The 106,371-nt window shown below is 40.3% G+C and overlaps 1 protein-coding gene across 1 annotated transcript; it reads left to right on the top strand.

The window, feature by feature from the left end:
• The first annotated feature begins 12,590 nt into the window (after nucleotides 1–12,590).
• LOC310962371 (voltage-dependent calcium channel subunit alpha-2/delta-1-like) lies at nucleotides 12,591–104,874 on the top strand. Its single transcript, XM_083934815.1, has 38 exons — nucleotides 12,591–12,860; nucleotides 31,014–31,095; nucleotides 33,611–33,727; nucleotides 48,604–48,663; nucleotides 53,050–53,085; nucleotides 53,766–53,901; nucleotides 62,325–62,456; nucleotides 63,465–63,534; nucleotides 64,419–64,469; nucleotides 66,129–66,228; nucleotides 70,676–70,834; nucleotides 71,350–71,454; nucleotides 71,551–71,629; nucleotides 72,074–72,123; nucleotides 72,300–72,389; nucleotides 72,995–73,057; nucleotides 73,804–73,887; nucleotides 73,975–74,049; nucleotides 74,951–75,022; nucleotides 75,164–75,235; nucleotides 75,333–75,394; nucleotides 76,390–76,466; nucleotides 82,434–82,494; nucleotides 82,633–82,736; nucleotides 84,548–84,632; nucleotides 84,835–84,897; nucleotides 86,233–86,348; nucleotides 86,473–86,544; nucleotides 86,984–87,051; nucleotides 87,150–87,188; nucleotides 87,284–87,355; nucleotides 89,709–89,861; nucleotides 91,044–91,096; nucleotides 91,400–91,455; nucleotides 93,499–93,625; nucleotides 95,074–95,183; nucleotides 95,834–95,916; nucleotides 99,776–104,874. The coding sequence occupies exons 1-38, from the start codon at nucleotides 12,781–12,783 to the stop codon at nucleotides 99,896–99,898; spliced, it is 3,237 nt and encodes a 1,078-aa protein (XP_083790941.1). The 5' UTR covers nucleotides 12,591–12,780; the 3' UTR covers nucleotides 99,899–104,874.
• The last annotated feature ends 1,497 nt before the right edge of the window (nucleotides 104,875–106,371 follow it).

Genomic DNA, 106,371 nt, shown 5'->3' with positions numbered 1-106,371 from the left:
ATTTCTTGTTTTTCTTTGTGAGATCCAGGCACATCACGATTCTTAAATCAGTCCCGCTCTGGTTTGTAGAAGCAGTCAACTCATGCACGCTTTTGTGGTATTTTGCACTTTTTTTCTGCCTAGAATGTAAAACTGACCGTCACCCTGCCAGAGATTTTTTTTTCTTTCCAAGGGGAGGAAGTAGAGAGGTAACGTAAAGCGATGACAATATCATGAGATATTGTATTGAACATTTGTGCTGGAAACCACCGTCCATGAAAAAGCACTATTACCATTCTAACAATGCTATTATAGTAGCATGTTGATGTTTTGTCCCAGCTTTTATGACATGTATGTGTTGTCTTGATATTGCCACTTACACTTCAAAATGTCAATGTTGTGTCTTTAAAAGTCTACTCTGTCCATCATGTCTTGAAAAATGTCCTTATGTGTTAGTGTGTGCTTGTATGGGGGTCAAGCGGCAGGGCAGCTGGTTCATTCAGCATTGTCAGTCCAACTGTACGGAAGCTGAGAACGGCCATGCTTGCAATTATTTTTTATCAATGCTGTTATCTCGAGAAAAATGATTTGTTTTCTTGAGATAATGAGGTTAACTTGTTATCACTAGAAAATAAATGATAGTGTCCTCTTATTCTATATCTTGAGATAATGGCATTAAAAACATTTCTGCAATGATGGCAGTTTATGTCTTCCATACATACATCTAATGTATAGAGGAGGTAACTGCTACTTGACTTGCTTGTGAAGGGAGTGGAAACGTTTATACAGATTTTTCTTTTGCACTGCAGTGTTGTCACCAAGGATCATTGCTTTAATATGATTTTTATTTATCTATTTATTTTTGTATTGCCATGTGAATCTTTATTAATAGCCTGTGAAAATATTTCATATGTTGTATTATATTTGTTTACAGTACATATCAGGTGTACATAAAAAAAGAGGAGACATTTTGTTTTTTATACACAGTGCAACGCTTGTTTACAAGGTTTAGAGGGCCTGGAAATCCGAGAACCAACTTTCTTGTCCTTGTGCACAAATACACACTCACATACGAAATGAACATGCACAAATACCAAATTTCACTATTTTCATTATGAATCAAGATACGAAAAATAACATTTCTTTTTATGCACTCCCCCTTTGAATTGTTTCATTTTCCAGTATGTGTATGAGAAATTACCAAAAGAGATAACCTTGTAATCAATGGATGTTATACCTGAAAGGATAGTAGTTTTACGGTCAGTGTGTGTTTTTTAGTTTTTCTTATTTTCATACCCATGTGCTTGTGTGTAGCATCTTCATACCAAGTCCATGCATGCCACTGGCTCTAATGCACATCTCTTCTTTTAAGTGTTGTCTGTCTAAAAATATCGACTCTAAAATCTCTCGTAACACACAAAGAATTATACACTCACACACACAGACACAGACACAGACACACACACACACACACATTGTATCGCTCTATTTCCAACCTTGTAAATACATAGCTTTTTTATACGGGGGTTTGGGGAGCAATAGGTCTTTTAGCAGACAAAAAAAGGTGTGTGATCATAGAAGTAAAGCAAGTTGTTTTTCTCTTGAACAATGTACAGTGGGTAGACGAAGAAACAACCTTACGTCCGCCCAAAGGGACCCAGTTTACCCGACCCTTTACACCAAACACTAAAGGTTTACCAGAGTCTAACTACACAGAAGTCTATCTTAAGCAGTTGCAGGAGAATTTAAATGTGCTCACACTGGATGTTGCATGTTTCGTTGGTGGTTCATACTATTTTTGTGTCCAGATATTATTAAAGAAAAAAAAACAGATGAGGTAGAGAAAGATGTAGAACAAAAATATAATAGAGGGGGAAATTATGAATAAAACTATTGAATTATTGATGATGTATGCTGACTGTACAAAGATAATGCTTGTAAAACCTGTCTGGTTTTTCACTTGTAAGTAAACAGAAAAAAATCAACTGTCATGGTTTTGTGATTGTATACAGGAGGTATTGATAAATTATGCAAATTGTGCTGTAAAAATGGCTGTTGCCCCATGTCTAAATATTAAATATCAGTAAAAATATAATGTTGTGTATTGTATTATTGATCCAAATGTTTTTATTTTGAAAAACGGGGAGTTATTATCAGTTACCTTTACTTTATTAAATTGCCGAAGACATTTTATAGCTGGTTGGACATGATACCAATTATGTGAATTAACAAAAAATAGCCACAAGATGGCACCATGATCTGTTATTTTGAACAAACACAGCTGTGGTGCATCAACCTAAGTGTTTTCACTTACTCTTTACATGGGGCGACTGCTCTAACCACTCAGCCACCGGCTGCCCCCAACAATTTCTACTTATTTCTACTATTTCATTTCCTGCTTTAGCTATGTAAAAAAGACAAAAAACACAGGTTTCCAAAGATATAAGATCATATGCTTTTCACTCATGTGCAACAAGCAAAAGACGTCCCTTTTGTTGCTCTGGCACGTCACAGAAACAATCAGATAGAGTATATCTCCCTTCCTGTGTGTACTTCTTAAGTGGTCGCATAAATCATGAGTGACATTGGTCCTCTACCTTGGCAGTCCTAACATGGCAGTATTGAGCCGTGTTCTCTGGGTTGGTAGGAACAGACATTTCGAAGTTTGTAGTAATGAGCAGCTGAGTACTGTCATGTCCCCTGTTGAAACTTTGATAAACAGCTTCCATTGGATGGAGAAGACTTTGAACAATTGTCACAGGGGTTGTGGAGTGCTGGTTTGCAGTGGGATCAGGGATTTATCAGAAATCCAGCCATGGCAAGTTTACAATTGTGTGAAGACAGAAAAACTTACAAGAATGTGCCTGTAGCCAGAGTGCACCAGCAGCTGATGAACGCTGATGAAATACAGTGACGCTGATGAAAAGGAATTAATTGTTACTTAGAGTTGAAGCCAATAGCTTAAAGGACTGGACATGTGTTGTTTACTTCCAGAGTTTGTCCTGTGCTTTAGTTACTAACTATTTTTGGGTTGTTTTTGTGCCTGATGATGATCTGCTGGCTTACTCTTCTATAATTTGTACAAATGTTACCAGCAACATTTTTAGATTGGCACACTGGAAAAAATGTTCTAGTGCACTGAGAGTATTTGTATATTATCCTCTGTTAATGTTATGTAATTGAAAGGATAGGTTTATCCAGGATAATGGTACATAAAAGGTTTATTATGGATTAATTTGCTCATTCTTCTTTAATTCCTTCTGTGCTTTTTTGTTATAATATTTCACATCACATTGTCAACGTTTAAAAACATTGTGCATTTTACATACGTACATACAGTATATTCTGTATTGATTTGATTGTATTGTAAAATATTTCACGTATTGTGCAGGTGCACCAATTATACATACAGTTTTTGTACACAGTTTAAAGTTGTAATATGAGTGTCAGCTGTTTACAAGTCTTCCTGCAGGGGGAGTGATAGACCCATTTTGTCTCCCAATGGACTCTTTCTGAGACAAGGTCTGTGTGTGTGTGTGTGTGTGTGTTTGTGTGTGTGTGTGTGTGTGTGTGTGTGTGTGTGTGTGTGTGTGTGTGTGTGTGTGTGTGTGTGTGTGTGTGTACGTGTGTACGTGTGTGGGTGTGTGTGTGTGTGTGTGTGTGTGTGTGTGTGTGTGTGTGTGTGTGTGTGTGTGTGTGTGTGTGTGTACGCACCTGCAGGGAGGTGACACTGCAGCTGCAACCACAAACCACCTGCTTCTGACTGCTGAGTCTGTTACCAAATAAAAATGAGTTGGAAAGATTTGATACAACACACCATCTCACACCTCAGGAAACCTTTTCATCCAAACATTGAAAAGATTTTTACTCTAAAGGCAAAATATGCAGTTTTGGGTCGACTCCCCGATCGTAAGGAAAAGTTTTATAAGAACAAATTTGTAGTAATCTGTACAGATCCACTTTCACCATTTCAAAATTAAGTCATGCTTTGTGTAACTCACTTTGCCTGCTTTTAAAGGGTGGTCAGACCCTTATCTGTTGGGTGGGGCCTTATCATGACTAAAATTGGGACTCTTCATCATGGTTGATGATGTGGTGTAATTATAATCTTCACATGGACCCCTGTTGCAGGCATCATAAACGGCTGTGATAGCGTGCAACATTTTCAGATAAAAAATATGGACTCCGTGTGTGAAGACCTTAACTCGCAATCATTTCTTTTCATAAGTGTTTGTGAGAGAAAGATGTAAAGTGTTGAAGGACATGGCTTGGTACTTCTCATGTGTGTCTTGCCGAAAAATGTTCCGAATTTGATCAAAGGATGCCAGGCTCTCCCTGCCAGATCCTGCTCTGTTGTCTGCTTTATATCCTTTCTCCCACTCTCGTTTTATGTTCCCTGTGTTGTCTTTCATATTCACCCTCTCCATCCCTCTTCTCAATAACTCCCCCTCCTGTTCTCTCCCTCCCGCTTTCAGATGGATCCCTCAGATCCTTCGCTTCTAAAGATGTGTTTGTTCCCCTCTTTTGCCTTCAAAGATATGGACTGCATCAGACAGGGTCCTGGAAACATCCTGCGTCTGTGATTCACTGAGCAGTGAGGCTGATCAAAACGACAGAAATCTGGCGAGGCCACATCAGTCAGTGTCGCCGGATGCCTCAGCTTATGCAAGGTCAGACAGGGTTCAAACACCCATCTTATATGGCTTGATCTCCAAAGAAGAGTCGTCAATGATGGCAATGTTGGTTGCGTTTAGTGCTAATCAGCAAATGTTAGCATGCTAACACGCTAAAATGAGATGATGAACATGTTAAACATTATACCTGACATCAATGTTTGCATTGTCAAAGCAGATGTCTTTGTCATTGGGCTAAATTTGTTCTGTTACTCCAAAATGGACGATGATACACAAACGGGGACGTGCTGTCACAAGTGACTAATGTTAGTGTCTTGATATTAGATGAAGCCATAGTCTGGGAACATAAATGTGAATGCAGGACGGCCTGACAAATGTCAAAAGATAAGGCTGTAAATCATGAAGTTTGGGTAGAGTGAATACATTTTAAGGCTGAAAGTACATCTGGTAACATTAATAGTAGGATAAAACATTCATCAGATCCACCCGGAAAAGCAAAGGCCATATTTTGTGTCTTGGCGTCGTTCACTCCATTGAGAATTACTGTATCTAATGACAGCACTGATTAGTACAAAGGCATGAAGTTAATTTTTGAGGAAAGAAACAAGATTGTATAAGTTAAAAAAAGAATTGAACAGGACAGCTAAGACCCTTCATGTCCAATCACCTTGGATCCCCCCCTGAAGCCTACTTCCTGTCACTGGATTCCTGTTTCATCCTGAGGCCACCATTCACTGGGCCATAACTTCTCCTGCTGACAGAATAGCTTTCGCTAATAGTAATGTGATCAGTCAGTGCACAGAGGGGACTGAGGCTGCCCCTGTCCCGAGTGAGACATCGTATCACACACATTCGCCATCACATCTCTTTCACCAAGTCAACAAGGCACAACCATGCCGACTGTCACCAAGGAGGAGACTGCGGTGCTAGGAAACAGATGTTTGTTTTGTGCGGTGACCTACAAAAACTTCATGTTATAACTGACAGTCAAAGACAACCAACTGTGACGAAGAATTTGCAATAACACTGACATAAAGAATGTAAAAATATGTAGCCTCACTTGTCTTAGAAATAGATTGATGTTAAGGAAATAATTTAGTTTTATTTCTTGCTAAGAATTAGATGAGAAGATACTAGTCTCATGTCTGTAGGTACATATAAGCAATTGCTAGTAGCCGGTTAGATTAGTTCAGCATGGCTGGAAACAAGGGGAAACAGTGAGCCAGCGTGTTTTACAGGTGTTCTGTGCCGGACTATTTAAAAGGTATTTATACTAATTTGTTTTTGTGCTAAGTTACACTAACCAACTGATGGGGTTGCTTCATCTTCATCGTACACACATGAATATTGAATAAGTGAATAACTTGTACCTGGTTATAAAAACTAATTCCCTCTACCAGCATCACTAAAACTCAATAATTTCATTATCATGCTGTTTTTTATACTAAGCTGTACTAAGCTAACTGGCTGCTGACTTTAGCTTTATACTTTGCAGACTGATACCTACAGTATATTGGGTTGTAGTCAGCTAGCTTAGCTTTAAGACTGGAAACGGGGGAACACCATAGACTGTATAGAAAAGGGAAACACCTAGCCTGGTTCCACCCAAATTAAAGTGTTGTTGTTTTTACACTTTTGCACCAATTAAAAAAAAAAGATATAAGGTGTTCATTTTTTAGATTTTGAGGTGTTTGTAGGTGGATTTTGTTACTGTCTGACAGAGTTGGCTTCTTCAGTTTTATGCTAAGCTAACAGTTTTAGAGAAGGATATTGATCTTCTCATCGAACTCTTAACGTTGTGGCTACCTATGAAATAAAACACAAAGGACACTAAACTTCAGCTAAATTGTTTCCACCTAAATCATATCCAAATCTCCTTTTAGTGTTAGTTTTTTTTCATCTTCCATCATGTTCTGTCCTTCCTCATGACAGCTGGATCTGACAATAAAGAATACACTGGGCTCAGCTTATGTGAAGGTAAAACTTGTCCGATCATTTTTGCCAGTCAGATGCTTGGTTTGGAAGATGACGATTACATTTTAAACTTTGATAAGCCTGTGAATGTTCTCATTTGTCCAGGTCATCGTTATTGGATGTAAACTTGTATATAATTTGTTGCCAGGGTTACACAGAATTCAGAAATGAATTGTTCTTGGCAGCCTGAGGCTGCAGAGGAGGGGCGGCAGTAGTAGTAATGCAAGGTTTTTGCCTAACTTTAGTTTCTTGAATTTTCCTATTTAGTGAAGGCTCAGCTGTATCAATTTGTTTGTCTTGCAAGATAGTGAAAAAATATGAGAGGATGTGACAGCGACATTTAAACTCTTCAGACAGGAGTCAGATTTGACAGATGCTTCATCATATTGTATCATGTTGTGGTTTGTGCTGCTCTCTGAATGCTTACAACCTGCATTTTTCCACAGATGTCAGCATTAAGAAAAATAACTTTAAAGCATAAGATTTTCACAAATGTAGGAACTGGCCAAAAGACAACACTCTTCTTCACAGTCTTCTCTATAGGTGCATTTTAGATATCATTTTTTTAATTAACCCTTATGACTAAGCAACACTTCCTCATCTCTGCTCTTGTTTTAAAAATGAGACTCAAGCAGAGCTGGTTGAAACTGATTATTAAAAGCTTAACAGGCAAAGTTAAAACCAAAAGAGATGGTTTATTGTTTCTTAAAGGGCAACCAACACTTAAGACGGTCATGTGGTGTAAATGAAAAGGTGTGTGTGTGTGTGTGTGTGTCTGTGTGTGTGTGTGTGTCTCTGTGTGTGTGTGTATAAATGAAAATGCTCACTTGTAAGCTCATCTTAATTTTCCCAGCAGCTTTCTGAGAATAGCTCCCTTCTTCTTCATTATACTGAGAGTATCTGTCTCTCCTGTTTTGCCCTCTCTGTGCTGCTCCCATTGTGAACACTTACACAACGATGTGCGCTCTCTGGTTGGGGAAAACAACAGCCTTGTGGCTCGGTCGTGAGGAGTCAGCGTGGAGACAGCGAAGGGGTTGCCAGGCAACGACAGCCGGGCAATTCCCTGGACAGGTGGGTGGGGTTGGGAGCTGGTGATAGAGGCCACACCTGCTGCCTGCCGGGCATACACTGGCACACACACATTCCTAATTCACTCAGAAGCACAGCCTTTACATCGACCCCTCTGTCACTTTCTATTACAGGCACACTTGCACTCTTGATTCGACCTCTTTTGCTGCTCTTTTGTGGAAACATAACCTGAAGCAAACAGCACCTTTGTGGTCCACAGGTTCAAATAAAAGAGCACTGCGACCTGCATGACTGAACACCCCACAACCTTTACAGAAAGTCCAATCTAAAAAATGGACAGCAAAATAAAAAATGTTTTTGTGTCTGTGTCCAATTTGGGCCATTTTTTTTAAACTCTTAACTCTTTTTCTTTTAATTTTCTGACAAAATGAGAACAACCTCAGTTCTCACAAGCACTTTTGCATCATTTCAGAATCAATGCCCGTCCATACTTACACGCCTGGGGACATATATCACAGACCATTTATAACCATTGTGCACGTGCATTTAAACACTGTGTAGACTGATAACACAAAAATAAAAAAAAGCCTCTAGCATCGAAGTCAAAGGTCAGAATTGGTTGTAATTCATTATCCATGTTGAAATAATATGTAGGTGAGGTAATTTCAATGTCCTGGTATTGTACTTGTCAGGCTTTACATTAATTTCACATGTGCTTTTCCTGTGAAAACAGACCACCACCTGGGGAATGTGGGTCCATTACTTACTCTCCTTTTAGCTCGGTTTTGTTCTCCACCAACTCGTGAAGAAAATATTTGTTTTTCTGTGGCTAATTTAAGCTTCTCTATCATCAGATGCCTGCTAGCTTTGTCTGTCTACTGTTTGGTGGTGGAGGTTACTTGTGGAGGGTTTATCAGTATTTTTGTGACCCCCCCCAAAAAAAAATGACCCAATAGGTCAACCCATATTTCATAGCGGTGGCGACCTCTAGCTCACATTCTACGTCATGTATTTTCCATAGACTGTATAAAAATATGGACCTAGTCTCCTGTTCCGCTCCCGTCAGGGTCCGTTCTCTCAAACTGATCCAATCATACTCGCCTACGGGAGTCACAATCTTGTCAGATTTTGACTCTGTCTCATTTCGTCTTACCAAAAAGGGGCATTGATCTGACATTCGGGGGAGGGAGATACGTCCATCTGGCTGATGTATACCTCCGAGGCAAATGAAGGCTAACATCTAGCTGTCACTCAAGAGGCAGCACCCCTAATTATTCTTAAACTTTAACCTCCACTAAATTAAAAATAGTCCGGTACAAAAAAATTCACCCCCCTCATTGTTGTCATAGAGATATGACCTAAACATACAGACTAGAATGTTTTTTTTTGTAACAGGTCTTAAGTAAATAGGTTTAATTATGCTGTGAAAAATGTCCTGTTTAACATGGGGGTCAATGAGAAACTGCTCTAGCATGAAATCAGCTCCTGGTGGCCGCTCGGCAAACTGCACTCTTTGGCACTTCCGTATTGGATCAACCAGGAAATTGCAGGGGTGGGGGCTTGGTTGGTCACTACTAGTGACACCTGTAACATTACACATGGTGGTTGGATCTATTCTTGACATACAAATATTGATTATAGCAGCTTTAAGGGTAAACAATAGAGAGAACCACACTGGGTGTCAGTTATGTGATCATGGGAATGGGATGTATTTAGTCAAACTGAATTTACTGCTTTTGTAGAACAAACTAATCCCTGTGAAAATCCTATTTAATCCCATTTCAGAGAGTGTTGCATTTGCTTGCCTGGTTCAGAAACAGAAGCAGCATGATGGATTCATGTTGGATTTTGTAGCAGCAACACATGGTGCCTTTTGCATTTCTTCCATATTAATGTCTTTAGAAGTCATAATTCAAAACAGGCCTGTGGCATCTCGTTATTTATTCACTGATAAATTCCTCACTAAAAGCTGTGTGTTCTCATAAATCTATATAAAATACATTTCCAAACCATTTCTCCTCTTTCTGTCAGGCTGACACTTTCTCTTAACCTGCCCTGCCTCTTCACTGTTTCTTTGTAAACACTCCTCTCTACCTCTGAGACCTGCGTGGCAAAAGATCCCGGAGGAGCAGAGTTTATGACTTCTAGGGAAACCTGAGTGGGAGGACATGGGCAGCTATTTGCACTGTAGATCTATTTGTGTGACTCATATAATAGCAGGTAAGCAACACTTTGCCTTGTTTGTCTGCTTGGCCCTTGTTGGTGTAAACTCATATGGGTGCACATCCAAAATAACAAAAAATAAATTTAGGAATATTAACTTTGGGGTTTTATAATAAGTTAGCACCTCTGAGGAAATTAGTTGGTGATTAGTTTTGTATCTAACAAGAGGCTTTGGAGAGAAAACTCATTAGACACAGTAGAGTACAGTATATTCTTCTGGTATTTTGTTTGGTGATTGTCCCAGCAAAATGTCACTTCATATTAAATTTGCCGCAGCCCTTGGAGCAAGTCGCATGTATTACCACATCTCTGCATAAGTGGATGTACCCCACTGTTCCAAATGAAATGAAGGCTTATAATGATATACATAATAAAACAGAGAACCTTTATTAGATGGGAACTTTGAGTTTTTCTTGTGATGTTTGGCTGAATCGGATAATGGATATAGCAGTCAAGTTGAGGGCCTGAAAACACTTTGTGTGTTGCTGGTCGCAAGCAAAGTTGTCCATATTTGGACAAAAATCCCGGCTGGTTCATGGTGTGTCCTTGTTGCAGAGGATGCAGACGAGACCAAACAAAGCCCTTCAAATGCTAGCTTTAGCTGGTTTAATTTGGAGAATGGAGGCACATTTATGCTTCCTTGTACAAAAAAGTGATTAAAAAAAATTGGGGTTGTATGTGGTATTTATCCATAGCCATTGTGTTACCTATTGTAGATGGTAGTTGGTGTGACAGTTGTGCCCCTAGTTTGAAGAAGCCGGCCAAGAGTCCAGCACAAAAGCTCAGCAGTGAATTGCTTTGAAATGGGGGCAGCAGCTAAACATATTTAAATAACCTAAAAAAGCACACCTATAAAAATATCAGCTTAAGTCTACATTATATTTAGAAATTTTTAACAGCTTTACTTTGCCATCAGACAGCCCCTTTTAAGTTTACACAGGGGGAACTGAAGCTGTCCAATGCTTTCATCTGAGCCACAATATTCCTTTGACAAAAAAAGTGAGTTAGGGACTAACAAAACTAACAAACAACCAGACTAACCAATCTAGGCAGGGGTAGTTTAACCCAGTGTTCTGCAAGGTAAAATTGCTGTTTCTTGTGGCTTTGACGAGAGCATAGCAGCTTCAGTTCCCCTTCTTTTGGGTGGGACTTTGAATATGTGGCTAAAATATGTTTAGCCATTGATGTTTAAAGAGAAATGGATACAATGTTTCAGGCGTGGCCCCGTTCATTCCTGCATGAAGTCAAAATGTTCAACTGCCCAGATGATCGGCACTGCTTCCACACTGTGTGGCCCAAAGAGCAGGCGCACTAGAGATTAGCAACAGTTTAGTGCTCTGGCTAACTTGGATGGAGAATTGAAATGTTATGGGACTAAATGGATCCAATTCAGATAATAAAACTAGTCTTTTCACGGGAGTTGTGACAAACCTGTGCATGTCATGGGGCAACAGAGCATTTCTTAACTTCCATGCCTGCTGTAGTCAAAAAAAAATTGAACAATCCCTTATGACGTGCACCGCACCGTTGTGACGAAAAGATAGCTGAGCCGGAAGGCAAAGCTCTCGATCTACCGGTCAATCTTGGTTCCTACCCTCACCTATGGTCATGAAAGCTGGGTCATGACCGAGATAGGGTGAGAAGTTCAGCCATCCGTAAGGAACTCGGAGTAGAGCCGCTGCTCCTTTGCGTTGAAAGGAACCAGTTGAGGTGGCTCGGGCATCTCGTAAGGATGCCCCCTGGGCGCCTCCCTGGGGAGGTGTTCCAGGCACATCCAGCTGGGAGGAGGCCCCGGGGAAGACCCAGGACTAGGTGGAGAGATTATATCTCCACACTGGCCTTGGAACGCCTCGGGATCCCCCTGTTAGAGCTGGTTAATGTGGCCCGGGAAAGGGAAGTTTGGGGTCCCCTGCTAAAGCTGCTGCCACCGTGACCCGACCCCGGATAAGCGGATGAAGATGAGATGAGGAACAATCCCTTTAAGGAAACAAAACCTTACACATGCATGTGTTCTTCAATTAGTTGCCCTGTTGTGCTCGTAGACTGGAGGTCATATAAAGTTGATAAAAGTAGACCCGCCCATTAATCTCAAGTGTGGCAGTGGACAGGAAGGTGGCTGCGAGGTGTTGAGCGGTGTTTGTGCTTGATAAGACGAGAGAGCCCGGTGAACAGTCAGAAACAAACACAAAACACACACACACACACACACACACACACACACACTGTAAGAAATGTCATTAAGCATAAACCACACTTCACTTAAGGTGTCCGTATTAGGCCATCTAGTGTCGTGTATATGTTCCTTTTAAAAAGTGACAACCATATAATTAAATCATTTATATTTTTTTCTCCACCTCTGTCAGATTTTCACAGAATGATTGCTTTAAATCTTTGCCGAAACAAAGCAGAATACACAACGACAGACCTCCCCGGCGCCGTTCACAAAAGGACACACGAAAGGATTATTGAAATGCACGGGAGACTAAAATGATTTCCCCCACTTTAACACACTTCCCCACGTGTGAACCTAACTGCTAAAAAAAAAACGGGGGCTGGTGTGTTTTTTTTGCAGTGCGCGGAGAGAGGCACCGCTCTGCCGGCCAAGCTGAAGATGCCCTCCCCCTTTTCTCCATTTCTTGTTTGACACACGCCGTAGCTCCGCTCTAATAGCCTATCACAGTTTAAGACACTCACTTAACAGTCACATACACACACGGACAAAAAAAAAGAAAAAGAAAACACACTCCTCAGCTCCACCGGTGGGGGGGACACAGATACTGAACCAGATGAGATTTGTTCCCAAACGCGCACCGATGGCGGTGTGAGGCGTTTGGCTGAGAAGTACGAACGGCGCTGTGGATTTGGGAAACCTTTTTGTATTATTAGTATTATTATTATTGTGCATCTGCTGGATCCTGGTGGCGGGGAAGTAAACAAAGCTATGGATTACTCCGTCTGTTTACTTTTACTCCTGTCAACCATATCGTCTGTGTCGACCGGACAATTCCCAACAGAGCAGATGTGAGTACAGCAGCCTGTTGGAAAAAGTCTTGGATAATGCGCTGTGTGGCAGAAATTACAGTGTTTTACAGTGTGCAGTTTCCTTTTTCACATATAATACTTATTTTTAGACGTTTCTGCTGTAAAAGTGATATTAAAAATACCTCGCAGTTGGTGTAACACTATCCTTGAAGCTCCTCAGCAGAAAAGCGCGTACCGTCTTGCCAAGTGATGATGATTGCACATTGCTCCGGACACAACTTTGCCCTGTGAAACGTGATATTTACTGCTGCTGGTCGTTCGTTTGCCGGCGTGTAGGCAGCAGCGTGACATGTGTCATGCTGTCAACAGAATCACCTCAGGAAGGTATATACCTGAGGCCTGAATGTGGCTCAGGGATTCCCAAACTTTTCCTGTAGCATCTCCATACACGGATACATACTGTATAAGACCTTAGTTTGTCTGAGGGGTGTGAGAAGGCTTGTGTGGATAGTTGTGATGCATTTTACAGAACAGGACAATTGATGGTCTGTGTCATTGTTTCTTTTATGCAAAAATGAAAAACAAAAATAATAAAAAATAAATAAAAAAATGCTAGAACATTGACTGGTTAAAGCTAATGAAATTTGAAATGTAAATATCTGGTATTTTTATTTGTCTTCAATGATATGATGATGTTTTTGACTGTCAGTCAGACAAAACTAGCAATATGACAAGGTCTCCTTAGACTCTGGGGACATTTTCATTATTTTCTGATATTTTATAGACCAATTGATTCATTGACTAATGAGATAATTGGGAGGATTAACAATCTTGAAAATAATCTGTCCTTAAATTAAAAAAAAATACTGGGCTTAAACTGGTATTATTTATTATTTATTTATTTTGTGGACCATGCAGGTAACTCATGACACTTGTGGCTAGACGTCACTTGAGAAATGAGTGTTTTTAAAAGATTCCCATGCAGAACAAACCTTCTGTTTTCTTGGTAATTGTGCACCTATTTACATTAATCTGTGTGCACTGACTATACAACTTGGACACGAATAATTTTTATTCCACCTCCCTATGGACGTACAGTATATACTGTCCAACATGCAGGCTAGTTGCTCAGCTTTGCTGAATTATTTATTTCCCCTTTATTTTTGCCTCTGTTATGAGCTGAAAACACTAATCTCTCTAGTTCAAGTATCACTCTCTCCGACTAAATCTGATTCCTAACCTCTCTCTCTATATTTATAAAGTGCAACAGGAATATATCTAACAGATGATATGTCCACAGTTCCTAAATTAAACAAACATGTAGGTGTATGTGAGCCGGTTTCAGATACCACGCTGCACCTCACACTTAATCAACAGGTTTAAGATATTCAAGATTGCTCTTCTTATGGAGGCTGGACTACAGTGTTTGGTTTGGAATGCAGCCCCAGTACAGTCCCTTTAGAGAGGTTATTATGAGCCATGATGGCACTCAGCCTAATGGGCGAGAACAATGATGTCAGACTAGCAGAGCGGCCTGCCCACTCCCTATATTTCATGGGCACTAAGTGGATTGATCTGTGGGATGCGTACATGATATTCACACAGGCTTGGTGAGCTGCAGACCCACTTTCACTGACACAGTCGACTTCTCTAAATGGAACTGGCAATCCGTGCAGGAAAAACAATATTAAAATTCAAAACAAGATTGGCAGGAGCTTTTTTCGTTTGAATTAGGAAAACTTCATTAGGAAGAAAAGATGATGCCAGGATCAGACTTGAAAACCCTGTCATCTTGCAGAGTGTGTATTTTGACATCTGCTTCTTGGCCCATCAGTTATTATGAATATTTATTGCTGTGGAGGAAAGGTTCAACCCAAAAAAAAAATTCTGAAAAAAAAAAATCCTCCCGTTCTCACTGTGTCCCTATGGTTCACTTGGTGTACTCTTGTGGTGATGGTGATTTTGAGTGACAAGCTTCACGTTGACTCCTCAAGGTGAAAGTCCCAGAGAGAAGCAGAGCCACTAGAAAGGGCAAGGATGGAGAGACCGACCCATTTTGTTCTCCTCCAGGAAATTCAGAAATGTGGATAAGCAAGGTCTTAAGTAGCTCAGTGTATTGCGACTAAAACCTGACAGTATGTGTATAATGGCGTTCCTGTGTTCTTTCTCTCTTTCCCACCTCCCTGTCTGGAAATGTGACTGTATCTCTGGGCTCCAACTCTAACCTCACGTGCCAGCATCTGTCTGCTTCAGACCCCCCCCCCCCTCTATTTTTCAGCCCTCCCTCCATCCCTTCTCACTATCTTCCTCATCGCCCTCCCTCTCTGTCCTCTTCATCCCCTGTCCATCTTCTTTTACATCCGGCTCGCTATGTATCTCTCTTTCTCCCTCTTCTTTGCCCGAAGGCAGATTATAAACATCATCGAATCTGAAATGCAAAGTCTGATGTCATAGACTTGCGCCACAGAGATCTCGGTGCCAGCTCGAACAGAGTGAGATCAGGAGAGATAAAAAGAAAAGATAATAGGCGGAGAGGAAAGGAGACGATAAGGAAATCCAGACGACTTGGCCTTTTTGACCCTATATGTCTGTTGTATATGGACATTTTGCTGTATCAATTCTGCATGCGCACTGTTTACTTTTACCACCCTCAAAGCCAAAAGAAGAAGACATTTCCAAATCTTTGTGTCAGCCCATGTGCCAACGCATTGTCCTAAATTCAACCATCTAATCCAAGACTTCATCATATGCTTCTTTCTGGCGTTGGCCTTGGTCACTGATGGATATACTTTGTCTTCATCCTCCCTTTTTTCACAGTTTTTGTCGCCCTCTGCTCCATTTCTCCCACACTGACTTTTTTTTTTCTCAAAGGCTAACTAGATTTCATGCTCAACCAGCTAAAGAACCATGCTTCTCGTGTTCTCCTCGTCTCTGGCGATCAGTGGGCATAATGTGAGGAGGCACTCTATCTGAACAGAGAGCAGCATGGGCAGTTTTGAGCAGGGAGAGTGTAAAGATATTTGTTTCTTGAGGTATGAAATTTAAACAAAGTCCAAAGGTCAATTACTTTTTTGTTTTATTTCTTAAAGGTCCTATATCATGCTTATTTTCAGGTTCATACTTGTATTTTGGGTTTCTGCTAGAGCATGTTTACATGCTTTCATGTTAAAAAAACACATTATTTTCATACTGTCTGTCTAAATATACTTGTATTCACCCTCTGTCTTTAAGCTCCTGAAAAAATCTCCATACAGAGATTTGTACAGCGTGTTCTCAAAGCTTTCTTTGAGAATTTTATGAATCGGGTATTATTTCCTTGATGGTAGTTTAATTTTCTGCCTTACTTTTGTCTGAAATGATGTCTTCGTCTCAGTCTTGACACTTGTTACATCCCAGTAGCCCTCACGCTGACGGTGGCCTGTAATAAATATGTCTCAGTTCCCACTTGAGGCCGCCCATATGTATCTTATTTCATGGCTTAACTTCCTCTGGAACCCAGATGCTTAGATGCACTGCTACTGAACAGCCCAGTCATTAAATGTGATATGTTGCAACAGTAAAACCTTTATAGAAATAATGGGGGTGAAAAAGATAATCATGACTTTAATCTGCAATGCTGTGAAGAGACAAATACTCTTAATTTAAAACTTGGCTCGCAGCAAAGGAAACTCGCTAATGCATTGTGGTGCTCGAAGAAATGAATGTGCCTATAACCCTGGAAAATCATACTGGCTACAGCCACAGTGTCCAGCATGTTGGTCTTTTATTCTCTTTTTTTTTTTTTTTTTTACAAATTGAGCTTCAGGCCTTGTGTCTTGATTGAATCACAGAGACTTGATCTTGTTTCCTGCTTTGGGAGAGGTGAAGAGATTTGAAATGTCTCACTTGATAAATTCAATTTTCCTTTACCTTTGACTCCAGTGTCAAATCGAAACTTGGATTTCTGACTCTGATATTAGGAGGAGGTTTGAAGTTGATGAATCAAATGTAACGATCAGATTGAACTGCTCATGCTCGTATAGGGTTTTCTTGGCTGTGATTTGCACCTCAGCCACGAGAGAGTTGGTGCCTGCAGGTATATTTTAGGAGGCATGCTACTGCCTTGAGTCAAGCAGCTGGTGGGCTATATCTGTCACACACACACACACACACACACACACACACACACACACACACACACACACACTTGCAAGCTTGCAAGATTTGTGCCCGTGCTCTCTACTCTCACTTTTTCACCTTTTCACACAGGTTTTCTTTTGCCTTTGTCTCAATTTTTTTCAGCTTTCTCTCACTCATTTTCCCTCTTTCTCTTCCTCATCCATTTCCCTTTACCCCTTCTCAACCCAGGCTATATTTAGGTAGGCCTCTTTCTTTGGGGAAGAGATGTTGAATGTCCCCACTCAGACGTTGGTAAAGAAACCAGAGAGAGGAGTTTAGAGTGGCACAGAGTTTCCCAAAAATCTCCCCCTACTACTACATTGATATGTTGTGGACCCCTTGTTTATGTGTGTCCTTTGAGTGTTGCTTTAGTACTTTAGTTTAAGTTTCCCATGTTTTAAAAAAAAAAATCATGTCCCCCCCTGCCATGTCTGTGTAAATAAAATTTGGTAGTATCAAAGCAACCCTGGTTTCCTTGTGACTTCCCTACAATACTTTTGCCACATGGAATTCCCAAGAATTTTCCATTGCAGCGTTGCCCAGGCAACCTTTTGAAATGGCTAACAGCTGTTTGGTTTGGTGCCCTATCCCGTAGGAAGCACATCTGTATAATGTACTATAAAGCATGGGGAGTGTAGTTTTAAGGCTGTGATGTAAAGTGACTATTTTGCAGTGCTGCAAGCCTTAGCAGAACGTTCTGTTCATAATGAGAGGCAGATTACCATATGCAATGGAGTTCAGTTCAATACTTTCCTCCTTTTTTAACAAACCCTGGGTTCACTAACTACGTTGTTGTCGCTTTGTTTTATGTGTAGGGACTGGTATGCTACTGCAAAGGCTTGGTGCTATTTTGAGCAATATTAGCGCCTAAAAAAAGCAGTTTTGAATGGTTTCACACTCCGACCGGAGATACTCAATGTTAGCCATGTGTGGCTGCTAGCAGATTTCTTTGTTAATAGGTGATCAACGAAAAAACTGTCTCGATGGCTTATTTGATGTCTATTCATGCCGAAAAATACCATGGAACGCAAATACGTCGGAATTACACTTCAAAGTAAAAACAACTTATACACTACAAGAAAAATAAAAGCATTTAAAATATAGCATTGTGAAAAATATGCAATTTTACTTGACCACACAAGCTTCTTCTACTAACTATTCATCTTAAGAAAGATATTATCCCCAAGGTGTAATAAAATAATTGTTTGATATATGCTTATTCACTTCTTCGTTAGATGAGAAGATTGATACTGTAGCACTGATACCAGAGGTTAGCTTTTTCCTGCTGTTTCCAGTCTTTGTGCTAAGCTAAGCAAACCTTCTCCTGGCTGCAACTGCATCTTGAGAAATAAGGGAGGTATTGATCCTTTTGTTTGATGTATTGATCTTTGCTCAGCAAGAAACAGAACTAAAACTATTCAACATAAACATCCCACATTGTATAATATCCGATTTGTATTGTTTTCTGTGAATCATAGAAAAGGTCTAAGTGCTTTATGAAAACCGAAAATTACACACAGCCCATATGTAGAAACTAGGCCTTTACATAAGCAGACTTTGTTACAGTTGTGATGTCACAACTACACCAAAAACTGACCAATAAGAGCAGACTGGGCTTTTTCAGGAGAGGTCTTATTGAGGAGAGTAACCCTACTTTACGTAAAAGGCCACGCCCCTTCGCTGGTGAAAACAAAGGAGAAGACCTTGTTCTATAGGCGCTAATACAAAAAACAGGAGAGAGTACTCAGTTTAGAAAATTAAATCTGATAACATTTGAAGAAATACAAGTAATATTTCCATATTTATTGATGGAATGATGGCAGAAAGATGACAGAATGATGTCAAAAGATTGCAAATGAGTGTGTGTGTGTGTGTGTGTGTGTGTGTGTGTGTAAGAGAGAGAAAGACTACATTTCCATCCTCATTTAACCTTAGGTGGACAAAGGGATGGCTGTTTGTTTTGTCTCCCATAGCCTACTAAAACGACAGTATATTAATGACAGAGAAGGGAATCGTTGTCATAGGCCTGCCTTACCTGGTGATTCAGTGAGGTAGGAATAAATGTCTGGGTATGTCACCTCTGGCCACTGAGTGGGCTCCTTTACCCACTTCTCCTCCGGTAAGCTGTATGGACAAACATTCCCGATCTCTTTCATTTTTTATATATAACAATCATCGCTCGGCAACGACGTAATATAGCTGTCTGCCTGACTAACGTTAGCCATTGCAGGAGGTTTCCAGGCCAGTTCACGTAAAATAGGTGAAATCAGGACAGATTACGGTGGCATTTGTATTTACCGCCAGCCTCATGTGTTACTCTCGTTCATAGAGACAGACGCTAAATCAGAGCATAACAGACAGAGAGTGAATACAGGTATATTCATACAGAGAAAAATAATGTGTTTTTTAACATTAAATGTGCTCTAGTAGAAACGCAAAATACAAGTATGATCCTGAAAATTAGCATAAGAGGGCCACTTTAAAAATAAGCAAACTCATCCTAATCACACTAGAGGCGTTAAGTGCTTACCATATCTCTGGTGAGACATCACAATCCCATCTGATGTGTAATACTTTGAACGAGACGCAGAGAAAAGTGGACCCATGATGGCTTCTCTTGAGACCCATAATGGAGTTGTATTGGTACATAAGAGCTGTTAATGCCAGACTACACACTACTACGCTACGCTGGACAGGCTGTATAGTCATCAGGGAGACTCAGTACATCACTGATATTAGTCTGCTTGTGTAGGCGTCTAGATTGACGTTAATTGGACATTTTGGCCAGGATGGGCTCTCTGATCTCTCTATTTCTACACATACTCCGAGAATCGCGCCTGTAGTGAGGCAAAGGGGTAGGGTAAATGTATGGATGGATGGATAGAGAGTTTGCTCAGAAAGTGTGAAGGTGACAGTGATGCGGAGGTTTAGTCATTTGGACAGCGTTCAAAATGACATGTAGCAGAGAGAAAGACAGCTGGAGGGGCGAGGATGAGCAAGAGGAGGAAAAAATAGTTAAAGGAGCTGTACTCAACATTCAGAGCATTAATATAGCAGCAAACAAATATTTGTTATGGGAAGATATAGTGGATGAATGGCGTCCTGAACAGAAAATGAGGTCACCCTCCCTCTGTGTCCATGTTAGCGCATGTGGTCGTGAAAAAAACGGTATTTCATGTGTTGGTCTGTGGGAGCCGTTTTGAGGCAATCCCAGCCCATGTTTTTTAAAGTATATATCGCTATAGTAGAAGAGCTCCCTATAGTAGAACAAGCTTTTATGATTTTCTATAAGTTGGAAGACTTAGGGATTGAGAAGACCGTATGTATTTAAATCATATTAGTGTGAGGATATTGTGCAAATAAAATCCCTAATTCTGTGTTGACTGCCGTACTGACTTGAACCATATACATACACACAGGTGGTATAATATTAATTAGTCACTGTTTTCATTCTTTAGTACTGTGCTGGAATCTTACCAGCAGGTGCGATTGCTCTGCAGCGGGTAGAAACACTTGCAGGTGTCACAACAAGTCTTTTCCCTCTGATTTTAATGTGTCCAGACACCTGCTGGGAGAGGTGATACAGTGGGAGCTGTTAGTTCTGTCAGGACATTTATGCCTTTTGACATGGAGGGTGTGGACGAGGCAGAGTCGGCGCTAGGGGGACGGAGAGTCACTCCCAGCTAGCCGTGGTCCAGAGTGTGAGGTCAAACGTGGGCAAGGGTAGAAACAGAGTCTGACCCCCGGCCCTTTGTGGCAGTCTCATGTTGCCAGTGGACAGACTGTAGATAACCAAATGGCCTGGTCTGACTTTGTCTAAAGACATTTCTTGGAATGGAAATATTTGTGAATGAGTACATGAATTAATGGATGTCTTTTTTTTGTTGCTAAAACACAAAACATGTAATATACGGATATAAACCAAAAAGCATCCACATGAATACAACAAAAACATGGCTTAAATCGTACCTCTTAAAGTTTTTTTCTGTTTTTGTCAACTTCGCCTTTTAATGGAAGGCTGTTTAACAGTTTGGCACCAGTATGAAAAAGGCTGCATTATTTTAAGCTGAAGGGGGTAACTTTCTGTGAAAAAATGTTATTTTTTTCATATTTGCTGAAACTGTCACTGTATCCTGACAGCACAATGAGACAGACGATCTGTGAAGAAGGCATGTCGCTCTACTGCTCTCTGTCTGCTCCTAATGGCATCTGCTAGATTCACCTGCACCTGACAGACAAACAATCAGAGCAGAGGAGTCTCTGACACAATGTCAATGAGTGCTCATGAGCTCAGATCAAACTGTGAACAAACTAGGCAGTGCTGATCAATTATAAATCAAGGTTATGTTACTGTATTGCCTGTTTTATGTTTTCAGAAACACATTTTAGTGTACTGTTTATCTGTAGAATGAGAACATTGGTCAGGGTACACTAAAATCTCCACAACAGGTAGAAATGAATTGCTTTGTTTCATTGTGCTGTCAAGATATAGTGACGGTTTCAGAAAATATGCAAAAGACATATTTTTCATAGAAAGTTACCAACTTCAGTTTTAATGACTTACTTAATCATTTTCCCTTTCTTGTCTTTGCTCTCCTCTGCAGCGAGTTTTTCCAGGTTCTGGGTTACTAATTTGGTCTTCATTGTGCCAGCTGCCGTGATGGAAAAAAACAATCCTGTTATAAAACATTATGTTTTTAAAAAGTGTAATTTATGTCAATGATTACTGGTAATAATGTGAGTTTTTTTAAGCAAAACATTCATGCTAATCCCATGGCTTTATGAACATTTTAATAAATATACAGAGACTAGAGCATAGATGTATTGTATGACCTGGATATCGGACCCCAAGATGGGGTCTATTCAGTTCAGTGAGAATTGCTTGCATGGCGCATACACAAAAAAATGTTTCTAGTCTTCTGGGTTTACTTTCAGGATATGCTGCCCACTGAATATGTGCAGTAGTGTTTCTCCCGCTGGCCCAGTCTGCCAGTTACCGCTTATCCTTGGGCACATAATAATAATAATAGGTCATAATCAACCTTGTTTTCAGTTCATGGAGTTTTACAGACCTTTTGTTTTACAATGATGGTGTAGGGGGGAAATGCTCTTTGGGCCACAGTGGGATTTATTTGTTGCAATACAATTCCAGTGGCCAAAAAAATTGGCTGCGAGGCAGAGTGGCGGCTCCCTACACAGTTCTTATAATGCATTCATGGATGAGAGAGAAGAGGTCCTGTTGATTTTTCGGTATCAGGGTCTTCGCTGTCAAACGCAGACAGTGGTAGTGTTGAAGGATATACATATATATGCCGATTGTTATAGTGGTTAAAGAGTAGTGGTTACAAGTATCACATAAGGTGTTATACATTTATACTCTGTGTTCATTGTAATTTTCATGTATTATGCAGACAGTAGGTGCTTGTTTCTCACCCTTGAAACCACTGTGAGAGTGTGTGCAGAGGAGAGATAAAAAAAGGAGTTTGTGTAGCAGTCAATAGATAGGGCAACTACAAGCGGAAGAGCACTGAGGCCTTCAAGGAAACTGTCTGTGGGTGTGTGATATTTTCTTATACCTATAAAGGAGAAGTGTACTCTGTATCAGCAGATCTCACGGGGCTTGCAGCCTGAACAGATGTGATTCTCTGTGGTGACATCTCCAAAGATCTTTGCATTAATGAATATCTGAAGCTTGTTTGTATGTGTCCAAACTGATCACTTCTCCTTAACAGATCCATGGAGGCTGGTTCACTGCCCCAACAGTAGCTAAGTTGCTACAGTCATTAACATCTGTTCAGTCGACTGTGTGGCGATGAGATTCATGCAAATTAACGCAGGGGAAAAAATTGCTATGAGGCCTTTTTGAACATACACTTCACATGTCATCCTGCCATTCACAGCTCAATACCTAAAATGTTTGGGTTCCTGTTATAGTGGTTAATTGAGAAAGCAAAGCTGAACAAAACAAGTCAATAGGAAACTTGTCTTTGGCCATAAGTTCTCCTGGTAAATCATTCCCATTGGAATCCGCTTCCTGTAAACCTCACCTGCTCCATCAGTGCATGATTGCTCACCAGCACCCCCCTATCATTTTGTAATGATCTCATACAATGCCTAGTCGTCTCTTCCACAGCTGTAACACACCCTAACATAAGTGCTTGATAGAGCGCACCAAATACTGTTGTCAAGGCTTCACTTAAACACAGCTCTTCAGAGAGGCAGGGGGCCGCAGTAAAAGGCTCCGACTGACTTGCTAAGAGGAAAATGGTAGAAGAGGGGCAGAAATATCAATAACGTCTTGCCATAGAAGATAATGAAGCCGCGAGACATTTACAAAGCCTGCAATTACGGTGTTATTGACCTCAATAAAGGAGAAGATAGCATCACTTGTCTCCTTTGTGCTCCGTGGTGATGCATGTGAGAGGAGGGAGAGGAGAGCAGGACAAAGGAAAGACATTTCTAGCTTTATGAGTTTGTTTAGAGAGGAAATGGGATGTGTTAGATAGCAAATGAGGCTGTTACGGTAATTATGTGTATGTATGAGAAGAAGAGATGGAAAGAAGTAAGAGAAATAATTTACACAAGGAGGATAAAGGAGTGAGGATGGAGAGAAAAGCATAAAGAAAAAGAGGCATAAAGTGACTGTCTTCGTGCTGCTTATTAGATGCCTTACTTTAGTCAGAGCTCTTATTAGTTATCCCTGAGTGGCTCAATTACTGTACATCAGAGCTGCCTTCCTCAAACATCCTCATCTTTTTTTTCTTTTTTTTCTTTGCATCCCCTCTGCTTCCTGTAATGGTGTCAGCCTTGTCTCTCTCTAGGAACAGATTAGAAGGCCAAATTACTACTATCAGAGGAGGATTTACATTTTCAAGCTGTCTCCCAGTTCTTGAAGCCATGATTCCACAACATGATGAGACAAAGAGGAAAGAAAAATAAAGCAAATTTTCTGTTTCCTCTCTTTCCTGTCAGATGCTTCCTCCACGGCAGTTTCTATGGTATTAAGAGATCAAATATGGCTCTGAAGACTGGGTTCTGAGTATCAAGACGTGAGGATGTTTACAAGACGAGAGGGCGCTGGAGTGGAAACTCCGAGATTGGATATTGAGCCCTGGTTTCTCGCGGCTGCTCACACACAGGCGTGTGGGGCTTTGGAGCCGGCGCGAGGCTGACTTCTGTGTTTCAGCCAGGCTGGTGTAGCGCCCAAGTTTCTGGATCAATTTTCACTCAGCTCTGGTTGTTTACACGGTGTTGTGTTTATCCATAGGTAAAAGATGGAAAATAAACAGAGTTGTCATAAAGCTATACAAATAATATGGGCTCACTTGAAAGCCTGTGCTGCTGAATGACAATGTAAGGTCGTTGTGGAGGGGGAAAAAACTGATGTGCTTCTTTCTAGATGAACCTTTCTCTTCCCCTGTTGATCAAAGATATGGCATGCTCGCTGCCATATAGACTATTAATACCAGGAGTTTCAGTTGAGATGAGAGGACATGAAGCATCAACAACCTGCTAACCAGCGAGACATAGACGTGTTTTATGACAAACTGTTCCAATACTCTGACAGCACAAAGCATAAGAATACAGTCTACAGGGTATTTATTTCAAGTTCCTTTTGCTGCTTTATTTCTAGAAAGAACCGAAAGAACATAGAAATGAGTTTGGTTTGAAAGTTAAAGACAGGACTGTGTAGAAAAAAAGCTTGACTGTAAAATCTTCCCAATCTTCTCTCCGTGAACTCCATCTGGGAACTAACTTTTTCAAGTTGGATTACAAATGCCTGCCATCCCCTTGTTCCTGTGACCCTTTTATCTAAACCTTGAATGGAGGTAAAAGTAGAAATAAAGTATTAGTCAAGGACATTTTGAGGTGAGCTTACTGTCTGTCTAAAGAATTATTTCGGTTTATCACAACTTTTGTCTTGTTTTTGTCATTTCTATCAGTGATAACCTCCTCACCTAAGTAATTAACTGTACAAATATGAAATTTACAGTAAGTGGCCAGTTGGGCAAAAATATGAGCAACCTGAGGATCTGACAGTGAACAAGCCTACAGTTTAGCTGGTTTAGGAAGTCAGTCTGTTGACTGTGATAGATGTTCATGACAGACATGACAGGTAATCTGCAGAACCCGTCTCACAACAAGATGATCGAACAAGTAATATGATCTTCCTCAGATGGAGTATGCCCAGTTGTCATGGGAGGTGTCGTAGGTGATTAAAGTTCTGTGTACTTTAAGGACTTCTTGGGCATGTTGGCTAAAAAGGTTGAGTCTGAGCTCGATCTTGTTATCATTGTGTGTTTGCTTTGTTTTCTTTTCCAAAATAGTAATAAAAATGTGTGTTTTGTCGTTGATTTGTTGCAATACTGTCTCTTGCCCAGCTTTTTTATGGATGGAATAGTCACTCATGATGGCCAAAATAGGTGGAGCAGCATTTCCTGTATTTAACTTGAAATTATTGCCTAACCATTAATGATCTAAATGGTTTCCTGATAAATAGGACCCGGGAGACTTTGATATTTATAGTTTTTAGCATTTTCACTTCCTGAGCCGATCTTCCTAAATGTATTAACCCCAACAGCTGCACAACAGTCCAGAGGCTGTTGTTTGGAAGTGTAGAAACAGAGTGGGGAGAGGGGATCACCTCACCGTAGTGCTTTAATGCTGAGTCATGCTCTCTAGTCTGGAATTGCGTCCACTTCCTTGTGTTCACTCCTCGAATTGGACAGTCTGCTCCTAACTGGCAGAGCGAGGCTTTTTTCTTCTTCTAATGGTGAGTCATGGTAGTTTTTACAAGTTTAGATCTCAGTTGTTGTTCCTGGAATTTGCTGGAGCCACTGTCCCGGTATGTGTGTTGTGTGTGTGTGTGTAGGCACTGGTCCATCACTCTGAATGGTGGGTTGTATAACACACTTTCACAAATGGGTCACACCCACTTCATTACATTAAGAGCTGCACCTGTCCTGGTGATCTTTGACCCTGGGAACCCCCCCCCCCCCCCCCCACCTGCCCTCTGAAAGACCCATTGCTCCAGTTACATACTGACAGTGACACACAGGTACTACAAGGGCTACTTCTTTAAATTAAGACACATGCTCACAAGTCTAGTCGAGGAATTAGCTGATTTATGAGCAAAAAAGTCTCAAATACTTTTAGACATGCAGACTATACTTTTACCTTGTTTTTCTGAATGGTCTACTGATATGTGGTGTGGCACTATCTGCGGCAATAACGACACCGCTCACCGGCACCTCATCTAATTTCACACCATTTAACTCACTGGCACATATTGGCTTGTGACTGAGGACATGGAAAGAACTTGATGAAATTTTAATGTCATCTTTCCAGCATCTGTTTGTCTAAACTCCAACCAAGTGGGTCTTTCAAACTCTCTAAAGTCAGTGAACCCGCGATGATCTGTACTGCGTGCACCTGGAGTCCTATTTCACTATTGTGTGCGTGCGTGCGTGTGTGTGCGTGTGTGTGCGTGTGTGTAATTTTCTGTTTAATATCACATAGTGTAAGTTTCTACCAGGCTGAATGACTTGCATGTATTTTAAGCCCATACCTGTTTTTCTGGAGGATGTTTGTTTTACACACATTTGGCAGAATGACCTAGCTCACCTTAAATAACTTTTTATTAAATGGTGTATAATCCTGAGAGAGCCACTTGGCCAGAACTCTCACAGTGGAGTTTGCAGTACTAAATGTCTCTTCTTTTCTTTTGTAATCTTAAAATGCGCTCTAAATACTAACAATTCCGGGGTACGTAGATCTCCCCCTTTTCTAGTAGGAGGTTCCATTTTGACAGGAATTCCAGTGCACTTTGCCTAGTTGGAGGTCTGAAACTTCGGTCATCCCATGGCACTGGAACACAGCATTTCTCTTTCACTGCGTGTGAGAAGAAGGGAGCTTCAGAGCTCAGGCAGGGGAAAGAGGGTGAGGCTTTGGAGAGAAGCACTTGTGAGACATGCAAGAAATGTAAGAATTGCTTTAAGTTGCCAATTTCTCGGCAAGTCTAAAAAGTGACCAACGGAGTGGGAGACTAAAAGTTCAGAGGCCCATCATTTTGTGTTTTTGTGCCAGCAAATTATTAAGGAAGACATGTTATTGCTAAACATATTTTTCGACTTAAGCAGTACAATGTGTGTGTACTATAAAAGTGTGTGTACACTGGACCTATGTACCCTTTCATAGTTATACAGGGTATAAAGTTGTGACATCAGATGTTGTAGTAAGCTGCTCTACATTGCGTTTTTACAGACTGTCAGGTGAGCAAGTAAATGAATGAGAATAAAAGAAGGGGTCTGGCCTGTCAGAAAAAACAGTCTGCTCCATAAGTGGGTGATAGATCACACTTGGCTGAGTTTTATATGGCTCCTCTCATTTCCAGCCCTGCAGCATGCAACCTCTGTATAGCTGAGTGGCTCCACATGGCTCACCAGCAATTTTGGTGGCTTCCTTCCTTTCCTTTCATTGTCTCCCATCTCTCCAATTTCCCCAAGGAAAGGGAGAGAGAGCGTGTAAGGGGGGCACTGAAGGAGCTGAGCTCGGGCGGGAATAATGATGCTATCTCATTTTGCCATGTCCTTCACAAAGTTTCCCTCTTCTTATTAAATGATTTCCTACTTTTTTCACCACCTTTTTTTAAAAATATAAATAAAAGACCATTTTACTGAGCCTGCTTCTATCAATAAAGAAACATACAGTGAGTAAATTCTTTCTTCACTCAAGAGAAAGTCTCATATCCTGATGTTGCGGTCAATGTTTGTCCTTCTAGGAATAAGGTTATTTGGGAAAGTGGCTAATCAGAACAATGCTTTGCTTTTCAGTCTTTACCCAAGATCAGAGAGATTCTGACTTCTAGCAGTTTTATAATATTACACGCTGATGTAGAAACCTCCAAGCTGTTGTAGTCAAGTAAGGGAACTTTTTATCGCAGCAGCTGAAGTTAGGCACTTTCCCTAGATTGGGATTGTTCTCTCCTCATCAGGCTTCTGCAAAGAAACTCTGCAAACACAGTATTATTGTCAGCTACAGTCAGGACCGGCCCTGTATATCTCTGCGTTTGAGGGCCCTATCCTCACAGTGGATAGACATTTCAGTATTCAATGAACCAGCTACCATATGCAATTCTCACCCTCATGCATTTTATTTGTAGCTGACTGACTGCGCTTGGACATTTTTTTTTACATCTACTTGGTTTTGTTTAAATTCTTGGTGTGAAAATGTCTAAATTGCATTAACTGTGTTTGCCTACTCGGCAGCTCCAAACCTGCAGTATCTGCACATCAACTCTTAATGTAGCAGAAACATACAAGATTCTAGTTTGATTTCAGGTTTAATTTTTTACAGTATTGTCTGCACAAGGATGGGATCAACTGGGTGAAGTGGAGCAGATTTCCCAGTATTCATCAGTTGATACCGTTGGAGCTGTGGGGGGACAATCGGAACATTTTTAGCCACTTGTCTAAATAATATTTATTTTTCCAACAGAGATAAAGACGTGGCAAAAAAAAAGGAAACTTAAGTATCAGGGAAACCAACAATAGGAGACAAATATGTGCCAAGAGCCAACTTGGATCAGTAGATCTGATGAGAATATGCTGTAGCACGCACAAAAAAGGTCATAAATATGTCATTTAATTAATTAATTATTAATGTATTGAGGCATTGAACATCTTTTCATTGATGGAACATAACCATACACCCACACGCCTTCACCAATTTCACATCAGACACCTGTTGTAATGGCCCACCCTTTTTGCTTCAGGTCAACTGGGCTTATTTGAGAAAGTCACGTGCATAACAACCCTGATGCACACCTGCTCGCAATGGCCAATGGACCATAACTCAACCCTAAAGTCAGCTCCATGAACACATACAGTAATCAGCAGGCATAATGACTAAAACAAACATTTGTAGGATTATATCCTCTTTTTTTCCAACATATCTGCCATATGTGTGGATGCATGTACAAGTGACGGGTGGGTTAAAAGAGGCTAAGCAATGTGCTGACAGTATGCACATCCTATATCTGTCCTCAGCCACTTGCAGCTGTCTCTCAGAAGGCTAAATATACTATGTGGCAGCTATGCTACACGTTTCCAGCGTGAGCTAACCCTGCTCACATTACACTGTATTTTTTAAATAAGATAACATAGACAGGGTTCATATGTCAAAGGCCCCTCAGCAGTGTGGAAGGTTAAGAGGTTAATTCACACTGTGGGGGGAAAAAGGTAATTTTCTTTATGGGTTTCATGTATTTTTAATCGGCTGTCGTAAAGGAGGCGCGGGAGGGTGTGACGGTGTACTTACAGTGTACTGTAAGGATTAGATTGACTTTTCTTGAAATACGCTTCAATTTAAGTGACAGGTGCATGCCATCACAGGAGACTGTAGGTTTCACTTGGCCCACCTCCGCTCCATTCAAGCTCCATCTCTTTGCCCATTTTCGGATTACTTATGTTATTTAGTAGTTAGTTATGTAACGCACTGGCTTCGGTTTCCTTTTGGCTCTTCAAAAACTATAGGTGACATCATGCAGACCGCTTTCATATTGTTTACAGTCTATGGCTGTAATGTAAAAACATCACATTTTGTTGTATTACCCTCTATAATGTCAATGTTACACTTTTATTTTTTTATGGCCTGAACAAACCAAAGATAACAAGTTAACTTTCCTTATTTCCTTTCAATATGTTTGTTGTGTCACCGAACACCAAGGCAAATTATTTGTATGTTAAATACTTGGTAATAAAACTCCATTCTTAATCTGATTTTAATTTCAGAGCTTTAGCAGTGGGGATGGGATTGATGAGATTGTATTGATACCAATGCCAGTATCGATTCTGCTTATCGGTCTGATCTTTTATGGATTTCCGTATTTATTCCTTATGTATTTCCTTTTGTGAAAAAAAAGGCCTACACAGATTTCGAGCATCATCACAAATGTTTTCTTGAGTCAAAACACAGTGAAAATAAAATGAGAGAACAATTGTACAGCTTTATTTTTTTTATTTAGGTTTTCAGTTTATTCATAGAAAAAAAATGCCTGTCTGCATAGCACTAATGTTATCATAACGCCACACTTGGGGCTGTTTCTTCCTCTCAACCATGACTCCCTGTTGCAAGTGTCCAGCAGCATAGACGCAGAAGTTTGATGTCATTGTTTTGCAATGCACAAACTAAAAAAAAACATGCTGGCATTGATAATCTCGATTCCCATCCTTATTTAGCATATTGTTATATATATAATGAGTTATATATTTTTTAGCATTTGTCAGTTAGCTATAACATACATAGACACTACATACTGTACACTCATGCACACACACAAATAACACACAAATAAGCCGAACGGAACTGAGTGTCATGTATTCCATATAAGGGGCCGGTGTCCTTGAAATCTTCATGGCTGGTTACAAGCCATAAAGTTGATTTAAAACAGTTTAGACATGCTGTGTTTAGATGTGTTCATGGACACACAGACATTCACATAAGGGTCATAGTATACTAGGCTACTGGTTATACTGATGCTAAGCTTTTTGCAATGCAAATAAAGAAAGAACAAAGAGACGTCTGATACGTTCTGATGTTAAAGTGTGTCAAAGTCCTATGAAACAATGTCTAAACTCTAGTAAATTAACATTTGTGTCACTTGTGCTCTTTTCTGTCTCATCCTCTTTCCTGTTCTGCTCTCTGTCTCATCAGAAGAATACATTAACCACCATCTCACCCCCGAGGATGTGACACTCATGCTGACAACTATGAATAGCTCTCGCCTTAATGCACAGCTCATATGGAGTAGAGCAATATATTCACTTGGCTAAACATCATCCCTTCATTCTTTCTCTGCCTGAATGTAGCGTTTTAAGCATATTGTGATAGTAGGCTAAGCAATCAGGGTTGATCACATGGGCTGTATTCAAAATGAATGACGTTGGAGCAGCTCAACAAATCTGATTAGACTGTGCAATTTGAAGTTTTCCATTGGAGATTGGTTGGCTAACTGATTATGTTTTTGTGTTTTAGGATAAAGGAATGGGTGGACCAGATGCAAAAAGAGTTGATCACATTAACAGACACAGCCAGTGGTATGGACACTCTAGTAGAGGTAAGCAAGACCAATCCACCCCCCCCCCCCCCCCCCAAAGTATTGCATTTGAAGGTTCAACTGAAATTTGAATTCTCCTCTCCTCTCCTTTGTGATGTTTTTTTTTTTTTTTCTAAGCTGCGTCTAAGCTTCAGGCCTCTTGGTGGATATTTTCTATGGCAGCAGTTGACTGACGTTTGAGGGCTAGCTTTGCTAGCTTTGTCAACTTCTGTGGTATGCAAACACAACATAGCATAGAAGCAGTCTGGCCTTAATAATATTAAACATTTGTGGTGACCCATTATGCTTTAAAGATAATATATATCACCTTTAGAAAGTGGAAGCTAACAAGTTAAGCTAACAAGCTTTCAAAAGTGTAAGGGTACTAAAAATAGTTTGCTTTATCACACAGGCATATGTTAACAAGCGTAGGAGCTGATGTTAGCCATCGTTTAGCCCCGTTTGAAAGCACTTTCTATTGTACATTAGCCTACCCTGTGATTCTGAAATTACGCTAATCTACATCTAATTGCTCTGAGTGTTGACAGTTTGTTCATTTGCCTTCATGATAACTGGACACAAGGAAGAGAGATAGCGAACACTAGCTAAACCCCCATTCCTTGTGGGAATAGTGAGTGTGCAGGAACTTGAAAATAGCAGGTAAAGACCAGGTAATAACAGGTGTTTGAATAAAACAAATCAAAGTAACGTCTGACAGGGGAATCAATGCTAACATTAGCGAGTTAGATCAATTACCTTTCACCGATAGAATTAACATTATCAACATGATGAGACAGAACCATAAATGTACATATTTTATGGGCATGAACAAAAACATGTTCTTTTTTGGAGACAATGAGACCAAATACATACACAAGTCAAAACACAAACACTGTGGATATAAAAAAGGCCTACTGTTTTCCTATCTTGACTAATTGAATTTCAGTTCAACAGTTCAACTTCAAATGAAACCCATTGTGAGAGTTCTGTATTGATGAGAATCACCTTGTCTACTTTAAGTCGTTACTTTAAGTCATTACTTTACTCCCTCTCATTAACCCTCCGTGCACGACCTCAGCTGTCACAACACATCTCCAGTCTATATATAGTAGCTTCTCATTAGACATAACGCTGCATCATTTCAATCTGCCAGCTCAATGTACACGCTCAGATAAGATCAGCATCACTACGCAGTGAGGACCATAGTCCTTGCCTACACACCCACACACAAGACTACATCTGTCAAAGGAGAAGAAACTTTTCAGAAAAACATTGATTGACAAAGTGCACTTTTTCTCCCCACTTTGAGAATATAATCAGTCGGCTTTAAAGCATCCCCCATATCATTACAAAACATGTTTGTATTTGATGTTGTTGCACAACTTGTCAACAGACAGCACATCTGGCAATATTTTGCGTAACTGAAGCCTCAAACTGTTGCTGTAACAGCAGCTTTTGCTTTTGGGGTTGCCGGTATTTGCCGGTACACAAGATGTAGGGTACTGTACACAACATGCAAGATTTATTAGGGAGTCTTATAAAGCTCGCAAGTTTATAATAAAGGCAGACAGATTAACCAGATTGCCTGCACAGTTCATCATGTAAATTACAACTGGAACACCCTCTAATAATGTTAACGGTAGACAACGTTTGTTGACTTTAGGCACACAGTTCAACTAAACCCCCCAAATTCACAGTATAACATTGGTATTTTCATTTCCAACCTTTAGATTAAATATAGAAATTCCCAAAACATCTTCCTTGTTGCTTCAGTCAGGAGTAGGTTATTACTCTTTAACATTGCTCTTACACTAAAGCAAAATCCATCGGACGCCTGGAGGATGAAGACAAATACACGCATGCGGCTCAGTTCTGTGGTTTGAATGTCGGACAATGAAATCCCTCTAGGCTGCTAAATAATTGGTTGTTTGGCATTTGTGTTTCTTATTTCTTTTGCTGGAGCATATTCCATAGCACAGTAAATGGTCTTGTTACATAACCTGACATTGCAAGTTAATCAGTGGAACATGTAGCTTCCTTTTTTAAATCACTCACTGTGCTTTGGTCCGACGAAGAATAGAAGATGACCACTGATGCAGAGTAGCATTCTTACCGTCAGATATAGTAAATATGTGGATAGACTGAGAAAACATTAGGAAGACGTGTGTATGAGGAATACACATGATGCTACTCATAATGTTGTTTTCAGAACTCAGAATTGTCCGGCAAAAAAGTTGCCTCAACTTTTGACGCAACACAAAGCGACCACTTTGAGGGCTAATCAAAGACGTGTAATTGCATAGGGTTTTCTGGTGGCCTAGGGGTTAAGGCCCCAACCATGAACTGCTGCCCAGTGGTTTGCATCAGACAACCCCTTAAAACTCATGAATCTGTTACTCAAATTGGCATTCTTGAATGTACTACATTGTCTTGTTTTAGCCCGCTTAGTGATTAAGACTTGACATCAAGGACACTGTTTGATCATTTTAAGTTCTGTTCATCTCTGACCCCTGCACTTCTCATCTGACTGTCTCAGGTATACCATAGACACAGACCGCACTTCAGCGTGGAGTCCAACAATGCAAGGGAACTGGTGGCGACGGCTTCTGGGAATATAGAGAAACTGCTTGCTAATCGCTCCCAAGCCCTAAAGGTGAGTGTGATCTCCATGAAAACACCAAATGATCTTGTGCCAACCTTGATTCATTGGGGAGTGAAGGAGTTTTATCATTGCCTCTTCTTTGCTTTCAACTTGACCATTAAAAGCTGTTGATTTTTACTTTGAAATTAATATAAAATGGCAATTCTAGTCTGTTGGTGAGACCTGCTCCAGCATCTATCCTAGCAGAGCCCAAGGAATCACACAGAAACAATCTGCTCCTCCTCATTTCACGTCAGAACAGACACTGGAACACAGCCACTGCTTCAGGCCATGCACTGATCCGATAGAAGCAGACATCCTCCAGCTTAATTCAAAATTAGCAGTCTGGGTTGTTACATGCCAAAGAATTATAACATTTCACTGTGTGTGTATGTGATGTGATGTATTGTATTGCCTTTTGCTCTGTTGAAAAAAATAATAGCGTTACAGATGTCCCTGTTTAGTCTTAACTTTGAGAGAGCCTTTGTCTTCACCGTGACCACAGTTGGTCTTAAAATGAGATGTGGTCATGCACATTACTATCTTGAGGCAACAGAGAGCAATTGCACCACTGACCAACAAAAAACTATGATATTTGCAGCAGCGACATTACTGTGCACATAAAATACTCATATCAATACATCATTTAAAAAGCAATAGCCTATAGGTGGAGTGAAAATCATTAATTCATGGGTAACGGGTGGATGACTTCATGGATAAGCGGACTCGGACAACATCAGATCAGCTCCACATGTCAAGCACAGTGTTTTTTCTCCTCCTCTTCACCCTCCTCAGTTAAACAGGTTATTGGTGCATTTGCTCATATGCAGTCAAATGGAGTTTTTAAAGGGACGGATAACAATTTATGTTTTACCCCAAAGCAATTTCAGTCAAAAGCAACTAGACTTGGTTATTTGTCTAGGAAGACGTTTCACCCTCATCCAGGAGGCTTCATCAGTTCATGTACGCATCTGACCAGGCTGGGACTGGTCCAACTATCTTGTGTGGAGATCCAGGTATTTAACCTCTCACAAGGCCGATGATGTCACTGGAACCCTTTGTGCTCCAAGTGGAGTTGGACACGCCATAAACACGCTTTCTCCCTTCTTGTCTTGTTTTCATGTAGTTACAAAAGACGACGAGCTAAATTGATCTCTACAACCTTTAACTGCTCCTTACGTTGAACACAGCATCCCCAAAGCAATTTCAGTCAAAAGCAAGTGGACTTGGTTATTTGTCCGAGGATCAGTCCCAGCCTGGTCAGTTGCGTACATGAACGGATGAAGCCTCTTGGATGAGAGGTGAAACATCTTCCTAGACAAATAACCAGTCCAGTTACTTTTGACTGAAATTGCTTTGGGGATAACGATGACCTGGACAAATGAGAATATTCTCAGGCTCTTTGAACACAACAGTATTCGGTCCAACTAAATTAGGATCTCCGAGCGCTCCCGGACTTGATCAATCCATCCCCCGGGAGCCAGAAATATCCAATTAAAGCCTGACAGCCTGTTGCCATAGTTACATTCTCATTGATTACCTCATCAATCCAGCCAAGCATTTTGTTTTTCTTACACCCCATAACTGCCAGGGGATGACGGACAATTAGTTTTTAGTGTCGTTGTGTCGCACCTTGGGAGAGAAACATGACTGCTCAGTGAATTGATGGCAGCGGAATAGAGATGTTAAACAACAGGCTCTGTTCTTACATTTTAATAACACCATCTGCTGTGTATTTCACCTGTTGAGTTAACGGCAGTTTTTTACCTCTTTGTTGCAAGTGTGAAGACAGCAAGGGAGGCAGGGAAATTTTTTTTTTAAAGCTAAACACCATATGCTGATGTTCTTTGTTCCTCTCATACGTATGTCTACCTGCTCTCACTAGCTCTGAAAAGAAGGTGGCCTATGGTGGTGTGGAAGCTACTGTAGATGGTGTTCTGTATAATGAAGTAGAGTGGAGCCAGCTTTATGGCCATCAATTTATGTAAGGGACCATAAATAGTTGCTGTGTCCACTTAGCTGAATCATGCATTGAAATGGAAGGAGGGAAAGGACGACTGCAGCATACGCAATGTTCTTGGCCCGACCTACACTAATCTAATATATCTCTGCACAGGATTCAATCTATTCGGGAAGAATCCCTACCTTTGGCTTACCACTTTAAGTGTCCTTGTTCTCTCGTTTACCATTGTCCTCTCCTCCTTCTACTTTTCTTTATTCCTCTGTCTTTTCTCTGTCTAATAGCTGATTACAAAGAGCATGAAGTGATCATGTAAAAGACCAGCCCCAGCCTGGTCAGTTGCATACATGAACTGATGAAGATGAAGGGGATAACGATGACCTGGACAAATGAGAATATTCACAGGCTCATGTAAGAGAGCAATTGTGTAAAAGATTACAGCCTACTGTCTGAGAGAAATTGAATGGCCTGATGTGTGTGAGAGAGACATGATGATGAGCAAAGGGAGAGTGGTAGGAAGTCCATGAGTGCACTAAGCCACACCTCCCATGAGGCAGCATACAAAAGACTAGAAGCCTATTACAGACCCCTGCATCCATTAAGATCACAGCCTTTAAGTACACAATTCAACAGGCAGCACTCTCTCTCTCTCTCTCTCTTGTTCGGTGCTGTGGTACACGCAAAGAGTTGCCACCTCCATATACTATTACACAGAATTTTGGTTATTTTGTGATGAGATACTGCTAGTGGCAGACCCATTATCCCTGAACCGAGCCCCTCCACTGAAATATCACATTGATATTGTGATCTTTATCGTTGATACGAGCTGAACACTGCAGGAATAAACATTTGAATAATAGACCCATTAAGCAGGGAAGCAGAAGATATTATCTCTGCTATCTAAAAAAAAAAAGGTGCCTGTAGGCCCTTTTCAAAGCAGGCATTCTGATTTGCATTAGCCAGCGTTACATACATTTTGAAAATGGCTTACCTAAATGGATGCATTAATGTCATTAATACCACCTGTGGGTTTCCTGCTTTGCTATCTGTTTGTCTTGATTAACCATGCTGGTAAGTCCATACACCTTGGCAAATGGTTCCCAACCTCGGGGTCAAGACCCCAAATGTGATACAAGAACAGTCTGTGTGGGGTCACTAGATAAATATAACCTTGCAAAGCAGCCAAATTCTCACTTTTTTCCACACCCTGCAGCTGGACAATTCAGGATGTGTTGTGCTTGAAATTAGCAGGATAGACGCCACCTCACTGACTGGTGGCATTTCTCTTTACGCTAGGGCAACTCCGGCTACACTTGTTTGTTTGTGCGTGCACGTATCTTTGTTTTTCAGCAATTGTCAAGGAACACAATCCCATTAGAATGATGGCTGCTGTCATTAACTTAATCAAGGGCCCACTTGAATTTGCTGTCTGTCAATCTGACATCTGCCCATCCTGTCACCTCAATTCAGTTGCTGCGCTTGACATTGGTGCTCCCTTGACATGCAATCACTCAAATGCTGGCAGCTGTGGCTACTTAGAGGGAGACAGATCTTTCATCACAGCAAACAAAATGTGTCACAGATCATGTCTATTCTTACATCCATAGTGGGTCTAAAATTGTCTTGGGTTTTGTACAGGACAAGAATCAAACTTCTCAAGACTGTTTCAGCTGTTTAATGCAAGGTGTTTCAAATGGAAACAAGCCGTAGAAAAAGCACACACAAGCATGACTGCTGCAGCCCTACGACACACAGTAGCGTAAAGTTATGTACAGGAAAAGCATGATGGTAATCAGGGAGAGGAAAATGCTCATTTCCTGAGAATAGTCAGGAGCCAAAACAGGAAGTAAAGCCACAGCACTGTACAAGCAACATGTATAGTTGGACTTAATAGGAAGGTGAAAATGTATCCTTTTTACTTCAATGAAATGCAATATATCAAACAAAAGAATGACACAACAAGTGTGAACCAACGCCCTGCATTGTTTATAATCAAGCACAATGGTTCCCAACCTTTTTGGTTCAATATTCCCCCTGCAGGAGACGAAAGTCACAGTTTTTTTTTTTTTTTTATTCTGGCCATTACACAATATATTATCTATAGGAATTATGTTTCCTACACTTGGAATGGCAACATTTCACGTTTAACAGGATACATGTGATGTACCCCCTTCATACCCTTTTTTGTATAAGAATTCCCCCTCAGGATGAATAAAGTATAATTGATTGATTGATTGATTGATTATATTAATGAAGTGATGACATTTTATATCCAAAAGGTCAAAGGTTAACTTCACTGTGACATAATGTTTCTGTGGGTTGAGCCTAGGGTACACAGTATAGGGCTCTCTCTGTCTCTCTCTCTCACTCTCTCTCTCTCTTCCCCCCTGGAAAATCACTCCTCACCAGTCTGTCTCAGCCAATTGAAGTTAATGTTCCCAAAGCGTTGGTGATCTGACTGGGGAAATAGTTTAATTTTAAAGCCACTCATGGGCGATCAAAGCATTTGCCTCTTTCATGTTGCAACACATTATTCTGCATTCAGTGTCAGTTGTCTTTTAAAAAAGGATGTCAAGTGAAACTGGAATTCCCAACAGGAAAAACTATCGCAGTGCACCAACAACTGGGCAACTTCTGTCGTAGCTTAGTTTCAGGTTTACATGCAGTTTAAAAACCTGATTATATTTGGGTTAAGGGCATATCCCGGTTTCGTAAACACCATACCCCGGGTAAAATCGGGGTTCTCATACCCTGGTTAACAGACCTAGAGAACTCACTTCAGTTCCCTGATTATTTGCGCATGTAAACAGAATTCTCAGATATTATTTGGTTTCTGCGCATGTTCCCCACTCCGCAGCAGTGGCTTTTGACCTGGAAATAGAAAAAAAAGGGAAGCAACGGCGTCGAAAAAAAGTGAAACAATAACAACAATACGGGGTTGCCTTTTAAACCGTGGGAGGACTTTGCAACGGCAAGTAACATCACTACCAGCAAGACCCGTTTCTGTCGTAATTCTGTCCAAAAGTCGGCCGTTTGTGATTTTGACAAAGGTTAACCAGAAAAAAAGCCGTATTCAGTCCAGTTGTATGTTGGCGGAGAGCCACCTACTGTACAGGAGGTTGAGTTACTCAATTTACCATTCAACCCCTGCTCATGTATACGAGGGGAACTTTTATGACTTTTTTAACAATTATCCGATTATTCTCTTAACTGGGGTATGGCCATTTCTGGGTTACTGATGTGCATGTAAACGCACTGACTGATGAGGCAGCTCTGGAGATTAGTCGCTTTAAAGACACCCAAGCTCCACTTGCAGCCCAACTGGAGACCCCTATGCTCACATGTGAGGGCAGTCACCTTTCCTGCCTTTTTAGCCTTTTAAAGACTTTGTTTATCCCAAAATTCCCATCTCTTCTTTTCCATTCTTGTCACATATGGTATTTTACGTATCCCGTTCTGTGTCTTTCTTCTTTAATTCCTCCCTCCAACCCTTTCCTTCCGTCCTTATTACTCAAACAGTAACTCCCTCTTAACTTCCTTCCCCATAACTTCAACCTAATTCTCTGTCACTCCTTATTCACATTTTCCCATTTTTGCCTTGCCCTGTGTCCCTCTTTTCTCCCTTTCTGTCCTTTCTTATTTCTTTCCTTTTTGGATTTATGTGTCCGTGAGTGTGTGTGTGGTGGAGTTGGGGGGTGGGGATGGGTTGTGCGCACAGTTTGAATATTGATGATAAATTCTTCTGAAAGTAAGGAAATGAATTGCTTTAAAATTCGATCTCCTCCCTCTGTTCTATCGTCCTCTCTATCGCCAACTTCTCTTTCTTCTTTAGGCCATTCTATCCATTATATCTGTAATGCTTCAGTGTCTTAAAAATAAACCAGCATGCACGTTTATTTTGAACCATATCTTACCATTTACCATACAGTGCATGTTAGCAACCACACTCTACTCTATGGATACTGTATATCTACTGCTTCGTCTGTTTTTCCTGATTGCATTTGCACCTCCTACCTAAATGCAAAAACTGGGTTCATTAAACTTGTTCATTATCTTTCATTAAAGACAGCAGTTACACCTGTCATCAACATAAAGCGTAGATGCTCAGAGCAATTGCTTGACTGCAGTGATGTAGGATAATAATAATTATATTAATAATAATAATTATGAAGAACAACAGTGGTAGGGAATAAAAGACCAGAACTCCACATAAAGAGGAAGGTTGGGGTAAATGGGTTAAAGAAATACTGGATGTATACCTGGTAGACGGTGTTCGTGTCCTGTTGAAACCTAAAGTCATGCAGTATCTTTTAAAATTTCTAAGGCTACTAAAGTAGGCTACTTTCTTATGTAACATTTTTTAAGGCCGTTCTTAACTAATGCGACAAACGTTTTAAAGTTAAAGTTTTTTAATCAAAACGGCAATATTTTCCACAACCTAACCAAGTAACATTAGTTTTGTTTGCCTTTGCCTTCTGAAACTACTAGTCAATTTGGTAGGCTCCTTGTAACCCATATATATGAGGCTGAAAACCACTGGTAACACCCATCCACTGTAGTGATAACATTTAAAAACATGTGTTGTGTCTGAATATCCTGTCTGGAAAAGGGAAAAACATGATAATTTAAAGACTAAATGTATGCAGAATGCATTGTGATTGAAATGTCCATTGTTGACTGACTTAATCATAGAAGGATAAACATGCTCACCATGCGGCTGCCCTGCATTGTTTCCCTCCAGTAACTCGATTTCTGTCTCTTTGTGTGTCTCCTCCTCCACTGTAGTATGCTCCAATTGCCTCCATCATTAAATTCATCCTTGGCTTACATGTACCTGTGACCTGTTGATTAATAGTGAATGAGCACACACATAGCACATCCACTCAGACACCTTTAGTCTATTTGTACATTACATTGACCTGCTCTTCTTTTTTTAACCTGCCTTGACAGTAGATCTCTCTGATATCCAAGCCACATCCGACTCCTCTGACTCTGTTCTCATCAATTATTGAACCATTCCTCTTAACCAATCCTCTTTGATGGGGCCTGTGGAATAGGTCATTTCTCTTCCCACACTGGCACAGGTAGAGATCTCCAGATATGTTCATTTATCATAAAAAGGGGGAATGTGTATGAGAAAAAGCCCATACGTTGAGGTATTTTCACTTTGCACTTCTAGGAAAAGAATTGTTCAACAAACAGGTGTAGGGATCAGGCTTATTGCTCCCTTTGTACTCAAACAATTGTAATCTCTTCTAAATCTTAAAGGGATCAGCGCTAAATCCTGTGTCTCAATTCAAGATAGTTTTTACAGGTTATTGACTGAGCGACTGGTGAGAACACTGATAGAAATGTTGAATTTAATTTTTTGTCATAATTATAAAATATTGCCAGGAAATCAAACACCATTTTTGATACTATTTATGGTCATCATTTGTCTGCAATAGCAATTTAATGTATCAGTAATTATGTATGGAGTGCTTTTAGCGGACTCTCTCCTCATGCTGGATTCATTTCAACTGCTGAAACACAACATGTTTTTTTACCATTCATCGCGAGTGAATGTGTCGAATAGGCAACACAACAGTACCTTTCTGCGTTTTCTCATCTTTTTCTCTTTTTTCTCTTTTTTACATTTAGTAGTAGAGAAGGAAGGAGCAGCCACAGAATTATTATTTCCAAAAGTCTCACACCAATCACAGCCCGTCCTCACACAAGGCTGTATCCCTCCTCACCAATCTCTGCGACAACACCATCCCAGCCTCCACCTTTCTGGTTTGGAGTTTTAATATGTCTCAATGAGTGCACTGGGCACACTCTTGTATACTCGTGGGGGATTTTCTGCATTGATGCTTGGCAGTACATTAAGAGCGGAGCCATCAGTACCAAGCATAACTGTATGTTTATGTGTGGTTAAATCTATGACAAGAGTGTTCCTGACTGAAATGTGGTTCTACTGCTGACTAATGTTTAATTTACTTTACATGTGAAATGTAACTGCTTTTCTATCCCTATAAAATGACTGCAAAAGTAGTGACACATCTTTGCATGTCCTTGTAAAGATAAAATCCTTAAAGTGTTTACAGTGCAAAGGAGGATTACACTAGCCGATGACTGGTCTCAAGATAGCCTTAAACTGGAGAGAGATGACTGACTTGGTGAGACAAGGGGAAGGTTATTCTGCCAGTGCCTTCAAGCAAGTCCTTCTGATGCTTTGTACCCACCTTGAGGAATGCTTGTTGACAAATGCAAATGCTTAAGGGGAAATGGTGCCCTGCCAAGAGCTTCCCCAGACAGACTGCCTGCACAGAAAAGAGAGGTCTGACCTGCAGAGAGGATGTCATAATTAAAATCAAAGAGAGAAAGAGATTAAAAAGAATAAGAGATGACGAGGTTCTTTGTTTCAAGAGACATTTTTTGGGGAAAAGTAAGAGCCAAAGAAAGTGACCACCCAAGAGAGAAGGGGAGATCATAAGGGTAAGAGACAATACAGAACTACAGAACAGACAGCTGAGAACTGTGCTATTTGAATATTGATTAGTGAGGGTTATTTCAGGCTTGGGCTTGCATTAGCGCTTCGGCAGCAGATCCAAAAAGGCTTTTGGCCGCCCACCAGAGTCTAAGCTACAATTGGTGGCCATTTTGGAAACAAAAACAACAGTTGTTTTCCAACCTTGGCTTCTTGCTTTGGTTTAAATCACCCTCAGTGTGCGCCTCCATCGATAGGAAACCAACTCCTCTTAATTGTGAGTGGGCCGTTGGCATTGGCACAGAGAGGCAGATTTCAGTCGAGTCTTGACTGTCGAGGAGAAAGAGGGCCTGCGCTACAATGGGAAGATAATGAACAAATGTTTTGGGTCTCGCGTTGCCATCGCACAAGAGCTTTCTCTCTCTCTCTCTCCACAGTGCATGGACTACTGATGCGGCAGGTTACCATGACACCCTGGTCGCTAAGCAACGTGGGCATCATAAACAGATTCCTCACTCTTGAAATGAATCAACCCCCCCCCCACACACACACACACACACCCATCACCCTCTCTTACACTCAATACTGTGCAAACGACACAAGAAAACTTTCATTCGAGTACCCTCATTTCCCATAATCTACCGTATGCATGCATTAAATACAAAATTGCTTCTCTAGTACCATTCATGATCATTAAATTGTTTAAAAAGGACTAGAGCAAGTGCTTGAGCTCTTGAATAGAACACTTTTAAGTGTTGTGTTATGTAGTGGTGCGTAATTACAGAGGAATCACTGATCTCCGCTGTCGAGGAGTGCGTTATTAAAACGACATTGGATGACATGCTGTGAGTCATTAGACACTGCTGTTAAAGCCCTAATCACAGCGTAGGCACACAGTCACACACACTGACACACACGCTCATGAGGATCCTCACTCACACGTTATTTTATTCAGTTGTGCGTACAATGAAGTGAAAACTCTTGTCCAATCCCCCACTTGTATTCGAACATCATATGCTATAATGACTTATGTTCTATTCCCTGTGGCGTTCTGAACAGAGTCTATTACTCAATCGGTCTCTTTACACAATGATGTCGTTTCCAAAAATATCTGTCATTGAAGCGCTCATGAAATTTATTGTCTCAAAATTGCTGAATAAACAACATAAATTCTCAACTCATGTCACATGTTCATTATTGCCAGGTAATTTATGCTGATGGCTGCAGTGGGCCTCTCAGAGTAACTACTGTAGCTTACTGCAGACTGATCTTTATGATTAATATTGTGAGTAGCCACTGAAATATTACCTCCTTTAGTCACAGTCGAATTGCCTAGTGAAGGGGGAGACTGAAAGGCACTATGTTACTGTTGGAGCTCAAAAATCAATTATGAGATTGGGAAAAATTTATGGAACACACGGAATGAGAGAAACTATATTAATTCTTGATTATTTTATTTTATTTCAATTGAAAATCCACCATACATTTATTTTACATTGAAAAAAATAACTTGAATTCTTAAGTAATAAGAATGTATGTTTGGATTATTCTAATTTATGTTATGGTATTGTCATCACCATTTCCATTATATATGGTATATTTTATGTAATGTGTGTGTAAGTATTACGTATACACTACTGCATCTCTTTCATATCACACTATATAGCTGTAAATAGAACTTTTTGAATGAAATTATTATAAACATAAACTAATATTGTATATTGTTCAGTCATTATGACTGTCAGAGTGGAATTATAAGATTTATTTTGCACAAATATTCACTTTATATCTTCTGTGTGAACCTTAACCTTAATAATAAGGGTATTTATTTATATATATAAATAAATACACTTATTATTAAGGTTTGCTTCTTCAATGTCTTATTTCATTTTTTCGTGATTGCATTCAAATCATTCTTTTTCTGGCCAGATTGTTTGACTTCCCTCTCTGGGATTCATTCTTTCTTGTGTATATTATTATATTATACTGAGCCATTAAACGCTGTCATGCTAGGAGAGCTGCTGTCACATTTCAATTACTCTGTGGTCCTAACTGCTATGGCTGCCAAAATGGCTGACTCCTTAACGTGTCAATCGTAGACCCTTGATCATAACACCTTCATCTGCCGTTAAACTCACGTTGTCATGCTTTTAGTCAAAGTGCCAGCGTTCCTGCTCTACATTCTCATGCCGGAGGAGTATGAAACATATTTAAAAATGGCAGCCTTAGCCAACAAATCATACACAGTTAGCAGGTGGGTGATATGCTGAAAAGAGATGGTTTGGCAATTCCACAAAACTTCTGCAAAGCATATTGCACATTTGACCAGCTCATTAAAAACATAGGGATTTTAAAGAAACCTTTTGTTGCTTGTGATGCAATGCTGTGCTAACATATTTCTGTCCCTGTCTCGGAAAGCTGTGTGTGTGTGTGCGTGTCTGCGTGTGCGTGTGCGTGTGCGCACGCTTTTGTCAACCCAGCTGTCACACACTCTCTGTGGGTGGGTCTCTGCGGCTCTTGTTTTATGTTTTGGATCTCTGTTTCCCTACATGAAACTTATCAGATGTACAGCACATGCAAATACACAGGGAGTTTACAACGGAAGTGTCTCACTCATCCTTGCTCTCTCTCTCCCTCTGTCATATCCAGTCTCATTCAGGCATAGACAGCAGCAGCTGTGCTACAGAACACGTGTCTCAGTGCAATGTGCAAAACTATACGTCTTTTTTCTTTGTCTTTCTTTTTTTTTTTGTCTTTAGAATTTAGAATTGATTTTTCGTTCTTCTCTTGGTGGCTTGATATATCAACAACAGCTCAGTGTGATGAAACTGCAACTGATGTGGGAAATGATTGCTGACAAAAAATCCACTAAAAACAATGTTGCCAAAACACTGTCTGTGTGTGTGTGTCTGTGTGTGTGTGTCTGTGTGTGTGTGTGTGTGTGTGTGTGTGTGTGTGTGTGTGTGTGTGTGTGTGTGTGTGTGTGTGTGTGTGTGTGTGTGTGTGTGTGTGTGTGTGTGTGTGTGTGTGTGTGTGTGTGTGTGTGTGTGTGTGTGTGTGTGTGTGTGTGTGTGTGTGTGTGTGTGTGTGTGTGTGTGTGTGTGTGTGTGTGTGTGTACAGCAGACAGGTACAGCTGTAATTGGGAGTTGTTTGCAGCCAGCTGGCACACAGATAGCATGCTCGGCTGGAAGAGTTTGCTGCAGGAGAGATGAGCTGTCAAACCAGTGCACAGCAGTGGATAGCGAGACCAGTGCCAGTCTCTAACAAGTCACTCTCTGCAAAGTTGTTAAGGGCTATTTCCTGTCTAAAAGACCAGGGATGTAGTGAGTGGGGTAAACTTATAAACCCAAATGTTCTTACTGTACAGTACACTTCCTTTCTTTCTTGTGCTAGTCTACATGTGTGAGTGTGTGTAAGGGCAAATGTCTGTCTCTCTCTCTCTCTCTCTCTCTCTCTCTCTCTCTCTCTCTCTCTCTCTCTCTCTCTACCCCCTCTCTTTTCTCACCCTCTCATCCTGGCTCCCTACAGGATAAGCAGGATAGATCTGACTAAAGTGCTGCCAGTCACAACAGCAGATGCTCATGTTTCCTCAGCTCTCTCGTGCCTCCCTGCACATCAGTGAGATGGCAGGTGTGTGTGTGTGTGTGTGTGTGTGTGTGTGTGTGTGTGTGTGTGTGTGTGTGTGTGTGTGTGTGTGTGTGTGTGTGTGTGTGTGTGTGTGTGTGTGTGTGTGTGTGTGTGTGTGTGTGTGTGTGTGTGTGTGTGTGTGTGTGTGTGTGTGTGTGTGTGTGTGTGTGTGTGTGTGTGTGTGTGTGTGTGTGTTACAAAGGCAAGCCTGCACGTCGCTGTGTGTTGCTTGCAAAATGCATGAGGAGCAGTGTTTTAGATTATTATTTTTTTAGATCGCAGACACAAAGAATGCTTTAAGACAGCAGAGGGTGATTTGTGTATTATGCATGTACAGTATGTATGTGAGAAAGTGACTCGAGCTTATTTCTCACCCCTTTCTCACTCTCTCCATCCCTTCAAACGCTCCTCATACATTTAGACATGAAGACTCAACAATATTAGACAAATCTGTCCCCCATTACAACTTGATTGAGGGCTGTGATTGATCACCGGAAAGCCAGCGCGCCCACTAATGTCCTCTAACAAAGGTAGAGAGAACAAAACAGTAAGACACGTTATGTTATAAATCCCAAAAAGATGTGTTCAAGACCAGTTGCTAGTTCTGAGAACAGAGCAATAGAGATCAGGATCTCATCTTTACTAGGTTAATGGCTATGTTAATAGGCAAATACACGCATGTACACGTTGTTTGAGGATGTATACCACAAATGCCATGTGAATGTAGCCCTATTATTATTATTATTATTAAGTGATATATGCATTTGTGCTACTGCACACTGACACAAACAAAGATCTTTAGCATTTAAAATGCTGTCAAGCTTTACTTTCCTGCCTCCACCACACAGACGCATATCTGTTTTTCACCTCTGCTAGCCGCGAGGTCCCACTGTCTGACAGCTACTGCTAAACATTCTCCCCTAATGAGACCCAACTGAGAGGCTGTCGAGGTAACCGTGTTTCCGACCACAAGAGTGTCAGCCCCCGGCAAGCGTTATGGGACGGCATGGTGATCACAACGAGTGATCTGAAGCCAGATCTGCAGGAGGGGGTTTTGATTATCAAAATGTTGCCTTGTTGCCAATTGATTAGGCAGTGGGTGGGGGGTGGGGCGTGGGGGTACTGTTGCTGTAGAAATGTCTCTTTTATGCAAGACTATATGTTTGGAGTCATATATGATTGATGGTGTTTCCTTTCTTTTGTACTTTCTCAAACAACAGGCTGTTGCTTCTCTGATGAGTGAATTATGAATGAATTATCTATAACCTAAATTGTCTTATTGTGCGGGTGCGGTGAGATTGAGATATAGGTGGTATAAAAATGTTTTGCTTTTATATGAGTGATCCCAACTTTGCAAACAAACACAAATTTAGAGTTGATGTCATGTTTAAATGCCCCACATAACAAAGTGTTCTTTTATTATTAAAGAGTAGGTTGAGGTGCTGTATACTGTGAAAGTATCATTACTGTGTCTTTAAACAAGCCGTCGGGACTTCTGTACAGTTGTGACAACTACACTATATATAGGTAGAAAATGCTGCTACAGTGCCTATACAGTCATTCCCTGGCAATCGAGCAGAGACCCCAAGTGTTGATGCGTAAGACCTGTAAATGCTGACCAATGAGAGCAGACTAGGGAGAGCGTTTCAGGAGGAGGCTTAATACAGGATTATTCAGACAGATGTGTTTTTTGAACATAAGTGAACTTTTCTCCTTTTCAATCTAAGTGTGTGTCATGGAAATATGGGGGTGGGGAGTCAGAGGACCAGTGTTTTGCCTGTCTCTGAGGGACGGCGCACCAGCGTTTTGCCGAAATGAAGTGAATTACCTAAAATGTCGTTTCTCGTTATCACTCTGCCAAAGCTCCGTTCCTTGGTGAGTAAAACATGCCAGACACTCTTCATTTGAACAAAATACCCACAATGCCATGACACAAACGTGGGTAAAGTATCCCTTTGAAAGCATGTAAACCCCAAGAAACCCCAAAATAAACCTGAAAGCATGATAAAGGGCATTTTAGTTCGGCTTTTGCTCCCAAACACTACGGCTAATATCCCACTATGTAATTGAAAATCAGACTTTCTCTGCATCTCGGGTTCTCGCAACTGTCTGGTTTAATTTCACTGCAAAAAAAAAAAAAAAAATGAATGATTTCATCCTCCTCCTCCTCTCATTTCATAAATGAATTTACAGCTTTGCCCCCATCAAGTCCCTGCTCCCTCTGTGTTTCTAGAAACCCTAAGTGGCGTACACATTAGCAGGAAGGGCAGGATATGATATTTCCCAGGGGAAATTAATAGTACAGTGCATTTCTAGACCAGGTACAGATTAAAAGCTGGGCACATTATAAACCCATTAACCCAGTCATTAGGACCAGATCTGGGAAAAGATGGAATAGTGGGGTGTCTAATTTTAGCTCAACATTGTGTCACAGCTAGTATTAATTCATACATGCAGGTGCTGTAAGGAAATGGGGTATTTTCCCTTGCACACACAGTTCTTGTGTCAGCAGCACCCTCTTCGAGCTGCCATAGGGTTAGAGATCATGACTTCACATGTCTATTATTTCATTGTTTATTTCTACCGCATTTCTTTTTAAGATCACCGGGTGTAGAGATGTCTTTAGTTGCCTTGCTCATGGGCTTTTAAGATCTCTAATGCCTCCTTGGAAAAAGTGTAAGTTGGGGCCAAAGCTTTTGTCATTACGTTGACACCACTGTAGCCTTAGCGCCCAAAAACGCTGTTTATTTCCCGAGAACATTAAACGTGGTCTAACGTAGTGTTTTTTCTCTCTCCTTCTACTCCCTCCTCCTTCCTGTCCCTTCTCTCAGAGGCTGGCAACAGAAGCAGAAAAGTTTCAAATGGAGCACGTGTGGCAGAGCGACAGTGATGTGAGTAAACGGCTGGAGTCTGATCTGATACGTTCATTTACACTGTCTGCATTACAACCGAGATCAAGTGGTGTTGTGAACTCCATAAGAGGAGCAGGGTCGGAGGCATGCTATTCATGATCCAATATGATTGCAATAATTGGATGGCAAATCTCATTTACAATGACAGTAGTGCTATAATGACTTCATACAAGGTTTAATTTCTTCATTAACATAATAGGCAGAAACAACTAGGCATGCTTATGATGAGGATACACATGCATAGCTCACTCCCATATTGTCCATTAATCATAGTATTAAGAATACATTACAAAGGCATGTACAGCTAATAATATGAACACATTATTATTTTACTCATTCAATTACTTTACCCAATTGCTGCTCCAGTGAATGTCCCATTCCACAATGCTAGTCTAGAAATAAATAAAGTTGTCTTAGCTGTTGACTGCCTGTGATGTTGTGTTTTAGCTCCTGCCTTTTCATAATAAATGCAAATTGCAAATTTCCCGCCTCTGCTTTGCAAACGAAAAGCCTCACGCAACCATTTTACAAAATGACAAATGATATTGTGCGTACATACTTTGAGGAGAGAACTTCAAAGGAATTCAACTTCTTAATGTAGCCTATTCACTTAAGAAACTCTTCAATGTTGTTTGCCAATCCTTAATGATTCTTTTCCATTAAAAGTTCCCATTATTCAACATCTTGCCTGCTGTGTTGCACTGACAAATATCCTCTCTGGGAATAGATTCATTTATCTGCTATATTTCTCGCTGAGTTTGATATTCCTCTGGCCTCAGATGGTTGGCTAGCGAATGTAATTTATTTTTTGGTTAATGGGTTTTTGGGATTTCTGAAATACCCGATCAATTCTCCTCAGCATAATCATAGGAGAGTGATGTGTGTGGATATGGACAGAATACTCTGAGCATTGAAGTGTTGTCCTTCCCAGCTTTATTGGTTAACATCCATGCAATAGCCGTGTAGTTTTGCTATAGATAGGGGCGAAGTAGGTTGTATAGCTCAATGCTCTTCACAAATACAGTGAATTCATACTGATATGTCCTTTGTATGAACATGTTAGTGGTGGAACTGTACTGAGGCCTTTAGTGTCTTCAGATATTATCGATAAGATTCTTGCAGGGTATGTCGCCTGTACAGTAGAGAAATCTCATAACTGCACAGCTCTAGCATCGTTGTCATTGAACCTGTGTACCTTTCACACACTGTGTACACTTCAACACAGAGCATGAATGTCTTTTTGTGTATCCGTCTTAAGCACTAGCCATTATTTTCCAGCACATCCTTTTGACACTGGATATGGAATTTTCTATCTTTTGTAAAGTGAAGCCACGTATTCAATATTAAATGCAGCCTTTCAAACACTATTATAACCAATAATGAGGCAACCTTGACTTGGACAAGAATTTGAAAGCAAATAATACTTAAAAAAGTCTTCAGTTCAATTTCCTTAAAGTACTATTTATAAAACTAATTAGTGATAAGGCAATGGTGCTCTTGTTTTTTTCCTGGTTGTTTTCATTGAGTTACTGACTAGAGTATGTTAAATGTAGTTTACCAAAAGCTATATAGTTTATGTTAGGAGTTGTAGGTAAGTTGTGGCACTGCACTACATCATAGTTAAATCATATTTTTTTATTTATTATATATTGTTTATTTACATTTTTTTATTTAAATAGAGCCATGATTTCAACATGTGTAAAACTTTATAATTCTCCATAAAAAGTCCATAATTCAGTATCACATGAATTACATGTTGACAGCAATCATTTTCCAGCATGTATGATGTGTTTTGAAACAAGCCTCTTTACTTTACCCAGACTTTAAAATAACAAGTTGAGCATATATGTGTTTAGGCGCATGCCTCCATTCTCTGTCAACTCGCCAATACTGTAATAGTGGGCAACTCTTCCTGCTGACACTTGAAAGCTGTCATGGCTGTGTGTCTGTTCAGTGTTAGATAATGACTTTGTTCCTATTTACACTTGTCATTAAAATACTGTATTCAGATTCTCTGAACAGATCAGTTTGACTACATTGTTTGTGTTAGTTATTGTAATCTGCATTCTGTTTTTCACTTATTGTTATGTAAGAGTGGGTTTGAAGGTGGCACTGTCAAAAACAAATATTAAGTGATACTTTACGATATGTATTAACTCTAATTTGAGAAGAGAATCAAGTCATCTTTTACAACTCTACTGACAGAACAGTGTTTGCAGCTGCTGTAAATGAAAGAGCAGCACCATAACCGTTTTCAGTGAGTGGATGGCATATTGAATGACTCATTAGGTTTTTACAAATGTAGACATGAACTGCAGTTAAACCTGGCAGAGACGGGATTGCAGTATATTAACAAACATCGTCCAGAAAAGATGAAGATCGTGCATTTGGCAGTACACATCACACCCACCACAACATGCCACATATAGTAAGTAATAGGATACATCCTTTATTTATTCATCATCCCTTTCCCCTCCCTACATGCTTCTCCATCTCTCACACATTAAGTGTTTTTGCACCCAGCATGCCACCCCTGAGGGGTGTGGTGGTGTGACCATAGTGTTATTGTCACCTCTTAAGGTGCACATTGTCTACAGTAACATGATTTGACAAAAAACATAATGTGAAGTCTCCTGTTATCAGTCTGTATGATTTGCTTGCATGTACATTTTAGCGTATATGCCTTACACTTTGTCCTTTCACATATAGTTTAACTTGCATGTCTCTTGATATGACTCACTTACAGTCCGAGCAGCAAAACATGGAGCAGATGCTAGTCATTGGCACAGTTTACACAATGTAATTGCTTATTGTGTGTTAATTGCAAACAGTTTAGAATAAGGTAACGGTAGCAGAGACAGGAGGAGTCACAGATCCTTTTTGCAGCTCCAGAAGTGGTAGGCAGGTGGTGGGAGTCAATGAACCAGCTCTGTGGCTTCAGGGTACTCTAATGTCAGCAGCTAGGCTAGCTTGTTAGCGCCCTGCTACCCTGTGTACTGACAGGTAGCCCAGCAGTGTGAGAGCCAAACACCACTTACTTCACTGATACTCAGTGTCAAACAAACAGTGCTGTCCTGCAAGATAACATAACAAGATTTAGATTATATTCACAATTGCAGATGTAACTCAAACATAAAACAAGTATGATTAATTACTTTATTTTCATTCATCTTTTTAGATTAGATGCGATCTTTGCAGCAACTTTTATGTGGCTTCTAGTGGGACTTCCAGTCTCCTTTATTCTTAACAAGGAAGTATCAAGGGAAATCAAGTATGGAGTGCTGCAGGGATGATGTATTTTTGTAGCCCAACTCGGAAGTTAGCACCCCCCTTATTCCCTTGACAACAAGCCAATGAGATTTTATTTTTGTATTGGCTTTAGATTATTATGATTAGAAAATAAGCTCTGCGGTCAACAAGCGTTTATGATACATGTATTTGTGCAGCACGATTATCTTCACAAATGAACACGCAATCGCCTTGGGTAATAAGCTAATGAAATACAGTATGGTTGCATGACTACCTCACCACCACTAAGCTTCCAACTGATTCCGCATGTTCAGCGTGATGACATTTGACAAACTCTGTAGTCTCATTTAGCCACTTATTGGCAGTTGGCTTTATTAGGACACGTACAAGCTTAACAATTCCAGAGGGGGGTATTCAGTGATGCGATGTATTTATTGTCATTGGACAAAACATGAAAATCAATGAAGCTTACGTTAACCACAGACCTTATTTCAGGCATCTAGCCAAAAAGCCACGAGGGAACTGGAAGGACAAAAATGCTAATTTTGGGGTTTTAGGTTCTGCAGCACTTTATAGAGGACAATTTAACACAAACAGAACATTATGAGAAATGGTCATGACTGTATTCACTTGTTTTTTAAAGAAGCAATTCATGAGTGTTATGCCTATAACCACAAACCCATTACAAAAAAAAGCCATTGACTTTGAGAGAATGGGACAAAAAGTGCACATACTCATTTCTGGGTCACAGGACATATCATTCATGCAGCACTCAATAGGAGATAGAGAATACTTAGGTGGGATTTGATATTTGAACAGAAAGGACACATGTTGGTACTTTACAGCAGCTGAAATCTTGTTTTTAACTTCTCACCTTGCTGCAGTGATGTAAAAGTGTACTCCAGGGCAAAATTAATACACTGACATCACTGTTGGGTGTGGTAAGAGGTGCACCATAGCATCTGGCCACACTTGGCACTGATGCTGGTTGTGGTCAGAAGTAAAACATTCAAAATTTAAACCAGAGGGGTTGCCCTTTTTCATCCTGCAATTATACTTTTCAAAAATGTATACTGTGATTCATTGCTCCTGTTTCTCTTTCTATCTCTTTTGCAGTCAGACAAAATGGTTTACTACAATGCCAAAGATGACGTAAGTACACCATGATCCCTACTTTGATATTCTGTGATATAAAACACCACAAGTAACACATGTTCAGCCTTCCAAAGAGTATTACCATGTTAATACATCAGATGGCAGGTTTTATTTATAGTCTGTAAGAATCAGCGAAAAGTGTGTAAGGGAGTAGGGAGTATTGGTGTTAAAACCATACTTTGCAAAGATAATGCAAGTTTGTATAACTAGTTTTTTTTTTATGCATAAGCACCAGTTTTGGGCTCCATACTGAGAATCACATGAGTATGCGTGAGGCACTGAATGCTCCCCTGGCCTCAGATGTCATCTGTCTGCTCTCATAAGCAGGGATCAGCATCTAATTTCCCTCCTCTGTCCCAGTGGGAAAGAACCACGCACCCACAGCACACTAACGTCGCTCTGTATAAACTGACAACCCCTCTCCCCTCTTTCTCTATCCCTCTGGATTCATGGGTTTAGGTTTCGCTGCCTAAAACCTTTCACTTTCTAAATCTTTATCTGTTAGCAATGACATTTCAATGAATCCTCAACATTGACACCTTGTTATTCACAGCAACAAGAAACCACATATGCAGTATGTTTCCAAACCAAGTGCACACCCCAAAATGAAAGCCATAACATTCTTTGTAGGATGGTTTTAAAACTCCAGACTCTGCTGTTTTGTCCCTTTTGTGCAGCTTAATATGACAGAGGAAGGAAAGGGGAGGAAGAACCGTTATCTTCCAGATGATTTCGAGATAGACCCTGACTTCAAACGACTTGTCTCGTACAACACGACCGCTGTCCACATCCCTACGGATATTTATGAAGGCTGTAAGTTGAAACGCATATACACCTGCATTGTAGAAACATGCAAAATCTGTCCCATATCATCCACACAACCCTCTATTTTCAACAGTTATATACTCTAACCACCATATCTCGCCCTACTCTCTGTCTCTCTTTATCCCTTTCATCACTATGTCCAGTATCTACAGTACGTTCCCATGATACAGAGCTCAGCCCCCCAGCGCTGTCAACGCTAGGCCATTCTGGTCTATATATAGCTCAGATGCCAGTAACCCAATGGCCACCACACTCTAGCCCCCTCTTTGCCCTGGTCACCAGCTGCTCCTTTCCCTCCCGTTCACCACTAACCCCACTGACCTCTCGGGACAGTTCAACAGAACGCCAATGCCTCTGCCAGTGATAGGTCTCTTTATAGGTGCTTTACACTTGCATGAAGCCGTTCCCAATTTTTTGGTGTGTTTATTACACACTGACATACACACTGATAATTTACCCTATTGAGGATAACTGTACAGTGGGTGAATTTTTATGTAACTCGCCCATTTCAATTATATTAAGGATTAAAGATCGGCATAATTGTAGGATGTGTCTGCTTTAAGTGACAGGTGGGTGTCCGTGCACATTTCAGGACTAGCAGTCTGGAGGTGTAGTATCACTCTACATATTTACATACATCATCATTGGTAAACGTGGGGTTCAGGTGTCTTGTCCAGAGCACTTTTTTAATACTTGCTGATGGAGATCGGATGAGGGTGACCATGGTTCTTTGATTACTTCTGTTTTCTACTCACCTCACCATGCTGGCAATCTGATCACACAGGCTGAAAGTTTATCACATACAGGGCTATAACTTCATGGAATAATTGTCAATTCCTCCGTTCTGGAGCCTCTCCCAGCGCTTGACATAAAGCAGGACAATACACCGGACAGGCCACCAGTCAAACCAGATTTGACTTACAGTAATTAGATCTGGAATAATAATGAATGCTGGTAACAGCAATGGGGCCTGCCTAAACTCTTTTAAACAAATTTAAGTCATCAAGAGCTAAATAATTGGAGTTGTTTTCCATCCTTACAGTTACAAATGTGAAACAGACACTACTGTAAAATGAATGCTGGAACCAGGTAATAGCTTTTACATCAGTATCGTGGAGTGATTTTTATCTGTGACAATACTGATACCAATATAAAAATGACTGCATTTTTTGTCCTTTTGGAAACAGCAATATGTTAAACTGACATATTTGGACTAATGGTTGGATGACTATTCACGCCCACACACACACACACACACACACACACACACACACACACACACACACACACACACACACACACACACACACACACACACACACAAACATGTCCTCTAGGTTAGCCTCTTATTCTAGGACACTAATTAGAGTGCAAGGACAGTCTGACACACACATAGATAAGGATGCAGATATGTCTTGATGCATACAGAAACATACAGTATAGATTGTGCCTTCATTGCAGACACACCCAAAGAAATACACTTATCCTCTTTAAGTGAACACACTTATCCTCTAGACCTTCAGAAAATGGAGACACCATGAAGGGAATCTTGTGATGCAACAAAAGAGTGAATTATAAATTAGAAGTGGTGTGACCTGATAAGATAATCATGAAATCTAGATCAATCTAAGGAAACACTGTTTAAAGTAATCTAGTATAGCAACATTACATCATTGGCGCGTCATTGCTTATCATGATATCATTGATACATGCTACATTTAACAACACACAAACTCAGCAGGCATCAAAACAGTTAAACAATTTGCCTATACCCAGGCATGAGCTAAAAGCCTACTTGGTATTGATTGAGCATTCAATATCAATTTCAGTAATGATTGTCACACTGGGTTTGCTAAATGCAATGAGCCCGGTCACATGACTTTAATTTCCTTACACAGAGTCACTCCACATAAGTTGGACTATAAATGTGCAGAGTGACGGGCCTTTGAGGCCTCTGACTGTGCAGACATGTCATTTCAAAATGGCCAAATGCACTCAGTTATTTTTACAAGCAACAGATATAATGATGAAAGGGTAGGGGGGTGGGCTGGGATGCTGGAGAAGGGGGTTGTTCCTAGTCTGACTCATCAGTCTAATGCTCTCTCTCTGTAAACAGGCTGGCTTGCTTTCTTTCTTTCTTTCTTTCTTGCTCGCTTGCTTTTTCGTTTGAGATCATCTATAACAATTAGAATTGTGCAATTTTTCAATTCATTGCGAGCCATACATTAAAATGTAATTCATTTTAATTGAAATCCTTGGGCTGTTTATTTTTTTCCTCAAATTTTTAACATTTATTAGTCACTATTTTAAATGTCCTCTACTGCAGCACTCTGGCTTATTGGGTGTGTGTGATTTGTTCGACCGCTTCCATTTCTCAGGCAGGTGGTGGAGGGCGGAGTCTGGGTGGAGCTCCAGTTAGCAAAGCTAGGCTGGTGTTGGTGCTCCCTCTCTCCTCCTCTCTGTCTCCTAGAGCGAGCTGCCACATTGATGCCACTCTGACTGGCCTGCCCTGTGGGCGTTGCCATGACAGTGTGTGTGTGTGTGTGTGTGTGTGTGTGTGTGTGTGTGTGTGTGTGTGTGTGTGTGTGTGTGTGTGTGTGTGTGTGTGTGTGTGTGTGTGTGTGTGTGTGTGTGTGTGTGTGTGTGTGTGTGTGTGTGTGTGTGTGTGTGTGTGTGTGTGTGTGTGTGTGTGTGTGTGTGTGTGTGTGTGTGTGTGTGTGTGTGTGTATAGACACACCCTTGTTTTCTATCTTGTTGTGTGGAGGAAGGACTTGGTAACTTGATTAGGGGACTTCGTCTAGACAAGGCTGGCGTCCTTGTGGCTTTTACTGATGCTGAAGGAGAGATGTGTCATCCTCTTTGTCTCCTTCTTTAATTGCAGTAGACTTTCTTTGCAACCCCCACCCCTTTTCATTCTTTCATCTTCCTCTTCTGTTCTTCTGCATGGTTTGTTTTGTAGGTCCTTTCCCGTACCTTATTCCCTACTTATTTTGTCATGTTTATTCATTCTCACCACTTTCCACTTCTTCCTTTTCTTCCTTCTCTTCCTTCTCCTCAACTCCTCCCTCCATCGCTCATCCCTCGCTCCACTTTATTAAGCATATTAATAGTGGGTTGTGTGGAGACAAATGTGCTTCTGTCTTTCTCCCCCGCATTAGTGCTGCTGATTGGAATCTATTCTCCCTGCTGATCCAGTGTGGGTGGTCAGACTGGGATTCATTATCATGTTTATGTGTGTGCCTGCATGCACACATCAGATGAATCAGGGTTTGTCTCTGTGTGTCAATGTGTTTGAGAGAGTGAGAGGGAAAGAAGCTCTTGGGGTGTGAGAGTCGGCATGTGTGTGTGTCACATCGCATGCACCTACTGTATGGATCCCATGGCTGCGTGTGCGTGTCTTCTCGCTCATTAGGTGGATTGGTGTAGATGAGATGAGGGGAGAGCGTCAAGGCCTTGGCAGGAGATCTGAGACTCCTCTGATGCCCGTTTGCATCAACGCTGTGTGGCACCTGTCAGCCTGAGACACACAAGCACCTTGACGTGCTGAGATACTGTGACAGTGTGTATGTGAGCGTGTTTGTATCGAAGTCACAGCCCCAATGGCAAAGCCCACAGCGTGGAAATAGATTTTTCTTTTTGCACTCTTGTGCCACTTGATTCACGTCCTATTTCGTCTGCAGAGCTGGCTGCCAAACACTGATGTATCTTCATCCCCATCTCTCTCTACTCACCCCCTCTTCCTTCTTCTCACTCCTCTCAATTTCATTATGTCTGCGACCTGTGTCCTTGCAAAAAAGTTGGATGCCTACCTAGGATGTTCTTATCAGCTGATTGGGATTTCCTATCATGCTTGCGTGTCGCCAGAGAAGGTTTATTTCTTCTAATCCTATTGTGCCTATCCATAAAACTAATAAGACAGTAATGAAAGTAATGTCACATACTGCATTGCTGAATTAATTCTTGCTTTGGGTAATCGATATCAACAAGTGGAAACATATCAACCTCATGATCCAAGTGAGACATAAGAGGGCTTGACTGGCTGTAATTGCTCTTGGTTCTCACCTTTAGGACCTCGACACCTCTCTCATGCTACAGAAATAAACATGGGAGTCAAGTATGTGTGTGTGCTGGTATTATATCTCCTTTACCCCTGGCCATAGCTGTTATGAGTGTGTTGCGTGTCTCTACATCTTCATATCACCTTGGGTGGTTTTCACACATAGTCATGATAACTGCAATCCAGCCACAGACATTGCAACACGATGTGATTAAATGGCTATTTTTCTGGAGAGTTGATGTGTTGATATAGGAGAGAGACACATGCGTCATATGTCACTGTAATGCGTTATTCTAAATACTGGTTTCCCTGAGTGTGTCCTCCATATTCCCTTAATCGTTAAATATATACACTTTTCCGACTGTCTAGATAGAAAAATTGTGTTTTGATGCATAAATTATGTGTGTCTAGTATTTGTAGCTTTTTGCATTTCAGTGCTGAATGACTGTAAAAATGATGCACTGGAGCCAACGTCACAATCAGTAGTGAGTGGCGAAGTATTGAGTATAGGGTCCCTTCTGATACAATGATTGCAGGTTCTTACTGCAGCTCCCACCATCTAATTACTTTAAAATGCACAGGCAGTTTCAGCCACCAGCTATCTGATGACAGGGAACACCACAGGGCATTGATTGGCATGACACCGCGCAACCTTCTCCTCCTCACCTCCTCCCACCGCCTCCCACCGCCATCAACCTGATAAGTCACTGCCAGAATCCTGTCTGATTTGTTTTTGGGAGCATCTACAGGCCTCCCAGGGAATACTTAGTATCTTTATTCCAATATTCCATGTCTTCTCATCCCATGACTGATTCTGTAATGTTTTGTTAACTGTGTGATATTTGAATCATGAGAATTATGTAGACGGCATGTCTGGGCATCTTTGCTGGGTTTAATACCATCTGTAACAATTATATTTCAGTCCTCATTGTGAGGTGTTTAAATGAGGGACTCTCAGTTTAGTACCAATTATAAACTTCACTTGGGTCCAGCCAGAGTCTTGCAGGTTTTTGAAACCAGAGCCAACAAGCGCTGTAGTAAAACTGTTACCATTATCAATCCTGGACCTGACCCAACATGTTAATTAAAGCCCAACAACTCAACATATACCTATAAATTGTAGACTAAATGTCTGGTCATGCTAGAATTTACGATGGCTAATAAAAGTGGGGTAAAACGGATTCCACATAACTTTTTCACTGTGTATACAGTGCTGAACTTTGAAGGACCGGGTAACTGAAGAGTCAGATGTTGTAGCTTACTTAGCTGTGTTGGGGAGCGTACCTATGTTCCCCGGGTCCTATGTTCCCCGCTTTGTTTGTGACCTCGGAACAGCAGAACTTTTTTAAGAAAAGGGTCTGATGTTCCCCGCTTTTCACAGAATAGGTCCTATGTTCCCATGTCTGGCAAATAAGCCTATGTAGACCCTAACACTACCCCCTAGCCCTGACCCTTACTGTAACTTCTAACCCTAACAAAATGCCAAATTAAATCCATGAAGGCAGAGGCTTATGCGACAGGGGAACATAGGACCCGGGCAACATAGGGATGACCCCATGTGTTGTACCATCCACTTTTATTTAACTTACTCTCAAGATAAGATAAGATGAACCTTTATTCATCCCTGGAGGGAAATTCAGGAGTCAGAGCAGCAAGGAATAAGAAACACAGGCGAGGTACAAGATAAAAACAGAACAGAAGGGTACATGGTAAAAAATGTAAAGGATACAGGATACAGAGTGGATGACAGTGATAAACAGCCAGTGATTGAGATTCCAGCATGGTGTGGGTCAGCCTAAACTTTATGCACTTATGACTGTAGCAGTTGTTGCTGTAACAGTTGTTGTGGTTTGTTACATGTTTCTGACTCTAGATCTAGAACGTCTACTCTTTTATTTTGTTACACACATTATTTGTGTCAGTTAAAAATATCATTGAATGAAATAATGTACAATCCTTAGCATAGCAGCCTCCAGAGCTATTGTGACTACACTAGCATTTTTCCCCACTTACTCGCATGTTAAACGTTGGCTTGTCAGCTCCAGTACTCAAAAACTGGACTTGCTAATAGTCCCTTCATCACCAAGCCATGCACATCGTCTTATTATTTATAATTAAGTCTTTTTTCCACCCGAGGAAAAAAATGTGCTGAAATATCCACGTTTGTTGCTCTTAGTATACAAAAACACGCACCTTACCCCTGCTGTGTCCTACAAGCCATGACCTGACAAATAGAGCTGACTGGCGCTTGCATCGCTGCGGTGATACTTCCCACTTCTTCCTTTTATCATGGTGACCTCGAACAAGCAACAGACACAAAGTCACAGAGATGGATCTGTTTACACTGAAACTGATTTGTTCCAGTATTTGGCTGAGATTAGAGGACACTGCATTGCCACACCTTTTTGATATTGTTGCTGAGTGCTCATCAGTGGTGCCTGAGCTGCTCATTTGGTGCGTGTGCGTGTTGATGTGTTTGATGTATGTCTGCATCCAAATTCCTGCGAGAGACTTTAATGGGTTTACCAGTTTTACGCAGGGGAAACGCATAAAACAGACACAGTGAGTAGGGAAACAATCTGTCATTCTCTCCCTCACTCTCAGTCATTTGTTTAGTCTCTCTTCATCATCATACACAGACACTAATTACCTAATAGGTTTGGGCACTACATTGACTTCCTGCAGCTGCAGCTGGCGGGCAAATGAAATACTAAATGTGATCTTTCCTTGTTATTTCACTGTTCAATATGTGCAGTATGGGGGTAAACATGCTTCTTGTATGAGGTCTTGTTACACTGAGACTTAACTGATGTCACAGGGACCGGCAGGTCTAATCCATTAAAGGCCGTCCTCTGGGAGCAGACAGATGAGGCCTGAACAAATTGTTGCCACTTATCATCAGGACACGCTTTGCTCTACAATACCAAAGGGATCAATGTAAGGCCTGGGCTAAACTCTCCTTATCTGACAAAGCATGGAAATAGAGCTTTGATAAAGGAGGGAGTTGTGAGGAGGGGAAGGAGCAAAGAGCCAGGGGGAGTGTGAGAGCCACAGAACTGAGCAGTAAAAACAAGGGACAAAAAAAATATTTTCCTAGACTTTATGGCTGGGCATTGGTTCAACATGTTTTTCTTGGTGTCACTTTTTCTCCAAACACACAAGTGTAACTGTACACTGTGCCTACTCTTGCTTAGTTGGTGCTTCACACATTGTAATTCTCAGTCACGGATCGGTTTACAAAACATGTGTTTATTGAGCACCACACTGTCACACTACATCTGAACAATCATAGTACAAATGTGAATAAGTTATACAGTACAAAAAAATAATAATATACAAATGGCATGACTACAAACAGGACAATATGACAGAATACCTTGCTGGCTACTTGTCCCGAAAATACTTTTTTTGAGTCCTTAGAGTCCCTTTACAGTCTTCTGTTAATGTCCACTTTGGCTTCAGACATTAGCTACTAGGCTATAATCCAAGTGCAGAGTGCCGTAAGATCTGCTCACGTTGTATTAAACTTGCATACAGTGTATCAATTTAATTGTCCTAGAGAAACTACAAAGGAGGATGTTGGATTAATGTTAACATTTTTACCTGTTACATCACAAATGGGCTTTTGGTACAACATGACATTTTTGGAATATTGGGGCTTCACAGTTATGGCCTCCTGGTTTTCCCCTGTCTAGTCCCCATGTCTCTTTTTTCTTCTGCGATCTTAACTCTGTTCTTTGTTGTTTCTTTAATCCACTTGCTCTCACACGTACACATGTACACACACATACACACTTAGAGATGGGGTGATGAGTCATGCACAGCATCAGTTTGACATGCAGCCCACTCTCCCCGGCAGAGCACTGCCTTTTTTTTATCAAATAGATTGTTGGAGCATTAAGCCAGTAAGAGCTCCTGCAGACAAACTGGTAAACAAAACATTTACTGTATATCTGTCTCCCTAGTACCGGAAAGATGATTTTGTCTAATTCCAGAAATATCAAATTGAATCATTCTGTTTCTGCCTTCCTCTCTCCCCATTCTCCTCTGTTTTGAGAGCAAAAAAGTAATGAAAAGAAAGGAATGGAAATATCTCATCGTAGCAGATTGACATCAGTTTCGATATCTGTGAAAAAGGGTTCCTCTCAGCAGTCACTGTCGGTAGCCTAATATTAGCAAATCTCTGTGTGTTTGTGCTTATGTGCTTTTTATGCATTCAAGCTGGATTCCCCTTCTTCAGAATTGCTTTTTCAGAACAAATGGTTATTGGAAAGCCTTGACATTTCGTACTTGTGTGATTTTTATGGTTTTGTACTTTTTTTTTTTACTTCAAATGAGTCATTTAATCTTTCAGCCACCATCATTTTGAATGAGCTAAATTGGACAGAGGCCTTGGAGGATGTTTTCCGGAAAAACAAAGAGGAAGATCCCTCACTTCTCTGGCAGGTGTTTGGCTCTGCCACCGGATTGGCTCGTTACTTCCCAGGTGAGCAGCCCAACAGCCAATGGGGATACTTTATAAAGCCTGCTGACCTTACTTATGGTCAGTGTTGAGGTCAAAAATTGCCACAAAAGGGCCATTTCATCATGTTACAGATGCATGCAAAGACAAGGGCAACTCTTTTATATTAACTTTGGGCTGAGAGAGGCACAGCAGTCTTGAATAACTTTTAGAAAAAAACATGTATACGGTAATAACAATCTCTCATAATGTTCTGTTTCAAATATGCGCACCTCTTCATCAGCAAGTGCTGCAGGAATAAGAAAACACAGAAATGAGTTGATTGCACTCCCGGTTCCCTTGTCTCAAAGTCATTGGGTTTTGTGATTCGGGTTTGGGGTTAGATGCCTGAAATACGGTCTGTGGTTAACACAAGCTCAAGGTATTTTCATATTTTGTTCTACAACTTAAAATATGTCAGTAAATACCCCACTTGTAATTTCAGTTTGAATCTAGAGGTGGTGATGTAGTTAGCTTTGTACTTGTGCTGATTGCATTTACCCTTCAAAAATGACAAAAGTGGTGTTCATTCAGTGTCAAAACCTTTATTTCCCATATTGCTGAATGCAGAGGTACCTAGCTTGGCTCTGTCCAAAGTTTAGATTTTTATTTTGCAGATTAAATAAAGGAGATGCACGTCATTCAGTGAAGTGATTATTGGCAAATTATTGAACTTTGGAGGCAGGTTAGCTTTTTCTTCCTGCTGCTTCCAGCATGCTAAGCTAAGCTAATCTCCCCCTGGTTTGAGTTGCATAATAAACAAACAGAAATTAGAGTGGTGTTGATCTTCTCATCTAGAAAGCAAATACCCACAATTCTCTGAAAAATCCAACTATACTACTATACACTTTGAATGAATATTAAGCTATAAGAATTTAGATTAAACATAAGAGAATTTGTCCAGACACACATATTCAAGTTCCCTTAACCCAAGGTTAATGTGAAGTAAACATGCTGTACTTTCCCCATTTTCTTCCCTCTGCCAAATCCCAGCATCCCCTTGGATGGACACAAGCAATTCAGCCAATAAGATCGACCTCTACGATGTGCGCAGGCGGCCGTGGTGAGTGTAGACACTCATTATGGGATGTGCTGCTTTGTTTATGTGTCTCTAATCATCTCATTGTCAGGCATTTCTCTAGTGTTTGTCAAGGGCAAACATGTTGCTCATTCAATCTACTGTGTAATTTTTATATTAAACATTCATTTGCATTATTCGTGTTTGCATGTTGCATAAAGTGATTACACATAGGTGCATCTTTACACACAAACACACACACATGCAGAGTTTGAAACAATCAAATCCAGGTCTCTGACCAAAGTCTCTGACTCACTCAGACAAACACATCAGAGCACTAAGATGATTAAACCACTGCAGATCAAAGGGTACCAATACAAAAGCTTCATTAGTCTCCTAAAAATGAACAAGATTTGTCTGGAAGATCGGTCTTGTAACCACATTATTAAATTTCATTAGCCCCGTTGGCTACTGAGCATTTCAGCTCTGGACAAAGACACACAACTGTTTGTTTATTAAAGAAATTGGAGAAGGTAGGTAATTAGAGAATACAAAGGTCTTTCATATGCAAATAATAGAGAGTGATATTTACTTGCTTACTCAAAGAGAAATAAGACTGATGAGATTGCAAAATGTACAATCTCATCATTGTTTTTGTTCTGAAGTTTGTGTTGTGTAGATTCCTTAGAAATTGGCTTTCTGACTTTAAAGATATTTTCTGCTTTGTGTGTGTGTGTGTGTGTGTGTGTGTGTGTGTGTGTGTGTGTGTGTGTGTGTGTGTGTGTGTGTGTGTGTGTGTGTGTGTGTGCGTGTGTGTGTGTGTGTGGGCGTGTGGGCGTGTGCGTCTTTTCCAATTCTGTACACATGTCCATCTCTTTATGTGTTCAATATCCACGGCCTCTGTGTGTGCTTCTGTTATTACTCACCAGGTACATTCAGGGGGCAGCGTCACCCAAGGACATGCTGATCCTGGTGGATGCGTGAGTGATGACCTTATGATTCAGCTATTACAGTCAGATATTGTTTTCTTTTGCGCGCCAGAAGGCCCTGATGCTAACTCTCTGACTGCCTTGTACTCATGGCTACCCTCAGCACTAATGATGTGGCACTGGTGGGTGAATTCAACCTTAAAAGTTTAAGTTTAAAAGAGCTAAGATGTTCAGAGAGGATTCTGGAACATATATTTTAAAGAAACATACAAGTTGGACATTTTATAATTTCACAATGTCCTTTTCAAAACTGTGAAAGAGAATTACTTTCTCTATTTACTAAGGCCAAACAGTTGAAAACCTTTTCCATATATATAGAACTGCAAACCTACCTACCATTAACGTAAATATGTATGCACAAATTTATAGTTTAAATCTTATTAAGACTTTCATTCTGTCCAAAATCAATGAGATTGATGAACCACACTTTTGCACTAAGTGACAATTTTTCTTCATTACTACTAACATACTTGATCACACAGTCCAACTGTCCCGCTTAGAGCAATAGGTGTACAAGTCATACCGGACTTTCTGTAGTGGTATTACGAAGTTTAGGTTCACCTTTAGGCTGCATTATGGGGTTCCTCAGGGTTCAGTTTGTTCACCATCTACATGCTGCCAGTGAGACATCTCATAACGCAACATCAATTTTCCTATTTGGCTGTCCTTGCTGCAGCCCTGTCCTTTAATGCCTTTCTAATATTATTTTAAATGGGTGTATTTATTTCCTTATGACTGCCAATGATTCGCAGTTTCTTTACCCACTTCATTATTTACAACACCCCAGGGCACACAGTACAAGACAAACTCCTCACTGCACACAAGAACATGTGATTGTGAGTGTGATGATGTTGTCAGCATCAAAGTGATTTGTTTTAATCTTTCCACTCAGGTGTAATTTCATTGTAAATTACACTCATGGCTAAGTGACAACACAAATGTACAACGCTATGTAATCGGCACACAGAGGATTGATGAGGTGTATTAGACATTAAAAGCTATGTCCGTTATGCTTTGGTGAAGGGAAAATCCTCCACTCCACTCCTCATTTTTCCAGTTTCTATCCTCTTCTATTTTTTCACCTGCAAGCACCAATTAAGCGGGGTATATATAGGTCTAATGGTCCATCTATATTTAGCAACAGCTGTACAATATATGATGATTAAAGGAGACATTGCTGAACACTGATATTTTATTATTCATTAGCTTAGAAATGGTAATGGCACTAAACTCATGTCATTAATAAAGATTACTAATGATGCTTCTTTTTAATTGAAGAAACTTAGTCATGAGGTCTAATATATCTGCTTATAGCTCATAAATAGTTTTTTTGCCCTGGGGGCAGAAGCTTTTACAGATGGCAGTGTCAGTTGTTCAGCCTGATGAACTTCTTGGTACATAGTAAGATATCACTTCAACGGGCCACATTGCTATGTTTGGTATGGACACCCATGTTTAAGAGATCCCCTGACCCTGGCTTCAGTGCCCTGTTCAGGCAAAAGGTCCAGTTGTCTCATACAAAAGATATCAAAATGCAAATTGACAGATAGAAATAGTTTTTCTTAAAAGAAGGAAGGAGGAGACATGTTTTTTTTACTATGATATTGATTTATGTTGTAAACCACAGAACACCTTTGTTCCAAACTGCAGGAGCGGCAGCGTTTCAGGTCTCACCCTCAAACTCATCAGAACATCCGTCAGCAAGATGCTGGAGACGCTCTCTGACGATGACTACGTGAACGTGGTCTACGTGAGTATTCATGCGGCTAATACTTCAATTTCATCAACAATAGCTTATACAAATATTTACTTTACTCAGCTTTCCATCTCTTCAAGTTACTTCTTTTTTTTGTTTTGCAAAATCCTGTCCGTGAAGGCTTCATGATACTGTATGTGTATTGAATTTTCAGGAGCATACATTGCTGAATGTTAATGTAGACATATTTGTGCCTTGGCTGTTTGAGTCGCTTTACCCCTGCGGTTTGAGTCATTGGTTTAGACTTGGCAGTGACCTTTTGAGTGACTTAATGTACCGCACATGGATGGATCTTTATTGGCTTTATATGTGCATGGATGCATGCATGCTCATGTGCTCATTTGTCTGACTTAAAGTATCTCATATTTATACAGTATAAGTGTGTGAGTGTGCATGTGTGTTTATGTAGGGATATGTGTGAGTCTCGAGCATCAGAGCTCAATCCAAGTATGTGTGCCTAATAGAGCGAACACATGACACAGCTTGAGCCAACCCTGAAATGCCACAAGATAAGTTTGACAAATGAATGTGTACTGTATTTATGACCCATACTTTGAATCAGTGACATGTGATGGAAAAGGCACCAGCCTATTGGAAATTCTGTGGGAATCTTAGGCACCAAAGGATTAACTGACAAGGGGATTGAGGAAACAGTCATCCATCATCATTTAAGTATCCATTGCAGGCTGCATTCAGATTCATGCTTCCTATCAAAATTAGTTTTTACGAAGAAAAATAACACCATTTTAAGTGGTTATAGTGGTTATTTCCTTCCGTTGGAGACATTTGTGAGTAGTTGCAAAGTACTGCTAGAAACCACCTTTATCATGTTGCTAGGATACCTAAACCGCTGCTCTCTATTACTTTGTGAACATAGCTTGTGTTAGTTAGCTAATGTTGTTAGCCATCTAAAGAACAGACAATATGAATTTGTTTCTGTGAAACAGGAGTGAGGATAATTAACCAATGCTACCAAATTGTCCTTTTGTTTTTCTTATTTGCATTGAATGCAACAGAAGAAGGTCCTATTCTGCTTTATCTAATTAGACAAAGTTGGATATGTATCAAACACAATTATAGGAAAAGAAAGATTTGAAACAGTAGTTTAAAATTTTGGAAAACATGCTTACTGAATTCCTTGCCAAGAGCAAGATGACATGATCAATTCCACTCTCATATGTTTGTTTAATATAAGGTTACAGCTTGCAGCTGGTTAGCTTTGCTTAGCTCTGGCACATAACAAAGGTTACGATAATGTAACCCTAGTTCTCTATGGGTAATAATCTCCTCCAATAACGGCTCGCATTCACCCTCTGAAATTTGCATAAACATAGCTCGTAGCCAAACAGGACGTGCCTACCCGAATACATGTCCCACAGTATTTAAGACAGTACACCACTGTCTCCTATCCTACACCCTCTTCAGCAATTGTAGCTAGAGGGCTCCACCTGTGCTAATAGAACTAGGGTTACAATATCGTAACTTTCGTTCTATGTCACACAGGCAGAGCCTTCTACTGGACTCTATGCTACAGTGGGTGGAGCCTAATGAATGGACCTGTTGCAACATAACATCGGCCAAACCACACCGGCCCTTACCGGCTAAAGGCAGCGGCCCACCTCCCCATGCATATTCTAAGCCACAACAGCGGAGAAGTAGGGGGCCCCAGCCAACCCAGGTAGTATGCAACTAAGCAGGGTAGAGCCACGGTCCAGCAAAAGACAAGTAAAAGACACCCAGTGCACCACATTTACTGAGTGACTCTTTTCACCAGTCCTGTGGCATTGCAACAAGACATACACTGAAAAGGAGCCCGACACGTCCAAGAGATAGAACATATCGAACTAACTCGCCCCTCATTGAGATACCCAAAAAAATCTCACTCCAATTTCTTGCATCTTTGGCGTCAGATACATCATGTACTTGGATGTGCTTGCACTCTATCTGAAATCTCTTTCTTGAGCCTTATCTGCCTCCACTTTATCCTTCTCCCTAATGGCAGGGAACATTAATGATTTTTTTCTTTTGCCTTTCCAAATGAACCATTAATTCCATTTTCTTTCACTTCCCTTAATTAAGCTGTGGTTTATGTTTTTGTTTGGAATTTTTAAATCACCTAAGTGAATTGGTTTTGAAGTTGATGGAATAAGGCAGCGGTGTAATAAGTATGGCATCCAGCTCAGTTTGTACAGTAGACCTGCAAGAAGCATTTGAGGCTTTTGTAAAGAACACTCTGTTACAACCTTTCATATTAAAATCTAGTATTTAATGCTTACATGGTTTCACTAAGGCAATACATCTCTGTGTTTTTTTTAATGTAATATATAGGCTAATCACTATCTATGCTTTGCCCATGATGTAAATTCTGTGAGTCTGACTAAATGATTCTCAATGAGTCCTTTTTTAATGAGTACATTGTGCTGTGACTACCCCAAGGTCTCTCTCTCTCTCTCTCTCTCTCTCCCACACACGCGCGCGCACACACACACACACACACACACACAAATATACAGTAAACCATTGTGTGTTGGAACTTCATCTTACTTAAAATAGCTCGGACACAGTAATAAAAGCTCAGCCGAACAGCATACTGTATCTTCAGTCACTATCATAAGGCGTCTCATCTCATCAACCAGAGAAAGTGAATGCAATTCCTTAACCCAATAGTTAATTGCTTTCTAAACCTTAATTAAGTGAACGTGAATATGGTATGCGACTTTTTCTACATTTTCTAGTTCCATATATAATACTAAAATCATTCCTGGAAAGAACTATGTAGTCTGGTACTTATTACAGGAAAAAATGGAGTCAATATTCTTAGAGATTGTTTGCTTTCATAAGCAGTTGTTGATATTTGGAGTAATTCTTATATCTTAATAAATTGAAAACCAGTCAAAATCGCATTGTAATTTCCCTGTCACATATATGTTTGGTAAAACCTGATGGAGGTCCTTTTGTCCGTATCTTCTTCATATAAGGTGTTGTTTTTTGTTTTGAATGGTTTACACGGCTAGAAGGTTTTTTTTTTTTTGGTTTTTTTAAATGGCAGTTGCAAGTGCTGGATTGGCTGGATTAAATCTATCAAGTGACAATTATATCAAGGTATACCTACTCTGAAATAGGAGCTAAACTGACCACCGGCCAGGAAACGCCTTTTGATAGTGAACATAAAGTATTGTGTTCAGCTGCGCTTTTATTACTGTGTCTGAGCTATTTTGAGTCATGTTTTACTGTGTGTGCGTGTGCGTGCGTGCGTGCGTGTTAAAGACACATGTCTTGGCAGTATGTGCCCTGAAACTTCTGCCAACATCTTGCATAGTTAGACACAGTCATTGTGAGCTACAGCATCCTAAAAACCCCATGTGAATAACAGAAATATAGCAGAGATGACACATAGATTGTGTGAAAGTATCTCCTTGGCTTGTAGATCCTGGCTTTTGTGTTCTTTTTCTCTCTTGTATAATTTTGCTATTAACTACTTTGATATCTTTACTCCAGGTTTTTCATATGTTAAAATGTTCTCTGAAACACTTGTTTGTGTGTGTGTTTGTGTGTGTGTGTGTGTGTGTGTGTGTGTGTGTGTGTGTGTGTGTGTGTGTGTGTGTGTGTGTGTGTGTGTGTGTGTGTGTGTGTGTGTGTGTGTGTGTGTGTGTGTGTGTGTGTGTGTGTGTGTGTGTGTGTGTCTGTGTGTGTGTCTGTGTGTGTCTGTGTGTGTCTTTGTGTGTCTGTGTGTCTGTGTTTGTGTGTCTGCGTGTGTGCACCTGTTCCAGAGTGTGCATTTATGTGTTTTGCACGTGATCATGATTGGAAGGCTGCAGTGAAGGCCAAAACAGATGTTGGATATTAATGAGCCATGTCCCAGTCCACCATAGATGCAGTGTTTGTGTATGTTCATATTTGTGTGTGTGCATGAATTGATAAAGTTCCATCTGTTCCTCCACATTAACTATTCACCAATATTAATCTGATGACGCTTTATGTGTAGAGCTGTGTAATTGTTATTTAACCAGTTACAGTAACCTCTGTCTCTACGGTATAATCCATCCATAATCAAGCTCTTTGTTTTTTTGTTTTTTTTACCTCCTTATGCCACAATTTTCACATCCCCTCCTGCTCGTTTGCCAATCCTTCCTTCTGCTCCTATAGCTCCCTTTGGTCTGTGCAGATTTTGATTAAAACTGATTTATTTCCACATATGACAAATGTTAAGAAGTGTTATGAAAGTAGATTACTTTATAACATTTTGTCAATTGAATTTTAATTGATGTAAAATGGAGTTAATTTAATCCCTCTGATAAAACACTTCTTTTAAGCCAATCCTATATGTTTAAGGGACGCATGACTTTGTAGCGACGGGAAAACCAGCCACATATTTAACAGAAAATATGTGCAAGTGCCTTCCCTCCACTTCCCATCATCCCTCCTTCCCTCTTCCCTCCAGTTCAATGACAAGGCCACATATGCGTCGTGCTTTAAGAACCTGGTGCAGGCCAACGTCCGCAACAAGAGGATGCTGAAAGATGATGTGCAGAAGATCACAGCCAAGGGTATCACCAACTACAGAGGCGGCTTCGAGCTGGCCTTCGAGCAGCTCGCTCAGGTAATGTGTCGTGTGGGCGTGCGTGGTGGAATATTTTTGTGGTATCTGGCTAACATAAGGGCGTGGGAGTGTGTGCGTTTGGTGCACGGTGGTAGTAATGGTAACGTTGAGGCCGTCGCTGTCAATCTGTTGCATTTATTATTTCATGTCTTAACGTCTCCTTGGAATATGCAGATAATCCCAGAGGCTTGGTGAAACCCTGTGAAATTTATTTAGCAGTCTGATGTAAATTATGTCCATTTGATTTAGAATTTTCATTCAATTATGAAAATAATGATGGAAATAAGGACTCACTGACAATCCCAGTTGTGTTCTAATGAAGAGTGAGTATATGACTCCCTCTTGTGGTCATTCTAGATACTGCAATGCAAGAGTTCATGTTATTGGATCTTCTGTACTACCTTGAATTCATTTTGCGATCACTTCTTCAACCTGTTCCTAACAACAGTGTGTTGTTATTCACTTTCCTTGGGTAAGTGATTGAAATAGAAAAAGAATGCCTTTGTATTCCCTAGGTGAATGTGTCAAGGGCCAACTGTAACAAGATTATCATGCTTTTCACTGATGGAGGAGAAGAGAGGGCAGAGGAGATCTTTGAAAAATACAACCCTAAGCAAGCGGTAGGACTGCAAACAAGACAAAGATGTCCAGAGATTAGAATACAACAGTCTTTTATCACCATATTTAGGTTCTTGTTTTTTTCTTAATCCTCACAGGTGCGCATCTTTACATTTTCAGTAGGTCGGCACAACTACGACAAAGGACCAATACAGTGGATGGCCTGCGCTAACAAAGGTACAAGGTTGCACACAGCATGTATTCAGAAACCGTGCCTTTAAACGAGTCGTCGGGACTTCTGTACAGTTGTGATGTCACAACTGAATAAAGACAGTATATTAATATCTATTAAACACACAAGGAAACACAGGGCTATGTTTTCAATTATGACCATATGTCAAAGTACACATGATTTTATTTTATTTTAAGAACATCTTTATTTTACACGATCAGAAACGCGACAGAATAGACCTTTAAATTAATTTCAAAGTTTGTTTTGGTCAGCCTAAATTATAGTAAGAGGTGGGTGGTAAGTGGTGATTTTCAATAGGTAGGTTGTCAATTCCAGAATACTTTTATTTAAATTAGATAAATTAGATATTCATTAGATTACTAGATGGATGTTAATACATTTAGTTTCAGTTTTAAATTATGTAATGTGTTGTGTTGTCTTTTTTTCAGGGTATTATTATGAGATTCCATCTATAGGTGCCATCAGGATCAACACTCAGGTAAACTCACTCATACCATGGATATTTCATTTCTCCATAACTTGGCTGTTACTGTAGTTGTCCTTCACTCCATCTCCCTGGCTGACTTAACCAGTTGGGTATTATGCCCTCTTGTGGTGGAACGACTAACGTGCATGGAGCAAATTAAAAGTAAGGTCCTTCATCCTTCTTTGCAGGAGTACCTGGATGTTTTGGGCAGGCCTATGGTTAAGGCTGACAGAAGGGCCAAGCAGGTTCAGTGGACCAACGTTTACCTGGACGCATTGGTATGTAACGTGTTCTAACAGACAAATGTGAATACAGAACATGCTTTTGAGGCAAGTGTGGGAAAACAAAGTCGCAATTGTAAATCAAATGTGGAGCTCTGCAATAACGAGAAGAAATCTGTTTTCTGTTAGATGAAGAATTCTAGATAAGTCTTGTTCAATTATGCTAAACGTTGGCTGTTTATCATCACTCCAGTGGTGTTTGTGAGAGGATAGATAAACAAACATTATTTCAGAAATGCAGCATCAGTCAGTTTTTTTGTGATGCTTAAGCTTCTGCCAAACTTGCGGCGACAGTGTAGATAAGAAACCCGTCTGGTAATCTGAGCCAAATGCTTTGGATATTGTCATTCGTTCACTGATAAGAAGCTGTCAACTTTTTTGACTGTATTGACCTCATCACTACCAGAAGTGTCTCTGCCTTTTGTTACGGTTAACATCTTGTTTGTGGCTAATGTTTTTTATTTTATTTTTATTATTAATCCAATGTTTTAATCAGAATAATCCTATATTAAAACACCATTGAGTATTTTGTGAATCTATGCCATGAATGTGAATTATTCACTTACAACGCTAATGTCTATTCCATGTGTTTCATCTTCCAGGAGCTCGGCCTGGTGATCACTGGGACTCTGCCTGTCTTCAACAAGACCAACACAGGCTCCAAGGTAGACAAAAGACTACTTCTGGATTCTCATGTTTTATGTAGATTTGAATTTACATACATATTTTAATAAAACAGCTATTGTAAGACCTATGTTTTAAATTTCAATTTGAATATACGCTTATTTCCAGATTGAGTAATTCACTCATTCAACTGACTTACTGACTAAACAGTGTGTCCGACTTACTGTAAGTCTGACACTTTGACCCCATGGGAGAATTTAGGTCTGTGGTTTTGTGACACAACATAAAGTTTACCGGACTAAAAAAAACTATCTACTTAAATACTTTCATCGTTTACTTTTATCCCCCTCTTTGTTGTGGCTCTCCCTTATATCCTTTGTTGACGTTGAGGTCCCTCAGAGCGCTCTCCACAGGAAGACATTCTCGCATGTCATAAAGTAAAAAAAATCAAAAAGAGATCAAACCTGAAGATCGGAGAGACAAATGATCCGGTAGCTAAGTGCTTCAAGATGAGTTTACAAGTCTACCTCGAAGGACTCGGGGTTACCTCCGCTACGGCTGTAGACGAAGGCTGGAAATGCCTTGTCAGTGACTCATGACGGCATGTAAAGCTTTTGGCAAAGAGACTGTCCAGATTTCTATTGCACCCCATTTCCTTGAAATCCTTCATATTACACAGAGGGACTTGACTCATCCAGAAAGAACAACAGGACTCATAAGTGGGTCTTACAGTGACTCTTACTACCCCTGACTTCCTCTTCTTTTTCCCCCTATGGTTTTCTCTCAGAAATCTCAAAACCAGCTCATCTTGGGGGTTATGGCTATTGATGTCTCCCTGGACGATATCAAGAGACTGACGCCACACTTTACTGTAAGAGCATGCACCACATAAATAAACATATACGGAAACCAGTCTGTAGTCATGTCTCCCTATATATATATTTTCCTTTTCCTGTAGTTTGGACCGAATGGCTACTACTTTGCCATTGACCCAAATGGATATGTGCTGCTTCACCCTAATCTCCAGCCACTGGTAAGCCTATCACTCCACTTTAAAGGTCCTATATTGTAAAAAGTGAGATTTCCATGTCTTTTTTTTAATTATAAAACAGGTCAAGGTGCTATGTAAATACTGTGAAAATAGGAAAACACTTAATCCACAGAGAAATGAACACAGCCTATATTCAGAAACTGTGCTTTAAAGAGCCGTAAGGACTGTGTATAGGTAAAAAGTGCCGCTACAGTGCCATTACAGTCAGGCTGTAATGGTGGTGCAGAAACTCAGAGGATGGAAATCCAGAATACTGGGCTTTTTCAGGAGGGGGTCTCAAAGAGACAGGCGCTAAAACACAGCATTTCATACGGAGGGTGAATAGAGGTATATTCAAACAGACAGGATGAGAAAAATAATGTGTTTTTGTGTCTTGACAATCAACAGATACATGTCACAATACGCGCCATCGCAGAAAGATTCAATATCACTGTTGTCCTGCATGGAGAATATGATTTAAGCAACAAACTGACACAGAACATAGTCACTGCTGCTTGGTATTACCATGGTGACTTTGTTTGTGTCATTTGGCTGACTTTCCAGTGCTTTTTCTAAAATGTCCCAATCACTATGGGTCCAGAATGATGTTTGCGGAGACATGACAAGATGTTTCTCAGTGACCTCTGAGATACGTGCTCTTCTTGCAAATTCTTAAAAAACATGCACACATTGGTCACAGATGATTACCACATCCAAACGTTAGCATCAGCAGACACAATTTGTCCATAATTAGTTCCCTGTTCAAGGCAACAAAAATGTAAGTATCAGAAACAGAAGATCAATAACTCATGTGTATTGTTCCTTTGTCCTTCTTTGTAGTCAAAGCCCACAGAATCTAAATTATAGTACGTACCACAAACTAATTGCTTGCATTTCTATGTAGACTGCCAAGTTCCACGAACCTGTTACACTGGACTTCCTGGATGCAGAGCTGGAGAATGAGATCAAAGTGGAGGTTTGGAAAATAAATTACTCCCAACTTTTAGGATTCCATGAGCTCATATTAGAAAAATAGCACTGTAATTTCTGATTCTTATCATTTTCATTTCCTTTTTTAAATTGGTTAATTCTTTATATTTGATTATTTGGTCAAAAGATCAGGAAAGAAATGATCGATGCGAAGACGGGGAATTACACAATATCTACTTTGGTGAAATCCCAAGATGAGGTAATTTTATATTCAAAGGATGTTGGCATATATTGCAGTTCAAAATCTATTTTCTCATATATTGTAACATGTACTGACCAAACTGTTGCCCTCAAAGCGCTACATTGACTTAGGTCAGAGGACGTACACCTTTGCACCAGTGAAGGGGACAGATTACAGGTAAATACCATGCAGTATGTTGAGTATGAATTGATAAATCCATCGCATGTGTTAAGTACTTTTGAGCAAACTTGAGTCGAGAAATAGAGAAACTCCAGATGCTTTGCACTGACACAGTTTGCAAATGTTCTTCATAATTGCATAAACCATTCTGTTCTCTTTGGGATTTGATCTTGACTGTGGTCTTAAGTTCAGGACAAAGTCCAGGTGTAGTTTAGTGATCCAGGTGAAGCCCTGAGGGGCCAGTGTTCATGACATATGTTGGAAAATTCAGCCTACTGCTAAAAAATGCTTAGCAGGACTCACTGAAAGATTGGCTATATTGATTATTTTATAAGAGGGAAGCATGCAATGTTTTTTTAATATGAGTTGGTAGGTTGTTCAAGATTACGTGCATGCAGTTTATGTCTCAAACAATGAAATGCTTACTTGATTTAATAATGCAGTAAAATAACAAAATAGTTGTAGAACAGAAGTCTTAAGGGATTGTTCTGTTTCTTTTAGAGTGGAGTTGTAACGGTTTCTTCTCCCTAGTCATTCAGTATTACCTACAGTGAATGGCGGTCGGCACACCCATAGTTTGGAGAAGCAGCTGGACGACAGGCATGGAAGCGAAGTTAATTCTGTTAGTTCCTAACCCTTTAAAACACCATAGTTGCACAGCAGGAGTCTGTAGCGCGCCTGCACTGTGGGCCCAACAGTAGTGCCGATCGTCCAGGTATTTTTAGATGCAGAACTTTTTGGCTTTGTGCACCACTGAGCAGCTTTCATAGGAACGAATGGGGCTCTGTTAATACACCACAGTAGTGCATTGCTTGGCTTCCATGCTTCTCATCCTGCTTCTCTAAACTGGGGGCGTGCAAACCGCCATTTAGGTAATACACTGACTATGGAAAAGTGCCACACTTAACTAGTGTTTTTAAATGGCAATTTACAGTATATGGCAAAACCATGTACAAATACATACTGTTATATTTTGTGTATGTGTCTCTCAGCCTGGCCCTGGTCCTTCCTGACTACAGTATGCATTACATCAGGGCCAAAATCGCTGACACAATCACCCAGGCAAAATGTAAGTGCCATCTAAAGCAGTTCAATCGCTTGTGTCATTCTTAGTTTTTCCACAATTAACATTTACCATCCATTAATACAGACAGTAGACAAAAGTTGCTGCTTGGAAAATGACTGCTTATCATCTCCAGTGACATCATTACTCTCCATGTAGGGCTGTGAAACTTGTGCCTCAGCTTATGGTTCCTATCAATCACTTAAAGTGCCAAACGCAGATATATGTACACAACCAGATACATCGCCACTACCCCTGCGTGCCCTGCGAGACAAGTGGCTCCAGTGTCCCCTTTCACACATATAGTACTCATCAATTCATTTACAACCAAGTACCTAACTACACACACACACACACACACACACACACACACACACACACACACCATGTGTTTGTGTGTATACAAGTTTCTGCATGTGTATGTGTTTATGTTCAAGCCATTTGGACATCATACAGTGAATTAAGGGTTCCATATGTGTGGCGTTATCGTCTCATGTCTCTTTTGAGCCCTGTCGTTCCCACTAGTAAAATATGACATTGAGTCATAGTGTTTTATAGTGCGTGCGTGCGTGCGTGCGTGCGTGCGTGCGTGCGTGCGTGCGTGCGTGCGTGCGTGCGTGCGTGCGTGCGTGCGTGCGTGCGTGCGGTCCCATGGTCTGTAAGTTTGCTGGTCTGGCTGGCCACAGTCAATCAAGAGAATCTTCTGGTTTAGTACGACCTTAATATGTTTTTTTTTTAAAGTATTATTAGCATTATTAGCATCTATTTCGAAAGATCATACAAGATAAGATAAACATTATGAGTCTAATTTCCCGCCTTTAGTCAGAAAAGTTCTGAAAATGAACTGGCAAAGATTTGAAGCGTGCATGACATCTATAATTCATCACAGTGAACATTTCATCACCTATATTTTTTCTAGCCAAGTTTCATTTAGTGCAGTTGTGAGTGTGGACTAGCTTCAAAACTCCCATTGGTGGTGGTTTTAATGTTGTTCCAAGGTATGAGATGTAGTTGTTGGCTTAGCAGCAACTATGTGAATAAAAGAGACCAGAGGACACAAACATGATTTTCATTTTATTTTCAATATTATATGGATTCGGTCATTATTGCTGTAAACTGGTTCGGTTTTGCAGCTGACTCTGACATCTGGACTTATCATTGAGCTCACCGACAGAGAGAGTAAATAACTTTGACAGAATGAAGGCTACGAAATGCAAGTCTCCGCAAGTTGATTTTCACACTGATAGCAAACAGTGGCTGCTTAAATGGTAGGGGGACAAATGGAAACTGTGCAGTGCACTATGCACACAGGCGTGACTTGAGTTGAATCCCAGATCCCAAAATCCCAAAAGTGGGATCTGAGTTTGTAACACGACATAAAAATGTGTTATTAACCACTGAGCCAAATCTGAATAAAAACATCACCAAGTATGAAAAAATAAGGTTTCAAAATCATAAAAACTAAGCAGAAGTCTCTTCTCTGAAACGCAGGGGGCATGTTCACGTAAGGCACTGAAACCACGCCCAAACGCAGAAGAGGTGCAGCCTCATTCAACTGTCAGTTATGGTCTGAAAAATGAATGTTTCATCCAGCTGCAGGAAGAGAAAGTGACACTTGTTAGTTTTAGGCTTACTATAGTACTGTAAGTCACACCAAAGCATCTTGACAAAGTATGAGCATGTGAAGTGGGTCTTATGTTAGGATGGGGTTGTGATTGCGATGCAAATGTCCATTAGCACGTTAATCGTAATTGCCATTATGTGCATCGAGCTAATGACTTTTTAAGGACGCACTCACACTGTCCTTCCGCACCGCTCCCCGGGCTTTAGGGTACTTGTCCCCCCTCCCTCTCCCCCCGCGCCCCAGGCCCGTTTGTACTCACATTGCCTGGGCTTCGCGCAAATGCTTCTTGCTGTCCATACGTCATCGCGCCGTAACACGAACACCAACGTGAACCTTTCACCGCCATTGTTGTTGTTGTTAAATGTCCGCGCATGGTCCGTCCTTCTATTTACTATGTCCGAACAGGCGCACATAAATAATATCAGAACCGGCGTAGGCATCGTGCTCGTGCTCGTACACGTGCACGCTCGTGTTCGTACATGTGCAAACGCGCTCTACAAAAGCCCACCTCTCTCAGACGGGCTGTGGACTGGCAGCAGTTAGCCGAACAACCGGTTTTGGCCCAGTGCGGAAGGACAGTGTGAGTGCGCCCTAAATTTACTTTATTGATTGTAAATCAGTAAAAATTGCAGTGATACAAATGAGCAGTAATATCTAATGGACTAAGCACTAATATTTGCCTCATGGTTGTAGCAGTTATGCTAGCTATGGGAGTTATGTTTCTTGTTAGGAACCACAGCTTTTAGGCATTTTTCTAATTGCTTGCAGACACATTTGAAAAAAGGCACCCTCATGCAGTACAAAGTCAATGGAAAACGGTTAATTGTTTCCCCTCCAGTGTGGGCTCCAGTGCGTCATCAAGCCATGATTTCAGGCAAGCCCAAAAAATGCTAAAGCCCAAAAAAATGTGAAAAACTGCTAAACGCTCTTATTCCATATTTCCTTATTACAAGAATTACAGTCATTTTCTTATTTACCAAAATGTATAATGTGTTGTGAAACAAATCCCTGAATTATACTTTACCCGGACTTTAACCATAACGACTACAATGCCAAACCCCAATTTTAAAGCCAAGTCTTAACCCTACAATTCAATGGATACTCAAGCTAAGATGGTTTTTGTCCCCAAGTAGGAGGGAAGTCCTCCTAATGTGACTGCATGAACAGATTTCTGTCCCCACAACATCATTAATACACATATTCACACACAAATACAAACATTACCTCATAAACCCCTTGCACCGTCCACTTAAAACTTACTTAAACTCTGAGTGTTTTGTACTTTATATACAATATTCTTATTCAATGCTCATTTGAATAAAATATTGTGTGTTGGCTTATTTCCTTTACTGCTCTATTTTTTCAATTCCCTCTTTCCTCTCCTCATCTTTTTATCCTCCTCCCTCCTCCCTCCTGTTCTCCTGCCCTCCTCAACTCTTTACCATTCCTGGTGTGTTGGACCCCGTGCAGCATTTCTGGGCAAGTATTCTCCTCCTGTGCTTTACCTCATAACCCCTGTCTCCTAACACTACCAGCAGACTTTGGATGTGACTACACTTCTAATTGTTTCGTCATTTCTCAGACTCACGAACACAGAAGCATTTTGTTTTCTGTTTCTTCTTCGTTTAGCGGCTTCTGATTAATGATGACTATTCTGTTACGCTGAATCAAGCTGGTGTCTGCTCTAAGAAACAGCGCTTCGCATGCAATGCCCACACAGCGTGTCGCAGATGGTGTGTGTATGTCTGTGTGTGCATGTATGTATTTAACCCCCACCTGTTCCAATGGCCCTCAGATGTGGTTTTGGCACTAACCAACTGTAGCAGGAAGAACAGAGGACAGGATGTTTGCATTATTTAAAGGTGAAGCCATAAAGGAGAAAGCTGTGAGTCTGTACCTAAAACATGAGTCTGTGCTTTTCTTTAGTCCTCTATTTTTGACTCACTTTGAGTTTAACAATAAATAACACCTAATGAAAGACAGGATGCCTCTTAACACACTAAGCTTAAACTCTTCTGTTCGCCCTTCTGTGTGCTCTGTCATCCGTTTTGTCTTGTTTGTGTTCATCAAAACCAAAATCTGTTTAAGGTTTGTGGTTTAACTGAAACTGCATCCCGATTTTTGTCTTCTCTGCAGACGGTGAATATAAACGTCCATTAACAAAAACTCAAGTGAACTTGAAAACATATCATGCCCCAATTCCCACATCTATTTGTCATGCATTTGTTAAGTCAGTAAGGGTTCTCGTCCTGCTGTGTGTGAGATTGATTCATGCTGAAATCCACTCACATTTTAGATGGATTGCACCTGCGTGTCTTAGATATGGCACTGATTCAGTTTTTCACAAAGGTGGCAGGAATGTCATTATCAGTGTGAAAAGGCTTTTGAGAGTGCAGAAAATATAAGCCGTCGTCACTCCCCAAATCTCACTGCTATCCATCATTACTAGATACATTGTTGGATTAGTAAGTGCTGACCGAATATCAAAGAAAAAACACATGGGTGCAATTATTCCTCAATCATGACCACCAAAGAGGACAAGGAGTAGCCCATGTCGTCATGAGAAATTTTCTGTACAGTATAATCAACTGTCAACACAACATGCTTTGGAGAATGTCAGAGGAACATTAAGGTTATGAGCTGTGGTTAATATCCCTCCTATGTGCAGTAATGTAATGCAAAAACATTGCTGAAGTGCACTAACTCCACAGCTTTACCGTATCACCAAAAGAATGCTAATAGTAATGCTAAACACACATCTAAATCATAACTTTAAAACCATCTGACCACATTTTAAGCTTCTCTTTGTGTTGTCCATCAGCACTGTCTCCATTTACATCCAAAAGCCTAAAACCTTTTGTTTGGAGTGCAATATTTCTATTCAGGACTCGCTCTGTGAATAAAATATTGTGTCACCTTTGACTCCTGTGGTTTTACCCTGTCTTTTTTTTCCCTCCACTTTCTTCTCCCTCTCGTCTTTTCCTCCGTGGTGGATGATTCTCCCGTTCGCTCACTTTCTCTCTGCTGGGATTTTTTTCCACTCCAGGGAAAGATGGCAAGTATTTTTTCTTTTCATTTCTCTCCTCTTATTCTTGAGCCTTGTCAGTGATTTACCCATCATGTCTGGCCAAGCCTGTTTTGTTCCTTCTTATTTATACCTGATTTTAAGCGTTTTGTGCAAGACTTTTCTTCAGTGTTCCATTTCGGTGCAGTGTAAAACTGTCCACAACTTTTGCTTAAGATTGCTTAATTTTGTTTTCTTCTTCTATGTGAGTACCAACCCCTGTGTTTACAAAGCTAACTAAATATCTTAAACTTAAGACAAAATACATATTTGGCCTCTGTCCTGTAGTGCTATTTATCAATCTAAGTTGTTTTTGTGTGAGTTGCCCAGTATTGGTGATATCGGCTGTAGAGAAGTCTGGCTTCTCTCCAATATAATGAAACTAGATGGCACGCAGCATCTGGTGCTCAAAGCGCCAAATAATAATAATAATAATTTGAGACTTCAACAGCAATATCTACATCTAGAAATCATGACTCAGTTAATCAAGATAATACACAGGCCTGGTTGTGAGCAGTTATAATGTCGGACCTATTTTCCTCCTACTGAACTACACCCACCTTCGTTATCCCTGTGAAGAACACCCCCATGGTCCGACCCCGCTAGCTTGTGGAGATTAGTTTCTAGCTAACAGATACTCCTTGCTCACCTGAGCTAGCTAACGTTTAAGCTCAGCCGAGGAGGACGCCATTAATGTTAATGTTAATGGGTACCATAAGCTGAGTGCCATCTAGTTCCATTATATTGGAGAAAAGGCAGACATCATTATGGACGATATCTCCAACATGGGCAACTCCCACCAAAACAAGCTAGACTGATATACTGGTAAGAGGAAAAATTTGAACTTTTGATTTGGGGTGAAGTGTCCCTTTAAGCATAAGAGTGAAATTAGAGGGATTAGTGATGTTAAATATGTGACAGAATTGATTGAATGCTTATTACTGACGTGAGATTTGTGCCACATAGAAAATAAATATTTTATTTAAATAAACAAGAATTTCCCCTTGGGGATGAATAAAGTATAATTTAATTGAATTTAATATGTGGAGCTATGATGCTCATGTTTTACTGCTTGGTCTGTCAAGAAATGGAATCTTATTTCAGTTTTTGGTCCCTGTAGAAGTTCTCTATTGTCGATGCATTGTTAAATATTCAACAGGTGTTACATTTTGCCCGGTGGAGCACCATCTCATCTGCATACAGTGATTATTTTAAGTTAATCTTAGCCTATATAATATTAACGTGCATGGGAGGAAGATTCATATTACTTTATGCCTTTCACCAGTTTCTGAAAGCCTGATGGCGGACAAGTTTGATGAATATGGCTATACATTTATTGCACCAAGGTAAGACGGCACATTTGGATTACGTTTTTACACTTTTTTACATCTTACATGACAACTATGAACTGAGCACAGAAAATTAAATCTTGTGATTCTTCTGCTTACATGAATTTGCTGTAAAGTGCTATTTTCCCTCTGTAGGATGTACTGCAAGGACTTAAAGCCTGACAAGAACAAAAACAACACTGAGTTCCTCATGGAGTTCAATGATTACATTGACACAAAGACTCCAAACAACCCCATGTGTAAGTATCAAAATACATCCTGGTGCTTTAATCTATGTAATTTATCTTAAGAATCAAAGCTTCTATACTGTCCCTTAATGTACTCTGCAGCACACTTGGACCTTATTCTCACTACAGACTCCTATTTACATCTCAAAGAGCTGCTAAGCTTTACAGTATTTTCTAAAGTATGTATATGTGAATGAATCTCAGCCATCTGGCTTGGCATTAAGGTGTGCATTGAACATTTAATGGAAGAGCGCCAACTGAAACCTATTCCCAGAGGTCTCTCTTTTCAGTGAAATACAGGTCTGGCTGGATGGTTTGGTGTGCATGACCAGGCAAAGCTTTGTGATGTGGAACCCCTGTGTTCGTGTTACCCATTTGATGCTAACTCTAAAAGTCTGACCATCACACGCCTGAGTGCACATGTGTGAGGCACGTCGGCTTAGATGTGACACACACACGCTCGCACACACACAATATTCACCAGTAATATGCCTTCCACACCCCACCTATAGCCGCTCGACCTCATCCAATTACTGTGTGTTTGTGAGAAAGAGCAGGACACGTCAAGCCAGGAGCACGAGAGGAGCAATAAAACACAAATCAGGGGCCAGTGGACCTTCTCCTAAACATCTGACCAAGGCATTAACATCCTTTCCATTTCTTGCATATAATCATTGATACATGCATCACTCACATTTTTGCCAATTTGGTAAAACCAATGGTCCCTGGATATTAATGAAAGATGTCCTTTAAGTTTGGTTTGACGATTTCAGTTTGAGAACTTAGTTCAAACATCTAAGCATAATCAATCCAATAAAACTTTTCACCCAATTGAAATATTACTTTCACCATTATTGGCTGCTAGTTTAATGGACTCCATAGGGAGTTCAGAGGGAGAGAGAGTATGGCCCATGTGGACTATTGGCGACTTGAGTATCGTTACACGCTTTACTTGGTTAAGCCACTGCAGTGGCGAAGAAGTTGAAGTACATTAGGAATTCCTGGGCTGCCTTCAATAAAGGATCCCTAATGAAAACCACTGCACAAGAAGGGAAGGTGGGGTAGGGTGGAAATAAAGTGTTACACCAGCTGTTTTCTCTGATGTGTGTGGTGTGTCATAAAGGTTTGAGGAGATGGTGGGGGTATATCGACGAGCCTCGATGTTAATGGACTGAAGCGGGTCGTCCGAGAGTTCAAAGTGGCGGGCACTGGCAAAAAATGGGCGAGCGGCTTTTATCACCAGTGATGTTTGTCATGTGGTCTTATATGTCTCATAAAATAATGTGTTGCACCTATACCAACCCACCACCTTCACCTTGGCAGCATTGGGCAAATTTATCAATAGTTTGTTTGTGAATTTAAATAATTGCCTTAGTTTCACTTTGAGATTGTCTGTTCTGTGTCTTTTTCGAAGGCACACCTTTCTGAAAAAAACCCTGATTTGTTAGTCAAATTGGTTCTATTTTGTTCCTCTAACTTTACTTGCATTTTGACCTTTTTAGGTGTTTATTAGTTTATATCAACTAAAGCTTGGACCTGGAAGCTGAAGCTTATTTTTCTTTCTGTCTTTTTAATCTTGATTGAGTTCTCCCATCTCTCTTTTTTTATTTTTCGTTCCCTGTTGGCTTTTGATGCACCTCACAGATCCTACATACTCCAGTAGATTCCCATTGGACAGCATCATCTTATAAATATGAGACAGAAAGCTGATCAAATAACCAGACAGTTTAGCATTTACTGTGAATATCTCTGATCAGTCTGCAGACACACAAATGATATTCAAAGATAACATGTTTAGACTCAAGTGATGGTTTGCTTTGTAGGTAATGTGGAGCTGGTGAACAGATTGCTCCTTGATGCTGGCATCACCTCGTCTCTGATCAATTATTGGAAAGGAACCGATTTGCAGTAAGTGAACCACTTTATCACTAATGCTTTTTCGTGATCCAGCAAAATTAACTGAAATGTGGCATCAATTATCTGTTACTTGCCCTTGGTAACGAATGTCCAAGTGTAAATTGAATACACATGGTTCAAATATTTCAGCATCACCAGTTATTTCTTGATTTTAGTAACTATGGTTTATCTCTTTACCTTCGCTGCTTGACAGGCATGGTGTCTTGGCCAGATTTGTTGCCACCGATGGAGGGATCACACGCGTCTTCCCCAAAAGGTATACTTGTCAAGCTCTTAGGGGAGTGGAGTTGATTTAGAAGCGCTGGAGAGATAATATGTTCAAGATTATCCGAAGCTGGTTTCTATTCTATAAATAACAACATTTTGTACATTCATCCATACATCCATTGCCATTTTAAGTCTTTGAGTTTGAGTCTGAGTTATTGTGGTAGCAGGCTAAGCAAAGCAGGTCCCTTATCCCTATATCACTACCTACTGTACTTGTTCTAGTGACTAATGGGGAATCCCAAGGCTTTCACTGAACAAATGTTTTTTTTATCCCCCAATCCCTCTGGGATTGGCCTGGGGAGTCCTCCTCGTGGAATGTGACCCTAACTCTACAATAAGGCATGAATGGGGCATGCTAATCAGGTTCCAAAACAATCTCAGCTGCTTCCTTTTAATGCAAAGGAGCAGTGGGTCTACCCCAAGCTCCCTCCAAATGTCCCACACCTAAGAGTCCCTGAATCCAAAGGTTATGGCCATAGGCGAGAGTTGGAATGTAAATGAACTGGTAAATTGAAGTTTCATCTTCATGCTACCCTCTTCTTGATGACAGCCCAGTACAATGTCCAGTGGTGTATTAACCTTGAGAACAGGACACATCAATCTAAGGTTTTTGGTATTTTTCAGTGCCTGCAGTGATATTTTACATACCATGAATCTTTTTAGCGCAGGAGTTTTGGTATATATTGCATACATCAACAGAGAAGGCAGTATTTTTTGTAATTTGTTTTTAGGAGCACATAAGGTGTGTTCAAGGTCAGAGAATTGAGCAGAATCATCTTGAGAGACAGGGATGTAAGTAAAGGTATCATCTGCATAAAAATATACTTCATTCTTAATAGGAGTGGAAGCTTATAAAGGGAAAGTGAAATTAATCAAATATGGGTCATTAATATACCTCAGAGGTAAGATTGTTGCTATTGTTGAAAATGACTCACTTTATTCTATGATGTGAAGATGACGCCACTGCAATAAGTGACTAGAAAGGCACCTGGAGAGGGCACACTTGCGTCAAGGCCATGCCCCTTCACGCAAAATTAAAAATAATTCACATATCTGCCCCATTGTTCGTTCCATAACCTCCTTGGTGGAGGTAGGCAACTGATGATGCCAATGTAGTAGTTTAAAGGTGATGTCATGGTGCACTGAATGCAGTGCACAGATCGATCTAAACGATGTTTCAGTGTATGGAAATTACCCAGAGCCACACTGAAGGGGCTCATTATTTTAAGCATTGAGTTAATCAATAAGTCACACTGCAACAATTATTAATATTTAAGTAATGCACAAAGAAACAGAGTATGCTTTGTATACATGTGTTTGACAGTGCTGGCCTGTCCTGGGAAGAAGAAGCAGAGGTGTATGAGTCAAGTTACTATAAGAGAAGTTTGGACAATGATCTGTACATCTTCACTCCAAAACCCTACGCCATTAAAGAGAACAGTGAGTCAAATCCAGGAAAATATGTGTTTGTGTGTGTGTTATCCTGTGACTTAATGTGTTTGCAGTATAAATTTTTCCATTATTATCATTATTATTGTTATTATTATTATCATTATTATTGCAGCAAGTGATGAATCAATCCTGGTGAGCAAAGCAGTAAACCTCAATGTTGATGGGATCATACTCAAACCAGCTGGTAAGGACACACAAACACACACACACACACACACACACACACACACACACACACACACACACACACACACACACACACACACACACACACACACACACACACACACACAGTTACAAGTTATCTCTCTCTTTCTGCCACCTACATACAAACGCATTCACACTCACAGATATGTCTTGTTTACACACCTACATTTGCAACCCTATGCTCTTAACCCTATCCATGTCTTTATATCTTCTGACACACAGACATTATGTGCACTACTCCAAGTTTGTCTGTTTCTCCCACTCCCTCTGACATATACACACACAAACCACACATCAAGTTGTCCGGTCTCCTGTGATCCTTGGCCAAGTTTGCATTTTCGAAGTTCAGAGAGTAAAGTTGACGTAGAGGTCCAACATGATCTAGCATATGTCTGCCTTTTTGTTTTTGATCCCAGTGGTCGGTGTGAAGTTGGACATTAGTGCTTGGATGGCGAGCTTCATCAACACCACACAGAAGATCAATGTGAGTGGATTCTCACTGCATGACATTCATGCAAAAGGACACGCACTCAATCTAGAGTTTGAGTTTTAATTATTCTATCTGCTCCACTGTATTTTCAGTGCAATGATGAAATCTGTGGCTGTCAGCGAAACGATGTGGTAAGAGGTTTAATTGCATATTTATATGCTTCCAGCTACTATTTATGGATTATAGTCATGAGCATGCAACATTGGTTTAATCTCTGTGATTCTAGTATGTAGACTGTGTCATTCTGGATGATGGGGGCTTCCTGGTGATGTCCAATCGAGATGAACATATGGATCAGGTGGGCCTCTGCATTCTTACTCATAAAACTATAAACGCAACCACTTTCAAATAAGGCACACTTTATTTAAAGGCTTTATCACTGATTGATAACGATTCATCTTGGTTTACAGCTCATGTATAAGCAATTAATAAGAACAAATGTTGAAATAGTAAATATGTAATAATAAATGTTGATAATTAATACATTCTCATGGGTTTTCTTGTTAATAATAAGGATTTTAATAACCAAGTCAGTATTCATAACGTATTTGAAACTGATCTATAAAAGATTAGTAAATTATATAGTAACCATTAACAGTATTATATTATTAGTTACAATTACGAACGTAATTATAAAGGATGCCTTATAAGGAAGAGGACCTAAATGTATTTTAAGGTTAATTACAACTTTAATGATTTCCTTTAATGCCTTTATGTGGAGAAAAAAAAGTGTGCTTCCTTTATTCCTACTTCAGGACATAATTAAATCATTATATTGTATCTATTTTATGGGATATTAATAAGAACCATCTGAAAAAAACATAACCCTTTTTTTCTGCAAAAAGACAAAAAAGCTTGGCTTTGAATTGATTTTTGTTTTCTTTGCCGAACTCCTAACAATGAACTTCCCAGCTCAAAATACTTTCTGTACTGTATGAAGAACTCACAGCACTTATAAAGTTTTGATTAAAGCACTGAAAACATCTTTAATATCCTATTATCCTGAAGAAACCCAGTCAGTCCTAAAGTGTTTGGAGTACTTAACTGTGATCAGCCAACCCTGTTGTGAACCTCAGTCTTAATTTGCCCCTCAAACACAATTTGACCCATCTTTTCATATACACACAAACTTACGCATTTTTCTCTGCTCCCCGTTCCCCTCTGCTGAATGCTAATAGCGAGTCCCTGCTGTCATCTGAGTAAATGTTTTTTCGTGCGGCTTTGGCTCCTTCCTAATCAGGCCTGGGTGTGCGCTGGATAAATCAGTGGCCCTCTGAAGTTTGGCAGCAGCACTAAAACCCAGGGACCTGAGGCCTTGTTTGGAGAAGGCTGTGTGCCCTCAATCATATTTCCTACAGGAGCAAAGTTTCTCTCTCTCTCTGTAAGCTTCTTGCTTGCTCTCCTTCTTTATGTCTTTCGTTCCTTTTCTTTCTCCGAAACCCTCGGGGAGTCTGCAGCCAACAGGGCTGTGACTGTTAATTCATTATTTGTTTTACTGCGCAGGGAAAGGAGAGAAGGCTCCCTCTACCTTATAGATTGGAAGATTTATATATCCTCTCGCTGTTAGACTATAGAGGAATGGATATGTGGACGATGGCTTGTTAGCAGTGACCTTACAAAGTGAAAAGAAAGGGAAAGTTTGCATTTAACACACACACTCACACACACGTACGTACGCACGCATGCACACACATCTTTCAGCACACACACATTGATGAGTACTACTTACTGTACTTATTCCCTCCTGGATACACAAGTACTTAAACACTCCCATGCACACGGTTATGTCACACCTGCCAAGACAAACTACTTCCTTTTAGTGGAAATTTATGGCTGCCTGGTGGACTGTGTTAATCAGATTATACTGGAGTTCATTATCTGGTTTGAGGGGGATTTACAGAGTTTGTGTATCTGTAAATGTACCGTGAACATTGTCTGCACATGTACAAACATTCTTAGTTGTTTTTGTGCACGTAAGCATTGAAACTTGTGGCTTGACAGTATAAAAGAGTTTAATGTTCCCATGTTATAAAAAGTAAGATTCCCGTGTCATTTTTATTATATAGCAGGTCCAGGTGCTCTATAAATACTGTAAAAGTATCAAAACATTCAATCAACAGAGAATGCACAGCCCCTATTCAGGTGCTAACACAGAGCGTTTCAGACGTACAGACACAATGAGAAAAATATTGCAATGTAAAATAATGTAAACATTTTCTAGTAGAAAAACTCTGTCAGCTCCATCAGCATTTTATCACACTGGTAGTCTAGTGTATAAATGGTTGGGGTTGGTCTGAAGTATTGTGTTCATGGAATCTGGTATCTTGAGTGTTGTTTCAGATGGAGAATAGAAATTGCAGTGCTTTTGGCATTTTGGATTTTAAGAATCTTCTCTCAAAGGAATAGTTTGACTTTTTGGGAAACATGTTCATTTGCTTTTGTGACGGAGAAGATCATAACCACTCATGTTGGTACGGTAAATATGAAGCTTTCCTCAGCAATGATAATAATTATTTTTATTATAATAATAATAATGATCTAGTTCTTCATGCTCTGTGTCAGAATCTAGTTCTAAGACCGAATTATTTTTCGGAGCCGCTGTACTTACATGGATCATATTTCTAACCATATTTTCATTTACCTTTCCGTAGATTGGCCGTTTCTTTGGTGGCATCGACCCAATCCTCATGGTGAACCTGGTCAACTCGTCCCTGTTCACCTTTAAGAAGACCTTCGATTACCAGTCGCTCTGTGACCCCGAGAAAGAGAGTGAGGCGGCTGCAGGCCTGCGCTCCGTCTATGTGGTGAGTTACATAAGCCAGAGACCATTCACACACACACACACACACACACACACACACACACACACACACAAAGAGCCACCCACATGTGCACACCCACACTTACATGTTCACACATTCTGATAGCCATACATTTACATTGACTCATTTTCCGTACGAGACATTTGTAGCCCTACCTGCATGCTCACTCACTTCCCAATGGTCTCTCACACACACACCACACACACACACACACACACACACACACACACACACACACACACACAAACGGTCTCTCATCAGGGAGCCATAAATCTGGATAGCGCAGATGAGAAGGGAAGCAGAGGGTATGGTGAAAGTGTTAGAGTGGGAGTTTGCAGCAACAGTAACAGGATTAGGTGGTCTAGCGTGCTTGGCTAACACACCGGGTGATGTAGAAAGAGGCACTGTTTTTCGTCACTTACAAACTTACAGTGAAAGGATGCAAACTTCCTGCAGACATTTCAGTGGTGCTGATGAATTTCTCGTTTGTGCTAAAAATGGCCATTACAGGTACTGGTGGATAGAAGTAATAAATTATTTGTAGGTGTTTAGCGATACAAAAATCCCCCTCACTAAACGACAATTGAAACCATGTAGTTTCCCGACTTGCACCACAACTGTGTACAACACGCTTGAGTGATCAAGGTGAGATAAAAGGTGCAGTTATTTTCTGATCAAAGGCACCGGCAATAGCTGGTGATGCCTTTACCATGGTTAGTTAAGACTCCTTGATGACTAAACACCCCATCATCTGAAGAGAAAGGATGCAGCAGTCATTCACCAAAACAAGGCCCTCGCATGCTAAGCATAATCAAAGCAGCATGTTTGGTCTTTTATTTGAACCGTGTGCTACTTTGTTTTCTCACTAGCTCTTTGTTTACATATTTATGCTCTCATCTGTTGAGGAGGATTGTGTTCTAATTTCCTCCTAAAGGGGAAAAAAAAAAATGAAATCTCTATCGGGACCTTTTGGTATTTGTTCCTGGCACAACGGGACAGTCCGCAGCCACTGTAAACACAAGCAGGATGCACAGATAGGCTCAACCATTTTAAATGATTTGTCTGGAGATTATTATAGACCCAATTCAGTCCTCCTCTGATATTTAATTTAATCATTTATTTAAGTTTTTCACTTTTTTTTTTTTTTTTTTGTACCCCTCTCAGCCCACAATTGCAGATATTCTGAATCTAGGATGGTTTGCGACAGCCGCGGCCTGGTGAGTCCCTTTTTTTGGCTTTTTTCAAATGATTGATAGCAAAAATAAGCACTATAAAAACCAGTGTTTAAAGTCCTTAAACTCCGATCCTAATGAAAAGCAGGCAATGATTTGTTCCTCAAAATTGGACATACTGTATAGCATCTGTTTAATAGCTGAATTGTTCCCAAGACAGTCAACATTCCACAAAATCTTCCATTGATTTATTGATGCATTAGCATTTACACGTATGATTTATTGTGGATTATGTTCCAATGAATCTAGACATATTTCATCCCTGTGGGATTTTTTTTGTGCTCTTAGGTCAATACTGCAACAGTTACTGGTCAGCATCACATTCCCCAATTTCCTGGACGCAGGTGAGTTCCCGTCAATTGGCACAGAGAAAAGAATAGTGCTTTGCGGTCTTTTTTTTGCCATAGTGAGCTCTGACCTGCCTAAATGGCCTCAATATGGCAATAAAATGGATGTTTTAATTTTCACCCTGACAAAGCCTTGAAAGACATTAAACACACTATTTTTTCAGTTTTTTTTAATCTTGAGTCTTGGTGGGAAACACATGCCAAGAATATGTAATTTGTAATAATGTTGTTCATAGCAACACTTGAACACTCATTTGTCTTCAGAGGATTTTATGCGTGCAAGATGTTCCAGCCAGAAGTTTGCGTGTGATATTTTTATGGGTACAAATGTGCGACCAGAAAATACAGATTGCCAGCAGATCCAAAACAAAACCACAAATCACTCTTTGTTCATTGTTGCAAATGCCATGAGATGAAGATGTTCAGCTTATCCAAATTATAAAAGAACACATTTTCCTGCTGGTGAATAGCTATGTGTATCAAACCGGAATTTAATATGCCCAGGGCTTTGAGATAACTGTTGCTGCGATTTATGCCGCATCTTCAATGAAGGTCACAGTTAAATCACCAAGACTGCTTTGTCAGTACAACATTGTTTTCATGACTTTAACTACGCATGGTGATGTGAGAATTTTATGGAGTTATCAGCACGTTACACATTCGGGAAATAAACACATGCTGTTGACTTTTTTAAAAACTGTGAAAACCGCAGATTCCCTCCATTCCAGTCCATTGTGTCAGGGTGATTGCAGTGATTGCACTGGAGAAATTCTGGAGAAATAAAAGCAAAGGCATCTTACTGGAAAATATTTTCTTGTTTAATTTAAAGATTGGCTACACGGTGGTGTTGTGGTTAGCACTGTCGCCTCACAGCGAGAAGGTTCCAGGTTCGCCTTTCTGTGTGGAGTTTGCATGTTCTCCCCGTGTCTGCGTGGGTTTTCTCCGGGTTCTCCGGTTTCCTCCCACAGTCCAAAGACATGCACGTGTCTAAAAATTGCCCGTAGGTGTGAATGGTTGTCTGTCTTTGTGCGTCTCTATGTGCCCTGCGTAGACTGGCATCCTGTCCAGGGTGTACCCCGCCTCATGCCCGATGTCAGCCGGGATCGGCTCCAGCCCCCCGCGACCCCGACAGGGACAAGCGGTTGAAGATGAATTAATGAGTTTAAAGATTCCATATTCTGGTCATTTTCAGGTTCTTTTATGTTCAAAAGCCCCTCCCAAAAAAGCCCACTCTACTCACGCACCACGCACCATCATCGCAGCAGCAGGAATGAATGTGAAGACGCTGTAGCTGCACTTTCTAACTATATATAATTGTGACATCACAACCATACAGAAGTCAAGACGGCTCATTTAAACACAAAGTTTCTGACTGTGTGCATTTCTCTTTGGATTGAGTGTTTTGATGCTTTCACAATATTTATATAGCAACTTGGCCTGCTTAATAATCAAAAAAAATATATGGACATTATACTTTTTACAATATGGGACCTTTAAAAATACACTTGTGAATACCAAACTGCTAGGTTTGTTTATTGATTTGATCATCAGCTCAATCTTTTCTTTGTTCATAGTGTTCGTTTTTCACACTTTTTTACCACCAGAGCAGATTTTAGGTCTGGCAACACAGAGTCCCAAGACACCCCAAAAGAGAAATACAATGTGCCCTTTTGTACCTGGATGTAAGGCAGGAGTCAGACAGACAGCTCTAACTTAATGCATTCTACTTGTATGTAATTAAGTTGCATGGATTTCTGAACAGATTCGAATTGGTTTTTTCTGTACCACTGCAAGTCTATGGTTCTAACTAATTAAGAGATTATTAAAGCTGCAATTTGTCTTTACATAGACAATGTATCAAATGACTGTGTATAATGTGAAAGGTTCATAGTGACAAACTTGCAGGGGATTGCCAACTATGCAGTCCCCTCAGTTCCAAGGAGTGTTTTGGTGTCTTTAAGCTCATTCTTTTGGTTTAACAGCCACGGTTTTACACTTATGTACTTACATGAATATAACTGAATGTGTGTCCTTCCACAGCTGAGATGGATGACGAAATCTCAGACGCCATGCTCAAAGAGGTCTGCATCACAGAGCAAACTCAATACTACTTTGAGACCAACAAACTGTCTTTCAAAGGCACAATCGACTGTGAAAACTGCACCAGGTAAAATATCCAGTCCTTCACAGCTACACACCACCCATATATATATATATATATATATATATATATATATATATATATATATATATATATATATATATGTACAGTATATGTATACCATATATATGTATATACAGTATATATACAAGTATATATATACACTTATTGAGTATAGTTAAGGTCCAAACACTTTCCCTGACCTGAAGTGATACATTTGCATCCATGAGACACAGACACACATCCATGAAGTCCCCAGAGGTTGCACTAAAAGAAAGGGCTGTAAAAATTCACATGCCATGAAGGTGAAGTCAAGTCACTAGAGTGGACCACCGTCTTGGCATGTGTGTGTGTGATTTTGCACACGTGTGTGTACGTGCGCCATTTTAAAGCCCCCTCGTGCCGGCTAATGAAGTGCCTGCCCGCATGCCGCGCGGCGTTTCTGCACATTAGCCGCGCACACGTTTCTTTTTAACGACCACCATAAAAAAGCAGAGAAAATCATTTGTGCTCCAGCGACATGTGGGTTTCGGTAAAGGTCCTGGATGACAGTGGGGTGGCACAGCAGGTTTGTGTCCCCTTAGGATATAAAAGCTAGTAAGTTAGGAGACTTGGTTGAGTGATCAACAGTGCATTTGTCATTGTGGTAATACTTGCAAGGTCACATACTTTTAAGGTCCCATATTATGCTAACTTTCAGATTCACGCATGTATTTGGGTTTCTACTAGAACATGTTTACATACTTTAATGTTCACTTTAATGCTCATATTTTCTGTCTGAATATACCTGTATCCACCCTGTCTGATTCGATCTGTTTTGTAGCCAGTGTCTTTAAAACCTCCTCCCAAGAAGTCCACTCTGCTCTGATTGGTCAGCGTTTCCCGGCTCTGTGCACCCCCATTGCAGCCGGGGAATTACTTGCACAGCACTGTACCTGCAATTCTATATATATATATATATATATATATATATATATATAGAGAGAGAGAGAGAGAGAGAGAGAGAGAGAGAGAGAGAGAGAGAGAGAGAGAGAGAGAGAGAGAGAGAGAGAGAGAGAGAGAGAGAGAGAGAGAGAGAGAGAGAGAGAGAGAGAGAGAGAGAGAGAGAGAGAGAGAGAGAGAGAGAGAGAGAGAGAGAGAGAGAGAGAGAGAGAGAGAGAGAGAGATTTGTAGACAAAGTTTCTAAGTACGAGCTGTGTGAATATCTCTGCGTATTAAATGTTTTGATACGTTTGCAGTATTTATATAGCACCTCAACCTGCTTTATAATCCAAAAACACATGGTATCTCACTTTTTACAATATGGGACCTTTAAAGCAGCAGACAGAAATCAGTGGCTACCTTTCATTGCTTTCTGTTTAAATATTGCACGTCTCAGTGAAATTGTATCTCCATCTTTCCTGGACTCAAGCCCATGTGTCAACAACTTCTCTTGTGTGTCTGCTCCTCTCCAGGCTCTACCATGCTGAAAAGCTGCCCAAGACGAACCTGGTCTTTATCATCTCTGATGCAAAACTCACCTGCTCATGTAAAGCCAAGCCATTAATACAGGACGAACAGCAGTGTATCCTTTTACCCAACACAGCTATCATCTGGCACAGGATATGTACTTTTGATTCAGTGAACAGATGTTTTAAAAAGTTTGTGTTTTTGACAAGATAATCGTGGATGCAGATTACCCCTAATTATCAACGCACTATTCCCCTCATTTGCATCCTCTAAATCCCACAGCCACAATAATGACTGAACATTTCCAGAGTAATTGACATTTCAAATTTGGCCCAGATCTCAGATGTGTCCACACTGGATTTGTCTCTGCTGCGTCTGTAAAACAGATGGTCGTGTGGGATACGTCTGCTGAATAGCTTACAAACAAATATACGATGCTCTCTCAAACACACATGGTTATGGTCAATTATAGATTAAGCTTCTTGGAAAACACAATGTTCAAAATGACTGCCATATCATTGAAGTATTGAGCAATGTGCGTGAAATCCCAAAGGGACAGGTTTTAATCTTTCCACAATTAAGTTGGATCTGCTTGATTTGTACAGTAATATACATATAATATCCTAATGATTTCCACAACATCAAGAAGTTAAGTTTGCTATTTTCCCATGGGGTAATCAGTGTCTCCTGATAAAAGGACTATTTGTTGATGTTAACACAGAATCACTTAGAAACTGTGTCATGTTCCTGACGTTACTTATCCAGCTGATGGTCCTGATCCTTGTGAACTGGCTCAGAATCCTCGCTACAGGAAAGGGCCTGCAGTCTGTTTTGATAACAATGAACGCGTAAGTTGCTTTTCATCAGACCTGAACTGCTTCTGGTTGAGAACAATTTGAACTGCACTACTTTGTTGTTAACGTGCTCTGTGTGGGGTTCCATGTACAGTATGCCATTGCCAAACAGTGAGACCATTGCTGCTCTGTTAGTCTCATAAGAGTTAAAGAAGTGAGCAGAAAATCCAGTAAAAAATGGGAAAAGCCTTTCAAATTAAAGTGTTTTCTCTGAGGCTACTGTTTTTTAATCTGACTCCGCCAGATGGATTGATTTGAATGATTCACATTTGCTCTGCATAGCCATTTGGGAACTCTTGTTTGGAGATTTTTTGGGAAGGGGCGAAAATACTTGCTAATTGGATAAACCATGTGTCTATCAGGCCCAATCAACCAAACAGATCAACGAAGCAAATGACGTACGGAAAAAAAGCGTTGAGGCAAAGCTCAGAAAGTAAACAACATGTCGGTAAAGGATATTTGCCGTTTGGGTAATGCAAAATTTACGCATAAAAGGCACATTTACAACCATATTCCAACAAAAAGATCCAAGAGAAAAAAGCGTAAGCAAGCCACCTGCTTGATAACTGCGCTCATCTTATCCGTGGGAGCTGCCATGTTGTTTACACTTCTCGTTTTGTCACACTTAAATCCCTCTCAAAACCAACATTGATTGATTGGTTCGTTCGCTTGGAAAACCGCTCAAAATTTTCTCTGTCACACATTTTTAGACTGATCTGCGAGTAAAATACAATGGAGCACACAAGATCAGGATGGTTACAGCCTCACTTAGTACTTTGAGCACTGACAGTACTATGAAAATAACCTGTAGATCTAAACCCAACATATATTTTTTAATACCCTGAGGTAGGGCTGGATGTTAACCCACATTTATCAAAAATACCATTATGGCATGGAAGCGCCTTAAACCTGCATTCTTTTCAATCTGATTGTATTGAAGTTCAAACATATGCTTGAAGGTCATAGCTACCTTGGTGTCCTCTGGTTCTCAGTCAGTCTGGCTGCCATTAAGTGCTGGGCAGGCAGCGTACAGTGGGTTTAAAAGAGGTTTTTCGCCATTTCTGTTAAAGAGAACCAAAACTTGCTGTAAAAACCGAAACATTGGGATGAAAGATGTTAAAAGGCTTCATTGAGCTGTAGAGTCAAGTGACGATTCTCTGTGGGTTCTTATTACATTAGTAATAGAGAAATAATGATTAGCAAGTTTTAAACTAAGAATATATATAACAACCACTGACATCTTGCCAGAAGTTCAACCAACAAATCAATCTTTATCTGTCCAGACTAAGAAATCAGAAATTAGCCAGCACAAAGGAAAGAAAATTGGGCATGTTATCGCTTACTTCAATACTTTCAATGTTAAAGTCAAAATGTACCGTATTAGTTAATATCATCCAGCCCTACCCCCAAAGTGTCTGTTACTGGGAGTGTTTTTTAATGCCTTTTTTTATTATTATTCTTTCCAAATTTATACTCCAGATGAAACAACTTGATCTGTTTTGACATTTTACCTGGAAAAATAGATGTAGCAACATATTGGGGACCAATAAAAAGGAAGGAAGGATTTCAGCCAGCCTTTGAAAAAAAAAAAAAAAAGTTAAGCTTTTAGCTTCAGTGGACAGAGCCCCAAATCCTTAAGCACTCCCGATATGGAAACAGTACATCAGTGAAGAAATTCTACCCATGGCACCTTTCCATCACTAATATCTTTACATGGTGCATGTAATTTCTTTTGTTGTTTTCTTTGCAATCCTTCGAAAGCTGTATGTGTGCAGATTTCCCACGCAAAGACAAACAGTCGGTTGTTGCTCGACTATGAATAACTAAGCTAAACAAACATTTTTAGAAGCAGCTCAGAATCTCTGCGTGTGAAATCTCTGCACTTGAATGCTCTGTTTGTTTTCACACTATAGTCTTTTTCCAGTGTCAAAGTTTGTCGGCCTTATGAATTAAATCTTATGCCTGCACTGTCACACACCCACAAACACCCACTCACACACTCTTGACTCCTTTTCTCACAACTGAATGCATCTATCTTGTAGTATCTTAAGTAATTTTCTAACCTTCTCTGCTAATATTTGCTTTCTAACTTTTTGCTAACTGTGGACCTTTTTGCTGCATGATTCTCTTTCTCTCTGTTTTCTCTGTTTCCTGCTCTGTGATTGGCTGTTGATGGTTAGGATGAGGCCATGTGCCGAAGGAGCGCAGGCTCCCCATTGGCTTCCTCTCTGCTCATGTTACTGCTGCCACTGTTCATGTGCTGTCTCGGGTCAGTCCCATAACGCTCGGTTTCTCTTTCATTAATATTTCATTGTTATCTTAAATCTTTCTGCCTTTGTCTCATAACTTTTACACTCTTTTGTTCCTATTCTCCGTTTGTTTTCCTCATCTTTTCTGACATCTGACTTGTTCTGCTTTGTTCCATTTCTTCATTTCTTTTTCCATTCTTTTCCTACCCTTATCTTTCACACCTGTCACTCTCTCTCATGTTCTACCACCATCTGTCTTCGTCTCCCCCCAGCTTACTTCCCAGTCTCTTTCTGTCTTGTGCCAACATTTTCTTCATCTCACCTGACTTTGAACTTCAAGCCATTCCTCTTTGTATCCCTCCCCATCTATCATTGTCCGTCCCAGGCAATAGACTCCAGAGTCTACCTCTGCTGACACTGATTACTAATGTAGACGCTAGTTAAAACAGGCTACTCACCTCTCATTTGCATCCAGACGTTTGCGCGTCTCCTAAAGATTTTCAACGTTTTTCCCCCCAAGCACATACTGTATCAAGGCAATACATTCTTTCCCTTGTACCTCTCCAGATGCTAAGCATACAGAGAGTGGGAGTATCTGATCAGTTCTTGCTCAAAGTTTTCCAGTCAAGTATAAAAAAGACAAACTTTTTTAGCTTTTTCATTTTTTTCCCTGACCTCTTGTTTGATCCCTGCATAGTTCTGGTTGACCGTTTGCGAAACTCCACCCCTATAAGTCACTGTTGCTTAGTTTTAAAACTCATGGTTGCGTTTTAGTCTGGACGGGCAAGAGGACAGAGGCTATTGATGGATAACGCTCCCGGTACTGCTCCTATATGTCACTGTATTTGCTTTGCTTGTTTTCCACTGCCTTTGCAGCCTTATGCCACCTTATACTCAGGTGTTACTTTCAACAGTTCCAACTAGTCGTTAGTCCAAGTAAAGAAATCTTGTCTTACTTTTTGCCATTACTGTTTTTCCTCCAGTATTTTATGTATTTTCAACGTACACAGCTACATCAACCACAGAGTAACCTTAGACAATCTGCTTCCTGTTGACACCATCATGCACATGCCCAGTGTACATGAATGGTCATGTGATTTGCATTTTCAGGTGCGTTAATATGGATGGAGAATATTTCTGTACAGAGCTAAAAGTCATGTGTGGACGGTGATAGTTTACCATTTTAAAATGCAGGTTTACAATAAAAATGTGGGTATGTTGTTGTAGCCTCAGTTAGTCGTGAATGAAACCATGTTTGCGTCCACGTGACTGGTACAAATCTGCAGTATTCCACAAACACCAAACGCGGAAAGTATATCTGAGCCTTAACCTTTGCTGGGTTGGCTTGAGTGCAAACCAAAATCCAGTAGAGCAGTACAGGGCTCTAACATTAGCCCAAACTCAGAAGCAACCTTCACACCGTGGATGCAGTCATAAATGGCACTTTTTTGACATATCCTATAACTCCTCAAACTAAGTTACAGTTGCTGAACTATGATCCCTTTTCAGGGGAGGGGTTTAGTAAACAGTCAACTGGAAATTGTTTAATGTGTTGACTTTAACAATCTGTGACTTCATTTATTTTCCTCCCTCTTCTGCACCAGGAGGAGGACCCTGACTGTGGAGGGGCATCCGGCCTGAGCCCCTCACTATGGCTGATGTTGGTCCTTCAGCTGGTTCTGCTCTGGGTTTTGACTGGCTCCAGACCTCATGCAATCTTGTCATGACCTCTGAAAATCCTCATCATGCCCTCTCTCTCCTTCTCCTCCTCTCTCTCTCTCTCATTCTCTCTCTCTCTCTTTCTCAGTTATCTCCAAAATGGCAACCAGCATGCAACGCTGCCACCGAAATGATGCCTCATGGGAGGCACTTGTAACAAACAATGAAACAAAAACCCGTGAGCCCCACATCCTGCCAATTTCTCCTTTTGATACCTTCACTTTCAGGGGTTACTCAAAGTGATTTCACCAGGTGCAAGGGTACAAGTGATGAAAGAAATGTGTGTTGAAAGATATCAGTTTGAAAGATAAGAAAGGACTCATACTAACGCCTATCCTTCATCTCTTCGATGGTCCCCACCAGCTGAGATTAGAAGAATGCAGAGATTAGTTTTGATTGGTGACTTCTGAACTTTCTCTGGCTTTATGCCATTGATGAAAGAGATCAGACTGCCTTATAGTATCGGAGGGATTTAAATCACAATGGGGGGGGGGGGGGGGTGTTGCTATTTATTAAAGATGCTGAGCAGTTTTTCTTCACCACTGCCAGAAACAGCGTTGCCTTTTGCAAGCGCGCCATTTATTTTTGAATCAATTTGCAGTGGTTAGTTGTTAGGTATTTATTGTTTTTGTGATTGAGAATTTGGCTAAGATTGCAGTAAGAGATGCCAAATTACATCTGCCCTTCATTTGCCTCCGTTGGGTTGCTGATAATAATGTTGTCTCAGTCTGATTTTATTTTATTTTTTTAGATAGCACTACGCAGAACATTTTCAGTGTCTCTGAGGGTTCGATCGTCTTTACTTTCGCCCCCGGTGTTCTTTCATGTAGATACTGTATTTGCAGTGTGGAAATCATCGTTTATTGTTATGTTTATGCACAGAAATCCACCCTTCAACCGGCACAGAGGCCCTGCTTCTGAGTGTACGGAAATTTAAACTTGACCATTCTGTCATCAGCCCTGATCAAAAGTAGTAAATGATCTGGATTTCCCACCTTGGATCGCTCCAATGAAAACTTTGTTGCCATAACGCGCATTAACCAATCAGGATGAGCCTGGCTGGTGTCCTATGCATGCTCAGTGGACAAAATCTCTAGTGCCATGTGGACTGTTTGACTCAGATGAACCCTTCAGCTTTTTAAACTGTGGCTACTGAATGGAAAGAAGTGTATTTCTTAGTTTTATTATGTATTTGAATGAAGCGTCAGGACAGCATGCTACTGTTTCTTTTATTGCCCCCACTATAATAAATGAATGATGGGGGTATGAGAATTTGTATTTGACATTTTGGTCAACAAAACAGGAAAACGATACGTTTGTATTCACTGCTGTCACTTTTTAAATTAAATGACTATCTGCACTGCAGTTCAGAGTGCAGCTGTTATTTGTCTTTACAGTTTGATCCTGACTGAAGAACAACCTCTATCCCCATTTAGTGGTGAGGTTCCCTTTCTCAGTTTATTACATTGTGTATGATATCACCCAGTAGAAATCACTGCAGTCAGCCCATGCTTGTGATCCTCTCTACTGCTGTATTTCATTTTCCAATATAAGTTAATATTGTTTTAATTTTGTGTGCCTTCTTTTTCTTAAGTAACATATTTAAATCAAATCTAACCACAGAGTGAAACGTTGCACAGATGGGCATAGATGGGTTTTATTGGAACCGTGTAGTCTTGTTTGCCAGAGTGCAGAGCAGTAAAACAGTCATTTATACACACAGATTTATTAAGAAATGCACTAAATGCACTCATCAGCCAAACCACTGCTGGAAAGCTATAGCAATCTGCCAAAATAATAAATAATAATACATTTCACAGGACCAAATCGGGACTCTTAAAGCCACTAAATGACAATGCAGTACTTATAATGTCAACAAGGATAAAAGAAGACTTGATTAATTTCAGGATAGAAATATAAATCCAGAGGCAATGTGTGGGAAATTACATGCAGTGTTTTATGGGATTACACAATTTTGAGGATTAAAAGGCTTAATTTTAATCAGGCAGACATATATCAGGTGGAATGTGACCCGAAGTCAACAAGTTTTAAATCCTTAATATAAAAAAGCTTTTACTTAAACCAGCTGCACTCAACTCTACAAACCCCGTACGATTTGATCATTATTTAGACTTCTGTTGGTTCCAGGTATGAACTGACAATCACTGTTGACAACAATTAGCATCAAGTAACAACTGTTTTGTGATATCAGATACATTAAGAACACAAGCCATGACTTTACAATACAGTAATAATACAAATCCTATAGTTTCCTAAAACTAAATGTTCAACAAACTGGTTGTGTTTCTCAGATTCAAGACATCATCCGATGAACTAATTTGGGGAATGCTCTATACATGTACACCACTTTGACAAAACCAGAAATTGCGCCTTTTTTATAATCTATAAACTCTGGCGCATGTTTGCAGTTAACTACTTAATAAGACAAAAACTACAAATGATGCCGTGTGCACCACAATACCACTGACACTTGTCTCTCACCCTCTCCATAATTGATTTGAAGTTATTGCAGTTGCCACATTCAGAACATCAGTTTTTACAACCATAGTCTTATTTTATGGCAAAGCTTAACCACTAGCATCGTTAAACCATCGCCATCATCATCGTTGTTGTTAACTTTAAAGGGGTCTGTGGTGCACATTTTCTCTCAATGTTTTGCTCTATCTTAAACTATAACCTTCCAACAAAAACAAATGTAGTGAACCTAACAATGGTATGTATGCTTCTCACTTACTAACACTCAAGAATATCAAGTGCCATATCGGACTTATTCTCTCATGGAGAAACCTATTATCACAATGTAACATTTATGCAATTTACCAAGGCAACGTGTAAGACTCATACATTGTTTCCCTGTGCTGCATGATAGTGGCTTCCAATTTGATTTACAAAAACAACATATCTGGTGTGCTTTAGTGTGTAATGTTGGGACGCATAATATCCTGGGTGTCAGGCATTTGTTCATAATATGATAAGATATGATCAGCTATTACTGCCTTTCTCTTGGAGGGACAGCATTTGGCTCCGCCCTTGCCCTAGTCAGGGGAAGAGAATCTGATTGGCCAGCGTGCTGTTTGTATGCACTACTCAATCTGTCTGATTGGCTCAAGTCAATGAATCGCTATTATTTAAGGACCATACCGGTGAGTAAGCAAGTTTTAGACCAACCACTGCAAATCCTGAATACGTGAATCAGGATATTACTGCTGAGTATTTTGCAAACGCTAGAGGAGTGTCTGCCAATTAGGTTCACACTGAACTCAACCCAACTATTGGATGGATTTTCAAGAAATTTGTATGAATCGTGATCATCTGACTTTTCATTTTTGTGCCCTCATCAGGTTAAAACTTCAACTTGTCCAATAATTTGATGTATGACTAAATACCTGCAAAACCGATGACATTCCTATTAGCTTTAGCCACCCTTTGTGTTTAATGCAACAACCAAAAAAGTTTGAATGGGAATCATCGTTAAATTAAGATGGTAAAAATTATTTTCTTTAAATCGGCGTGTTAGGATTGTAATTAGCTGTCTTTAAATTCAATTGTCAAGCAAATTTTAAAGGGACTTTTGAAGTGCTGCGGGGAAAATAAATGCAAATTAGGCGCATCTCCATCAACTGGTTGGAGCAAATAAACTAAGCTACAATGTAGTTTGGTCAGAAGGCACTATAGGCTACGCATGGTTGTAATCTATCAGTAAACAGAGCAGAAGAAGTAACGGTTGCTAACCAGAAAAGTTGCCTTGACATTCTAACCATCTACGAGAGAAAAATGCAGACTGACAGGAATTTCAGGCAAGTTTTAATTGTTTTTCTTTCATGTCAGCTAGCATCGGTCGTGATTCATGCTGTCCGGAGACAAACACAAGTTATGGGAATATCCAGGAAGACATGTCCGAACTTATTCGGCAAGCTTGTTTCTTTAGCACATTTATCAACTCTTTTTCAACAAAGGCAAAACCCACCTCAACTGAGGGTATTGCGCAAATGTTTCCATAAAGCTTTTCTAATGAGATATTTTCTTCAAAATGTGCAAGGAAAATATAAGTATGTAAATAAGGCTTTTGAGCATTTAGCTAACTTAGTACAGCCTTACACAGCTGCTTGCATGCCTGTGGACTTGTATGTGCTTTTCCGATTATTTACTTACAGTGTGAAAATCAAATTACAGCTTCCAATCTACTAATTTCTTTTCAAGCTCTGCAGAAATGGATGGAAAACAATGGCTGCCTGAAAAGTAAGAAAAAACTTAAATATAGGAGAAAGTGGAAATAATCAGCAGTAATAAAATAAACAAGAATTGTAGTTGAGAAGCTTTACTTGCAAAAACTCTGGAATGTCCTTACAGTCACTTTGGGAAGAGACATACATGCGTAAAATGAAAATGCACGCCACCTCCAACTGTATGCTTTTAGAAATGCACAGAAATTGTTGGAGAAGAAGAGCGCCACATTTTTTTCAGATATTCCATTCTACTCTTAAGTGCTAAAATCAGATGCTGTCACTTCAGGAATAATATACTCGATGTGATAAGTGTTTTTGACTCTGTTGGTGCTCTCTGTATGGATCGCGTGTGTTGGCCTTTTTATTTCTGGAATCTTGAGGATTGCTTAATGTGTGTTTTTTGTGTCTGTTACCTTGCTGCCACTCTTTGGCAGAAGATTGGCAGGCCTGTCAGTCAATCTTTCTCTGCCTTCAGTTTTAAGGCACTTGACGGAGGCGTCCACTCACAAGACTCTGCTTTGGGAGGGTCTTGGTGGGCCTCTCTGTCAGTCTCCCTCGATTGTGTTACACTTAAGTGGAACTCGATTCTCCAGAATCGGTCATGTAAAAAAAAATGTACAAAACGGATTTTGTTCTCAACAAAAAGGAAAAAAGAACAATGTTTTTAATCCTGGGGAGGAAACTTGTTTATTTATGTTCAAATAAGGTATATTCAGAATAAAAGTTTATGATTATTATCTGTTGCATTGCTTTTAGAGTTCTGGCTCATGTCCTTTTCTTGCAAAACATCTCCACAGTGGATCAGATTTCTGTTACTAACTTCTGTCCCATTGCCAACACACATTTCCAATCCAAATGTGTGTGAAAATGAGAAGGAAGCACCCTGAGTCTGCTCTCCCAGTGTCTAGCCAACATCAGAAACTGACATCCAGCCAAAATCAACAATGTCCAGGAAAAGAAAGGATGGAGGCGTAGGGTCCAGCCACATCTCTCTACAACATTGAATTTGGCTCAAGGACACGTCCATTAACAACGACCTGTAATGTTCTCTGGTCATAAATTTGCAGTAATTCCCGTTTTCCCTGTTGCATGTTGATCAAATGGTAAGTGACTTTCTCGTTAGCTCAGTCTGCTTTACACTTGAACCTGAAACCAGCTGTGCTCAAGCCCAGATTCTTAGAGCCACTATTCCTCACTGCCCCCCAAAGACAAACTACAGGCTCATTTTACTCTTTATTATGGATGTTAAAAACTAACCCTAGTCCTGTATGGTATACGGCTAAAGAAAAACTCAAATCCTTCAGGTGCTTGGGGACATTTTAAACGTGACCAATTACAAAGTCTTTAGTATTTATTTTTAATAATAAATGGCCTTTATTGTTGGTAGTACAGCTGGTGAATGACTATACAGAGACCAATAATATGAAATTCCATATTTTACAAACCCTGTGACAGAAATTGATTACAACAGCATCAACTAAAACTGTGAAACTGCCATTTTAAATAAGTATGATGTGATGGACTCTGCAATCAGTGAGGAAACTAAATACCAATTCAAAATATAATTTATCAACATTGTTACGCGAAGAAATGACGCAGTATATTTCTTCAAGCAGTTTGGATTCCGACTTAGAGATCTGTCATATGGTGTAGCATATATTTATGTGTGTAACCTCCTTTTTCTAATGCATTCTCTTTTCTTTTATATATATTGTATAGAAGATTTATTATCATGTTAAAAAAACGTGTTTTCCTTTTGCAGAACCCTGTCTTTTTTGGCTTTTTTTCCCCCTTCAAACTCTTCCTCTCCAAAAGTGTTATTCCTTGTCTGTCATGGATGAGTTGCGATGTCAACAGCACACGCTGGATTTCCTGCCAGCGGCTCTGGATTTCGCGTCTGGCAACAAGATGACCCACTCGGTTTATACTAAGAGGTCACTCCTGTTGTGTTTTTGATTGTTATCCTAAGTCTTTGGGCTTGCATCCCCCTGTCACTGATTGATATCTGAAGTCCCAAAAGTAAACGTCCTTTAGAGTAAATATGAAAAGTTTATTATGTAAGTAATTACATTTGGTAGTATTAACAGTCCCCTCATTACACTGACAGATTTGTTTTTCCAAAATGGGATTTTCCAAGAAGTATAGAGATGGTGTCACATGTCATTTGTGCACCAGAGTGAACCTTTGAGCGCTTTAGAAAACGGGACGCTATTATGCTAGACCAGGAATTGTCA

Source organism: Echiichthys vipera, assembly GCF_963691815.1.
Source record: "Echiichthys vipera genome assembly, chromosome: 20".
Classification (NCBI taxonomy): Eukaryota; Metazoa; Chordata; class Actinopteri; order Perciformes; family Trachinidae; genus Echiichthys; species Echiichthys vipera.
This window is presented reverse-complemented; position numbering and strand designations above follow the sequence as displayed.

Coding starts and splice junctions, on each gene's coding strand:
- LOC310962371 (XM_083934815.1), top strand. CDS start 12,781: ATGGATTACTCCGTCTGTTTACTTTTACTCCTGTCAACCATATCGTCT. Junction 73,058..73,803: donor AGACCAACACAGGCTCCAAG/GTAGACAAAAGA, acceptor GTTTTCTCTCAG/AAATCTCAAAACCAGCTCAT. Junction 84,898..86,232: donor ACACGCGTCTTCCCCAAAAG/GTATACTTGTCA, acceptor TGTGTTTGACAG/TGCTGGCCTGTCCTGGGAAG.